At 37.2% G+C, this 144,179-nt stretch overlaps 2 protein-coding genes and 2 long non-coding RNA genes across 4 annotated transcripts in view; 3 read left to right on the forward strand and 1 right to left on the reverse strand.

Annotated features, from left to right (window-relative positions):
• Positions 1 to 6, reverse strand: part of LOC145739695 (uncharacterized) — a 945-nt gene extending 939 nt beyond the window's left edge. Inside the window, exon 1 of the mRNA XM_081994991.1 lies at positions 1 to 6. This exon is cut by the window's left edge and continues 939 nt beyond it. Coding sequence (XP_081851117.1) covers positions 1 to 6 — 6 coding nt within the window.
• A 24,934-nt stretch (positions 7 to 24,940) lies between these two features.
• LOC145739671 (uncharacterized) lies at positions 24,941 to 25,945 on the forward strand. The gene is made up of 3 exons (XR_014181162.1): positions 24,941 to 25,263; positions 25,318 to 25,401; positions 25,457 to 25,945. It is a non-coding gene; the product is annotated as an uncharacterized LOC145739671 (long non-coding RNA).
• Positions 25,946 to 39,352: 13,407 nt separating this feature from the next.
• LOC145739659 (ATP-dependent translocase ABCB1-like) lies at positions 39,353 to 119,805 on the forward strand. The gene is made up of 23 exons (XM_081994970.1): positions 39,353 to 39,472; positions 39,596 to 39,635; positions 70,700 to 70,996; positions 73,192 to 73,292; positions 73,346 to 73,517; positions 74,187 to 74,334; positions 74,390 to 74,562; positions 75,018 to 75,239; positions 75,288 to 75,413; positions 75,477 to 75,627; positions 76,863 to 77,086; positions 77,145 to 77,331; positions 95,145 to 95,236; positions 95,296 to 95,454; positions 104,745 to 105,011; positions 106,774 to 106,977; positions 107,638 to 107,779; positions 107,837 to 107,936; positions 107,991 to 108,150; positions 113,714 to 113,952; positions 118,624 to 118,783; positions 118,832 to 118,978; positions 119,559 to 119,805. The coding sequence occupies exons 1-23, from the start codon at positions 39,435 to 39,437 to the stop codon at positions 119,757 to 119,759; spliced, it is 3,750 nt and encodes a 1,249-aa protein (XP_081851096.1). The 5' UTR covers positions 39,353 to 39,434; the 3' UTR covers positions 119,760 to 119,805.
• LOC145739668 (uncharacterized) lies at positions 55,531 to 58,421 on the forward strand. The gene is made up of 3 exons (XR_014181161.1): positions 55,531 to 56,427; positions 57,010 to 57,191; positions 58,081 to 58,421. It is a non-coding gene; the product is annotated as an uncharacterized LOC145739668 (long non-coding RNA).
• Positions 119,806 to 144,179: the final 24,374 nt, after the last annotated feature.

Raw genomic sequence — 144,179 nt, forward strand, 5'->3', positions numbered from 1 at the left:
GTTCATGTTTACCTGAAAAAACTTGAGAGTCATTGGTGGTAAGCCGGCTCTTCATCGCTCTTATTTCCATAGCTGCCTTGTTGCTCTGTTTGTGTGTCATTTGCTTTCCTTGCAATTGTCAGAGCTCGCCTGAAGGCTTCACACTTAGATGATCCAATTTTATGTCCTCGCTCGTTACAAATCAGACATCGCTCATCGTTTTTGCATTCCTTTGCCTTGTGTCCTTCCTCCCCACCTTTGAGACAAAGGCCAGTTCTGTCTGGTCCTCGGCAGTGCTTTGCTTCGTGGTCGTATGCCCAGCATCTAAAGCATTTTGGTACGTTGATATGTGGGTCTACTTGGCAGATTACTAGTCCAACTCTTATGTTTCTTTTATTAATCAGCTCGTCTGCCAATTTTCTTTCCAGCGTTAGTGTTATTGCTTGATTGTTTTTTCCATATGGTCGTAATTCTCCCATTTTGCAATTTTCTTCCTTTATCGTTCCCACTGTTTCTTCTATTGCAGCTTTAACTTCTTCCTTTTCTGTAGTGCCCTCCATACCCTTTATGTGGATTGTTTTATTTTCTGCTTCTGGCCGTCTTAGGTTCACTCTGATTGATTTCGAAGTTTTTTGAATAGCGTCCTGGAGTACCTTGATCTCGTCGTCGTCCTTTTCTGTTCTTATTATTAATTTTCCTTGTCTTGTAGTAGAGATTGATTGTATAAGTTTGCTTGCGTTGTTTGAGCGAATACTTGATTTAATATTTCTTAGTAGGTCGTTATTATTAATTCCCTCCTCTTCGACAATTAGTGCGTAAGTTTTTCTTTCCCGTCTGCCTGTAGTTACGTTTTTCTCGTTTTCTATTCCCAATTGTTTTTCGGTTGTATATATGGTTACTTTTGTTTCGGAGCTGTGAAATATAGTTTCAGTCATCTTCCGCATTAAATCCAATTTCATTCCAGTAATGTGGTGCATGGCTATGCCCAATTCGTTTTTGGTTACCTCCTTTAACTTAACGAGGCTTTGCCAGAGTTCTTCTTCCATGCCCGTCACCATAATTTTTATTACTTTCTGTGTTACTTGTTCAGTCCTTGTTTTGGTGATTTGTTCTATAATCTCAAAGTTTTCATGTAGCTCTGACAGTTCGGGAAACCTCTTCCGATACAGTGATTGGATGCTGTATCGCAATTCTCGGTCGTCTTCGTTTACCAGAACTACCTTTACAGTGTCGTGCTTAGAGCCCAGCGGGTTTCCAACTGTGATATTTGTATTCTGATATATCGTGTTCGGCCAGGGCCTATCCAAAATTTGTTTCCATTCTTCGTAGGAATCAACACCATCAATGATTACAACATCTTTATTGTAATTCCTCCACTCTTCCGGGGTCTGCGTGCTCTGGTCAGTTGTGATTTTTTCTACTTCGGCCATATTTACTTGCACGTCTTGATCGTAAGTCATTTTATGTGTTGGTACATATCTAAAGTTTTCAAGCCATGAACTAATTGCTAGTCCGTCCAGAATATTAGCTTGTCTTCTGAGTCTTGCAGAGAGGTCTTTAATATCCCTGCTTGTATTTTTTTCTATCTTCTCACCTAGTTCCTTGATCATATCTTTTGTGCTGCTTAGTGCATCTTGGAGCAAAAGAAATTCTTTGCTAACCTCCTTTTTGTATCGCACCGACTCTCGCGTTAGGTCAATCGATGTATCCATAACCTTTCTTTTCTTGGTATTTAAGGGATCTCCTACAGAGTTCCTACGAGCCATGTTGCTACTAAAACAGCCAGTTTTGTGTATTAATGGCTTCGTATAAATACTTTCCTTATTTTCCGCGGTTTGGACGTGTGGTTGTTGGCCCCCCCCAGAATCCGGGGGGCCGGCCCTGCTCACCGGGGCTTTCGCCCGATCGGAAACAGTGACAGGATTATTACCTGCCTGGGGTACATTGTGTTGACTTCCACACACTTCCGCGCGCGGTGGAGATGTCGTGGTGTTTCTTTTTTTGGGCATCGGTCTCCACGGGGGTAAATCCTCGTCGTTACCGATGCTTATCGAGCGATGAGTTGCTCTAGTCGTTTGGTTGTCCCCCCCAGAATCCATGGGACGGCCTGCCGTAGCAGGGCGGGATTCTCCGGAATTTCCGGTACCCGCCTGGGGTATTATTTTTTTATCAGACGACATTAGTTAGTTTTTGCATTTTTGACCTACTGCCAGGTTTTTTTATTTTTAGGTGATCGCGGGAACAGGATACTCCTTCGCCCTCGGTTTTCCTAATACCGTCGGAGTTGGAACACCATGGATTGCCTCGTGGCTTGAGGATGGGAAAAGGTAAGTAGGAAGAATCATACTTTTGGAGGTAAGTATAATTTCAGCTAGGGTACCTCGAGCTTGCCAGGCTCGTGCTGACAGTGTCGGCCCCTGCGAGTCCGCTAATGGATGGGCTTCCCCCCACCCTTGCATCCCCTCAGCGCGCAACACACCTTGAGAATTGGGAGGTGTTATAGTGGCCTCACCACGCGATCCTGAGGATTCAAGATCCCCGCTCATCCGGCAGCCCCCGACGGGACGGCGTGTATTTCAACAGCCGCCCCGGCGGAGATCACCGGGTGTTTACGGTGTGATGACCACCTGGGGCCGAGTCTTCTCCTCCGAACGCGCGAGTTTTAAGCCGCGGTCTTTGCATATCCCCCAGCAGGCCGGTTTTCCAAAGAAATTCCGACCATTTCCCAGGTGTATGAGCTGTCCTTGGCATTGGGACTCCGCCCCCGTTCCAGCAGGCCTGGGAGCAGAGAACCCAATGAGCCTCCCCACCAACGACAAGGTCTCACAGCTCCTCGGGGAGGAACCTAACCTAACCTAACCTAACCTAACCTAACCTAACCTCACCTAACCTAACCTAACCTAACCTAACCTAACCTAACCTAACCTAACCTAACCTAACCTAACCTAACCTAACCTTTTTTTTTTAGAGGATTAGAGAATGCTTATCTATGCAGACCTAGGGCATTGATGTTCGGATGTTCTAGCGCCCTAGGTACTATTGGACTCCGGCTACTAGGCCGACCAACTAAACTCCTTCCCTTTCTTCACCCTTGTTCCCCCCTGGAACCATCGAGCGATATTACTTCAAGGGGGGGATGGAAGCCTTGATCTCATCAAAGGCTTTTTATTTCCTTTTCCTTCTGTTCTTTGATTTTCATTATCTTCCTCATTGTTCCTGTTATGGCTTCCCAATTTTTCATGTTCTGCTTTGTAACGCCGACGCCACATACCATATTCATGCTGTCTCGCTCATTTATAAACCTTATACAATTAAACATCGTATGCTCCGCAGTGTCTGTATGTGGACAGAACCAGCAAGTGTCGTCGTCCAGGTTCTTGATTTTTTTAAGGTAAGAGCAGAATATGCCATGACCAGTCATTATTTGAGTTGTGAAATAATCTACTTCACCCCACTCTCTATTACTCCATCTTCCGACATCGTTTATAAATATTTTGGTCCACCCGCTATATTGGTCCCATATTTGCTGCCATTTCCTTATTTTAACCTTGTGGGCTTCTTTTCTATATTCTTTTCCGTTTTTATATTTCTCGCATCTTTCTTCCATGAGCAGATCCGCCGGCGGTATTCCAGCCAACACTCCCAGTGCAGTGCCCGGGGCTGTTCTGTATGAACAGAGTTTACGTAACACGGAATTCATTTTTTCATTGTAGACCCTGTATTTTATTATCTGATCTGATACAGTAGCGATGAAATTACTGTGCTTGCTATTACTTTCTTTCTGCTTGATCTGGTTTTTCCGGTTTTTGGCATGATTTTATTTAGTGCATTTATCATCTGTGTTGCCTTTTCCGTCGTTTTCTTTATATGCTCAGTCATGCTAAGGTCTTTGTTTATATAAATTCCCAGGTACTTCACTAGGTTCCTGCTTTGAATTATGCAACTTTCGATGTTTATGTGCATGTTTAAAATTTTTCTTCTTCCAGCCAGGAGCACGAGTTCGGTTTTGGATTGTGCCACACACAGACCCATGTGGCCCAACCCGTTTCCATATGCAGTATCTCGTCGTAGAACAAGTTCCACAGCGTCGGGCCCAGCACTGAGCCCTGAGGGACGCCCGAGGATATATTTACGCTCCTTCCGTTGGATGTGAGTATACTCCTTTCTGACAGGTAAGATTCAATAATCCTTATAATATATGCACTAATATTTCCCTTTTTTACAGCTCTTATAATTTTGTTCCAGGGTGCAGTATTAAAAGCGTTCTTTATGTCGATTAGTATCATAGCACAGAATTCGCGGTTTTTTATTGCTTTCAGCTTGATCATTTCTCCGATGTCTAATACTTTTTTAAGCGCATCTATTGTGGACCGCCCTTTCCTAAAACCGAACTGGTTTTCATGAATGAGTCTTTTATCCTCTATCTCAACTTGCAGACGCTGAACAACCAGTTTCTCAAGAAGCTTCCCTATTACAATGATTAAGCATATTGGGCGATACGACGTTTCCGTTTCATTTTCTTTTTTTGGTTTTTCTAAAAGCACTAATTTGGCTTCTTTCCATATAGGTGGGAATATTCCTCTCTTTAGACAGTTATTGAAGGCATGCAGCATTTCTTCACTATTAGTTTTGTAGTATAATTGGGCTATTTTTGGTGTTATCATGTCCGGTCCTGGTGCTTTTTTAGGCTTCAATGTTTCAATTGCCAGCTTTAGTTCGTTCTGCCTAAACAGTGGGATACTATCTGAAGAAATTTCCTTTATCTCTCGTTTGATAAATTCTTGCTCTGGGAAGAGTTTATCAATCTGTCGGTTTGTTTCGTCTCGGGTTATCGCTGTACCAGTGCTTTGTTTTACTTTCCTTGATACTATCTGATACGCTTTACCCCATACATTTTCATCCAGTTCGTCCTAAAGGTTCTTCCAGCATTGGTTTTTACTTTCAATTATTAGTTTGTTCAGTTCGGTTCTTGCTGACTTGTAGTTTCTAGTTGCATCTGAAACTGCGGCCACTACTTTCTTCTTGCGGGCTCTCGTAAGTATTCTGCGAAACTGTATACATTGCTCTCTTTTGGAGGCTATATTTTCATTCCACCAGTAGACAGGCTTCCTTTTATTGTCTTCACTTTGTGTTTTGAAATGTTTATTGCATTTTATTGTTATGCACTCAATTAGTTTATCTGGTGTCATGTCCTCGATGTTTGTTTGGTTTTGTGTATCCTCTAGAAAGTTTCTAGCTCTTGTTTCAGTCACGCACCAGCCACTGCGCTTGTTAGAATATAACTGAGTATCTGTTGTGTGAAGGTCTAGATTAAAGTATATTGTGCTGTGATCACTCAGGTTTTCTTCATCGGTAAGTACCGTCCAGTTACTAATCTTTGTACTTATTTTTTCAAATGCTGCAGAGAAGTCGATGCGAGAAGTCCCACCAGCCCCCACAAACGTTGGATCATTTCCCTCGTTTAAGACGATCAGCCGGTTGGACAGCAGCCATTCCTCAAGAACGCGGCCGCGGGCATCTGTCGTTTCCGAGCCAATTACCGAAGCCTTCGCGTTTAAGTCCCCACGAAGAATGATGCCGGTACGTATATGTCTAATTTCCGTCTCTATACTTTCTAGCAGTTCTATGAAGCCATCGATTGGCTTGTTGGGGGAATAATAACAAGATATCACAGTGCAGAATTCCAGTTTCGCGAGAACAAATCCCTCGCCCTTTCGTATGTCTATTACAGGTAGTTTCTTATTTACATATAGAAAAGTATCACAGTATTTATCACAGTATAAAACTTTAGGTTTGGCTTTGTTTGGCTCTTGGCCTATCACGATGTCCACATCACTTTCCTTAATCTTATTTATTAGCAGGTCGAAAGCTCTGCGACTTCTGTTTAAATTAAGTTGCAGAATATTTATTGTTGTTGTTTTCTGAGACTTAGGCATTTTGACTTGTGATTCTCCTCACTCTATTTTCCTTTCCTTTCCTAAAAAAAAAGCTTAGGTTAGGCAGCGAACACTGAACGTGAAGTTGAGCATGAGGACTCTGATGCAACCGACATACATGACATAACCATGAAAAAACAATCAGAATCTACTGCTAGCAAACGAGTTCGCAAAAGCTCACAGGCGGATCTCTGGAATGCAGCAATGATAAATATTGAGAAGCAGAAGCTAGAGTGCTTAAAAGAAAAGTATCAGAAGCCAAAAGAAGAAGACGAAGATTTGCTTTTTTTTAAAAGTTTGCTTCCACATGTTCGAAAAATAGCTCCTTGGAGAAAATTGGCGTTCAGAGCGCGGGTACAGAACGTTGTTGAAGAATTTGCATATAATAACCCGGTGGACTCATCACCCAGCTCCAGCTTACATTATTCTTCGTCTTCTTCAAGACAACCTTCAGATTCAAATCCTATTCTACACTATTCCGCCTTTTTGAACAATGATTTTACTAATCTTTAAATAATTGCTTACTAGTTTAGCTATAGGTACAAAGTTAGCTTACATATGTACTTAACTTACGTGTGTAAGCTAACTTTGTACTTATAGTATCTCTGTATACTCTGTATACTTACGTATATTTTCAGTTTTCAAATAATTAAAATATATTTTTGTCACTTACCTTAAAGTAATAACAAGTCTTTCCTCTCCCAAAATCGGTTGTTGATGCCAGTTGTTCCACGCTTTTACCAATCTGTGCTGAATTTTATTCAGAATATAGGTAAATGTTTCAAGCCCCATACGCATATATGCGAACAAACGGTCCTCATGTTCCTTCAACTGAGGAAATAGATGGTGATATTCACCATACGCCGATCGTTCTTTATTTATAGGATGCACGCCGAACTTTCTTTTATTTTTTATCAATTTCAAGAACGGATTGTTCATTAACGCTTCATCATCTGATGAATCGGAAGACATATTGCATAAATAGAGAGTGACAGTGATGCTATGGTGCACTTCAACGCACCAGCCAGCACGCGGGTACCGGCGTTCGCTGTACGTACCCTAGCAGGTCTTCCAGCAGCTGGTTGCCGGCGCCGGAAATCGGAAACCGGCAACCTGCTTTCGTTATGTTTTGGGCCTTAGGGCGTTTGTCCACCGCCGCCGTCACCGGGACGTCACCGATAAACGATTTATTCTGGCCGAACGTGACGTCCCGATGATGACAATCGTTTGTCCACCGGAACCGAACTCGGCGCTCGTCAGGTTCAGTATGATCTTGCTGTTATCCAGAGTAGGCGCAATTTTGTGAAAATAAAGCGAAGGAGGATGGCTAAGTTAAACCGGAGGCAACTTATGCTTCTCCTTTTGTACGTTCGAAGGCGTAGGCGACGCAAGGCATTCTGGATTCATCCTTTAATACCTGAACGATACATCACAGGGTCGTTTTATGTACTTCACGACAAATTGCGGCAGGATGATAAGAAGTTCTTTAACTACTATAGGATGTCCACGAGTACGTTCGATTTCATTCTCTATCACATAAAAGATGCCATCACACTCCAAAACACAAACTACAGGGCATGCCACCAACTGAAATGTTGGCTGTAACTTTAAGGTAAGTACTGCAATATCGCAATTAGAAGACGCATGTCAAATTTCACTTTTCACGTTTTGACAGATTCTCACCCAATCAATTAGCACTAATGGTGATTGGCTGAAGACCTGTCAACTTTGGCAAGCGTCTTGTAATTGAGGTGGCGTGTAGTAAGAAAAGTAGTCAAACATACTAATAATAAGATGAATTTATTCACCTACAGATCATATAAATCTTGAGGAAATAATTCAGCGACAGACTGTATAACAACCAGTGGGGAATCTTGCTGGGATGACAACTGAGGGGTTTCTTGCTGGGTTGCTGGCTGAGGTAAAAGTTGTTAATTTTTCTCCTGGGGTGAAAAAGGACTCTCTCTAGGTGACGTAATTTGAGAATTGCTCAATGACGATGAAAGCCTGCGGTTTTTGAAACTGCGAAGCAATTGCATAACTTCGATTCTAAATTCAAACTTATCATCGTCGTTCAATTTTTTTACTGTTGGCAAGAGAGACATCATAAATGCACGGTCATCGTCAACTAAGTCAGATTCAGCAGGTGTTGCTTGTATAGTCTTTAGTATTTCTGCATCGACCGTATTGAGCCGCTTTGTTCCCGTTCGCTTCTTGGATTCCTGCGTGGATTTAGATGTGGATGGAAATGATTGGTCAAGGTGACTTGTTGATGACTGTTGGCTTTCAGGACGATCTTCAGAATCAGGTTGAGTTGGTATGCTTGAATCAGTTTCATCGGGTGTTACAGTCTTGAGTAGAAATTGTAGGTTATCACTGTAAACATTTTTTTTTTTGCGGCTTGTCCAGACTTTGTTTTGAGCGACTTTATAAATGTGTCTCTAATGTTACTCCATTTGCTCATCACAGCATTTGCTGAAATAAAAATCAAAATTGTCAAATTATAATTTCAAAGGTATAATAAAAGTTTAAAAGCAACAACTTTTTTTACAGATATCTTGCAAGTGGAAATACCTTTACCGATATGTCATACAGCTTTCAACTGGGTATCAAGACGGTAAACAGAATAGTGGCACAAGTATGTCACCAAATATGGACTATTTTAAGTGGTGAATTCTTGGCAACACCTACTACTGAGCGATGGTTACAAATAGGGGAAGGATTTAAAAAAAGAGCTAATTTTCCAAACTGCATCGGCTGCGTCGATGGAAAACACATACGAATTGAAAAATTTTCCAAATCTGGCACAATGAACTTTAATTATAAAGGGTATTTTTCCATTGTACTGCTGGCAGTAGTGGATTCCGATTACAGATTTGTATATGTTGATATCGGTTCCTCGGACTCCGCAATTTTTCAACGTACAAATTTTTATCAGCTACTGACTGAAGGGCGGTTGAACATACCTGCACCTGTTGCACTGCATCAGTCTCGAAATATTAGAATGCCACATGTCTTAGTAGGCGATGAAGCTTTCCAGCTCACTCAACATTTATTACGTCCTTTTGGCGGTAACCACTTAGACGTGAAAAAGCGGATATATAATTATCGACATTGTCGTGCACGAAGGTATGTTGAATGTGCATTCGGAATTATGGCCAATAAATGGCGAATATTTCATCGTCCTCTAAATGTAAATAAAAGTCTAAGCAAATCTATAGTAAAGGCATGCGTCGTTTTGCATAACATTGTGCGTGAAAAAGATGGCTACAGAAATGAAGATATGTTCATGCCTATTGGGCACGACGGGTTGACTAACGTGCCAAGGACAGGAAATGTACCACACGGAGGACGTACCGCTAATGACATTAGAAATAATTTTGCTGATTACTTTGTAAGCCCAGAAGGTTCTTTACCTTGGCAGATGAATAAAATATAAACTTGTAATTAGTTAAACACAATAAAATAACGTATACTTACTAATTTCCTCTTTGGTTTTCTGGTCCATATCCTCAAAGTCTGGCTCCAGAAAGACACAAACATCGTGCCAAGCATTTTTTCTCAAAATTTTGTTTTTCGACACGTCCTTGGTCTTATACCACAAACATACTTTGCTTTCTATAACATCTATTAATGAATAGATATCGTATTTAATTTTTTTGGCTATTTTTACTACGATATGATATGCAAAATGGTGTAAATATGTAAACAAAACAAACCGGGGGAACAACACAGTGCGTCACGTCAGCGAGTGGACAAAATCAAATGTATTTTGTATTGCCAGTACATCGGCCCGTCAAAATCTCGGGACGAGTTTTGCCGGTAGCGCCGAACTAGCAGAAACTTCGGCGACCGGGATGACGGCGCACGGGTAACGGTCTTGCGGTGGACATGCGGCCATTAGTAAAGTATTTACCACTACTTCGGCGCCGTCATCTCGTTCTCGGTGACGTCTCGGTGACGGCGGCGGTGGACAAACGCCCTTTAGGGTACTTTTGCCCTAAAAGGTTACTTAAGGGAGATATTCTCTCAAAACTTTTTCAACAATTGAAATGAGTGAATAACTCGGTTATTTGAAAAAATATCAATAAAGTATAATAAGGTAAAGTTGTAGGGAATTTTATTCTCTACCAGACTGTATTAGGGTATTTTTGCCCTAAAAGGTCATATAAGGGAGATATTCTCTCAAAACTTTTTCAAAAATTGAATAGAGTGAATAACTCGGTTATTTGAAAGAATATTAAAAAAGTATAATAAGGTAAAGTTGTAGGGAATTTTGTTCTCTACCAGACTGCATTAGGGTACTTTTGCCCTAAAAGGTCATTTAAGGGAGATATTCCCTCAAAACTTTTTCAAAAATTGAATAGAGTGAATAACTCGGTTATTTGAAAGAATATCAAAAAAGTATAATAAGGTAAAGTTGTAGGGAATTTCATTCCCTACCAGACTGCATTAGAGTACTTTGGCTCTAAAAGGTCATTTAAGGAAGATATTTCCTCAAAACTTTTTCAAAAATTGAATAGAGTGAATAACTCGGTTATTTGAAAAAATATCAAAAATATGTATAAAGGCAAAGTTGTAGGGAATTTTATTCTCTACCAGACTGTATTAAGGTACTTTTGCCCTAAAAGGTTACCTAAGGGAGATATTCCCTCAAAACTTTATCAACAATTGAAATGAGTGAATAACTCGGTTATTTGAAAGAATATCAAAAAAGTGTAATAAGATAAAGTTGTAGGGAATTTTATTCCCTACCAGACTGCATTAGAGTACTTTTGCCCTAAAAGGTCATTTAAGGAAGATATTTCCTCAAAACTTTTTCAAAAATTTAACAGAGTGAATAACTCGGTTATTTGAAAAAATATGAAAAATATGTATAAAGGTAAAGTTGTAGGGAATTTTATTTTATTCCTTACCAGACTGCATTAGGGTACTTTTGCCCTAAAAGGTCATTTAAGGGAAATATTCCCTCAAGTTTTTCAAAAATTGAAATGAGTGAATAACTCGGTTATTTGAAAGAATATCAAAAAAGTATAATAAGGTAAAGTTGTAGGGAATTCTATTCCCTACCAGACTGCATTAGGGTACTTTTGCCCTAAAAGGTCATTTAAGGGAAATATTCCCTCAAAAGTTTGTAACGAAGTTACGAATATTTTTCTGTTTGGTTTATTAAGCCGTCCGTTAGTACCGTTGGATTTGCGGCGATATGCAGATAAGGGATCTATTAATAGAAGCCGTTTAGTACAGTAACCAGTGTTAGTACGTGGCCAAAATACGATAAGCCGTATTATTAAGTTATTATATTTTCTCAGGTTTGGCCAGTCCGATTTTTACCATTCTTGTTGGAAACCATTGGTAGTATTACAGGGTTTACAACAATGCTGCAGTATGATAGCGCGTAATAGGAAATTAGTGGTTTACGACTTTCCTTGTAATTATAATTCGCGAGTTGACGTAGCTGGCTAGGTTGGCCGAAGCGTACCGTTTTCCTGCAGTACTGCGTTTCGGTACGCGTCACTCGAGTAAGGCCGTGTTTCCCACTACCCGAAAGTGGGGAATCAGACTGTCTATAAAACTGGCGTGCGCCGCCAGTTCGTTCTCTGTTGAGATCGCTGGCTCCCCCGAGCAACATCTCAACCTTCCAGCAGCACCGCCGCATCCCAGTAAGTATACCTGTTTAGTGGCTAGCCCTCCTAGTGCACTGTGTACCTGTTATTTGAACACCGAGGCTGGCTAGACCGGGTGTTCGTTCCTTGTTTACTCCAACCCTGTACCGCCGTTTGTTGTAGCGTCGTGGTTCGCTAGACCGGGCGCTGCTGTAACGTTCACGTCACCTGTTTTCATTGCAAACGCTACATGGTTCGCTAGACCGGGCGTTTGCACCATTAGACCCAGTCCGGCCCTTTTACTTCAGTAGCATCGTGGCTCGCTAGACCGGGTGCTACGCCATAGTTCCGGCATTGTAGGTTTCTGTACAAACACTACATGGTTCGCTAGACCGGGTGTTTGTATACTTTTCCCCGATAGGCCAATTTCCGGCCCTAGTTCACTCTGTAGCGTCGAGGTTCGCTAGACCGGGCGCTACACGATAGTTCCATCTTCAACACAAACGCTACATGGTTCGCTAGACCGGGCGTTTGTGTCATTTAGTAGTCCGGCCGTACTTCCTGGCCCTGTCTTTTGTTGACTACGCTACATGGTTCGCTAGACCGGGCGTAGGAGGCAAGTTTCTAGATCCCGTTGCCAACAAGAACCACTACAAGGCTCGTATAGACCGGGTGGTTCAGTAATACCCTGTTACAACTCTTTTACCGACCCGTGACACCGTAACTTTATTTGCACTAGGACGGTTAATTGCTTAGTTGTAAACGTAGACCTGCATTGACCCTGTAATTAACTTTGATTCACTTTGTACCTGTAACATTCATTGCACTGCGTGGCTTTTTTTTAACTTTCTGCATTATACCGTTGACCTGTTTTGCATCGCATCCGACCCGTACCGTAACTAAGTTGCACACTCTCACTCTCGTTCTTGTTTAATTAAGGGGAGGGGGGATTTAAGATACGCTTGTTTGCATAAGTATTTGCTTTAGTTAAGTTTGCTGGCATTTTAAGTTAACCACAGAGAATATACGTTAGTTGATTGGTACTTTTGGCTTTTATTTGCGTTGTCACGAACTGAACCACTGTTACCACAGATTGTCGGGAACCTTGTCTCCAGCTGTTTAAAAGCTACCAAGGCATACGAATTGTGTTTCCTGGTTCACATTTCGAAAACTCTAAATACTTTCTTAAAACCAGGTGGCGCCCGAGGCAATTCTCATTAACTTTTGTTCTAGAACATACTTTAATTCGAACTCCCGAATAAATAGCGTCACAAGTTTTTCAAAAATTGAAATGAGTGAATAACTCGGTTATTTGAAAGAATATCAAAAAAGTATAAGGTAAAGTTGTAGAAAATTTTATTCACTACCAGACTGCATTAGGGTATTTTTGCCCTAAAAGGTTATTTAAGGGAAATATTCCTTCAAAACTTTTTCAAAAATTGAAATGAGTGAATAACTCGGTTATTTGAAAAAATATCAAAAAAGTATAATAAGGTAAAGTTGTAGGGAATTTCATTCCCTACCAGACTGCATTAGGGTACTTTTGCCCTAAAAGGTTATTTAAGGGAAATATTCCTTCAAAACTATTTCAAAAATTGAAATGAGTGAATAACTCGGTTATTTGAAAAAATATCAAAAAAGTATAATAAGGTAAAGTTGTAGGGAATTTTATTCCCTACCAGACTGCATTAGGGTACTTTTGCCCTAAAAGGTTATTTAAGGGAAATATTCCTTCAAAACTTTTTCAAAAATTGAAATGAGTGAATAACTCGGTTATTTGAAAAAATATCAAAAAAGTATAATAAGGTAAAGTTGTAGGGAATTTTATTCCCTACCAGACTGCATTAGGGTACTTTTGCCCTAAAAGGTTATTTAAGGGAAATATTCCTTCAAAACTTTTTCAAAAATTGAAATGAGTGAATAACTCGGTTATTTGAAAAAATATCAAAAAAGTATAATAAGGTAAAGTTGTAGGGAATTTCATTCCCTACCAGACTGCATTAGGGTACTTTTGCCCTAAAAGGTCATTTAAGGGAAATATTCCTTCAAAACTTTTTCAAAAATTGAAATGAGTGAATAACTCGGTTATTTGAAAAAATATCAAAAATATGTATAAAGGTAAAGTTGTAGGGAATTTTATTCTCTACCAGACTGTATTAGGGTACGTTTGCCCTAAAAGGTTACTTAAGGGAGATATACCCTCAAAACTTTTTCAAAAATTGAATAGAGTGAATAACTCGGTTATTTAAAAGAATATCAAAATAGTATAATAAGGTAAAGTTGTAGGGAATATTATTCTCTACCAGACTGTATTAGAGTACTTTTGCCCTAAAAGGTTACTTAAGGGAGATATTCCTTCAAAACTTTTTCAAAAATTGAAATGAGTGAATAACTCGGTTATTTGAAAGAATATCAAAAAAGTAAAATAAGGTAAAGTTGTAGGGAATTTCATTACCTACCAGACTGCATTAGAGTACTTTTGCCCTAAAAGGTCATTTAAGGAAGATATTTCCTCAAAACTTTTTCAAAAATTGAATAGAGTGAATAACTCGGTTATTTGAAAGAATATCAAAAAAGTATAATAAGGTAAAGTTGTAGGGAATTTTATTCCCTACCAGACTGCATTAGGGTACTTTTGCCCTAAAAGGTCATTTAAGGGAAATATTCCCTCAAAAGTTTTTCAAAAATTGAAATGAGTGAATAACTCGGTTATTTGAAAGAATATCAAAAAAGTATAATAAGGTAAAGTTGTAGGGAATTTGATTATCTACCAGACTGCATTAGAGTACTTTGGCTCTAAAAGGTCATTTAAGGAAGATATTTCCTCAAAACTTTTTCAAAAATTGAATAGAGTGAATAACTCGGTTATTTGAAAAAATATCAAAAATATGTATAAAGGTAAAGTTGTAGGGAATTTTATTCTCTACCAGACTGTATTAAGGTACTTTTGCCCTAAAAGGTTACCTAAGGGAGATATTCCCTCAAAACTTTATCAACAATTGAAATGAGTGAATAACTCGGTTATTTGAAAGAATATCTAAAAAGTGTAATAAGATAAAGTTGTAGGGAATTGTATTCCCTACCAGACTGCATTAGAGTACTTTTGCCCTAAAAGGTCATTTAAGGAAGATATTTCCTCAAAACTTTTTCAAAAATTTAACAGAGTGAATAACTCGGTTATTTGAAAAAATATGAAAAATATGTATAAAGGTAAAGTTGTAGGGAATTTTATTTTATTCCTTACCAGACTGCATTAGGGTACTTTTGACCTAAAAGGTCATTTAAGGGAAATATTCCCTCAAGTTTTTCAAAAATTGAAATGAGTGAATAACTCGGTTATTTGAAAGAATATCAAAAAAGTATAATAAGGTAAAGTTGTAGGGAATTTTATTCCCTACCAGACTGCATTAGGGTACTTTTGCCCTAAAAGGTCATTTAAGGGAAATATTCCCTCAAAAGTTTTTCAAAAATTGAAATGAGTGAATAACTCGGTTATTTGAAAGAATATCAAAAAAGTATAAGGTAAAGTTGTAGAGAATTTTATTCACTACCAGACTGCATTAGGGTATTTTTGCCCTAAAAGGTTATTTAAGGGAAATATTCCTTCAAAACTTTTTCAAAAATTGAAATGAGTGAATAACTCGGTTATTTGAAAAAATATCAAAAAAGTATAATAAGGTAAAGTTGTAGGGAATTTCATTCCCTACCAGACTGCATTAGAGTACTTTTGCCCTAAAAGGTCATTTAAGGGAAATATTCCTTCAAAACTTTTTCAAAAATTGAAATGAGTGAATAACTCGGTTATTTGAAAAAATATCAAAAAAGTATAATAAGGTAAAGTTGTAGGGAATTTCATTACCTACCAGACTGCATTAGAGTACTTTTGCCCTAAAAGGTCATTTAAGGAAAATATTTCCTCAAAACTTTTTCAAAAATTGAATAGAGTGAATAACTCGGTTATTTGAAAGAATATCAAAGAAGTATAATAAGGTAAACTTGTAGGGAATTTTATTCCCTACCAGACTGCATTAGGGTACTTTTGCCCTAAAAGGTCATTTAAGGGAAATATTCCCTCAAAAGTTTTTCAAAAATTGAAATGAGTGAATAACTCGGTTATTTGAAAGAATATCAAAAAAGTATAAGGTAAAGTTGTGGAGAATTTTATTCACTACCAGACTGCATTAGGGTATTTTTGCCCTAAAAGGTTATTTAAGGGAAATATTAAATAATATCAAAAATATGTATAAAGGTAAAGTTGTAGGGAATTTTATTCTCTACCAGACTGTATTAGGGTACTTTTGCCCTAAAAGGTTACTTAAGGGAGATATTCCCTCAAAACTTTATCAACAATTGAAATGAGTGAATAACTCGGTTATTTGAAAGAATATCAAAAAAGTATAATAAGGTAAAGTTGTAGGGAATTTCATTCCCTACCAGACTGCATTAGGGTACTTTTGCCCTAAAAGGTCATTTAAGGAAGATATTTCCTCAAAACTTTTTCAAAAATTGAAATGAGTGAATAACTCGGTTATTTGAAAGAATATCAAAAAAGTATAATAAGGTAAAGTTGTAGGGAATTTTATTCTCTACCAGACTGTATTAGGGTACTTTTGCCCTAAAAGGTTAATTAAGGGAGATATTCCCTCAAAACTTTATCAACAATTGAAATGAGTGAATAACTCGGTTATTTGAAAGAATATCAAAAAAGTATAATAAGGTAAAGTTGTAGGGAATTTTATACCCTACCAGACTGCATTAGGGTACTTTTGCCCTAAAAGGTCATTTAAGGGAAATATTCCCTCAAAAGTTTTTCAAAAATTGAAATGAGTGAATAACTCGGTTATTTGAAAGAATATCAAAAAAGTATAAGGTAAAGTTGTAGGGAATTTTATTCACTACCAGACTGCATTAGGGTATTTTTGCCCTAAAAGGTTATTTAAGGGAAATATTCCTTCAAAACTTTTTCAAAAATTGAAATGAGTGAATAACTCGGTTATTTGAAAAAATATCAAAAAAGTATAATAAGGTAAAGTTGTAGGGAATTTCATTCCCTACCAGACTGCATTAGGGTACTTTTGCCCTAAAAGGTCATTTAAGGGAAATATTCCTTCAAAACTTTTTCAAAAATTGAAATGAGTGAATAACTCGGTTATTTGAAAAAATATCAAAAATATTGTAACATAGACATTACACTAGGTGCCGTTACCTTAAGTTGCCCCGGTCTCCCCCAGTACCATGTTTGTGTCAGCAAGATTGGAGAATTGGGGTCATGATGTGAGTATAAATACTGTACCAAAAGCACGTACAGATCACTGATCTCTGGGTTAGTCTGGGTACGCCTATTGTGCAACTTAACGTGGAGCAGTAGGTGACCAAGTGCCACACCCTAGATCAGCCCTAGCAAAGGAAATAGTGTGGGCGCGCAGCTTAAGTTGCCGTTCCAGCTTACCTCCCTTTGTTAGGTTTTTCACGTCTTTACCGGCTCGGTGAATGCCCTCGGACCTAAGTCTAGGGTTCATTCACCACCGCTAAAGCGCTGCCCTCCGTGTATCTTCAGCCTAGCCAGTTCACATCATGCTCCCAGCCGTCTTGGCCATCCGGGGGTAAAATTACCGACTAGTCATTAAGGCACTATTACTTAATAAAGTGGGTTACCTGTGGAATCCTGCGTATTCTTCCCCCTCAACCAACCCTGAACGTGACAATATGTATAAAGGTAAAGTTGTAGGGAATTTTATTCTCTACCAGACTGTATTAGGGTACTTTTGCCCTAAAAGGTTACTTAAGGGAGATATACTCTCAAAACTTTTTCAAAAATTGAATAGAGTGAATAACTCGGTTATTTAAAAGAATATCAAAATAGTATAATAAGGTAAAGTTGTAGGGAATTTTATTCTCTACCAGACTGTATTAGGGTACTTTTGCCCTAAAAGGTTAATTAAGGGAGATATTCCCTCAAAACTTTATCAACAATTGAAATGAGTGAATAACTCGGTTATTTGAAAGAATATCAAAAAAGTATAATAAGGTAAAGTTGTAGGGAATTTCATTACCTACCAGACTGCATTAGAGTACTTTTGCCCTAAAAGGTCATTTAAGGAAGATATTTCCTCAAAACTATTTCAAAAATTGAATAGAGTGAATAACTCGGTTATTTGAAAGAATATCAAAAAAAGTATAATAAGGTAAAGTTGTAGGGAATTTTATTCTCTACCAGACTGCATTAGGGTACTTTTGCCCTAAAAGGTTACTTAAGGGAGATATTTCCTCAAAACTTTTTCCAAAATTGAATAGAGTGAATAACTCGGTTATTTGAAAAAATATCAAAAAAAGTGTAATAAGGTGGTGTTGTAGGGAATTTTATTCTCTACCACCCTGCATTAGAGTACTTTGGCTCTAAAAGGTCATTTAAGGAAGATATTTCCTCAAAACTTTTTCAAAAATTGAATAGAGTGAATAACTCGGTTATTTGAAAAAATATGAAAAATATGTATAAAGGTAAAGTTGTAGGGAATTTTATTTTATTCCTTACCAGACTGCATTAGGGTACTTTTGCACTAAAAGGTCATTTAAGGGAAATATTCCCTCAAGTTTTTCAAAAATTGAAATGAGTGAATAACTCGGTTATTTGAAAGAATATCAAAAAAGTATAATAAGGTAAAGTTGTAGGGAATTTTATTCCCTACCAGACTGCATTAGGGTACTTTTGCCCTAAAAGGTCATTTAAGGGAAATATTCCTTCAAAACTTGTTCAAAAATTGAAATGAGTGAATAACTCGGTTATTTGAAAAAATATCAAAAATATGTATAAAGGTAAAGTTGTAGGGAATTTTATTCTCTACCAGACTGTATTAGGGTACTTTTGCCCTAAAAGGTTACTTAAGGGAGATATTCCCTCAAAACTTTATCAACAATTGAAATGAGTGAATAACTCGGTTATTTGAAAGAATATCAAAAAATTATAATAAGGTAAAGTTGTAGGGAATTTCATTCCCTACCAGACTGCATTAGAGTACTTTGGCTCTAAAAGGTCATTTAAGGAAGATATTTCCTCAAAACTTTTTCAAAAATTGAATAGAGTGAATAACTCGGTTATTTGAAAAAATATCAAAAATATGTATAAAGGTAAAGTTGTAGGGAATTTTATTCTCTACCAGACTGTATTAAGGTACTTTTGCCCTAAAAGGTTACCTAAGGGAGATATTCCCTCAAAACTTTATCAACAATTGAAATGAGTGAATAACTCGGTTATTTGAAAGAATATCAAAAAAGTGTAATAAGATAAAGTTGTAGGGAATTTTATTTTATTCCTTACCAGACTGCATTAGGGTACTTTTGCCCTAAAAGGTCATTTAAGGGAAATATTCCCTCAAAAGTTTTTCAAAAATTGAAATGAGTGAATAACTCGGTTATTTGAAAGAATATCAAAAAAGTATAATAAGGTAAAGTTGTAGAGAATTTTATTCACTACCAGACTGCATTAGGGTATTTTTGCCCTAAAAGGTTATTTAAGGGAAATATTCCTTCAAAACTTTTTCAAAAATTGAAATGAGTGAATAACTCGGTTATTTGAAAAAATATCAAAAATATGTATAAAGGTAAAGTTGTAGGGAATTTTATTCTCTACCAGACTGCATTAGGGTACTTTTGCCCTAAAAGGTCATTTAAGGAAAATATTCCTTCAAAACTTTTTCAAAAATTGAAATGAGTGAATAACTCGGTTATTTGAAAGAATATCAAAAAAGTATAATAAGGTAAAGTTGTAGGGAATTTCATTCCCTACCAGACTGCATTAGAGTACTTTGGCTCTAAAAGGTCATTTAAGGAAGATATTTCCTCAAAACTTTTTCAAAAATTGAATAGAGTGAATAACTCGGTTATTTGAAAAAATATCAAAAATATGTATAAAGGTAAAGTTGTAGGGAATTTTATTCTCTACCAGACTGTATTAAGGTACTTTTGCCCTAAAAGGTTACCTAAGGGAGATATTCCCTCAAAACTTTATCAACAATTGAAATGAGTGAATAACTCGGTTATTTGAAAAAATATCAAAATAGCGTAATAAGGTAATGTTGTAGGGAATTTTATTCTCTACCACCCTGCATTAGGGTACTTTTGCCCTAAAAGGTTACTTAAGGCAGATATTTCGTCAAAACTTTTTCAAAAATTGAAATGAGTGAATAACTCGGTTATTTGAAAAAATATCAAAAATATGTATAAAGGTAAAGTTGTAGGGAATTTTATTCTCTACCAGACTGCATTAGGGTACTTTTGCCCTAAAAGGTCATTTAAGGAAAATATTCCTTCAAAACTTTTTCAAAAATTGAAATGAGTGAATAACTCGGTTATTTGAAAGAATATCAAAAAAGTATAATAAGGTAAAGTTGTAGGGAATTTCATTCCCTACCAGACTGCATTAGAGTACTTTGGCTCTAAAAGGTCATTTAAGGAAGATATTTCCTCAAAACTTTTTCAAAAATTGAATAGAGTGAATAACTCGGTTATTTGAAAAAATATCAAAAATATGTATAAAGGTAAAGTTGTAGGGAATTTTATTCTCTACCAGACTGTATTAAGGTACTTTTGCCCTAAAAGGTTACCTAAGGGAGATATTCCCTCAAAACTTTATCAACAATTGAAATGAGTGAATAACTCGGTTATTTGAAAAAATATCAAAATAGCGTAATAAGGTAATGTTGTAGGGAATTTTATTCTCTACCACCCTGCATTAGGGTACTTTTGCCCTAAAAGGTTACTTAAGGCAGATATTTCGTCAAAACTTTTTCCAAAATTGAATAGAGTGAATAACTCGGTTATTAGAAAAAATGTCAAAAATATGTATAAAGGTAAAGTTGTAGGGAATTTTATTCCTTACCAGATTGCATTAGGGTACATTTGCTCTAAAAGGTCATTTAAGGGAGATATTCGATCAAAACTTTTTCAAAAATTGAAATGAGTGAATAACTTGGTTATTTGAAAAAATATCAAAAAAGAGTTATAAGGTAAAATTGTAAGGAATTTTATTCTCTACCAGACTGTATTAGGGTACTTTTGCCCTAAAAGGTCATTGAAGGAAAATATTCCCTCAAAACTTTTTCATAAATTGAAATGAGTGAATAACTCGGTTATTTGAAAAAATATCAAAAATATGTAAAAAGGTAAAGTTGTAGGGAATTTTATTCCTTACCAGATTGCATTAGGGTACTTTTGCTCTAAAAGGTCATTTAAGAGAGATATTCGCTCAAAACTTTTTCAAAAATTGAAATGAGTGAATAACTTGGTTATTTGAAAAAATATCAAAAAAGAGTTATAAGGTAAAATTGTAGGGAGTTTTATTCTCGACCAGACTGCATTAGGGTACTTTTGCAATAAAAGGTCATTAAGGGAGATATTCCCTCAAAACTTTTTCAAAAATTGAGTAGAGTGAATAACTCGGTTATTTGAAAAAATATCAAAAAAGTGTAATAAGGTAATGTTGTACGGAATTTTTTTCCCTACCAGACTCCATTAGGGTACTTTTGCCCTAAAAGGTCATTTAAGGGAGAAATTCCTTCAAAACTTTTTCAAAAATTGAATAGAGTGAGTAACTCGGTAATTTGAAAAAATAACAAAAATATGTATAAAGGTAAAGTTGTAGGGCATTTTATTCCTTACCAGATTGCATTAGGGTACTTTTGCCCTAAAAGGTCATTTAAGGAAGATATTCCCTCAAAACTTTTTTAAAAATTGAAATGAGTGAATAACTCGGTTATTTGAAAGAATATCAAAAAAGTGTAATAAGGTTATGTTGTAGGGAATTTTATTCCCTACCAGACTGCATTAGGGTACTTTTGCCCTAAAAGGTCATTTAAGGGAGAAATTCCTTCAAAACTTTTTCAAAAATTGAATAGAGTGAGTAACTCGGTAATTTGAAAAAATAACAAAAATATGTATAAAGGTAAAGTTGTAGGGCATTTTATTCCTTACCAGATTGCATTAGGGTACTTTTGCCCTAAAAGGTCATTTAAGGGAAATATTTCCTCAAAACTATTTCAAAAATTGAAATGCGTGAATAACTCGGGTATTTGAAAAATATCAAAAAAGTATAATAAAGTAAAGTTGTAGGGAATTTTATTCTCTACCAGACTGCAGTAGGGTACTATTGCCCTAAAAGGTTACTTAAGGCAGATATTCCCTCAAAACTTTTTCAAAAATTGAAATGAGTGAATAACTCGGTTATTTGAAAAAATATCAAAAATATGTAAAAAGGTAAAGTTGTCCAGTTGTTTGGATTATTTTTCCATTTGTTTTGTAGTTGTATAAGTCTGTCTGTTATTTTGGTCATGTTTGTACGTTCGTAAAAAAGAATAAATAAATTGATTCGGTCGTCTTCATTAAATATTTCCAAGCAAAGCCCATGTATTCTTAAAGAACTTAGCTACAAAGTAAGTAAGTTAGGTAGAGACATTGAACGAGGTTATAAATGCAACGTACCAGATTTTTGGTCGGTGGCTGCTGATAAAGTATCTTTATCACGTTCTCAATTTATTTTCTTTGCATTATGTGGGTAGTAACTCAAAATTATTACTAAATAAACTCCTTTTAAATGTTTTGATTAGAGAATGACGGACCGCGATTTGTTATTATTTTAAAAGGTAGGTCGCACTGCGGCAGGTGAATTTTTCTTAACGACCAATTGGTGCGTGATTTTAAATTTCACAATTTTAGTGCCGTTGTGCATCTTAATGGTCAAACCTACGGTATTGAAAAAATTACAGGTTAATAGCCGAAAATACGCTTGACTTTCTAAACGGGAGGCAGAGTGTAAAACTTTAAAACAGATTGTAATACCATAGAGTTTAAATAGGGATTTAAAACCAAGCGAGCAAGGCCCTAAGTAAGGTATGGAGAAGGTATCTTGTCTCAGTGTTATGTTCTTTCACTATGAGATTCCTGTTGACAAACTTTTTAAAGTGGTTATAGTACATTTTGTTGACCAAACCTACAGGGAAGCCATTGCTGGTAGCTACAGTTCTGATCCAGGAGAGTTCTTTATTAAAGTTAGGCCCTGACAGGGGTATGTTAAATAGTCTGTAGAAAAAGCAATTCAGGGATGCAGTTTTTTGGGAAAAGGGGTGATTTGAGAAGAAGAGAATAATACTATCCGTGCTAGTAGGTTTGTGGTATATTGAGAAATCGATCTTGTTAACTCTAGAAATCAACATGTCAAGAAACGGTAATGATTGCGAATACTCCATTTCCATGGTGAACGTAACGTAGAGTCATGTAAGCTATTGAGAAAGTCAAAAAATTTGGTAAGTGCCATCAAAAATACAGAAGATATCGTCAACGTATCTCCTGTAGAAAATAGTTTTTGAAAATAAAGAAGATCTATTAAGGGAGAATTCGGTGTGACATAAAAATCTCTGATAGAAGAGGAGAGAGCCCTGAACCCATGGCTAGGCCACCAGTCTGAGGATAAAATTTATCTTTAAACTGAAAAAAGTTTTCATAAATAACAAGTGAAACCAAAGCAATTATATTATTAACGAGAGGTGGGGGAAGATTGCCGGGTTGGGAGAGGATATTCTCTAGGAGAAGAATGCATTTTGTGGGGGTATACTAGGGAACATGTTGTTTACATCGAATGAGACCATGAGTTCAGAAACGGGTACATCAATATCTTTGAGTTGATCGCAAACTCAGTAGAGTTCTTAATTGCATATTTACTTTTAAAGTTAGAAGAAAGCAAAATAAAGTCATTCAGCCATTCCGCTAAGCGGTGACATGGCGAGTTGCAAAAAGAGACCACCCGTCTGATTAGCGTATTCAACTTGTGGATTTTAGGTAGTCCATATAGTTTAGGGACTGAAGGGTTAACAGGAAGGAGTCTGTACTTATTTCAGTTCAAATAGGAAAGGGTTGTATTGATGACTGATTTAAACTTAGAGAGAAACTTGTCAAGAGGGGCTGAAGATAAAACCTGGAATGAAGAAGTGTTCAAAAAGTCAAAAACTTTTGTGTCATACCACATATATGTGATATATCCATCACCACAACGCAGTTACCCTTGTCCGCTCTAGTTATTATAAGGTCATTGTCTTTGATTTTACGTAGTAGAGACATAAGATTTTTGTTGAGATTTGAGGAAAATGGTGTTGATGTGTGTTTGGTAAGTTGGCGGTGGTATTTGTTTAGATAAAAAGCACATGAGGAGCGCAGAGCGCCATGTGCTGTTTCAGGAAGGCCTCTAGAGATGGCGTTCTCTATGTTTGCAGCCAGGATCTGTAAGTCCAATACTCTCGGTTGAAAGTTGTAGTTGAATTTCAAACCCATGTTCAGAATCTCGAGATCAGAATTAGAGAGAGTGTAATGGGACAAGTTGACGGTGCGGCAACCCATCCTTTCTTCCCAAGCATCCGTTCGCCCTTTCCATCGCCGCACCCTCAACTTGTCCAATTACACTATTTCTAATTCTATATTCTATATAATATTTTTGATGGCACTTTGGATGAACTTAACAAATTTTTTGACCATCTTAATACCTTACATGACTGTATTACGTTCACCATGGAACTGGAGTATTCGCAATGATAACCGTTTCTTGACATAATGATTTCTAGAGTAATCAACAAGATCGATTTCTCAATATACCATAAACCTACTAGCACGGATGGTCATCGGATCATTCCCTTCTTCTCAAATCACTCCTGTTTCTAAAAAACTGCTTCCCTGAATTACTTTTTCCACAGACTATTTAACATACCCCTGTCAGAGCCTAACTTTAATAAAGAACTCTCCTGGATCAGAACTGTAGCTACCAACACTGACTTCCCTGTAGGTTTGAACAACAAAAATCCCAAAAGAGAGAGTTTTAAAAATTTTATCAACAACCAGAATTTGAACATCAGTTACATGAAATCACTCTTTTCTTGCCACCTGCGCCTAACAACCACGACTTCAATGTTGAGGAAGGCTTCAAAGCTCTCCATTTCTGCGATAAAGGCAACTTCTTGGACCTTTTGGAGGCTCTTGAAATCAATAGAGCCTCTTCTAACGACAATGTAGTTTGCCTCAATGACCAACTTAGACACAGCTCTACCCCGTTCTTCCGATCCCTCAATTTCTAGATTCCACAGACACTCCTCCCATTTTACTGTGCAGGACTTTTGACTTGACCCTTTTGACCTGTTCGTAGTTAATTTCCATTGTATGACATATTATCTAACATTAGAACTATAAAAAAAATTACCTTTATTTCGATGAAATCTGTTGGCATTTATACTATTGCGCCTCTCGTTCATAAGTTTTTATTTATTTAACTAACCATGTCATAATTTATGTAACCTTTCTAATTTATTTTTAGTTGATTTGTTTATATCGTAGTAGTTTAATAAAGTGGACCAACTACACCTGTATTGTCACATGTCACTCGTCAACTGTCTGTCATTCCCTGTTTTTCGGTTTTTCTGGGAAATTTTAAGGTTTTAATTTTTCTAATTTGGCAATATAGTGCTGCCCCCTGGACCTCCGGTTCCTGTAATCTGCCCTTGATAGCCTGTACGGAACCATTATCCGCACTTCACGTCCTGCTGCACCTAAAACATGACGCCCTGACCTGCCCTGTCTGACCACGCCGCCATCATGAAATTATTTTTTTAAATGTTACTGTTTAACGTTTTAACTTTGTGTTTTCTGTAAACGTCCACCGCGGTTCTTGTTATGTGACGTCCCTTACGTGGTCTACTTGGTCTCCAATTTTGGTAAGGATACAATTTCACCCTTTCATTACCGATTTGACACCCCCTATTTACAAGTTTTCAGTGCGTTCTTTACTTCTACTCATGCCATTTTCCCTGTGTAGAATAAACAAAACAGCCAGGACTGTGACTCTACTTAAGGTAGGCTTCCATGTTCTTAGTTTAATAAGTAATTAACATACTGTATATTTTATAGCCTCTGAAGATGGGTGTCTAAATACACTCGAAACATGTCAGGCCATAACAACTTAACAAATACTTTGTGGAGATCGACTTTGAGTTTAGCTTTCACTTAATTTATGAGATCTACTTACGCCATTTGAAAGCGATTTGATTGAGACAAAACACCTATAGCGAGAAAACCATATATTTTTTAGCGATAATTATTGTTGTGTCAATAAAAATCAGCGCTATTTTGAATATGATAAATTTTTAAATGCTTTAAAAAAATCTGATCAAGTAATTTTAAGTATTTTTTACATTCTCTGCCCAAATTTGTTTTTGAATGAACAACTTAAAATACTACTTACTCATATTGTCGCAGATTCCAACATTTACATACCTATCGTACTATACACCGAATAATCGTGTATGTCAGCAAGTCTGGTAGGAATCTGGGTCAATCGACGAGTATTTATTCAGCAAGGCTGGCCATCTAAAATCACTGGTCTCCGGGTTGGTCGGCGAGTAACATTCCTTAACTTGAAGTGGTGGGTCGGCTCGCTACCCTCTTAGGATCCCAGGCTGATAAGAGAAGGGTTCTCTCGCAACTTGAAGTGACCGTTATAACCCTTAACCCTGTCAGTTGTTCACTTGGTCTTTTGGTCACATCGCACAAGAACACCTTTGCGTGCCCCTTTACGGTGTAGCTGAAGGACTAAAACCCAACTCACCCTCCCCGAACTCTCATGCGCTCTACGACGTTTACGGCCGTGTTGGCCCTTCTTTTCTGGGGTAAGAATAACCCCTCTTAAGTGTGTGTTTTACATCGTTTATAATAAATAAGGCTTACCTGTAACCAGAATTGTTTCTCTACCATCCCTCACTACGCACCCCTAAACGTGACATGGTGGAGGCGCCGGGTGTGTCTACCAATATGAAGATTAATAGACGGGGATTGAACGGAGCGCCTCCACCATGTCACGTTTAGGGGTGCGTAGTGAGGGATGGTAGAGAAACAACTCTGGTTGTCTCAACGAGTTGCGCGCCCTCTAGACGGACAATAGACCAGGGAACCATGTTTCATGAAGCAAATAACATACACTAGATAGGATACTGTTTTTTTTAATCTTTATTAATTATAGGCTAGTAATACACATGGACAACGGGGCGGCGAAGTCGAGGAGTAAAAGTAAGCAGGCAAAGCTGCCCACAGAAGGGTCCCTCTCGTAGGGTCACATGACCGGTCGGCAGACTGGGAGGCCAATCCCCCGGAGCAACCCGGAACACATAGACCTCCACGGTGGTGCACTGAAAGGCAAATTCAACATCAGACTCAAAAACCCACAGGCAACCAATAGACCTTAGGCAAGTCCGGACAAACTTTCTGTAACAGGGAGTTCACCCGACCCTTAACACGGCGTGGACTACAGGGGAACCCTTGATAAGCTAGGAAAAGAAGAAAAAGAAGTGGAACACATAAGAGTGGGAAATTTGAAAACTTACCGGTACACTGCATTTTTCGCACGTAGTACTCCTCGACGAACCAAATAATTATGGACATAGCTTAATGGATAAAATAGGTAGAAAGTAGGGTGCAAGCTAAGGGAAATTATATTTTAGTGGCATTTATTATTATTGTTTAAACATTACGAAACATGACAAACATTCATTTCTGCAGGCAGGCAAAAAACCACACTAAACCACAAGCGCCTCTAGCAGCATAAACAAGGACTCTCCGAGGAACGACACAGCGAACTACCCGAGCTTAGCTGGTAACTTCAGGCAAATGTGCCAGCTAACCGTAAGATGGCAGGGTACCACCACCTGCGAACTGAGTAACAGGTGCTCAGGTACCAGTCAAACAAAGTCCAACCCGGGCCTACCTCAACACCCAGCCGCTTGTCCAGGAACGATGCTACGTCATAAAATCAGTGAGCGTAGGATTTAGGGTATATTATTTTACAAATAAAGGCAGTGGCCACACCTCCTCGAGCAACATTCCCTAACTTGAAGTGGTGGGTCGGCTCGCTACCCTCTTAGGATCCCAGGCTGATAAGAGAAGGGTTCTCTCGCAACTTGATTGATTTGATTGACCGTACCGGCAACAATGACCTGTTTACCCGTTGCCCGACAACCGCCTATACAGTGCAGGCCAAAAGTTTAAATTTTCTCATTTTTATTCGTGTTTTACGATGAAAGGGCTCAAGTTAGAGATCTGAAAAAGATACAGAAAACTAGTCCGTGATAGGTACTACAACTTTCATTAATACGATTTTTCAATCAAATCAACCATACAGGCGCAAAAAAATCAAAACCGTTTTCCCATGTTAATCTCCTATGTCCAGGGTGCTCTTGGACACCTGGTATAATTAGCTCGTTTATTACAAGCCCCACAAACCACACTTATTTCATGTAACATGTAACAGAGCTGCATGATTACAATGCCTACAGAAATATAAATCGAAAGAGAAGAGAAAGAGAGAGAAAATTAAGAAAATTCTTTTCCTCCTCCTCTTTTTCGTGTAGTGTGACTAGCAGCTCCTCAAACGGAAAAAGTGGTATTGGGAAAAATAACTCTTGAGTACAATGACAGCTGTTTACTTCACATAGTTCCACACAAACTTGTGAAGATTTGGTTGTGTGCAACGCAAACATTGAGCTAGCGTCACAGCGATTTTCCTTTTCCAAAATTTTATTCCATGCCTGCACCGTTTCAAACACCGACACTTGGAGCAAATTAGGGACTCTATCTAATACAAAATCTTCTTTCTTGTTTTTGTTGATTGTCCGTCCGTCCGTATCCTAAGCGATACGTCTTTAATCTCTAACATCAGAAACAAAGTGGCCATAGGCGAGTAATTAAGGTTGGACTGGAATAAAACTAAGGCTAGAATAAAACTAAATCCCACATATTTATGATTCCAGAAAACTGCTCGAACGTCACAGAAGAGGACTGTGCTGTACTGATGGTCATGAAACGCCCGCAGCACGTCCGTCACTAGCTGGAGAATACCCTTTACAGTATCTTTGTCACCCCTAAAGCTAAACTGGGATTCACTAAATAGACCATTTTCTTCACAGTGCTGCACTATCTGTATAGCCATACATTTTTCTACAACCTTCGACACTACAGGAAGTATAGAAATGGGTCGGTAATTACCACAACATTATTTCAGTGAATCCCTTCTTAAACACTTTGCAAACTACTAGTGCCCTTTTCAGAACCTCAGGGAAAACCCAGTTTCTTATACACATATTTACAAGTTTTGTCAAGGGCATCAGAATTAGATTTTTTACAGATTTGATAATCCTGACATTCAGCCCGAACGTCCCGACAGTTTTTATTATTGAGGTTGTTGATGACCTCTCGAACTTCATTGCAAGAAACCTCAGAAAAGGAAAATACAGCAGACTGCGCACCGCTGCATATGTAAGACAGAGGGTCGATATTCGTACTGGGGATACCCCAAATCGTCGTGGGGCACTCTAGACAAGTAAAAGTCCTCAGCTGTTAGATCTTCACCCGCTTGGTCACTACACAATATGGTTGGTCTATGTTCATTGATTATCCGCCACATACATTTACCTGGATTGCTAGAAGAACGAATGAGATTATCATTTGACGATATTTTTGCCAATCGAATAGCATTTGCGTAAACAACTTTTGCACTCCGACTTGAAGAATGGGTCGCCAAACTGACGAGCTATAGCGCTCAACAATTTAAGATGCTCCCTCATTTCTCTCAACTCATTATTAGACCAATTTATATTTCTGTTGTGATCACTTCGAACGTAATACCTTTTCTCTGGAAAACACTGCTGATAAACATGCTCAAGGACACTCACAAACTGGCTGAACCTGGCATCGGCTGAAAGAGACTCGTCGTTCACAAACAGCCAGGCCTCCTACTGAGCAAATTGTGGAACGCGAAATGACCCCGCTGAGTAATCGGTCTACATACCCTGACATCACGAACAAGCGCGATTCCCCAATGCTCAATAAGCAATACAGAAACAGGCCATCACGATCAGACACACCCACATCAATCGCCGATGAGCCCGACACTGTTACATCCGTACTTAAAAATATATTATCCAGACAGGCATTTCCTCTAGTAGTTTGATGTATTGATTGAACTTTTCGAACATACTGCCCAGTTGGAGGTACCGCAATAAACCTCCAAAGAGAATCAACTCCAAGCACCATAATCTAACTTAAAATAAGCCTTATTTTAAATTTAATCTTAATAATTAATTTTTTAATAAATAAATGAGTTTTTACGATAATTCAGATCAGTTGTCATAAGGAAGAGGACATAATTTGGTGATATACCTTACAAAAATTCCATTCTTTGTTCTTATTTTAGCGACTCTAATCCTACCATCAGAACCTGGACATACTTCAATTACTTTAGCCATTACCCACTTAAGTGGTGTTAAGTTATCATCCTTTACCTAAACCACTTGATTGACCTTTAAATCTTGGGATGCAGATAACCATTTAGGTCTTTGTTGTAGTCGGGTTAAGTATTCTATCGACCACCTCTCCCAAAACTGTTGCTTAATTTTTTCAGTTTTCTGATAATTTGACAAACTGTTCAGCTAATATATCTGTTATCAGATTCTGTGGTCGGGAATTTAATATGCTTTCAATTGTAGGTAAAACAGTGTAAAACTCTTCAAAATTTAAAACTAAGTTACCAACGGCTCAAACTATATGATGTTTCGCGCTTTTAATCGCAATAATGCCCTTGGTATCTTAATTACTATTAGGCCCAGAGCGACCTGTTTTACAAAACACTCAGTTGGGTTGGGTGTTTGGAGGCACACATATGTGTCTGATTTCAATATCATCTGTTGACAGTAAGGATGTTAGTGGTGGACCATTCATCACTCTTTATAAGTACTAGCAAGGTTGATGAAATTCTTAAGAAGTTTTGGGATATAGAGGATATTTCAAAAGAAATAGTTGTAAACAATGAAGATGAACCAGCTGAACAAATCTTTCAAGACACAACTGTTTTGTTATCAAGTGGTAGATTTCAAGTAAATATGCCCTTTAAAAATTTGTTGGAACATCAAAAACTTGGCACATCATTTTCTTGTGCCAAAAGGCAATTTTTATAACTGTTCATGTTGCGTGATGAGCTAACCGCGTTGTTGCAAATAGGTGGTTTCAATCTCCAGAAATGGTTGTCGAATTCGGATAAACTTCTGAAGGGTCACAGTGCTCTGAGTGACTCTATAAGTTATGCCATTTTGTCTGAGGATCAATCCAGTAAGGTTTTGGGTATAATCTGGGATCCTAAAATTGACTGCTTTTCTGTGTCTTTACCCAAACAGCTCAATTGTCAACCATTAACCAAAAGAACCGTGTTCTCCATCATAGCACAAATCTTTGACCCCAATGGGTTTGTAGGTCCGCTTGTTGTGATCGCAAAGATTTTTATCCAATCTTTTTGGAAATCCGGATTATCATGAGATAAGCCATTGAGAGCTGATTTGTCGGAAGAATGGAGACTGTTTTCGGAGAATATTCTTGAGCTAAAATTGTTAAAAATTCCTAGGTGTTGGTTTTCAAATCTGAATCCTGTAAGAGTTGAAACTCATGGCTATTCTGACGCCAGTACTAAAGAATACAGTTGTTGCGTTTACCTGCATGTCATTTATAGTGATAACACCTCAGAATGTAACTTAGTATGTTCTAAGTCGCGAGTTGCTCCACTGAGAACTGTCAGTCTTCCTAGATTGGAATTACGTGGTTGTCTTTAATTGGCCTAAATGATGAACAAAGTCATGGACATCTATAGTAAGTCCTCTATTAAAATTAAGAGTGTTAATTTATGGACAGACTCTCAAATTGCTTTGTTTTGGATTATGGATCATCCTAGTAAGTGGAATGTTTTCGTAGCAAATCGTGCAGCAACCATTCAATAATTGAGTTCAGAGGTTATTTGGAGGTATGTTAAAACTAAAGATAATTCGGATGACTGTGTTTCTAGAGGGGTTACTGCAAAAAAGCTTATGTCTTCATAAATCTGGTGACATGGTCCGAAATACCTGGGAGATGGTACATTTGATCCCGATTCTCTTAATTTTAAACCCAATGTGGAGAACCCTCCTGAACTAGAAAAGGTACTTATGCCTTCGATCATAAAAGAAAATTCAACAAATTTGTTTATTGAAATGTTTGATAAATAGTCTGATTATACAAAGCTTCAAAAAGTGATTGCTTATTTCCTACGTTTTGTTTGTGTGTTGTGTGTTGACGAGTTGCAAAATTCAACTCATTTTATAGTAAAAATAATCCATCGAAGATTTTTTTATTCAGAGATTGTTTGTTAGAAAAACAATCAAACCCTCGCAAGTAAACAGCTACGGACGTTGAACCCATTTATTGATAAAAATGGTATTCTTAGGGTTGGCGGTAGATATTTCAATGCCGAGATTCCTTTCGCCCAAAAATTTCCAATTCTTCTTCCTTCAAAATGTCATATGGTCGACATTTTTCTTCGAAAAGAACATATCCGTCTCTATCACGCTGAACCTCAAACGGTGTTAAGCAATTTTCGATTAACTTTTTGGCAATGGATGGTCTTAGGACAGTCAAAGTATTATTTCCAAGTGTGCGACTTGCTTCCGTTTTCGAGCCAAAGGTTCGCACCAAATTATGGGAAATTTGCCCTTTGATCGAGTAAGTCTTGTGCGATCTTTTTTAAAGGTGGGTGTCGACTTTGGAGGTCCCTTTTTCATAAAGGCCTGGCTTTTAAAGCGTGCCTCTAAAGTTAAAATGTATATCGCAATATTTGTTTGTATGGCTTCCAAATGTGTTCATATTTAATTAGTGTCTGGTTTGTCTACTGATCAATTTCTCTTATCATTGAAAGGGTTCATAGCAAGACGGGGTAATCCTTCGTTTATATATTTGGGCAATTCGACAAATATTTCTCTGGATCCAGTAATTATCTGAAAGAGCTGTATGATTTTTTAAATGAAAAACATAATTTGGAAACTGTTTCCGGTTTTCTGAGCCAGAATCAAACACAGTGGAGCTTTATTCCACCAAGGTCTCCACACTGGGGTGGTCTGTGGGAGGCTGCGATTCAAAGCGCGAAACATCACATAGTACGAGCCGTTGGTAACTTAGTTTTGAATTTTGAAGAGTTTTACAGTGTTTTAACTACAATTGAAAGCATATTAAATTCCCGACCACTGACTACTTTTTCTGATGATCCAATTGACCTTTCACCATTAACGCCGGGTCATTTCTTAATTGGTGAAATGTCAGCCTTTCCAGAAAAAGACATTACTAATATATCTGATAACCGTTTGTCAAATTATCAGAAAAACTAAAAAAATTAAGCAACAGTTTTGGAAGAGGTGGTCGAAAGAATACTTAACCCGACTACAACAAAGACCTAAATGGTTCTCCGCATCCCAAGGTCAATCAAGTGGTTTTGGTAAAGGATGATAACTTACCACCACTTAAGTGGGTAATGGCTAAAGTAATTGGAGTATGTCCAGTTTCTGATGGTAGGATTAGCTCACCTGAGGCCATTATGAAAAATAACACCCTACGGCATTATTTCTTAGATAATTGACCTTAATAGGTGTCATTATTGATGAAATAATAGCCCTGTCGGACATTAAGAAATTAAATGAGGTATAATCAGATTGTAATAAACATCACTTCCAAACAGTAAATCTACATCTTGAGAATAATTAAATGTAGGATCTGCTAAAATAATGTCACCAGGTATATCAAGTTTATTCAAATTAATGGGAAATTGCGGCAATTTTCCAGTTATATACTCTACCACTGGACAACTAGCAGAAAACTCGCGACCAGAATCAACACGTGAAGTAAACTTAATATCTGCAGCTTGTTTACAAGACAAATTTCCACCAATACCATGAACAGCTACATTTAAGTGATGAGTTCAGAGTCCTAATTTTTTAATCAATTTATTAGTAATCAGAGATAATTGAGAGCCACTATCTAAGATTGCTCTGGCAGTAGTAATGTTTCCATGTTTATTTACAAGATTCACAATAGCAGTTGCCAGTAAAACATAATTTTCAATTTTAGCCAACAAACTTGTTTTAGTTTCTGCACAAGTGGAATAAATACCGTCATTATTTTGTCTATTTTCTCCAGCTTGATTAAACGGATGTTTTACTGAGTTACCAGTTAAATTTTCAGATAAAAAAACTAAATTTTTATTTTTCCTCTCAGAATTCTGGTAATTTGATTTATCACCTGCAGCCTCTCCAGAAGAGCATTTTTCATAGTGCAATAAATGATGAGGCTGTTTACAAATTAAACAATTATTAAGTTTACACTTAGAAGCATTATGAGGTGAAAAACATTTAAAACATAATCTGTTATCATAAACAAATCTCCGCCTATGAGCAACAGTTAAGGATTTAAATTTAAAATATTTTGCAATTGCATGATTTGACGTTTTACAATATACACAACTTACCCGAGAACTTACGTGCTCTTGGGCCAAATGAGAATAATACTTGTTTTCTGGAACTCTGGAAGTTTTCAGCTGCCTGGCACCGTTTTTCTCAAAATTCAAAAAGTCAATCAAGATTGGCATATTTGTAGGTCCACGTTCCCACTCATAACTTCTCTTTGTATTAACGTCTAACTTGTGAGATAAAATGAACACTAAAATAAAGACCCAATCCTGAATAGGAACATTTAAATTTTTAAGACACTCTATATGTTGTTTAACCTTAACTACAAGGACTTGAAGTTCACGTAGACAATGAACTAACATCCATTAAACCTTGTATATGATTGAATATTGTTGCTAATATGTTTTCATACCTTTTCTTTAAAATATTAATAACAACATGTAAATTAGTCCCTATTAAAGATAAGCTCTCTACAAGTTTTAATGGTTCACCTACCAAATATGACTTTAAATATATTAATTTTTGGGACAGCTAAATCTTTATTGCATAAAACAACTGCATTAAATATTTCGAAAAAACTGTCCCAATTTTGTTGTTCACCAGAAAATGTATCAATGCTAATTTCAGGCATTTTTGTAACTTGTGTATGTGTGGAACCTTTTGCTTCACTAGATTGGCTAGGTGATTGTAAGCGTATTTGATTATTAATATTACTAATACTACTATCACATGATCCTAGACTTTCTAATATAACATTTAAATTAGACATTACAGTAAAATACTTATTTTCAGTATCAATGATGTCACTTTTTTTGCTGGATCAGTTTCCAGATCATCGATAGTGTACGGAGCTTCACACAGTTTTTCGTAAGCAGCATTGAGAGTAATTCTTTATTGGCTAATAAAAAAGTTTTCACTCTAGTAATAATCCCTTTTGCAGATGTTCTGCTTTTATAGGCTGCCCTGAGGGCTATTTCCACAGATTCAACCTATGCCATTTTTCACAGAGTTGTTTACATTAACTTTTCAAAAAAAGACCATTCAACAAGTCAAATATGAAACAGAATGTTCTGACCTGCACTTCTGCTTTAAATGCGGACTCCAATAACAGAACAGCACCTGGATTTCACTCCAGCAGAAATATCTTTAACTTCAGCTACCAAGCTGCAGCTTTTCCACGTTCCACAGTACCAACAGGCAACATCAAATCATCCAAATACCAACATCCGGTTAGAAGGATCAAAAAATATGTAGTAGCACTGCCGTTCAGAACTCCTACAATTTTGCTTCGATAGATCAGTTTCTTGCCTTCAAGAAAAACACTAAGGAAAATTTAATGGACTGTATTTTACTTTGCCAACATAGGCTCATTTAAAACAAAAGAAATACATTTGCAACAAAGCAAGACAGTTTTATATAAAAGCAGGTCATTAACAATTGCAACAAAACTTTAAAACTTAAAAGAATACCGAAAAAGCGTGAGGCGTAACAAAATTAATGACAGTCGACACCGAACGGTCGTCTTTTCTTCTTAACCGCACAACACCATGCAATTTCTTCCGCGGCACTTACACACTTTTCGAACAGTCATTAAAATCACCGAGCACAGCCACGAACTTACCAGGGTCAAGGTCAAATGCTTCAATCATGGAGTCCACAGCATACAGAAAGGTGTCAAAGGAACCCGACGGTGACCTATAGACTACCAGGACATATAGATTTAAGACCTTAATAAATATACATGAACACTCAAAACACTTTTCCACATTATGTTGTTCAAGGTTCATTACTTTAAAACTAAAATTAAAATCATTTCTAACAAATATTGCAGTATCACCCCCCACTGAAGACTTTTGTGATGAAAAAGCCGCTGTTTGATAGTTACCAAGTACCGGAATCTCAAACTCTTCCGACAATAGCCAATGTACAGGGTGCTGCATTTTAGATGGTTTTACGGGGTACAGAGAAAACTGTAATAGATAGAAAAAAAGTAGCAAACGTGTTCTGATCTCTTTTTCTGAGCTGAGATGACTGGCGAAAAGTGGGCGGAGCAAACTTCTTTTGTTTCAAAGATACTTTTCGAAAATTGGTAATTTTTGAACCTTTTCAGTATTTCAATTGCTCTTAAAGTTATCAAAAAAGGAAGAACGGTTTGTAGTAGAAGTTTTCATGTAGAATCCAATGGCGTAGTCAGTTTTTTTCTATTCCGTTTAGTTTCTGACATATGACAGTAAGTTACATTTTTGTAAATGGAACATCCTATATATTTTTACGTCATTTAATTCTGTTGATTTTTACCTTTTCAACGGTGTATTACAACATATAAGTTTGTAGAGGTTAATCCTGTTATTTAAAAAAAAGACCTTTGCTAAGCTAAAAAACGGCCAATACCTAAAATACCAAACAAAATCGGAAATCATATAAACTAACACATCAGAAAATTAAATATTTTTAATAAATCTTATTAAAGTATCTCCCCCTATTAAAGTATCTACCCCGTATCTTTGAAACAAAAGAAGTTTGCGCAGCCCACTCTTCGCCAGTCATCTCAGCTCGGAAAAAGAGATCGGAACACGTATGCTACTTTTCTTCTATCTATTACCGTTTTCTCTGTACCCCGTAAAACCATCGAAAATGCAGCACCCTGTACTGTTACACACAGTATGTCTATGCCCCTATGAACAATGAAAGCTTCCAGCCGAGACACCTTGTTACGCAGCGACCTGACATTTATGTGCACAAAAGTCAGTCTCTTTATTGGAGACTTTAGTCCCGTTGTGGCAGTAACTGGGACTGGGGTGGCATCTCCATCGCTCTCTCCCGGCGCTGCAGATTCAGAAAATGGTTTACTACTACTCCTCTTGGCCATAAGTCTGTGTTAAGATAGTTGTCCCTGTCTTTTCTGGGCACAATCAGTTTAAATGAGGTACAATATTTTTCCTTTCTGGTGTGCATCTTCTCGCAAGTTGCTCCTTCAAGGCCATTCTGAGTTAGGTACTCACAAACCTGCTCGGTTGTCGTATCTGCATAACACTTACTCTATCTACCGAGTTTTGCAACGTTGCCACGTCTCCGTATAAGCGCTTGGTCAGGAACACTACCCCTAGTAATAATATTCAATAGTGACACAACGCCCTTTGGTACGTTTATAGGGACAATCTCTTACACCCCGTAGGGACGGAGCAAACCGCACAAAATTCGAAATTTTTAATTTTTAAAAATTAGTTTTTGTCAATTTTTTCAAAAACCAAGCTGAGTGTCAGACTGCCCTTTTGGCTTTATCTAGCCTTCATGGGTGTCCTGAAAGTCCATATAGTCGTTACAGAGGGTGGCAATTTTAAATTTAGTAGTCTTAGCAAGCCGGAACATGCCGTCATTTAGACCGAGATTTTTCAAAAACTGTCCACCGGCCTAAAACGCCCTTTGGTACGTTTCTAAGGCACATAATGACGTATGTCCGTTCGAGGGTAGTGAGAATCCCTTACACCCCGTAGGGACGGAGCAAGCTGCACAAAAGTCCAAATTTTTAATTTTCAATAATTTCATTAACCTGGCAAAATTTTAATAATTTTTTATTTTGGCAACACTGTACATCGAAAAGACTTTCCTTGATAATTGAATTATTTAACATTGTAAACTTTATTGTTGCCAAACTTATCAAAGATAAGGCTCATTGTTTTGTTTTATTTTTGTGATAACCGTGCAAACAGTAGTATTACTATACAGGATGGTCCAATTATTGCTACCATCTTCTAAATTAGAAAAGATGACGTCAGGACAGTCTGGAGACATTGTCGCCAAGTTTGATGTTTTCTTTAAAAATGGTTCTTTGCTAATAACCTTAACAGTGATGCCAAACTGTGCCCAGTGAATTTAAATTTAAGAAATTAGTGATTTTAGTTTTACAGAGAAACTGTTATTTAGCGTCCTCTAGTGGCCAAACTATTTTTCATAGAAAACTTCACTAAAAAACACATTTTTTTCTATAGGTTTTGGTTACTTTTTTAAAAATGTTTGCTGTTTTTTGATTTCTGGTAGAGTTTTACCGTTTCCATAACTTGCAGCTCTTGTAATTGTTTGTGTCGTAAAAAGAAGGTTTTCTTATGATATTTTGACAGTTTTGACTTATGTAACAGTTGACTAGAGACACTTTAAAACATGTTCTGTATAAATACCGACAAAACTATCAAAACCACGTGACAACTGTCACTAACGTCAAAAGCTATTTAACTGTCAAACTATACTCAAAAGTCGGGGTTTATAAAAGCTTTTGATGTAAAACGTGTTTTTTGAGATTATGACATTAATTTTGACAGTTGTCATGTGACGGTAAAGCTAAATTATTTTCTGAAACCACGTGATACTGTCACTAATGTCAATACCGTCAAAATTTTCCTAGAATCTTCAAGAAACAGTTTTCGAAACGGGACGTGCTTCTGAAATTTATGACGGTTATTTTGACAATTGTTACGTAACCTTTTAGTCAAATAATGCTCTAGAACGACGTAACGTCAAAACTCTGAAACTATACTCAAAAGTTGCAAAAATCAGTGTTAAGAAAAATTTTCTTGCAGTATTCGATATAAAACGTTTTTCTGACATTTCTGACTTTGACAGCTGTCACATGTTTTAGCACCACGTGAGAACTGTCACTAACTTGAAAACTGTCAAACTGTACCCAAAAGTTAATTGATTTTCCGTAAGTAGCCATTGCCTCCACTAAACATTCCTAAGCAAATATCTCCCTTCTGAGATCAGGACTTAAGGACAAAATGTCCTTCTTAAGTTTTAGTGGAAAATTAAATTCCCTGCAACTTTTGTTCCTTAACATTTCTTTGAATTTTGCCAAGTATCCGAGTTACGGAGGATTGCATTTCCGTAAGTAGACATTCCGATACTTTGCCCCTACTAAATATTCCAAAACAATTGTATTTGTTCTGAGACCCTTTCGGGCAAAGTGTCTGTCGAAAGTTTTGGTAGGAAATTAAATTATCTATAACTTTTGTTCCGTAACTTTTCCTCGAGTTTGGCCCTGTAACCGAGTTCCGGGGCATTGAATTTTCATAAAGTATACATTGAGACACTGTGTCCCCAGTAAACATTCCGAAGCAGATATCTCCATTCTGAGTCCTTTGAGGGCAAAACATTCCTCATAGACTGGCAAAAAATTTTTATACATCTCTTCTCTCTTAATTTTGCCAAATAGCCGAGTTACGGGGGACAGACTTGGTTACAGGTTTTTAGTGTGGATTTAGACAACTTTTGCCTAACTTTTAACGTAACCTTAAATTGCGTAACTTTTACACTTAATACTTCCAGTAATTCTTGAGCCACCCGGTATAATAATACGTGTAAAACAAACAGTCAAAACTTTGCCTTAATAAACTTTCAATTAAATCCTTGACCGTACTTTGCGCAGCTGTTTCATTTATTAATAAAGCAAATAAAATCACAGTAAGAAATGACAGATAACAATTATTATTAATTAGTTTAAATTACTTATAGCCTTATACACGCAAAACGCTTTATTAGTTTATAAAAGTGCTGACATATTCATTAGGTATTGTTTTGTTTGCTTGTGTATAATGGACCGAAAAAGCAACGAAAGTGATAGTAAAAATTTGTAAGAATTTGGCCACTAACTGTCAAAAGACTCAAAAAAGAAACTGTCAAATATTTGAGTTTTTTGACAGTTTTTGAAAACTCTCTGAAGAATTATAATTATACGTATTTGTGGGATTTTTAGGTCTGGAGAAAAGGGCCAAAATGTGTCTTATTACAAGTTGGTAAGTTATTTTAATTTGTATATGTTAATTAGTGTTTTAGAAAAAGACGAGCATTCTTGGTTAATTTCAATTTAAATATCGAAATTTTGAAAAAAGTGTTGATTACTCTCATTTTATAGTTTTTCGGAACTTGACATCCTAGACAGACCTGTCAAAAGCACTACATTTGGCTAGTTGTTGACCATTTACTATAATTTAACGTATACAGTGTGTCCAGGATAAGGAGGGCCACTATGGGGATCTTGGAAATGGTTAGAGATACAGATTTGGTTAATTGGGAGAAAAGTTGCGTAATCATGGCCTTAATAAAATTACATTCAGAAAACATCGAAATATTTTTTGGTCCTGGAGATATTTTAGAAAAAGTGAATTTTTTGATATTGCATTAAATTTTTTTGTGACCTAGATCAAAACTAATGACATTTCTCCACAGCAACTTGTAAAGTTCTTTAAAGTGGCATTATCAGTTTTTGTTCCAACGTTTCGTCTTTGTGGAACCATCTCATTTTTTTAAATGCGGTCATTGGTTTTTAATTTCAGGTATCTGAAAGACATTTTTACTCCAAATTCAGTTATGTATGACACTTTATGGTTTAAATGCGTTTTACTGTTTTTTTGAGCTTAATAAAGAAATGCCCTATTACGGATCTAAAAAATTATTTTGGTGTTATTTTTTTAAATTAAAAATTGCGTATGCCAATAAATTCTTTAGGTTATTTAAATGGTTATTAATAATTTATAATTCAAAATAGGAAAAAAAAAAGGTTTTTAAAGTTTAGAGCAGAAAAGTAAAAATCAAAAAAGTTATGTTTCATACATTATTGAATTCGGAATAAAAAAGACATTCAGATTCTAAGATAAAAACATCAAGACCGTTTTTAAAAACATTAAGTTAAAGGTTTCGCAAAAGCAAAACGTCAGAATGATAAACTGATAATGCTACTTTAAAGAACTTTACAAGTTGCGGTAGAGAAGTGTTATTAGTTTTGGTCTAGGCCGAATATTAACGTCACAAAAAATTAAAATGCAAAATCAAAAAATTCATTTTTTTTTAATATCTCAAAAACCAAATAATATTAAGATGTTTTCTAAACGTCATTTTATTAAGTCCATAATTATGCAACTTTTCTCCCATTTAACCAAATCTGTATCTCTAACCGTTTTCAAGATCCCCATAGTGGCCCTCCTTATCCTGGACACATTTTATATACAGGGTAATTCAAATTCGACCCTCACCATTGGGATTTCGGAAACTATAAAAAAGTAGAGAAAGTTTAAATTAGGGCAAAATTGCGCAATTTACAGCTCAACCAAATGCAGTTTTAAAAATTTTGATTTTCCGAGTACTTTCGAAGATATCCGAAAAAAACTGAAAATTTTATTTTTTGTTTTTATTTATTTCTAATCTTATTGGAAGAGATATCCCAAAACTAAAAGCATTTTTTCGACGACTGACTTTGAAAGTACCTCATGTACGCTTCCATTTCAAAGCAGAAAGTGGTTATTCGCCGCGAGTGCGCAGAAAGTGAATCATTTTCTGCTCTAGAGCGTTTTCGCTTTCTACTAACAATCTACTCACCAGCTTTTTCGGCGTTTCTATAACAACGCTTGACATATCTGTTCGAAATAAAGCGATTCCGTCAAAGTGATTTATCGGTGACAATGAATTCGAACTACGAAAATGATGTGAGTTGTCCTTCCACTCCACCCCACAGCAGTCGTCGAAAAAATATCGTCTATATTTCGAGCTGAAAGTACTTTTGCCGCTTTTACATGAATTTTATGTACTTTCCTTTCTTAATATAGAATATACTATTTTCATTGCCACTTTTTTCCAGCTATTTGATGATGGATTCAAATTTGCCACACGACGTTTCGTTTTGATCAACTTTTTTTTTTCTTATGGACGCCATATTGGATTTTTAGCCCACCAAATAGTACTTTTTATTCTGATTGTTAGTGATGTATAATAACTTATAATTTGCTTCATAAATAACAAAATAATTCAATAAAAACTAATTTTACCTTAGTTGGCTTTGAGTTAATGAGATGTTTTATGAAGATTACTTGGTAGTACTTGTCACACGCAATTGGTCTGAACATACTTTTACTCTCACAATGAGGAAAAACGAGGCAATATTTATTTAAGCTTCATCACAGATGTGATACTAAGTTTCTAATATGAGAGCAAGCCAACTGTAATCAGTAAGCCAACCGCCCCACATAACTTTATTTAGTTAAAACGTAACCAAAACATGGCTCGATTTGGTGTTTTTCAAAATCCAATATTAAATTATTTAAACTTGCACTTCTTGGCAAAAAATGAAGTTCCTAAAATGATGATCTTTCTCTTGGAAACAAATAAGCAGTGTAAGTTAGAGATAATGCTGACAAATATCTTCTTCTGATTAACCTAAATAGTTCAGCAATGCTTGTATAATAATTACAATAAAAACATTTTGTGCGGCGGTTTCTTTTCTAGATATATTTTTAACTATGCTTGACTTGCTCTAATAATCGTCCGAGAATTATAGTGTCAAATAATGATATCATAAAACGTCTCATTAACTCAAAGCCAACTAAAGTAAAGTTAGTTCTTATTGAATTATTTTGTCATTTATGAAGCAAACCATAAGTTATTATACATCACTAAAATCAGAAGAAAATATACTATTTGGTGGGCTAAAAATCCAATATGACACCCATAAGAAAAAAAGTAAAAAAAAAGAAAAAGCAAGTTGATAATGACTGCCAAAAAACGAAACATCGTGTGGCAAATTTGAATCCATCATCGAATAGCTGGCAAAAATGGCAATGAAAGATGCTTTTAATTTTGGGATATCTCTTCAAATAAGGTTAGAAATAAATAAAAACCAAAAATAAAATTTTCAGTTTTTTTCGGATATCGTCGGAAGCACTCGGAAAATCAAAATTTTTGGCGAACAGCATTTGGTTGAGCTTTAAACTGCGCAACTTTGCCCAATTAAACTTTCTCGTATCTCTTATAGTTTCCGAGATTCCAATGGTGAGGATCGAATTTGAATTACCCTGTTTTTATTTTATTTATTTAGCATAATAGCTACATACAAAAAACAGTAATCTTAAAAAATATACAAAATAATGTACATAAAAGCATAAAGTCATAAAATTAAATGTATTTAGTCATAAATTATAGATTCTTTAAAAACTAATTTGTGGGTTTGTTAACTCTAAAATGTTTCACATAAAATCTTAATGTAAATTCAACCCGGGTCTTACTGTCTCTCCCCGTCTAGAAAGACAGTCGGCGGTGTTTACCAAACCTAAGCCTCTGAAGATGAGCATCTATATGCTCGAAACATGTCAGGAATTTTGACCTTCACCTCATTTTGAGGGTTTAATAAATATATTGTGGAGAAGGTTGCGTGTTTTTTCACCACTTTTAATATGAATATTGGAAACTGAGTTAACACATTCGATAAAATTTTCTGTAAGTATCTCAAGGTTGTTGTTGCATTTTCTATATATGTCTTTAATATGTCGCCAAAAAAATAAATCAAGCGGGGTCAAATCAGGTGACCGTGGTGGCCATTTCACGGGTCCCTTATTTCCAATCCAATTACATCCAAAATTTAAATGTAATCCATCCATAACAGCTCTGGTATTATGGGCTGGAGCACCATCTTGTTGAAAGAACAAATTACTCGCCTGGATTATTGGTAAGTGGTCAACATATTCAAAAATATGTTGTTGTAGAATGTCTAAATATATTTGGCCATTGAGATTTTCTTGAAATATGTGATATGCTAAAACGCGGTTATCATGGATAGCATACCAAACATGAAATCCAAATCGCCCTTGATTTCGAACATAGACTGCCTGATGTGGATTTCATCGGACCAATAATGAGCATTATGCTTATTAAAAATTCCGGCACTGGTGATAAAACAAATGTCCAAATTATATGATTGATGTCCAAATTATATTTCGCGAAAAGTTTGGATTTTGACGAACTTTCTGAGAAAACCACTAGCAGAACTCTAATCTTCTTTGAGAATTTGTTGGCTGAAAATGGTGTCGCTTTCTAATAACATAAGGCTTGAATTTATGCGTTTTAAGAATATTTAGGGCGCGCCTTCTTGAAGTCCTGCATTCCTCCTCAATTTTTCTGCTGGACGTGGACGGATTTGCCGCCACCATTCCTAATACATTTATTGTTTCTTCTTTGTATTCAATAGTGTATGTTTCCGAACGTGCCTTTTTGAATGATCCATAATTTATAAGGTTTTTCTTTAATCGGTTGAAAATAGACTTGTGCGGCTGTCTTCTTTCCGGGTAACGAAGTAAATAGTTTTCACACGCAATTTCGGGATTATTATTGCTTTGATTACTTCTCATAATTTTAAAAATTCATTTCACTCAAAACGTAACTGATAAATTAGTGACTTGATCAACAATTACAATGTGAGAATTTGACTGACATAAAACAAAATAGTTGAATAACGTTGCTAAGTGTGCTACGTGTGCTAAATTTTGTTTTTCTAAAATTAAGCACTGTTTTCAATATGAATGCTAGCTTGTTATAGCTGATTTTAAAGAAAAAAAAAAGTTAAATTACCAAACCTTTTGAGTTTTGTTTTCGTTAATGCGAAATAGATTTGGGGCTTTGTTGATTTGCCGACAAGGTAGGTTTTTTATAGGTAAAATACATACCTATAATTCTGTAACGTTTGTGACACTGCTGATAGATAAGAATTACGAATATGTTTTCATCTCTTTCTGCTTGAATAGTGATTTTTTTTTTCTATCTTTACGGATCTTTCAAACGCATCCAATAATACAAAATTATCAAATGTAAGTAAAGCACGATAAATACTCGAATGAATAATTCTTAATTCAATCCGCCTTGTCGATTGGATTAACAGCTTACGATATAAACGTAGTCAATAACCACACATAACTGTCGATAGATTGAACTGATTTAACCTTACAGTTAATGTAATTTCTTACTAGAACTAATACTCCTCCTGTTCTTCTATTGTTCGAAACACATTGCTCCAAGTAGTAATCCTCGATATCCCATTCGATTCCCTCTCATGAGCTGATACGTGAGTCTCCGACAAGTCAGACATATGTTTAACTAAGTTTGTGATTTTATAGCTTTATTATACTTATAACTAATATAACATAAGTAAAAAACCAAACTCAGAGTGGATCTCCACAAAATATTTATTAAGTTGTTATGTTACCGACATGTTTCGGGTGTATTTAGACACCCATCTTCAAAGGCGTTACTAGAGTCACAGTCTGCTGGCTGTCATTCTACAAGGGGGGACCGCTGAGCCCAGGTGTACAGGGTGCTGCATTTTCGATGGTTTTACGGGGTACAGAGAAAACGGTAATAGATAGAAAAAAAGTAGCATACGTGTTTAGATCTCATTTTCTGAGCTGAGATGACTGGCGAAGAGTGGGCTGCGCAAACTTCTTTTGTTTCAAAGATACGGGGGGTTTTTGAAAATTGGTCATTTTGGAACCTCCTCTGTATTTCATTTGCTATTAAAGTTATCAAAACAGGAAAGACGGTTTCCGGTAGAAGTTTTGACGTAGAATCCAATGGCGTAGTCAGTTTTTTTCTATTACGTTTAGTTTCTGACATATGACACTAAGTTATATTTTTTTTAATGGAACACCCTATATATTTTTAGGTCATTTAATTCTGTTGATTTTTACTATTTCAACAGTGTATTAAAACATATAAGTTTGTAAACGTTAATCTTCGTAATTAGAAAAAAAGCGTTTTCTTAATAAAAAAGTGCTAAATAATATGTATAAAAATACCCACAGTCGAACCAAATTTGGCTATATTCATATTAACATGTTACATGTCGTTTATAAACAGTTTTTTTAACTTCTACCTTAAAAATAGAAGAAAATAGAAATGGCCACTTTTCTTATTAAAGTGACGATAGAACTGTTTGTAACTTAGATTTTTAATAAGATTTATTAAAAATATTTAATTTTCTGATGTGTTAGCTTATATGATTTCCGATTTTGTTTGGTATTTTAGATATTGGCCTTTTTTTAGCTTAGCAAAGGTCCTTTTTTTAAAATAACAAGATTAACCTCTACAAACTTATATGTTGTAATACACCGTTGAAAAGGTAAAAATAAACAGAATTAAATGAACTAAAAATATATAGGGTGTTCCATTTAAAAAAATATAACTTAGTGTCATATGTCAGAAACTAAACGTAATAGAAAAAAACTGACTACGCCATTGGATTCTACGTCAAAACTTCTACCGGAAACCGTTTTTCCTTTTTTGATAACTTTAATAGCAAATGAAATACAGAGGATGTTCCAAAATGACCAATTTTCAAAAACCCCCCGTATCTTTGAAACAAAAGAAGTTTGCGCAGCCCACTCTTCGCCAGTCATCTCAGCTCGGAAAAAGAGATCGGGACACGAATGCTACTTTTTTTCTATCTATTACCGTTTTCTCTGTACCCCGTAAAACCATCGAAAATGCAGCACCCTGTACATAAGGTGGTTGTTTTTTTATTTTTTTAATTCTACACAGGGGAAAAAACCTTGTTCAAAAAAACCAGTTCTGGTTTCACGGTGGCAGGTTTCTTGGTTTTTTATTCTTGAAGGGAGAAAAAACTTGATCAAAACCCAGTGCTGGTTTAAAAGATGACAGGTTGCTTAGTTTTTTATTCTTCTTTTTTATTCTTCCAAATTTGGGACACCCTGTATAATAAATGTTTATCTAAGGATAAAGTCTACCTAAATATCTCCTTGTTTCGTATTTAACGTTTTTTGCTAAAATCAAAATTAAGTAAGTTAAGGGGGTGGTCAAAATTCACTCAATCAAGGACGCTGCTGCGGAAATAGTTTAATATCGATACAGACATTTTACATCAATTAGGCCTAGAATTTGGCGTAGAATTCAAATATCGGATAAAAAGTTGGTCATTGTATTTAAAAAAACATAAGTTTGGTTCGTTACTCAAATTTGGGACACCCTGTATAATAACTGTTTATATAAAAATAAAGTAGACCTAAATATCTACTAGTTTTGTATTTAACGTTTTTTGCTAAAATCAAAATTAAGAAAGTTAAGGGGGTGGTCAAAATTCAATCAATCACCCTGTACACCTGGGTTCAGCTGTCCTCCCTTGTAGAATGACAGCCAGCAGACTGTAACTCTAGTTAAGCCTCTGATGGGTGTCTAAATACACCCGAAACATATCAGGCACATAACAACTTAAATATTTTGCACAGATCGACTCTGAGTTTTGTTTTCACTTACACTCACTACTCCTGTTTGTCTGAAACAAACAGTCAATCGTCATTACTGTCTAACTCTTACTCGTGGAGCTACGAAATGCAATTCCTTTAATTTCCATTCAATTACAAACATATTTATTAATATTTAGTGTATTTTGTAGCTTTATAGCTTAATAGAAAGAATTTTAAAATTTTTCACATTCATGACATACGAGTCCGACCTGCAAAACGTCAAAATTGTTTACATAATAGTCATAAAGTATTTAAAAAGCCCAATTATTGAATTTATTGTCAATTATTGTTTGTTCCTTTACAGCTTTATTAAAATAATTTTGACATTTGTCACATTTATGACATCCGAGTCAGACATGAATTATCTCACCGCTCAGTACGCTAACCCTAACTAAGATTCACACTCAGAGTGAGCACTGCCAGCAGATCCCCTCCACAGTTAGTGCGGACATTGGTCATTTCAATAATTTTATATTCTTTAACTGTATCCTTTATTGGTATTGTCACGACTAGCGTGACGTGTTGAATTTAATTCAACTTATTTGCCTCGGATCTCGTTTCAGCGTGAAATAAAACACACAGTTAACTCTACCATCAAGTTCTATTAAATAAGTTCCTTAACCTAAAAAACTCACTACTTACTAACTAATAAAATAACCGGTTTCCTAATCCAACAAAAACGTTGCTAACTTTCAATAAGATCATCATCAAACACGCGTAAATCAATACACAGCATAAAAGTACAATAATCATACTTACACCTCTAATGAAGACAGGATCTTGGAGAGAGGCTTGTCACTTGGAGCGCGTTCACCAATAACTTTACTTAAGAGTTACAAACATGCATAGCATTCCAAACACTGGTTCCGCCAATCAAAAAACTCTCAGACCTGGTCTCCTCACTGGACAATTCGTGACCACTATTCGACCCTCGGTACTTGGAAATATTTTGCAACCCAGCGTCCGGTCACACTCCGGTGCATAGTTCAGCTATTGCATCATAAGTGCAGTTGCACTATAACCGCATTCCACAATTTTAATGTTTCCACTCAAGTAATATAGATTCCACATGTTTTTTCAAGTGAAATAAATTTGATTTATTTCCTTCGTGACAGTATTATTAAAGTTTTTTAAAAATAAGTCTTCTGGTGCGTGACAGTTATTTGGCGCATATCATAAACTAAAAAATTCCCAAAATTTAATAACTGTATCACCTCGAACTGAACAAGTTATTCAAATTGGGACAAATATCATCAGACCGAGTAATTCCTTGTGGTCCTCACTTATTTGGATAGTACCGAAAAAGTTAGACGCTTCGGGGACACAAAAATGGAGAGTTGTTGTTGATTACCGCGGTTTAAATCAGAAAACCATTGATGATAAGTATCCTCTACCTAACATCAATGATCTTCTCAATAAGCTCGGAAAATATAAATATAATTAAATAATTTGGATCAAGATGAACAGCAACAAAATAATTCTGAAATAGATCAAATCATTCAAGAGGCTTTAAAAACACATTTTCCAGACGAGACTGACAACGTACCAATTATCGTACATACGGACAACGACACTATAATCACGAGTTAATGAACCCACCATACCATCAGTTACTCAAGAAAATGAACAACCAGGTGAGGACGATGACGCCACGGTGCATTCAAACCTTGAAAATCCTGTAGTAGGTATACCCGTGAGTAACATTGCAGTTAACTTTGGTCAAAATCAAATTATTTTCAGTTTAGTAGGACATGCTCCAGCAAATCCCAAAATTACAATTTTGTTTGAAAAGAAAAAGAGGATACATGTTCAATTATCGGAAAACAACTTTGAAATTGATGTTGTAAATTTTGTGAAGGAATATGTATTACCAGGTGTTCAATATTACATTTATTTTGAAAACCTTGATACGTACGAGAAATTTTCAGCCACAATTCAAAAATAGTTTAAATAGCCGTCCATTATACTTTTAAGATGTCTTAAAAAACTAATGGATGTAACCGATAAAACGAGTATTAATAAGGAACTAAATTACCAGGAAGGTAATTAAACGAACCACCGAGGTATTGATGAAACATACCAACGTGTTAAAACAAAATATTATTGGCCCAATACCAAAGACGCTATACAAAGTTTCATTATTGGTTGCGATATTTGCCAACAAAGCGAATATGAACGAAATCCAATAAAAATAAAAATAAATTTAACACCAACAGCCAGTAAACCCTTCGAAATTGTATATCTTGACACTTTTACTTTGGCACAATAAAAATTTTTGACAATCATTGATAGTTTTTCCAAATATGCGCAAGCTTATTTCCTAAATTCGCTTTCAACTACAGAAATAACGGACAACTTGATTAAATTTTTCTCTCATTATGGCATTCCAAAACAAATCATCATAGACTGATGTGAACTTAGCAGCCAATTTCTAGCAGCCAATTTGGCGGAAACACCCGAATGACCAGTGGCGTCGGGTATTTTTTAAATCATCAACTAATTGCGTCAGAGGATTAGTTATGTTTATCATAACTAAATGTTTTGTCATTAACAACTGAAAAAACGTCTTGTCAGACCACTTGTTATATAATATATTTATAATATTCGAATGCTATTAATGATAAATATTCAAATGCTAATATCTCAAAATCTACACATACTAACACCTTACAAATTTCAGGACTAATAAAGTACTACCCGAGGTAACAGAATCTGTAGAGATCAGCCCTTGGACAGCCGTCAGACATTTGTTATAACACATTGCTTATATCGGTCGATAAATATTCAAATGCTAATATCTCAAAATCTACACATACTAACACCTTCCAAATTTCAGTACTAATAAAGTACTACCCGAGGTAACAAAATCTGTAGAGAACAGCCCTTGGACAGCCGTCAGACATTTGTTATAACACGTTGATTATATCGCTCGATAAATATTCAAATGCTAATATCTCAAAATCTACATATACCTTCCAAATTTCAGTACTAATAAAGTACTACCCGAGGTAACAGAATCTGTAGAGATCAACCCTTGACAGCCGTCAGACATTTGTTATAACACATTGTTTATATCGGTCGATAAATATTCAAATGCTAATATCTCAAAATCTACACATACTAACACCTTCCAAATTTCAGTACTAATAAAGTACTACCCGAGGTAACAAAATCTGTAGAGAACAGCCCTTGGACAGCCGTCAGACATTTGTTATAACACGTTGATTATATCGCTCGATAAATATTCAAATGCTAATATCTCAAAATCTACACATACTAACACCTTCCAAATTTCAGTACTAATAAAGTACTACCCGAGGTAACAGAATCTGTAGAGATCAGCCCTTGGACAGCCGTCAGACATTTGTTATAACACATTGTTTATATCGGTCGATAAATATTCAAATGCTAATATCTCAAAATCCACACATACTAACACCTTCCAAATTTCAGGACTAATAAAGTACTACCCGAGGTAACAGAATCTGTAGAGAACAGCCCTTGGACAGCCGTCAGACATTTGTTATAACACATTGTTTATATCGGTCGATAAATATTCAAATGCTAATATCTCAAAATCCACACATACTAACACCTTCCAAATTTCAGGACTAATAAAGTATTTTTTCTAATGTAACAATTCTGATATTATCGCCATATCGTGATACATCAGTAGAGGCAGCTTATAAGTTTTTATTAGAAATGGATCATTCTCTTGGAGAACCTTCGATACATAATAATTTGAAAAGTGAGAACCTATATACACATCTTGACGATAATGATCCTTTATATTTGAAAAGTTCATTTTATCACCATTTTAATGATATAAAAAACGAAATGCTAGTTGCCAAAAGCGGGGTAACCAACTCTTTTTATAGCTTAGAGTTCCACGAAATACTTTTAAATCACTACATGCCCTACGTACCTCTATGGAGTGCTTTAATGATAACAGATCCTGTTAAAAACCGGTACAGTAACTCGTATGTACAAAATTATTTTATGAATTTGAAAATTGGCTCACTGGATTAAGTGTGTCCTTACTAATGCACATACTAAACGAAGATTCTCGTACACAAATAGTAGATGAAATAATAGCCACAAAAATATTTTCTGATACAATGTACAGCGATTATTTTCTTAAAAATATTTATTTAGATAAACCAAAAATAGTAATGCCGCATATTGTTAATGGAAATCACTTCTGCCTAGCAATGGTCGACTTACAAAACCAAACATTCAGTAATATTGACCCTTATAGAAGCTCCTATGAAAAATCTAAAACAAAATTATTAATTCTACAAAACTTTCTTAACAGGTATAATCATTATCATAATACTAATATACAATTTCAAAACTTAAAAATCAAAATAGAAAAACTCTTTTTACAAAAGGAGTTTTAATTCCGGTCCTCTAATTATATACTTTTTTGAACAACTTCACAAAGGAAGGGATGCAGAAGTCCAATGTAACTTGGTGGAATATAGAAAGTATTTAAAGACCAAAATTTTGAATAACGCCACCTGTGTCAATACAGTATGTATGTTTTATTCCAGAAATTGTTTGTCAACCGACAGTGTTGTCAAATGTCAATCTTGTTTAAGAAAAATGCATTCGAAATGTATAAAGCTTGGTGATCATTGTTGTATTAAAAACGGAATATGCGAGTTGTGCTATTTGTATTAATAATTACCTTACAAAATAGTGAAGGTAAGTAGGTACACCGGAGACATGTTAGCAACGATTCCCGGCAACGAAATCGGCAGTTCGTTTTTCCACCAGTGGTCGCGCGTATTCACTTTACGCTTTCTACCGTTTGTTCTCCCGTCTAGCCTGCTCCTGCTATAACTACTGTAGAAATATAAAATACAATTAAATAATTAAAAATGTATTATAGTAATTACTAAGTAATTATTGTGCATCACTCTAGGATTAAGTGTTAATGAAATGGGAAATGGTAAGAAAAATAAACCAAGTATTTTGTTTAAACATTTTTTAAGGGTTGAACATCGACCGTTGCTGGGGGTTTTTTTCACTAAATCGACTAAGAGTAGATATAGGAATAACATCCTGTCAAAAACTCAGAAAGGCCGGGTACTTTAAGGGAGTGAGGGTTAATTAAATGCGAGGTGGTGGAAAAAGTAGAAACATTTTACAATTTAAGTTGTTTTTAAGGGTTGAAAATGGACCGTTGCTGGGGTTTTTTTCACTAAATCGACTAAGGGTAGATATAGGAATAATATCCTGTTAAAAACTCAGAAAGGCCGGGTACTTTAAGGGAGTGAGGGTTAATTAAATGCGAGGTGGTGGAAAAAGTAGAAACATTTTACAATTTAAATTGTTTTTAAGGGTTGAAAATGGACCGTTGCTGAGGGTTTTTTTCACTAAATCGACTAAGGGTAGATATAGGAATAATATCCTGTTAAAAACTCAGAAAGGCCGGGTACTTTAAGGGAGTGAGGGTTAATTAAATGCGAGGTGGTGAAAAAAGTAGAAACATTTTACAATTTAAATTGTTTTTAAGGGTTGAAAATGGACCGTTGCTGGGGGTTTTTTTCACTAAATCGACTAAGGGTAGATATAGGAATAATATCCTGTTAAAAACTCAGAAAGGCCGGGTACTTTAAGGGAGTGAGGGTTAATTAAATGCGAGGTGGTGGAAAAAGTAGAAACATTTTACAATTTAAATTGTTTTTAAGGGTTGAAAATGGACCGTTGCTGAGGGTTTTTTTCACTAAATCGACTAAGGGTAGATGCAGGAATAATATCCTGTCAAAAACTCAGAAAGGCCGGGTACTTTAAGGGAGTGAGGGTTAATCAAATGGGAAATATTAAGAAAAATTAACCAAGTATTTTGTTTAAACATTTTTTAAGGGTTGAAAATGGACCGTTGCTGGGGGTTTTTTTCACTAAATCGACTAAGGGTAGATATAGGAATAATATCCTGTCAAAAACTCAGAAAGGCCGGGTACTTTAAGGGAGTGAGGGTTAATTAAATGCGAGGTGGTGGAAAAAGTAGAAACATTTTACAATTTAAATTGTTTTTAAGGGTTGAAAATGGACCGTTGCTGGGGGTTTTTTTCACTAAATCGACTAAGGGTAGATGCAGGAATAATATCCTGTCAAAAACTCAGAAAGGCCGGGTACTTTAAGGGAGTGAGGGTTAATCAAATGGGAAATATTAAGAAAAATAAACCAAGTATTTTGTTTAAACATTTTTTAAGGGTTGAAAATGGACCGTTGCTGGGGGTTTTTTTCACTAAATCGACTAAGGGTAGATATAGGAATATTATCCTGTCAAAAACTCAGAAAGGCCGGGTACTTTAAGGGAGTGAGGGTTAATTAAATGCGAGGTGGTGGAAAAAGTAGAAACATTTTACAATTTAAATTGTTTTTAAGGGTTGAAAATGGACCGTTGCTGGGGGTTTTTTTCACTAAATCGACTAAGGGTAGATGCAGGAATAATATCCTGTCAAAAACTCAGAAAGGCCGGGTACTTTAAGGGAGTGAGGGTTAATCAAATGGGAAATATTAAGAAAAATAAACCAAGTATTTTGTTTAAACATTTTTTAAGGGTTGAAAATGGACCGTTGCTGGGGGTTTTTTTCACTAAATCGACTAAGGGTAGATATAGGAATATTATCCTGTCAAAAACTCAGAAGGGCCGGGTACTTTAAGGGAGTGAGGGTTAATTAAATGCGAGGTGGTGGAAAAAGTAGAAACATTTTACAATTTAAATTGTTTTTAAGGGTTGAAAATGGACCGTTGCTGAGGGTTTTTTTCACTAAATCGACTAAGGGTAGATGCAGGAATAATATCCTGTCAAAAACTCAGAAAGGCCGGGTACTTTAAGGGAGTGAGGGTTAATCAAATGGGAAATATTAAGAAAAATTAACCAAGTATTTTGTTTAAACATTTTTTAAGGGTTGAAAATGGACCGTTGCTGGGGGTTTTTTTCACTAAATCGACTAAGGGTAGATATAGGAATAATATCCTGTCAAAAACTCAGAAAGGCCGGGTACTTTAAGGGAGTGAGGGTTAATTAAATGCGAGGTGGTGGAAAAAGTAGAAACATTTTACAATTTAAGTTGTTTTTAAGGGTTGAAAATGGACCGTTGCTGGGGTTTTTGTCACTAAATCGACTAAGGGTAGATATAGGAATAATATCCTGTTAAAAACTCAGAAAGGCCGGGTACTTTAAGGGAGTGAGGGTTAATTAAATGCGAGGTGGTGGAAAAAGTAGAAACATTTTACAATTTAAATTGTTTTTAAGGGTTGAAAATGGACCGTTGCTGGGGTTTTTTTCACTAAATCGACTAAGGGTAGATATAGGAATAATATCCTGTCAAAAACTCAGAAAGGCCGGGTACTTTAAGGGAGTGAGGGTTAATTAAATGCGAGGTGGTGGAAAAAGTAGAAACATTTTACAATTTAAGTTGTTTTTAAGGGTTGAAAATGGACCGTTGCTGGGGTTTTTTTCACTAAATCGACTAAGGGTAGATATAGGAATAATATCCTGTTAAAAACTCAGAAAGGCCGGGTACTTTAAGGGAGTGAGGGTTAATTAAATGCGAGGTGGTGGAAAAAGTAGAAACATTTTACAATTTAAATTGTTTTTAAGGGTTGAAAATGGACCGTTGCTGAGTGTTTTTTTCACTAAATCGACTAAGGGTAGATGCAGGAATAATATCCTGTCAAAAACTCAGAAAGGCCGGGTACTTTAAGGGAGTGAGGGTTAATCAAATGGGAAATATTAAGAAAAATAAACCAAGTATTTTGTTTAAACATTTTTTAAGGGTTGAAAATGGACCGTTGCTGGGGGTTTTTTTCACTAAATCGACTAAGGGTAGATATAGGAATAATATCCTGTCAAAAACTCAGAAAGGCCGGGTACTTTAAGGGAGTGAGGGTTAATTAAATGCGAGGTGGTGGAAAAAGTAGAAACATTTTACAATTTAAGTTGTTTTTAAGGGTTGAAAATGGACCGTTGCTGGGGTTTTTGTCACTAAATCGACTAAGGGTAGATATAGGAATAATATCCTGTTAAAAACTCAGAAAGGCCGGGTACTTTAAGGGAGTGAGGGTTAATTAAATGCGAGGTGGTGGAAAAAGTAGAAACATTTTACAATTTAAATTGTTTTTAAGGGTTGAAAATGGACCGTTGCTGGGGTTTTTTTCACTAAATCGACTAAGGGTAGATATAGGAATAATATCCTGTCAAAAACTCAGAAAGGCCGGGTACTTTAAGGGAGTGAGGGTTAATTAAATGCGAGGTGGTGGAAAAAGTAGAAACATTTTACAATTTAAGTTGTTTTTAAGGGTTGAAAATGGACCGTTGCTGGGGTTTTTGTCACTAAATCGACTAAGGGTAGATATAGGAATAATATCCTGTTAAAAACTCAGAAAGGCCGGGTACTTTAAGGGAGTGAGGGTTAATTAAATGCGAGGTGGTGGAAAAAGTAGAAACATTTTACAATTTAAGTTGTTTTTAAGGGTTGAAAATGGACCGTTGCTGAGGGTTTTTTTCACTAAATCGACTAAGGGTAGATGCAGGAATAATATCTTGTCAAAAACTCAGAAAGGCCGGGTACTTTAAGGGAGTGAGGGTTAATCAAATGGGAAATATTAAGAAAAATAAACCAAGTATTTTGTTTAAACATTATTTAAGGGTCGAAAATGGACCGTTGCTGGGGGTTTTTTTCACTAAATCGACTAAGGGTAGATATAGGAATATTATCCTGTCAAAAACTCAGAAAGGCCGGGTACTTTAAGGGAGTGAGGGTTAATTAAATGAGAGGTGGTGGAAAAAGTAGAAACACTTTACAATTTAAATTGTTTTTAAGGGTTGAAAATCGACCGTTGCTGGATGTTTTTTTCGCTAAATCGACTTAGCAGTTCATTCAGACATTTTCAGTAATTGTAGGTTATGGTTGTTGACTCATTTGCCATATCAATCATTATTGTATTTGTAATACCACTTTTAAGGGTATCTAGATCCTTTATTTAATTTTGTTAACTACGACAACACTGCAGACATTTCGTATTTCAAGAAAATTTGACTTCTTTATATCAAAGGAGCGCCGACAATGATAATGGAACGCCGCGTGCGGGTGGCGGAGGCACTTCTTTTTATGGACTGTATGATTAAGATAATAAATTAGGCCAGTCAGCTTTTGTCTTCGCCTATTTTTATATTTTTTAACGGTCGTTTTAACATGTAAATATAATCTCTTCAAACAGAAAAATTACAGTCATGTAATTCTCTTTTGCCTTGGTGTTGGTAATTCTAATTTCTTGGATATTTTACAAAGCTTTTACTTTTCTTGGAAAATCGTTATTATTGCAACCAACTTTATAAAATTTGCCAGTTACTTTGGCACGGTTAAATACTTCACAGTTCATTCGCTTCTTGTACGTTGTTGTGCTAACTGGGAATTGCCTACTCGTTTCCCAAGTGTCCCAAGGGAGTTATTTCCAAATTGTTCATCTAAGAAAACTGTTTCTTATTCGCAATGTAAGTATGTTTGAGTAGTAATAAATTACAGTTTAGTATAAAGAAAGTTGAAAATATCACAAATTTGTAACTTATATCGGGTGTCCAGGAGAACACGGGGACATAACAGATTAACATTGAAAATCGTTTTTTTCTTGTGTCTGTACAGTTGGGTAATTATTGTAAAACTTTTTAAATTGAAGTCGTAGAGCGTCTATAAAACTATTAAACTGAACTGGTCATGTTGAGGGTTGTGATCATAATTTTGATTTTTTATTAATTTTGGATTTTGTATGTACTTTCTACAAACTAATTGTAGTTTTATCATTCTTGAAAATTTATTAAAAAGCTAAATAGACTGAAAACAATCAAGATGCCTGTTTCTTGTCGACGGTAAAAGTGCAAGATTGAAATTTATACTAAAAGTTTTTAGTTTTCCAACTAAATCATCCTTACAGAGGAATAAAAATAACCATATTAACCTCTCTTGCTTTTCTGGACACCCGGTATGTGGTTTTACACAAAACTCAAGATAGATCGTTCTTATAGTGCGGTGTTATTTTTTTTACAAAATAACGAATTGTAAGCATTTGAATTTTTTAGGAATAGGATCAAGGAAGTCGAATTTCGACATTTTGGGTTGCGTTCAATAGAGGAGAAATAAGTCCAGCGGCTGTACTTTCAGAGGTCGAGAGGGATTTATTTTCTTTTCACCCCGAGTATGCTCTGGTACACTGCGTGTCTGCCGACTTAAAAATGTCCAAGGGCATTGCACGAAAAATTAGGTAATTTTTGTGTTTGCTATCTCTTATTTTTATAGATACATTAATGCAGTTTTAACAACAGTTTAGAACATTTTCGTGTAATTTACGGATGTGACCAGCAATTTTTATTTTGGTTTTTACTACAGGGTGAAATTGATAAACTGTACTTATTTATAGACATTTAGTTTAATAAAACTTGAAGTATTTTTTTATAATAAAAAAGGTGCGCACTACACACTATACGTTTTCTGTTTATGCTCACTAACAGTAACAGCTTTTTTGTGGTAGTATTGAGCGCTTTTTTTGATTTGAGTAAAAGGACAAAATGTATCAGAGACAATATGAAAGGTGGGTTTATAAAATCAATAAAATAAAATAATTGTTGAAAGTTGCTGTTTGCTATGTCGTTGCGTTGCGTTTATAAAAAAAATAAATAATATATAAATAAGAAATAAGATAAAATAAGATAAGCTTGCGAACTTATTTTAACTTCCTTTTTTGTTTTTTTTTTGTTAACCTTAAACACTAATTTTGATTGGTTCTGTTTTGAATAAATTAAAATTTTAAATCGGGAAGTCCTTTAAAAGCAATTATTTAAAAACAAATTAGGTTTAAAGCAATTTATTTGCTGGACTTAATTATACATAAATTATTATTTTGGAAATCACGCTAGAAGACATACAACTACCTGTACTTCTTTTAGGGATGGCATCAGCTGAGGTAATAATAAATATCTGGTAGTTTCTCTATAGTAATTTTTATTTTGTTCTGTAAACCCTTTTCAACCACGGCAGATCATTTATATTATTAAATTATTTTTATTTTATTGGTTTTATAAACCCACCTGAAGTCGAGTTGTTTTCGGCTGAATAAATACCTGAATGTTTTATGTTTTATTTTATATTTTTAGGTCAAAATTTGGGGTTGGTGGTTTTACCCATGGGCCTCAGCAGGGCAAAGTGGGCTATGCACTTCTGCAGTTTTCCAAGGCTTTCAAAATAATTAATTTGATCACAAAGTCCAAATATTTCCACAAACCTAAATATCTGTACTTGTGGAGGGCATTGGTAGATTTACGGCAGTTGTGCATCTCACGAAAGAAATTCACAGATTTCTTGAAGTTTTTCAGGTTCAAGACCGAACCTAAGTCAGTGGTCTTGTGTTGGGACGACTAGGTTAATGTTATTTTCTACTTAGTTAAAAATAGTGCAAAATTCCATTTTCCCAACAAACCTTTTTGATGCGGTGAGACGCAAACCTTTTTGATGCGGTGAGACGCAAAGCCCAAAAATCGAAAATAAATGAATAACTCTCCTCAACCAACTTATAGAAGTTTATATTTCAATAATATACAGGGTGTCTTAGAAATAAGTACCGTAAATTTAGGGATAAACTGAGCTGGCCCAAATATGAAAAAAGTTAAAATATACGTGGATCCGAAAACTCTTCGTTTTCGAGATATAGAGAGTCAAACACTCTAAAAAATAAAAAATACAAAACTATAAACTTCTGCAAAACCGTCTCATCAATTTAACTCAAACTTTGTGGGTAGTGAAGGTTGTTTATTTTCAATAATTTTATATATTTTTTAAATACATTTATTTGTTTTATTCTATTTATTCTTTATTTATTAATACAAGTATTTTTGAGACACCCTGTATTTTTATATTTTATTAGGAAAATAAGTGTGTTTGTGTCATTTCATACAAATTTTTATTGAACAAATAGTTTTATAAAATGATGAGTCAATAGAGCCCGTTTATGTGCCTGATTTTATGTACAATTGTAACTGGATTATATACATTTAAAAATAAAACAAAAACCTACGATGTTTTCAATTTGTCAATGATGTTGAGAATTACTTTATTTTACTAGTACTATTAGGTCTACTAGTTTTTATTAGGTTAGGTTAGGTATTATTGTAACTCGTATGGGGTGTTTCAACCACGGAGTATAGCACTCATAACAAAAATAATTGTAAAGTAGGCGTCGTGACATAAGATATGACAATGTAATAGAAAAGTTTGACCCTTACACTTTGACTCTTGCCATATACGCCCCACAAAAAAGACGCCAACAGTGACAATTATACCTTCACTATAACACATGCAGGTATTAAAAACAAATAAAAAAAAACTAATTATGATCTAAACGAAATACTCGTAAATCGTAATATCTAATCTACAAAATCGTGCAGGGTTAACTTGCGTATTTCCAAATATCAAAAATGTAAATGCTAGAAAGTCGCTGTTATATTCTTTAACAAAACCAATTCAACCATTTTGTCAGATATATTCAGAGCAACCAAACTAAGAACTAAGCCTAAAAACGTTAAAACAAAAGCATACCCACAAGACGTGAGAAAAAGAAATAAATAATACGATATGACTCTTATTCTTTCTAGACAATTTTTATATAGGCTTTGCCAATTTTTCGGCGGTTTCCAACGACTTCGGCTTCTTATACGTCGGCTTACATCAAAGAACACCGTCCTGGCCCTGTCTGGATCTAATGTAAACAGACATCACGCGTGAAAATAGAAAACGCTGAGCCTTGCAACAAGCTCCTGGTCAAAGAAGGCAATGTTGCCAATACGAACGTACTTAACCACCAACTGAATTATCTTTCAAAAATGTTTTTTTTTTACGATACATCCATAAAAAAATAAGAGTCGGGCTTTCCAAGAATGTGATAGCTACATGTATCCTACTTAGAGAAAAATCCTTACTATTTTCATCACCGCTCATTTAATTCACCTTACGTCCCTTAAAAGGGTCGGTCTTAAAAGTCGGCCTTTCAAAGGTCTCTCCAGAATGTAATAGATATATGTACACTAAGTCCTTTTAGTGAAAAAAACCCCCAGCAACGGTCGATGTTCAACCCTTAAAAAATGTTTAAACAAAATACTTGGTTTATTTTTCTTACCATTTCCCATTTGATTAACCCTCACTCCCTTAAAGTACCCGGCCTTTCTGAGTTTTTGACAGGATATTATTCCTATATCTACAATTAGTCGATTTAGTGAAGAAAACCCCCAGCAACGGTCCATTTTCAACCCTTAAAAACAATTTAAATTGTAAAATGTTTCTACTTTTTCCACCACCTTGCATTTAATTAACCCTCACTCCCTTAAAGTACCCGGCCTTTCTGAGTTTTTGACAGGATATTATTCCTGTATCTACCCTTAGTCGATTTAGTGAAAAAAACCCCCAGCAACGGTTGATGTTCAACCCTTAAAAAATGTTTAAACAAAATACTTGGTTTATTTTTCTTACCATTTCCCATTTGATTAACCCTCACTCCCTTAAAGTACCCGGCTTTTCTGAGTTTTTGACAGGATATTATTCCTATATCTACCCTTAGTCGATTTAGTGAAAAAAACCCCCAGCAACGGTCCATTTTCAACCCTTAAAAAATGTTTAAACAAAATACTTGGTTTATTTTTCTTAATATTTCCCATTTGATTAACCCTCACTCCCTTAAAGTACCCGGCCTTTCTGAGTTTTTGACAGGATATTATTCCTGTATCTACCCTTAGTCGATTTAGTGAAAAAAACCCCCAGCAACGGTTGATGTTCAACCCTTAAAAAATGTTTAAACAAAATACTTGGTTTATTTTTCTTACCATTTCCCATTTGATTAACCCTCACTCCCTTAAAGTACCCGGCTTTTCTGAGTTTTTGACAGGATATTATTCCTATATCTACCCTTAGTCGATTTAGTGAAAAAAACCCCCAGCAACGGTCCATTTTCAACCCTTAAAACAATTTAAATTGTAAAATGTTTCTACTTTTTCCACCACCTTGCATTTAATTAACCCTCACTCCCTTAAAGTACCCGGCCTTTCTGAGTTTTTGACAGGATATTATTCCTATATCTACCCTTAGTCGATTTAGTGAAAAAAACCCCCAGCAACGGTCCATTTTCAACCCTTAAAACAATTTAAATTGTAAAATGTTTCTACTTTTTCCACCACCTTGCATTTAATTAACCCTCACTTCCTTAAAGTACCCGGCCTTTCTGAGTTTTTGACAGGATAATATTCCTATATCTACCCTTAGTCGAATTAGTGAAAAAAACCCCCAGCAACGGTCCATTTTCAACCCTTAAAAAATGTTTAAACAAAATACTTGGTTTATTTTTCTTAATATTTCCCATTTGATTAACCCTCACTCCCTTAAAGTACCCGGCCTTTCTGAGTTTTTGACAGAATAATATTCCTATATCTACCCTTAGTCGATTTAGTGAAAAAAACCCCCAGCAACGGTCCATTTTCAACCCTTAAAACAATTTAAATTGTAAAATGTTTCTACTTTTTCCACCACCTTGCATTTAATTAACCCTCACTCCCTTAAAGTACCCGGCCTTTCTGAGTTTTTGACAGGATATTATTCCTGTATCTACCCTTAGTCGATTTAGTGAAAAAAACCCCCAGCAACGGTCCATTTTCAACCCTTAAAACAATTTAAATTGTAAAATGTTTCAACTTTTCCCACCACCTCGCATTTAATTAACCCTCACTTCCTTAAAGTACCCGGCCTTTCTGAGTTTTTGACAGGATAATATTCCTATATCTACCCTTAGTCGATTTAGTGAAAAAAACCCCCAGCAACGGTCCATTTTCAACCCTTAAAACAATTTAAATTGTAAAAGGTTTCTACTTTTTCCACCACCTTGCATTTAATTAACCCTCACTCCCTTAAAGTACCCGGCCTTTCTGAGTTTTTGACAGGATATTATTCCTGTATCTACCCTTAGTCGATTTAGTGAAAAAAAACCCCCAGCAACGGTCGATGTTCAACCCTTAAAAAATGTTTAAACAAAATACTTGGTTTATTTTTCTTACCATTTCCCATTTCATTAACACTTAATCCTAGAGTGATGCACAATAATTACTTAGTAATTACTATAATAAATTTTTAATTATTTAACTGTGTTTTATATTTCTACAGTAGTTATAGCAAGAGCAGGCTAGACGGGAGAACAAACGGTAGAAAGCGTAAAGTGAAAACGCGCGAACACTGGTGGAAAAACGAACTGCCGATTTCGTTGCCGAGAATCGTTGCTAACATGTCTCCGGTAGTAGGTACCGAGTTTATAATACAGATCCTAATTTTTTTAATATGTACATAAAGTTAACCTAATCGAACATCTTGATTACTTCTTTTTTTTTTAAATGCTGCAGTGTTTTTAAAATGCTTACTGTTAGTATACCTACCTATACAGGGTATTCCATGACGAAAGACATACGATCGATATACGAAAAACTACCGATAGGTAAGTTTTGAAAATTTGGTAACATAGTAAAGTCAGCATGCTCAATCCAACTAAAACATTTTCAACCTTATAACATTACCGGTTATACCGGAAGTACCAACTGACATATTTTAAATGGAACACCCTGTATATTATTATATTTTTGAATACTCCTATCGCTTTAAAATATTTTTTGTCTATCATAACCTATAATTACCTGCAACGGTTTTCGAGATACTGACATTTTCAAAATTAAAAATGTTACCAAAAGACTGATTTTACTATGGAATCCAATTTTCAAAACTTTCCTATCGGTAGTTTTTCTTATATAGATCGATGTCTTTAACAAATGTCTGACGGCTGTCCAAGGGCTGTTCTCTACAGATTCTGTTACCTCGGGTAGTACTTTATTCGTACTGAAATTTGGAAGGTGTTAGTATGTGTAGATTTTGATATATTAGCATTTAAATATTTATCGACCGATATAAACAATGTGTTATAACAAATGTCTGACGGCTGTCCAAGGGCTGATCTCTACAGATTCTGTTACCTCGGGTAGTACTTTATTAGTACTGAAATTTGGAAGGTATATGTAGATTTTGAGATATTAGCATTTGAATATTTATCGAGCGATATAATCAACGTGTTATAACAAATGTCTGACGGCTGTCCAAGGGCTGTTCTCTACAGATTCTGTTACCTCGGGTAGTACTTTATTCGTACTGAAATTTGGAAGGTGTTAGTATGTGTAGATTTTGATATATTAGCATTTAAATATTTATCGACCGATATAAACAATGTGTTATAACAAATGTCTGACGGCTGTCCAAGGGCTGATCTCTACAGATTCTGTTACCTCGGGTAGTACTTTATTAGTACTGAAATTTGGAAGGTATATGTAGATTTTGAGATATTAGCATTTGAATATTTATCGAGCGATATAATCAACGTGTTATAACAAATGTCTGACGGCTGTCCAAGGGCTGTTCTCTACAGATTCTGTTACCTCGGGTAGTACTTTATTCGTACTGAAATTTGGAAGGTGTTAGTATGTGTAGATTTTGATATATTAGCATTTAAATATTTATCGACCGATATAAACAATGTGTTATAACAAATGTCTGACGGCTGTCCAAGGGCTGATCTCTACAGATTCTGTTACCTCGGGTAGTACTTTATTAGTACTGAAATTTGGAAGGTATATGTAGATTTTGAGATATTAGCATTTGAATATTTATCGAGCGATATAATCAACGTGTTATAACAAATGTCTGACGGCTGTCCAAGGGCTGTTCTCTACAGATTCTGTTACCTCGGGTAGTACTTTATTAGTACTGAAATTTGGAAGGTGTTAGTATGTGTAGATTTTGAGATATTAGCATTTGAATATTTATCGACCGATATAAGCAATGTGTTATAACAAATGTCTGACGGCTGTCCAAGGGCTGATCTCTACAGATTCTGTTACCTCGGGTAGTACTTTATTAGTACTGAAATTTGGAAGGTGTTAGTATGTGTAGATTTTGAGATATTAGCATTTGAATATTTATCGACCGATATAAGCAATGTGTTATAACAAATGTCTGACGGCTGTCCAAGGGCTGATCTCTACAGATTCTGTTACCTCGGGTAGTACTTTATTAGTACTGAAATTTGGAAGGTGTTAGTATGTGTAGATTTTGAGATATTAGCATTTAAATATTTATCGACCGATATAAACAATGTGTTATAACAAATGTCTGACGGCTGTCCAAGGGCTGTTTTCTACAGATTCTGTTACCTCGGGTAGTACTTTATTAGTACTGAAATTTGGAAGGTGTTAGTATGTGTAGATTTTGAGATATTAGCATTTGAATATTTATCGACCGATATAAGCAATGTGTTATAACAAATGTCTGACGGCTGTCCAAGTGCTGATCTCTACAGATTCTGTTACCTCGGGTAGTACTTTATTAGTACTGAAATTTGGAAGGTGTTAGTATGTGTAGATTTTGAGATATTAGCATTTGAATATTTATCATTAATAGCATTCGAATATTATAAATATATTATATAACAAGTGGTCTGACAAGACGTTTTTTCAGTTGTTAATGACAAAACATTTAGTTATGATAAACATAACTAATCCTCTGACGCAATTAGTTGATGATTTAAAAAATACCCGACGCCACTGGTCATTCGGGTGTTTCCGCCAAATTGGCTGCTAGAAATTGGCTGCTAAGTTCACATCAGTTCATCATAGATAATGGAAACGAGTTTAAAAATTCAGTTGTGACCGAACTCTTCGAGTTACACAAAATCAAAATCCATTTCATTGAACCATACCACACTCAGTCAAATGGACAAATAAAAAGGTTTCATAGTGCTATTATCAAACATATCCGTTTACTTAACACTAAAGGTTTTGCTAAAACACCTGTTACAATGAAAACGCTTTACGCTATTTTAGCATATAATCATTCAATACATTCTTCAACGCAACTAAAACCTATCGACATTGTAAATGGGCATATGTTGTAATGACGACCCATTTAAGCTTGAATTAGATAAAATTCTAAAAATCAATTACATTAATGACCATAAGGAGAAAACAAAATTATTGTATTAAAAATTGAATTCAGATCTCATGAATAATAAACAAAAACTCATTGAGAAAAGGAATGAAAAACGGGACGAGACTAATATTTTTCAACCTGATCAAAAGGTTAACATTATGCAACACATAAGACAACAAAGTGCTAATTTCTAAGCCTGTTAAATTAACTGCAACCAACCCTGCAAGAAAGGTAATTTCTACCGAACGACAACCAAAGGTTCACATGGATACCTGTGTGACCTCTGCAAAAAACATACTCATTCGACTAATTCTTGTATTTCAATTTCAGAACTGGAATTCTCAGATTTGAAGAAAAAATTGCCATCAATAACTTGATAACAATCCTGGAATTCCACTAAAACTAGGATCAGCAAGATTAGAAAAATATTCTTACAAACTCATACATTTTTACGATTTAAATCCAATCATTAAAGAAATTAATAAACTTAAAAATTAATCACTAATACTTCAACAACTTGTAAAAACAAAATAAAGATTTTCAATTTGAGATCTAAAAATTCTTAAATTTGCCGAAAATAGAGTCGACACAAAACTTTCTGAAATTTTGCCTCAACCTCAAAACCAAACGAGGACTAATCAATTCACTGGGATCGATTTTTAAATCAATTGCAGGTAACTTAGATTATACAGATGGTGAACGATATTGTCACGTTTAGGGGGGTGGCGTAGGAAGAGAAACAAGATCGTAGCTTAAGTATGTCTTCTTTATTAGGCAGTGAACACTGACCAAGAGGGGGTGTGTGGGTGTGTACGTCTAGTGGTAGGTGCGTAAGCCCTTCTGAAGTGTCGCCAAGCCGTCCAAGTGTAACGAGCCGTCCGGGCACTAGAAAGTTCGGACTGTCGCTCGTGACCTCCCTCTGGGGATGACCCCAGAGTTCGGTCCTCTTCGATGGCTTGAGACGCTGATTAAATACCCACATCGTGACCCCAATTTGCCGATCTTGCTGATTCAGACAGTGCACTAGGGGAGACCGGGGCCCGACTAGGTGACGGAACTTAGTGAAATTTATGTTATTCGTGACATCTCCCCCTTCCAACAAGTGTTCGCCCCGAACACTAAAAGTCCATGTTTACAAAATCAACTCACTTATTTTCTATTCTTATTTTCTAATGCAGGTGGGGGAGTACTTTATTTAAACCAACCTATCATCAAATATTACTTCTTAAACTAACACATGTTACTTATCTTCTAGAAAAGGGGTGGAAAAACTTTATTGAACAAATATCTTAACTACTTCTCGATTTTTAAACGTTGCCATGTTTGCATACCCAAAAAACACTTATTCCTTTCGTTGGGTCACCTTTCAAACTTGTTGTTGCGTCCATCTTCTTGCCTTCTCATTTAAGCGTAAATTGTCCCCTGCATCGGGCACCATCTTCTAGTACCTTCTCTCGGCACTACATTGTCTAAGCGGAAATCCATCGCTTAGCTTCGACATCTTTGGTCCATTGCGTGCTCTCTTTTTAGCACACGTTGCTTTGGACTACTATACATCATTTCTAAGCCCATCTGGAGAACCTTCTTCAGCCCGTCATTTAAGGGACTCTGGGTGCACGCGGCTGTAGAACCGACGGTGCGGAACCCATCCGAAGATGCTGGTTTCTCCTAGGCTTGCTCCTCTTCTTCTCGCTTCTATAATCAGGTCAATTTGTCGATGGACGCAACGAGGTAATTAGGTGGCCCCTAAAGTCAACAATTAATTAGCAAACAAGCCCGACTCCAATAACATAAACAGACATAACATGTATTAGCATCTGACCTTATTATAAACAAAACACCTGATACTTGCGCGATTTTGCTACCTCAGCAAAGAACCTAGGTCGGGAATGGCGTCACTGGTCTAGAAAAAATTGTTATTTCATTAACTATACATACACTTATTTTATCTACTCCTAGCATGGTAATCATTCATTACATAGCTCATTTTGAGTTACGTAATGAGCGATTTTACCGCACTAGTGCGATAATAATCGATTTTATCGCACTAGTGCGATAAAACAACTTTAAATGAAAATTTCTGCTGTAATTGTTTATTGAATTTAAACATAACTTTGATACATTTTTTTCATATTTCTCCTTTGACTTGGCAGGCAACAAGCCAAATACCACGTTTGCGGCAGCTTCTTCAATATCTGACGGAAGTTCTTCAGACATGTTCATAACGAAATGCACTTTTACAAATTTGTGACTGACACTGTTAAATTGTCGCTTAAGTGATATGTGGAAACAAATGGCCACCATAGCAACAACACCAAAACAGTACAGCGTAGATGACAAGATTTAAGGGTAACAAATAACTACCCGTAGCAAGCATATACGAGACGTTCCTAAATAGTTCACATTGCACAAAATATGAATTTTTTTCTTACTTTACGCTGCTTCTGATGGTCGTAGATAAAATGTTGTACATCACCCGTGGGGTATGGCAAATTAACGTACTCGTGTGATCACCACAACTCGGTCTACGACCTCGTCGTGGCAACACTCCCACTCGTGACTATAAAAATGCTCATACCCCACTAGTAATGTAAATAACTATTACGAAACCTAGTCATCAAAAAATTTAGTTTTATCTTACCCAATACTATACAAACTAATATGTGATCCTATACACTAAAATGTTTAGGGCAACCTACAGGCCGTTCTTGATATTGCCCTACTCAGTTCAAGCAACTGCGGACCTGCAGGCTGGTCCTTCAAAACTCGCTTGATTCTTCTGGGGTGGGCATTGTTGTGTCGTCTTCCTGATCTCTCTTTCTTTCTCTCTCTTTGTCTCTCTTCTGGTCTTTGCCTCTCTTCTTTCTTCTCTGTTATTCCTTCATCTTTTTCCCGTGACTTAATTGGCTTCAATTGGCGAGGGTGTGTCTATCAATATGAAGATTAATAGACGGGGATTGAACGGGGCGCCTCCACCATGTCACGTTTAGGGGGGTGGCGTAGGAAGAGAAACAAGATCGTAGCTTAAGTATGTCTTCTTTATTAGGCAGTGAACACTGACCAAGAGGGGGTGTGTAGGTGTGTACGTCTAGTGGTAGGTGCGTAAGCCCTTCTGAAGTGTCGCCAAGCCGTCCAAGTGTAACGAGCCGTCCGGGCACTAGAAAGTTCGGACTGTCGCTCGTGACCTCCCTCTGGGGATGACCCCAGAGTTCGGTCCTCTTCGATGGCTTGAGACGCTGATTAAATACCCACATCGTGACCCCAATTTGCCGATCTTGCTGATTCAGACAGTGCACTAGGGGAGACCGGGGCCCGACTAGGTAACGGAACTTAGTGCAATTTATGTTATTCGTGACAATATCATTGGATTAATGGTAAACGACGACGAGGAAGGTCTCCGACGCGCTGGGTGGATCCAACCAAAGAAATCATTGGTCACGGTCTGCAAGACCCTTCTCTTGCAGCTCAGGACGAGCAGGATGGAGAAATACGATCCGAGCAATAGAAACATGATGTCACCATGCTCTCCCGAGAGCAAAAAGGCAAAAGAGAGTGAACGATATGATAAATTGATTAACCAAGTTCAAACAAATCAAATTAAATTATCAAAAACAATACGTACGCAAAATTGTCTAACCGTAGCTTTAATATATAAATTTAACGAAACGGTTCAGCAGATAAGGCATAACGAGAAATTATGGTAAATACGACTTCAACGTCCTCAACGAGAATATGATAACCGACGTTGCTAACCAACTGATAAACATGTTTGAAATATTCACATCAATTTTGCAAGACATAGAAAACTCTATGTCATTTTCTATGCTACAACAAATGCATCATCCGTCTATAATTAACACAGCTGATTTATATGACCAATTGTTCAAAAGAAAGCAGTTCTTGAAGAAGGATGAATTTCCTTTGAAATTAAATAAGAATACTATGCATTTATTTATTAAATACTAACCTATTGATAATATAATAAAAAACCAATGGTACTTTGCATATTCAAACAACCCCTGCAAATAAATATATCCTGAGCATTTCTTTTGCGCAAATCTGGACATCAAACCTTTAAAGGCAAACAATCCCTGTGAAATCCGGCAGCTGGAAATAAAAGATACTTCAAATTGCCAAAAAAATGCCAATCAATCTATATGGCACAATGATTACACGATTAGAAAACTCTAACCAATGGATTATAACGATACCTAATGAAAAAACGTTCAAATTGAAATGCAATTCACAAAATGAAGTTCAACGACTTATCATGGGAACTTACTTGTTAGAAGTACCATCAGTTCATCAAAAGGCACAGTAACCAACATCAAGTTTTTTATTAACCAAACTCAATCTATTTTGTTTCCTGACCTGGTCAACAAACCATCTAATCAACACAAAGTGCCCAAAAACTTCATGAAAATTCAACTCACCGAAGACATGAATCTTGATGACCTAAAATCAATAAAAACTCAAATGTTGAATAATAAGCCGTTTCTATCTACAGAAACAATATCATATGTACCCAGTGCATGGACCATCGCCTGTACCTGCCTTATGATCTTAGTGGTAGCCTACCTCATTTATAAGAAGATGGAACGATCTCGTTTGCCAAAAAGCAGAAGTAAACCAGCGGACAAAGAAGCTAAGGATCGTTTTAAAATAGAGCTAGCTGATGTCCAACTACCTCGCTAACCCTCGTCGTTGGATCTCAGGGGGGAAGAATTACCGCTCAGTGTACGCTAGCCTTAACGAAGATCCCCTCCACAGTCAGTGCGGATATTGGTCATTTCAATAATTTTTCTAGTTAGTCGATAAAATTTATTAATCTAGTTAAGACATATTCTTTAACTGTATTTTTTGGTATTATTAAAGTCTTTTAAAAAGAAGTCTTCTGGTGCGTGACAGTTATTTCATGTCAAACGTCAGAAATACCACAACCATACTCATATGAAGTAATAAAATGTCGTTTATCGAATTTACCGTCAATTACATATTTTTAAGTAAGTTTTTTGTTTTTAAATAAGGTCGTTGCTTGATAAAACTAATTTTGACGCTTATTACGTTTATGACATCCGAGTCAGGTATGTCAAACTTCAAAACTGTCAAAATCATATGAAGTAAGAAATGCCGCATTCGTTTTCACGCTCCATGGTGCGAGCTGAGCGGTTTTGACGTCACAACAATGTAATTTGGAAATTGGTCAAATTATGGTTTTGCCAAAAAATACATCATCGTGACGTCAAAAACGCTCTGCACGCTCCATGGAGCTTGAAATTATTAAATTTACCGTCAGTTACATATTTTCAGTAAGTTTGTTATTTTATAGCATTTTGGCTCAATTCTGACAGTTAAAACTTTATGACAGACCATTAAATGTCATAAGTCAAATGTCAAAAAACTTACTCATAGACAGACTACAAAAACACGTTTTTACAACTTTTTATTTATGTTTTTCGCCAAACAATTTCTTTCATGCATGTTTTTTATATGTTGTATTTTTGAGTAGTCATATGGTCCCATATAACTAAATTACGCATTTCACTGCAAGCTTATTAGAAGAAAATCAAAAAGTTTTGTTTTGTTTGTATGTTAAATTCATAGAAAATTGTTCTGCTCTAAGACAACATCTAACCATGGTATTTTCATTGTTTTTGTTGATGTCAACCCTGATTTTTATTTTTTTCTGTTGATTTATTCACTTGTTTTTTTTTTCAGTACAAATTCGCCTCTTCACTAGACAAGTTACTGATCATCGTTGGAGTAATTGGATCAGCCATATGCGGCCTATCCCAGCCCTACTTAATGATCCTTTTCGGAGATGCTTCTGGGGTTTTCCTGGCTTATTCCACATCCCTAAATCAGAATCTCACTTCAGAAGAACATCAGGAAGAAGTGAGAAGACTATACGAAGGAACGCGATACTTTGCTCTAATGACTGGAGTGACAACGATCGTCATCATTGTATGCAGCTACGTTTCCTGTTTCTGTCTCACTCAAAGCTCCTTAAGACAGGTTTGTTGTGTTTTTTTAGGCTATCAGGCAGCTATTTGATACCGTTTTTCTCCCTTATTGTATCTAATTTTGTAGAGTTTTTACAGGTTGTTGAATAGGATATTTAATGAGGATTTCAAAAAATGTGCTTAAAACTGTAATTTTCTCACTCCAAATCGATTTTTCATTACAGGCTATTTTGTACCTGACCGTCCTTTACAGACACCGCTTTTCTTTTTGACTCTACCATATTTTGTAGTGTTTTTTCCGGTTATTGTATAGCAAACTTAACGACAATTTCAAAAATGTTCTTAAAACAATCATTTTTTAAAGTTCTTAAAACCAATTTTTTACCAGGTGGGTTTGAGAAGCAATTTTGTCTCTGACTATCTTTTCAAATTGTTTCTGGTAGTTTAAATTTTGACACCGCTTTTCTTTCTGACTGTACTAATTTTTTGTAGTGTTTTTTCAAGTTATTGAATAGGAAATTTAATGGGAATTTAAAAAATGATTTTAAAACTGTAATTTTTTTACTTCCAGGACATTTTACACGCGATTTTATTTTTTTATCCCTGACTGTCCTTTCAAACTCTGTTTCTAGTAGTTCAAATATTGACCACGCCTTTCTCTCTGACTGTATCCAGTTTTGTAGTGTTTTCTTAGGTTATTTGATAGGAAATTTAATCAGGATTTCATTCTCTTTCCGAGTGGGTTTGACAAGCGATTTTGTCTCTGACTGTCCTCTTAAACTGTTGTTTAATATTTCAGTTTTTTATTTTTTTATGGCCAAATGGTGTATCTTGCGAAAAAAGTCTAAATATGATCAGGTTGCGGTTTATTGAAATATATTTTTGGTAAAAATTTTAAGTCGCCAGGTGAAGTAGTTTTCGAGATACACTGAAATGTACAACAAATATTAATCAACTTTGACGCTCTCTACCGGCCAATCGGTAATACTTAGCGATGCAAAATTAGGTCTAAAACAAACAGTCAAACGTCATTTGCCAACATTTGGTTCATAGAGCTACCAAATGCCATTTTCACTGAATTACAATCATTTATATGTTTTGAAGTTTGATAGCTTTTTTACATTTTGTACAATTACCACCTTTGTGACATACCAAATTACGCCTGAAATAAACAGTCCCACATTATAATTGTAAAAATATTACTCATAACTCAATTACTTAATTTTTTTAGTAATAATGTATTTTTATAACTTTATGGATCGTATTTTGCCAATTGCCAAGTTCATAACAGACCAAACTCTGTCTCGAATAATCAGTCAAATGACAGAATTGTTAAAATTTGACTCATAAAGCTGCAAAATGCCATTTTTACTGAATTTTTTTGTAGTTTTGGAACTTTATGGATCATATGTTGACAGTTTAGGACAGGCTAAATTACGTTTGAAACAAAAGGCTAATTTTCTCGATCAAACTTTTTGGAGTGGTTAAGTGTAAGTCGTGACACACATTTACAGTAGTTAACTTTTCTGACGTCATAGTTAACTCTGTCATCTGTCAACGTAAAGCATCAATAAAAAGTGGTTTGCATTATTTGAAATTTGGTTTGCTTACTAACAGAACAGCAACAGCTACTAACAGAAAAGTTTTTATATTTTGTAGCTAATTACAATTTTAGAAAATAAATCAGCAAGTCACAAAATAACAAAAAATAAAACTCTTGGCTAGGGTACTTCTCAAAAATTAAACTCATCATCTACAAAAAAAAAGATCACACAAATAGGTAATTATTGAAATCTTAATTTTAATTAGGAAGGGTTTATACATGTTTTTAACTGTTAAGCTATTTCAGCTGCTTCATATGTATTGTAAAAATTTCGCCATTTACGAAAACTGAACACTGCATTACGAATTTAAATTATTAATAATACTAACCCTCCTCCAAGCCAGTTCGGTCGTCTGGTTAAGTTTGACATTATGGTTTAGACCATAAGTCAAGGAAAATTCAGTAGTTAAGTTTAATCTCAACCTGGTTTTAATGGTTTAGTCGAGGAAATTCGCCTAAAAACACCCAAATTTGACGTCTACTGGTTTTTCACCCTATTGTCTGGCGTCAGACGGTTTTTAGGTTGACTTTTAATTTTTTTTTATAAAAAATTATAAATTTATGGCAAATTCTTTACGGTTAAATTTAACTGTAATTAATCTATGAGACTGTGATTACAACAAAATTTTGATTTATTTTTACAGGCCTTCAAAATGAGGAAACTCTTCTTGGAAAAAGTTCTCAACCAGGACATCGAATGGTACGACACGAACCAAACAGGTGACTTTGCCAGCATTATAACCGAGTAAGTACTTTCCACCACTCCAAAAACCACTTCTCCACCTCCAAAAATTCTAGTAACATCCCCAAAGTGGAGGACGGATTGGGGGAGAAGGTTGGTATGGTGGTTTTCTTAGGCAGCACTTTCATTTCCGGCATTATTTTGGCTCTGATCAAAGGCTGGAAGCTGGCTTTAGTCTGTCTGGCGTCTCTCCCTTTGCAAACCTTAGTCATGGGAGTGATAGCTTGGGTAAGACCCCATTTACTCGATTTCTAGCTTCGACACCGCTTTTTTCTGACTGTACCAAATTTTGTAGTGTTTTTCAGGTTATTGGATAGGAAATTTTAGTGAGGATTGCAAAAATGTGCTTAAAACTGTAATTTTTTACTCCAACTGGGTTTACAAGCGATTTTGTCCTTTTTTTCAATTTTTGCGACGGAGAAGTTACATGGAACATAATACGTCAGTTACATTGTGACGTCATATGTTTATTAATCACAAAAGCAGATTGATACTTTTTCGTCAACGTCAATAATTACATGATTATTTTTCACTATAACAATAAACAAAATAACAACCATAATTGTATACTGTCCTAGCCCCACTAGCTAGTTGCCCTATAAACTAAAAGCTATGCAAAATAAATCTGAAATGACTGTCTTTTGATGGAACAAACACAAAGTCCTGTCTGTCACACAGCTTTTGAGTTGTGTTTCGCTTTCGTTAAACCGGGTTAAAAAATGTGACAACATGACGTCAGCGTACATCGCAAAAGTAAGTTCGTGAAACCCGATACGTCGCAAAAATTTGGCTCTTGACTGTTCTTTCATACTGTGTTTCTGGCAGTTCAAATTTTGACACAAAACTGAACTTTTACCCGTCCTACAACTCTAATTTCTACTATTTTATGAATAAAAGTGTTCAGCAAAGTATTGCAAACAAGAAATGGCAGCCTACAACACCGCTGGGGCTGTGGCAGAAGAGGTGTTAAGCTCTATAAGAACTGTGGTGGCGTTTGACGGTCAGGAGAAAGAAGCCAACAGATATGAGAAGTTTGTTGCTGAAGGTTTGTTGCTTCTGCTATTCCATTGCTCATATCTGGCTCAAAACAAACATTTCAGCAAAGAGTAACAACATTAAAAGATGCCTGTTCAATGCTTTGAATCAAGGGTTTTTGTGGTTTTTGGCCTACGCCTGCTACGCCCTAGCCTTTTGGTATGGAGTGGGTTTGATCATCGAAGAACGAGCTTTCCCAGAAAACCAACGAGTTTATACTCCAGGCAACATGATGGGTGTAAGCAGTTTGTTGAAACTTCCAGAGCTACTTAGAAACTCTTATAGATATTGCTAGAACGTTCCAGATTATCCTATAATATTCCAGAACTTTCTAGAGGACTTAAAAACTTTCTAGAATTTTTAGGAAGCTCCTAGAAACTTCCAGGACATTCTTGAACAATATAGAACCTAAGAAAAGGGTTATAAAACCTTTCGGAAGACTTAAGAATCTTCTAGAACCGTCCAGAACAATCTGGAACTTTTTCGAACTTTTTGAAACATTTTGGAAAATATTCAAATGTTCAAGAACTTTCCAAAAATCCTTGGGATTTTCTAGATTCTTGTTTGTTCCATGCATCAATTTAAATTTGTGCGGGATATAAACGTTTAAATTGGGTTCTCTGATGATTGAACTGGTTTAAGAATCAATGCGCACGAAACTAAAACAACGTTGACATACCGAATCACGTTTAGGTATTTTTCTCCACCCTGATTGCCATATGGAACTTTGGCAACATCGGACCCTACCTGGAGATCTTCGGTATGTCCACCGGAGCAGCTTTCAAGGTATTCCAGGTTCTGGACAGCAAGTGCGTAATGTGCCAGCGCAAAACCCAAGGAAGACATCCAGATTTTATGTCCGACATTATCTTCAAAGCGGTTAGCTTCAAATACCCGTCTAGACCAGACGTCCAGGTAAGTTTTGACAGCTTCACACGGTCCACCAAATTAAAGTAAGGTTAGGTTTTGAAGAACGTTAACCTGCGCATCAATTTCGGAGAAACAGTGGCTTTGGTGGGTCATTCTGGTTCTGGCAAGTCAACAATGGTTCAGTTGTTGCAACGGTTTTACGATCCCACCTTTGGTTCTGTAAGTTTTATTTTACTACCACTTTTGTCCAGAATGGTTGTTTTAACTGGGTTTATGGGTTAGGTCACAGTGGATGGAGTAAATTTGAAAGACATCGACTTGAGTTACCTGCGCAAAAACGTAGGAGTGGTCAGCCAGGAACCGTCACTGTTTGCCACCACCATCGCTGAGAATATTCGTTACGGAAAATTGGATGCTAGCATGGAAGAGATTGGTAAGACGGTGATTTTCTTGGGTTTTTGGGAAAATTGTACCGGGTGTTCATATTGCTCAGCAACGTAAATTAGTTGGATTTCTTGATAGAATAAAGAAAATAATCGATTTCTTACGTTGAAGTAGTTTGCGGACAGTTATAACCCTGATTTTCACGTAGCTCAAGGTATCAACGATATTCCCGGTACTTTATCCTCTAACAAGCCACAGTAACTGTACCGAGGGTTTGCATTCGAATACTGAAAACAATTGATTACTAGCGTTAAAGTACTTTTATGTACGACAAAACACATCGGCAACTTTGGCAAGTAAATAACTACTGTACTTACCGTTCAGCTGAACGGAAAGTAACATACAGGATTAAAGAAAATTTGTTAGAATATTTTTATTTATTAGGATGATTTTGTTGAAGTCGTACAAAAATAGTGTAAGCATCACGAACAGTACTAGCTTTACTGATCTCAGACAAATTACAGCTCCAAACTTTGTCATCGATCAGTAAAGTCTAACTTACTGTTCTTGATACTTAATATACTATTTGGTACACTTTTTGCCATGATTTTCGCGTAACACAACCCTCCAAGTTACTTCGCGTGGAAACAAGAAAACGTGACTGTTCCGGATTTTCAAACTGCTCACCAAGATAGTAAATTAGTTGGATCCTGCCGTGAGTTTCGGGAAATAATCGATTATAAGCGTTAAAGTACTTTGTGGAACAAATGTGACCCTAATTTTCACTTAACTCAAAGTATCAACAACCTTCTCAGCTACTTTGGTTGAAAAAAAGCGAATAAAAAAAAAACGAGGCTGTACCGACAGTTAAAATTGCTCACCAAGATAGTAAATTAGTTGGATTTATACGTAGAATAGAGAAAATAATCGATTCATAGGGTTAAAGTACTTTGCGGAAAAGTTGGACCCCGATTTTCGCGTAAAACAACCTTACTAGCTACTTTGTCTGGAAATAAGCAATCCTGACTGTACCAGGTATTTAAATTGCTCACCAAGATAGCAAATTAGTTGGATCCTGCCCACGATCACGCTACGATCCTACCACGATCACGCTAATAATAGTTTGCGGGACAGTTATTACCTTTATTTTCACGTAACACAACCGTTTAAGCTACTTTGCGTGGAAACAAGCGAACGTGACAGTTATGACCCTGAATTTTACATAATCAAGGTTTTGTGAAAGCTTTCACAGGCAGCTTCACTGATATTCATGAAATGTTACAGTTTTGGCGGCTAAAAGAGCAAATGCCCACCGATTCATTTGCAGTCTGCCCCACGCCTACCAAACTATGATTGGCGAACGAGGGACCCAGCTGTCCGGGGGTCAAAAACAACGAATAGCGATCGCTCGGGCTTTGATCAAAACGCCAAACTTACTAATCCTCGACGAGGCCACTTCCGCTCTGGACACCGCCAGTGAAGTTGAGGTGCAGCAAGCTCTAGATGCGGTAGAACTCACAAGCAAGTGACTTCGTCACCCTGTAGAGTATATGTGTCTTTTTGCAGATTAGTGGTGAATGCACTAAAGTGGTCGTGGCTCATCGATTATCCACAATCAGAAACGCCAACAGAATTGTCGTGTTCGATAAGGGCGAAATAGTGGAGGAAGGATCGCATCACAGCCTTTTGGAGGCTAAAGGAGTGTATTATGGCATGATTAACTCCCAAGGGTATACAGAGCTCGACAATGAGAGTAAGTGTATGTAGATTATCCAGTGTACAGGATGTTCCAATAAACCGTGCAAACGGCTGTTTCTCGGAAACTATACATACAGTAGCGCTTTGGGAAAAAAACTGTCTCATATGGAGATTTAGAATAAAAAGTTAAATAGCAAAATTTGTTTGTCGTGAACAGGTAATTACGATCATGGTATTTTTGCTATATCATTCCATTTAAATATTTTTTTCTACTCCTACATGGTTATTGGTTCATTCCGTTTATAAAACGGACAAGTAGGCAATTGCCACCGGACGAACTGATATTGATTCACAAACAAATAGACCAATCACAGACACTTTTCAGCGTGCGTTATAAAATTGACCAATTTCAGCTCATATTTAATCAGCGAAGGTGGCCGCGCTATTTATTAATTGTCAAACTTGATTAAGTATTTAGTTTTGAGTTTTTCATGTTTGGCCATATAATCTTTTGAAACAATACCTTATCTAATACTTCTTAATATTCATTATATTAAAAATAATGACTGAAACTTTCATTGCAAGTGATTCTAGGGAGTCATTTATTGGTACACCGCCTAACAATCGGGCAACGGCTGAAGAGACCAATAACTCCCTGTTTCCAGAAAAGCTCAAAGCAAAATATGAGGTAGCTTATCAAAAATGTATGTATTGGCCCCAGCAAAACACTATCACAACCATAGCTGAAAACGTAATGACTGCCTATATGAAAAAATTATCCAAAGAAATGAAACCTCCATTCCAAGTGTTTATCTTTTTTAAAAATACAGTCAAATGGTTTCAAGGCTAAAAAATCCAAAATTTTTACTTCGGACCAAATCTAGAAGTTCCTGCAAGAAGTTCCAGACCTGGAGTATTTGTTTACAAAGGCAAGTTTTCTGTTCAGATTTCCCTACAAGAACTGTGTTGGAACTTTGCAGATGTTTTAGATGATACTAATCTTAGGAATTTCTGGGTGGTCGGCGTCAAGAATTGAGAAATTTGAAATTAAGCCATGTAAGAGAGGACATCGGAAATTAATTTCAAGTCAAGCTAGTGGACACTAAAACTAAAATAGACAGATCTTTTGTACCTGGTAAATTCTATCAATTATCAAAAAAAATATTTTCTAATAAGACCACCAAATATGGAATCATTTTTTGTGAATTATAAGAATGGCAAGTGCTTTCGGCAAGTAGTGGGCATTAACAAAATTGGAAATCAACCAAAACTTATTGCCAAATACTTAAAACTACCAAATCAACATTTATATACTGGCGACTGTTTTCGTCGATCAGTAGCTATTATAATAGCAGATGCAGGGGACAACACCTCCACACAAAAAAACTTTGGAGGTTGGAAATCTACAGCAGTCATGGAAACATGTATTGAACACTCGCTAATAAGGAAACAACAGATTGGCCAGCCAATAGTGCAGGCAATTCACAAAGCACCATGCGAAGCACCTCAAGAACCATTAAAATCAGCTCCTGATTCTACAAATTCTACACCAACTACTGCTTGTACCGCCATAACCTTGACTAATTGTACTATCAACAATTCTAATTTTTTTACTAAAGATTAAAGAAGTTTGTTGTTATTTCCAGTAGCAATTTGAACTTGATTGTTCTTCTTCTCACTTCTCATTTAGAACTGCCTGCTAATGCATGGTTCCTTGCTCGCTTAAGAGAAATAACAATTCAACTTGCCTGTTGCCTGAAAAAATTAATACCTAATTATTCGCAAAATCATTAACAAAAGTCACTATCCCTTACTGCAAATATTCTTGGAAATTGATAATAGCTTTCAGCTCATCAAAAAACTTGAAAAATGAAGGTTTATGAACTGTGAGTGATTCTTTTTATTTAGTTTTCAGTTTATTCGAACCTTTATTTCATTGCCTATATATTATAAATGGTTTCAATATTTGAAAGTTAATAAGCTGTCACACGGTGACAATCCGAGACATCGGTTTATTTAACTTTGGCTTTTTAGCTGCAACGCCTACTGTGATGTTTCAAAATTTATTGATTTGATTGGAATGATTGCGTCAAAACTATGTACATATTAACATAGAAATAATCGAAAAATTGAATGTTGTATTTCTATAAAATTTGGTAAGTATTTCCAATTAGTCGTAAGCGTAATAGCCTAGAAAGAAGCGCAATAGCCTGTAAAACTCGTGCGAATTGTCCATATCACCCTAGTCTTGCTCAACTTTTCGCCCTCGTGCGATATGGACATCTTTTTCACACTTATTGTACAATATACTATTATTTAACCGACTGCGACCAATAATGATATTTATGGTCGCAGCGGCCTGGTTGCTGCAACTGGTCGCTCAGTGCGTTTACGCCGTTAAAGTTTTCGGGCATTTTTCATTTTAGTGGTATCGAAATGCCCCCTAGCGGTGGATTTAGAAACCTGAAAACTATTTCCAGCATTTTTCGTGGCCACCTTTAATATACAATTTTTTTCCCAAAGCACCACTATGTATAGTTTCCGTGAAACAGGCTTATTGGAACACCCTGTACAATTGTGCCTTAATTTGTTGGACAAAATATCCCTAGTTTCTTTTGCAAACTAAATTATGACATACTCACAAGTGACAGAATTAAACTTTGACAGTTGCGTAACTGTCTACTTAAGACTTTTTGCAATTTACAATAACATCTGTTAAACTCACCTCTATGAACCTATACAAACCGGCAAACCATACATCAATCGATACTATTTTTCTTTCATACTGTATTATAATATTGTTACGATTTTCCCGTGGGTTTACACAAAGTCAATTTAACTGAACAATTAATAAATTTATTTACACTTCAAAACACTCCGTACAATAATTAACACAGCTACTAAAAACACTACTACAATTCCACAATTATTCCACTATTTAAACTTTACCGCGTTCCCAAATTCACTACTACTACTACACTACTGCCGCGGTCGACACCGCGTCTTTTATATTCGCAAACCACGTTCTAGAATAACCGCGAAACGCTTCGCGATTTGCTTCGAATATTCAAGATGCTTCCAGGTGTCGCTTCCTAAGTGTGGCCTACTTTAACACGCGCCCGGCCAGATATTGCGGCGCATCGGTTTCATCGAGTATCGAGCATAGTAGGCCCAAACCGTAACACTGCCCCCCTCTTAAAGCTGATCGTCCCGATCCGCTTCATCTAATCCCTGGTATTTTGGTATTTCTTGAGTCTGTCCAGATGGACAATTTTCATCTTGCCTTTGGGGCTGCGTTGGACTCTGTATGCGACGTCGTTTAACCTTTTTACCACATTGTAAGGTCCCTCCCAGTGTCGTTGCCATCTTTGACTTAATCCTTTGCTCCTCCTGGGTTGAAACATCCACACAGCATCACCTTCCTTATAATTGCCACCAGTTGGTCTGTGGTCCAGTGTCATCTTCATACGGTCGTTGTTTGGTTTCATCTTCTCTCTCTCAAGTTCCCGAATTGTGATGGATCCCTTCTGTAACGAACACTGGTCACACCGTTTACACCATTCCTCAACGTCCTTTCTGAAGTTAATCCAGTAAAATCGATCTCTTATTCTAGCCAAACTCTGGTTTACTCCAAAGTGTCCTCCTCCGCGACTGTCATGTAGTTCTCGCAGCACATTCTCTTTGCAGGAATTGGGCACTATTGTTTGGTAAACAAAGTGTTTTCCGTCTGGACTTTCCCATTTGCGAGTAATTAAGTCATCTCGCAGTCGAAGCGAATTCCACTGCAACCAGTAACCCCTTACTGTTGGTCCATATCTGGAAATCTGTTGCCAATCCGGTTTCAAATCCTTCTCCAACCATCTTCTGATTACTTTCAAATCAGAGTCTGAGCGCTGTCCTTTTATTATGTTCTCCTTAGAAACGCTGCTCTTCATTCTTTTTGTAGCCTCTTTATCTGTCACCATCGCGATTTGACCAATCCTCAAACCATTATGAATTTGTCCTTTCCGGTACCTTAAGTCACTATCCAAAGCTTGACGATCCTCTACATATCGCGGTAAATGTCTTTCCGGATTCTTCATTTCCTGCTCCTGGTTACGCCAACTCTGCGGGGTCGGTAAACGAGACTGCTGTCTGCAATTCCTTCTATAGTGTCCTTTGCGTCCACATCGATAACATTCCACTCTAGTGATCGGGCGTGATCGTTCTAATTGTGTGGACTGACTATTTCCTGATGCTGCCATTTGTTGCACTAATTGCTTTAATTTCATCTATTAATGTAGCAACATGATCGGCTGGCGGTACTCTTTCCTCTTGAATAGTCTCTGGCTTTAAGTCATTGCACGCAGCTTCAACTTCCAGCGCTCGAACCAGTAATTCGCTGTTGTTGTTCCCTTTGAACATCTTCAGCCATTTCTTTACCTCCGGATCTCGAATCCCATCTACAAAATACTGTGCCACAAGTTCTTCTTGGATTTCATCCGGGACGGCTGGGTAAGCCAGATGCACAAGGCGACGAATTTCGGTTTCAAACTCTTCTAGATTTTCACCAGTTTTCTGCTGTCTTGCCATTAATTGCGTTCGATACAGTCCTTTCTTATGTTGATCCCCATAACGACGTTCTAATGCAGCTACTAATGCTTCATAGTTGCTTCGTTGGGCGATAGACAGAGTCTGTAACAGCTCCAATGCAGGTCCTCGTAATACCACTATTAGTGCTACAGCCATTTCCTCGTTACTCCATCCATTTGCATTTGCAGCGGCCTCAAATTGGAGTTGGTACGTTGCCCATGAAGTTTGACCATCGTATGTGGGAGGCTTGATCTTGTTGAGCCCGTTTCCGGTGATCACTGTAGAGTTGACTCTTCTGCTGTCAATTTTCCGCTCTAAGTCGCGTAGCTTTATTTTGACACCATTCTGAATTTTATGAATGTCCTCCCGAACATCATTCTGAATTTTATTAATGTCCTCCCGAACATTATTCTGAATTTTATTGAGACTATGGGTTACATACTCTTGGATTTCTGTCTTGGTCCCCGCTAGAACTTTCAATATTTCTACGTTACGCTTTTCATGCCGCTCTCTGTCTTGTTGTCGAATTCTTTCTTCTCCTTCTTTGTCTTGTTGTCGTATTCTTTCTTCTTGTTGTCGAATCCTTTCTTGTTCTTCCTTTCCTTGATGTCGAATTCTTTCTTCTCGTTGTCGAATCCTTTCTTGTTCTTCCTTTTCTTGATGTCGAATTCTTTCTTCTCGTTGTCGAATCCTTTCTTGTTCTTCCTTTTCTTGTTTAAGCATTTCCATAATAGCTACAAGTTGGGCCTCCATGTTTGCACTTTGACGTCTTGTTATTGGCATAAAATAAATTTAACACACCACTGTTCTGAAAATCTCTAGTCCGGTTCTGAACACAAGTCTCTAACCCGAAGTTTAGTTCCAATTCACGTCGCACTAAAGTCTGATCGCACTTCTGACACCAATTGTTACGATTTTCCCGTGGGTTTACACAAAGTCAATTTAACTGAACAATTAATAAATTTATTTACACTTCAAAACACTCCGTACAATAATTAACACAGCTACTAAAAACACTACTACAATTCCACAATTATTCCACTATTTAAACTTTACCGCGTTCCCAAATTCACTACTACTACTACACTACTGCCGCGGTCGACACCGCGTCTTTTATATTCGCAAACCACGTTCTAGAATAACCGCAAAACGCTTCGCGATTTGCTTCGAATATTCAAGATGCTTCCAGGTGTCGCTTCCTAAGTGTGGCCTACTTTAACACGCGCCCGGCCAGATATTGCGGCGCATCGGTTTCATCGAGTATCGAGCATAGTAGGCCCAAACAGTAACAATATGCTCTATTACGTAGTCGGTTTTAGGCCAGAAAATGATCCATTACGTTACTAGTCCGGCAAAATGTTTTTTTCCGGACTACTCCGGCAGAGTAATATAAGTTTGGGGAAGAAAAATATTAAAAATAAATTTGAGAAAAACAGTGTAGGATCACACACCTAGTCGGTAGGTCATTTACTAGTTAGCAATATGACCGAGGACCGTAGTTCGGAACCCACGATAAACTGTAGGTCCCATCGAAATTTTTTCGAGCAGCGAAAAAGTGATGTAAAAATGAGAAAAAAAAACATCTATCATCAAGTATCTGATTAAGTGTGAAAAGTGTATGCGGACCTACGTATACAGAATAGGTACATAGACCGATTAGGATTGGGATCAAATCAACCGTACAGGCGCAAAAAATTCCGTTTTCCCATGTTAATCTCCTATGTCCAGGGTGCTCTTGGAGACCTGGTATGTATAGGAACTTTTTATCATAACATAGCCTGGGCACTCACCCCCTTCAATATGTGTTTTTAAACACTTTGTATACTGTATGTCCAAGATTCGATTCTCTATACAGAGATCTCGCTTCCCGTAAGAGCTACTGCAAAGGTTAAATGAGGAAAGTTTAAGAGAATTTAATAGGCAATCCAACACCGTTTTAAAAATATTATATATTATATATATTATATTTAATATTTTGCTTAGTTTTTGAATTATTTTCGAAAAACAAAAAACAACCATTTTCAAAAAAGTGCTGTATTTTTGCTAATTTTAAAATTTGGCTTAAGCATTGTTAGAGCAAATTTTTAAGGACTATCTTTCTGTGTATTTTGTTTTCAGTTCCGACCTTTCGATGTCGAAATACCATCATCAACTTCTTTTTTTCTTATGGATGCCATTTTGTTTTTTTATGTAGTTAAAAATAGCACGTTTTTTGTTTCAAAAAAATGTACTTTTATGTTAGAAAAGCTAAAAAACAGTAATTCTAAAAAATACGTTAATGCAAAATCTAAACGATTACAAAATGATGAAAATGTAGTATGTAATTAAGGTCGTTTATTTATTAAACGTAACTTAATCTTAATCTGGTAAATTTTCAAAATGTCTCCCGTTTGCTCGTCGACATTTTTCGCAATTCGTTAGCACCCTACTTATGACTCTGCCAAGTGTATTTCGGTTTATCATTGCAAATGTATTTATTACCCTTTCTCGGAGAACATCAACATTTGTAGGAGGTTCAAACTCATAAATCTCATTCTTAGCATGACCCCAAAGATAAAAATCTAAAGAAGATAGGTCTGGGGATCTAGCTGGCCATGGGATTGAACCGTTTAATGCAATGACATTGTTTTCAAAATAAATGTGACTGTCATATTCCACAATGTATTTTTACGGCAAATGGCCACCTAAGTCAAAGCCAACTTAAAATCAAACTGTTTTTTAGCTTTTTGAACATAAAAGTAAATTTTTTTGTAACATGTGATACATTATTTTAATGCAAAAAACGTGCTCTTTTTAACTAGATAAAAAAACAAAATGGCGTCCAAAAGAAAAAAAAGTTGATGGTGGTATCTCGAGACCGAAACGTCGGAACTAAAAACGAAATACACAGAAAAATAGTCCTTAAAAAGTTGCTCTAACAATGTTCAAGCCATATTTTAAAATTTTGAAAATTAGCAAAAATACAGCATTTTTTTGAAAATGGCAGTTTTCGGTTTTTCGAAAATAATTCAAAAACGAAGCAAAAATTAAATATTTTTAAAACGATTATTATTATATTTTTTGTTGGATTGCCAAATTCTCTAAAACTTTCCCCATTTAACCTTTGCAGTAGCTCTTACGGGAAGCGAGATCCCTGTATAGAGAATCGAATCTTGGATATACTGTATCATCATCTACTGTATCATAAATCATCTTTATTTCTAGAAATTCCAGAACTAGGCTCTCGACCTATTGGTCTTTCTGCCCATGTTATCCAAAAAAAATTCCAAAAAAAAAACTAAGTAAATATTTACATGGAAAAAAAGTTATTACAAATTATGTTTATGTTCTTACAAACTACAAAGTACAAGAAGGATAGTGGAATTAGAAGAGTACCGGTTTGTCTTGTTAAGCAAAGTGGATTCGGTATTTCCAGAATTCTGGGTATTTGGGTGCGCTCGTATAGAATTTTGTTGGATGGATTATGTAACGGGTTATTGGGATATCTTATTTTTGTAATTAATCTCAGTGAGATTTGTTTTGTTGTCTGTATTTGTTTTATAGTTCTTTCCGTTGCGTTTGCCCGCAGTATGTTTCCATAATCCAACAGTGGTCGACAAATAGATTTGTAAATTGTGGTGGCTGGTTTAGTAGTGATTCCTTTGTCTTTGCACGTTAGAGATCTGAAGTGTTTCGATCTTCTGATAATTTTTGTCCTGATGTCTCGTACATGTTTTCAAATTTTAGTTTTTTGTCAAAAGTAATTCCCAAGAACTTTATGTCGTTTTTTAGTTCAGTTATGTGGCCATTTGCTGTTATGGTAGTAGAGTCTGCGTTAATATTGTGGTTGCATAAAAGGAGCTGGTTATTAGTGGGATTAAGGGGGAGTCTCCATTTATAAAACCATGTCTGCTGCTTTTGTGGTTGTAGTATGTCGATGTAAATCTTATCCTTGAATTTATGATTGTATAGAAAATTGGTAAAAATTTCAAAAATGAGCTTAAAACTGTCATTTTCTCCCTCCAAGTGGGTTTGGCCAGCAATTTTGTCTCTGACTGTCTTTTCAAATTATGTTCCTGGCTGTGAATTGTTTTGTTAAATGAAACACACGCACGATTCCTAATAAATCTATATTAAATAACTTAACATAAAACATTAAAAAATAGTGAAAAACATTTACATATCGTTATCGTTATCGTTCGGTTTTCGAACTAACTAAAAATAGTTTCTACGTCGCACGGTCGCACCGCCAGCATTTCGTTACTGCGTAGCACGTTCAGGGTCGTCTGGGATAAATCAGTGGCAGCTCGTCAATAAGGTATTTTCAACATCCTCCCCCGCCGAATTGATTTCCAGAGGAAATAACATAGGAACAGGACGTTTTAAGAGTGTACCGTTACTAGTCCGAATCTGGCAAGCTCTTATACGTCAATCTCGTCCAGGATACACGTCTGTAATCCGCACCAACTTTCATTGTTGACATGATAATCCTTTCTCATATAGTAGGACCACATCTCCAACAGCATATTTTCTTTCTGAAACAGGTTTTTCAACATAATGGGCTGATCTTAACTGCTGAAGATGATCCGTAGACATATTTCCCAAAATCTTTTCAACAAATTCTCCCCTTTTTGCCAAAGATGTAAAATCTTTTTGGCACTAACAGCCTTTTTATCAATATCTATGCCTAAAGAAGTATTATTACAACTCAGTAAAAAATTTCCAGGTGTCAAAATTATGTTCTTTGGATCGTTATCGATGTATGTCAAAGGTGGTGAATTAACTGTTGCCTCTCCTTCTATTAAAATGGTTTTTAGTACATCATATGACACAGAAGATTTTCCTAGAGAGGCCTTGAGCGCAATCTTCGCCATTCTTTCCCAAAATCCGCCCCACCATGCGGCTCGTTCGACAATGAATTTCCATTTTATATTTAATCGTGACGTCATATCTTGTATTTATTTATGATTTAGGAAATGCAAAAGTGTTAGTTAGTAGTTATTTCTAATGATGCTCTTTTGAAAGTTTGACCTTTGTATTGTCCGTTGATACATAGAGAGGTCCAGCAAAGTCAATTCCGGTACATTTGAAGGGATTGGCTGACGTGAATCTATCACTAGGTAATGGTGCAAAAGGTACTGCTGTTGGTTTCTGCTTTAATTTCTTACGTTACACACTTTGATAAGATGAATTTAATTCTTTAAGATCCTTTTATCATCCAATATTCTTTTCGTATTTCGGCCAAAGTTGCATTGACTCTTCCATGTGCTACATTGAAATTTTGAAATGACAATTCAAAATAAGTAAATCTCCAATATGGGACTTAGCAGGTAAAATAACTGGATGTATTATTTTATACGGCAATTCCGCCTCTTGTAGTCGTCCTCCAATTCGTAAAATTTCATTTTCATTCAATTTAGGGTTCAGCGTTAAGATGGTCGAGTTATTACTAATATGGTTGTTTTTTTTTCAGAGATTCTATTTCTGTTCCAAATGCAGAGTATTGTATGTATTTAATCCAATAGTTTTCTGCTAATTGTAATTCATCTGCGATTAATGATCTCAGTAGTCTTTCAGGTTTTTTCCTTTTCAAATTCCTACTAAAACGAATAACGTAAGCTGTAACTCTTAAAACTCTAATCCACTTGCTAAAAACGTTAAATAATGGATTTATTTTGATGCATTCTGGTTTTATCCGTTGTAATGGAGACAGTTCGGCACAACCATTTTTTATTATATATTTTTAAAATACTCTTGCACTACTAGCAATTTTAAGTCGTTTTAATATAATTAAATAATTAAATAATAATTAATTTTAAGAACTTTCTGAACCATCTTCCAAATGATCATCGACAACTAAGTTAGAATTTACTCGTTCTTTGAATAAAACTTGTTTCTTAAACTCTATACGTAATGAAAAGGGTATGACCTTTAAAATTACGGATTTTAACATCATTCCATACTGATTTGGCTTAATTCCTAAGGTTTGAAACGACCTTGTAATTGTCGTTGTAGTATTATACAGTTTTCTAAGCCCAGCAATATCCCCTTTATTTTTTACCGGTTGTAGAGCTAACAACTTTCGAATATAAGCATCTATTAGTTTTTCCGGATTGCCAAACTCTTGTTGCAATAGATCAATAGCGTCCTGATGCATGCTTTTTCTGGGGCTAATCCTTGAACAGTATAAGCTGCTTTCACCGTTAAAAGCGTTTTTAAATAAGTAAACTTGGCGTTATCATCAACTTCATCATTATTATGAATTGCTGCATTATACTGTTCTCAGAAAAAATGCCCATTGTTGAGGATCACCATTGAATTTTAAAAGCTCTAACTTTGGTAACCTTTCCGAGGTCTTCTTGGTGTTTATTTGGTTATTTTCATCACTTCTGTCCGAGTTTTCACTTCAAATTACCATGCACAGCTTGATGTTGATTCCATAGTTGGTGCTTTCCTTTCACCTACGAATAGGGCTTCAAAAAAATTTTTTTTTTTTCCTTTGACGCTTTTTCGAAATATGAACAATAACGAAGACACAGGGTGTCAAATTTTACTGAAAAAAAAAAACCAAATAAAAAATAACTTAAATTTAATTTTAACTAACTGCAGGTTATTCTTTATAAACAGACATAAACATAAACAAAAGATTTCAGCCGCCTTTGAACTAAGTTTTAATAATTTGTCATTTTAAATTAAAACAGCATTTAATTTTAGGCACGCATTAAGACGGTTTTTATTTTTTTACTCAAAAGCGGTGCGTCGTAGCAAAAAATAATAAAAGGGGTTTTATTTTTAGAATCGAACAAGGAATTTAATAATGAATTTTATGTTGAAAAAAAGCCAGTAGGGTAATATTTTTTTTCGAAAATGTTTTAAAAAAATTGTACGCGCGCCACTGGTAAACGCAAAGAAATTGTTGTTTCTTGGAAAATTTCCTTTCCACGTAGCTACTGACACGTACAAAATTTTGTCTAATTACTTTAAGTGGTTTGGCCAAAACCATTAAATTTTAATTTTTTCAGTAAAACTTTGACACCCTGTATCTTCGTTATTGTTCATATTTCGAAAAAGCGTCAAAGAAAAAAAAACCTTATTTTTTGAAGCCCTATTCGCAGGTGAAAGGAAAGCACCAACTTTGGAATCACCCTGTATATTAAAGAACTTATAAAATATTTAAAAAAAAGTGAGAAACGTTTACAAATCGTTATGGTTCGCGAGACGACATTGCCCGATCGCATTCGGTTTTCGACCTACGTCGGTTTTCGACCTACGTCGCACCGCCAGCATTTCGTTACTGCGTAGCACGCCCAGGGTCGTCTGGGATTAACCAGTGGCAGCTCGTCAATAAGGTATTTTATTAACACTGGCAGTTCAAATTTTGACACAACTTTTCTCCTTGATTGTACCAAATTTTGGAGTGTTTTTAAAGGTTATTTTATAGGAAATTTACGGTACGCGTCCACTAATCGGTATCGGAACGGACGGTACGCATCGTCGGGATCGGATTTTGATTTCGTCTTTGGAATCCCGATCAGAAATGCCGAAGTGCGATGACGATAGGTGAACGCAGTCGTATTTGATTCTATGTAGTTGATTGGAAATGCGATTCGTGCGATGCGTACCGTCCGTGCTGATACCGATTAGTGGACGCGTACCTTAAATGAGGATTTCAAAAATATGCGTAAAACTGTCATTTTCTAGCTCCAAGTGGATTTTACCAGCGATTTTGTACCTGAGTGTCCTTTCAAATCGTGTTTCTGTTATTTGAAACTTTGACATATCTTTTCTCATTGACTGCATTAAACTTTTTAGTGTTTTTAGTTTTTACAGGTTGTATTCAATGTCAGCTTTAATTAGAGAAAAACGATGAAAGTTTAGCCAGTGCAGATAAGGTGACGATTGAATTTGAAAGTAAATACTATGCATCAGTTAGCCTAGCAGGAGAAATTCTTAATTGCTAATTCATCATAATGCTAATAAACAACATCTTTTAAACCTGAAGAAGATATCAGGGCATCTAGGTCTAATGTGGGAAATTCACTTGGCTGTGGGCCCCAATATTAAGTTTACAGACATAAATGACTATGATTCCTGGCTGGAATTTCGGTACACTCTTGACACTCTTATAAATAAAAATCAATTGATGGAAGATATTCCACAGGTAAACTCTTAACTTACGTTCTTGTTTGGAAGGTTCGGCGGCTCATACCATACAAACTTTAGAATTTTTAGCTGCGTCTTTTGAGTCTGCTTGGAAAAGACTTCTTGATCGCTATGATAATGATAGTGTTTTGGTATATAATCATGTTAGAGCTATTTTTGACATTCCTATTATGACTAGTGAGACAGCTGGTGGTCTTCGTAGCTTACTTGATGCTGTTTCTTGACATCTGGGTTGTTTAGGTAAACTTGGCCAGCCAGTTACATCATGGGACACACTACTAATTTATATTTTAACTCTAAAGTTAGATAAGACTGCAACTAGGGAATGGTAGCAAAAAAGGGTAAAGTTGTCTCGAAGAGCAAATGATTCTGCCCCTTCTTTACCAACTTTAAGTGATTTTTATCAATATTTACAAGTCAAGGCTGACTACTTGGAGATATTGAAATTAAATACAGATCAAAATGCTGAAAAACATCATACTGCAAAAAGTCGGAATTCGTATTCATTTTCTTGTCAGAGAGGTTAAGGTTTATCTTGTAACTCTTCCTCAAACTTTTCTAATGCACAACTGAATGCACAATGCTATTTTTGCTACTAAAGGTCACTACATTCAGAGGTGCACCAGTTTTTTAAATTTAACAGAGGACAGGATTGAGAAAGTAAAGCAACAAAGACTGTGCATTAATTGCCTAAGAGCTGATCATTCTTACAAAAGGTTTGGAAAGATTGCAGAAAATGTAATGGAAGGCATAGTACATTATTGCATTTTGACAAGAAAAAATCTGATTAAGCCTGTTATTTCATCTAATAGTACTGACACTGCTGGAATTGACTACTGTATAATGTTAATTGTGCAATAGTAAGCCACCAAATAGTGACAGTATTTGATATCAATTTATAACCAAATAATTGCAGGGTATTGCTAGACTCCACGTCACGTCTCAATCTAATTTCATTACTCATGAATTGTGCGAAAGTTTCGGATTGGTTATTTCGAAGGTAAATTTGTCTGTGGTTGGTATAAATCAAGTATCTTCTACAATACAGGGTATGTGTACAGTAACCATTCAGTCAAAAATATAGGCAATTAACAGGACTATTAGTTGTTTAGTACTGCCGGTAATTAATGCAAATATGCCTAGTCAACATATTGTTACGGTTTGGGCCTACTATGCTCGATACTTACTGAACGAGTGCTCGATTCGGGATGGATCCGATACGCCGCAATATCTGACCGGGCGCGTGTTAAAGTAGGCCACCGTTAGAAAGCGATACACCGAGAAGCATCTTCGATGTTCAACGCAGTTTTAAAGAGTAGAATAATTGTGGAATTGTAGTAGTGTTTTTGGTAGCTGAATTAATTATTGTACGTAGTGTTTTGAAGTGTAAATAAATTTATTTATTGTTGAGTTAGATTGACCTTGGGTAAACCCACGGAAAAATCGTAACAATATTAAGATGTCAACTATTAAGATTCCACATCATTTAATGTTAGCAGATCCTCAATTATCAGGTCAAATAAGGTAGATATGCTTTTGGGTGCTGAATTATTTTCCCACTTTTAAGTATTGCACAATGGTCATTAGGTCGAAATATGCCTACGCTTCAAAAAACTGTTTTAGGTTGGGTAGTTGCTGGAACCATACCCCAATATTCCCAGTCTCAAATTTGTTCTTCCCAGTCCTCAATGTTGTTAACTTTCTCATCAAATTGTAAATAATTCCATGTCCAATACTGAATTGTCAGATCAGTTGAAACTTTTCTGGGAAATTGAAGAACCTATGGCGTAAGTTAACAATCATGCTGTTGATGATACTGTCTGTAAAAATATATTTCTTGAGACTACAAAACGGGATAAAAAAGGAAGATTTATTGTTCAAATTTCTTTAAAATTTGACCCTGGTCTTCTGAGGGATTCTAGAGGCAATGCTATAAAACGACTTAATTCACTTGAACGCAAGTTGAAAAATAGTCCTTCTAGGTCTAAACTATACTATGATTGTCATATCTGAATACCTTTCTATGGGTCACGTCTCTAGTACTTACACATGACGAATCTCCATTTTCTAATTTTTTAACCCATCACGGTGTCTTTAATTAAAATAATCAGACCACAAAGTTACGAACAGTTTTTGATGGGTCATGTTCTTTAAATTCAGGACTTTGTCTAAATGATCTTCAGTATACTGGTCCTGTAATTCAAGACGACTTGTTATCTATTCTACTGCGATTTCGATTACATGTTTATGTACTTTGTGGTGATGTTATCAAGATGTTCAGATACTAATTGTTCCCTCACAAAGATATCTTCAGTGTGATAAGTTCAAGAGTTTCAGTTAAATACAGTTACTTATGGGACTAGATCTGCTCCTTGGCTTTCTGTACGGTGTCTCAAGCAATTGGCACATTATCTTGAATGACTTTTTTATGGATAATTTGTTCACTGGGGGTGACACTGAAGAAAAAGTAAAGGAAATCAATGTGTCAATTTTGAAGTCTGGGTGTTTTCATTTGCATTAATGGGCTTCCAATAATGAAGTTATAGTAGCTCATCTTCAACAAAATCCTTGAAAAATCCTACGGTTGTAATAAAGATTGGGGAAGGTAATAAGACTAAAACATTGGGTCTTTACTGGTCCTGTTTTGATAACAACTTTTGTTATAATATGACAACTAATTGCTCCAGTTCAGTAACTAAAACAACTGTATTATCTGACATTGCTCAGATCTAAGATAGGACGTCCCCCCGTCCACTAGGTCTTTTGGGTCCATGTATAATTATAGGTAAGATTTTAATGCAGAAATTGTGGTCATTAAAGCTCTCCTGGGATGAAAGTCTTCCTTGTAATGTTGATACTGAGTGGCGAACATTTACGAGCCAACTTTCATTCCTAAATAACGTTTCTATTCTTAGATTGGTCTTTTGCCAGATGAAGACGATATCCAGATACATGGTTTCTGCAACGCCTTAATGCTTGCATATGGAGCATGCATCTATTTTCAAAGCGTAGATCGTCGCGTCCTTGTAAGGGTTGCCCTTGTTATGTCAAAGTCCAGGGTTGCTCCTTTAAAATCTCTGACGATTCCCAGATTAGAATTGTGTGGAGCATTGTTGCTTGCTCAATTGTACGCCAAAGTAGTATCTTCTATAAATCTAAAGCCTTCAAGAGTTTATCTTTGAAGTGATTTGATTTGTGAATTTGTCTACGATCTTGGATAAAAACTTGTCCAAGCATGTTGAACACCTTTGTTCAAAATAGAGTATCTCAAATTAACAAACTTACATCATCATCAGGTGACTGACGGTAAGCGGCTACAGAAAACAATCCTGCCGATTATATTTCTAGAGGTGTCAATCCAGTTGAGTTGTCTAAATTACAAAAATGGTGGAATGGTCCCTATTGGCTCTCAAACAAAGAAGAGGATTGGCCGAAATCATCTGCAGTATTTGACGGCAAAATTCCAGAATTGAGACAACAGCGAACTACATTTGTGAACGTTCAGATTCTAGATCATCTGCCAATAAGTTTTGCGAAACATTTGACTAGGTTTTTTGACTATGATTTTCAAAAACCCTGATAACTTCCGAGCTTCAATTAGCTACTAATACTTTGGTCAAAATATCACAACGAGAAATTGGCAATGAAATTTCTTTGCTTTGCTTTCAAAGAACTTACCGTTACCTGTAAAGTCACGACTACTTTCATTGAATCCATTTTTAGATAAAAACGGCTTTTTGCGGGTCGGCGGTCGCCTTCAACATTCGTGTTTGACATTTGAAGCTAAACATCTTGCTCTTTTGACCAAGTTAATCTTTAGATATGAACATGAACGATTGTTTCATGTGGGTACTCAACAGCTTCTATAGTCTATGCGTCAGAGATTTTGGCCTCTAAATGGTCAAAATATTGCTAGATATACCGTTCATGTGTTCGGTGTTTGAGAGTTATACCTGTTACAGAATTTCCTATTATGGGAGACCTTCCAAAGGAAAGGGTTTGTCCAGCTCCTCTTTTTTTTTGTGACAGGAGTAAATTATACCGGACCTATCTTGATAAAAAAACAAGTCCGGACGTGGTGCGAAACTAATAAAGTGCTACATAGCTCTTTTCATATGCTTTACAACCAAATGTGTCCATCTTGAACTGGTTGGAGATCTGACTAAAGAAGCCCAGCCAGGTATTCTCAGGCAAAGAATCTAATTTTATTGGATCTCAGTTTGATTTTTCTGAATTGGCTAAATTTTTAGCGTCAAATGAAACATACACACAAATTATTTGCATTTAAGTATAAATTGGAAATTTATACCAGCCTTTTCTCCACACATGGGTGGAATTTGGGAAGCTGGGGTTAAGGCAACTAAGAAACATTTGAAAAGGGTTTGACGAAATGCGCATTTAACGTTTGAGGATTAGTGCAAATAGAAGGGATTTTAAAATCCCGTCCATTATCCCCTATGGACGGGATTTACCTGACTATTCTTTCAAAGTATGTTTCTGCCAGTTCAAACTTTGACACCGTTTTTTTCCCTGACTGTACCCAGTTTTGTGGTGTTTCTTCAGGGTATTGGATAGGAAATTTAATGAGGTTTCCAAAAATGTGCTTATAATTGTCATTTTCTCGCTCCAAGGAGGTTTGAGAAGCGATTTTGTCACTGACTGTCCTTTCAAATTGTGTTTCTGTCAGTTCGAATTGTGACACCGTTTTTTCCCTGACTGTACAAAATTTTGTTGTGTTTTTTTAAGGTTATTGGATAGGAAATTTAATGAGGATTTCAAAAAATATGCTTAAAACTGTCATATTCTAGCTCCAAGTAGGTGTGACAAGCGATTTCGTCGCTGAGTGTCCTTTCGAATTGTGTCAGTTCAGACTTTAAAATCGCTTTTTTGCCTGACTGTACTAAACTTTGTTGTGTTTTTTCAAGCTATTGGATAGGTTATTTTAAGGAGATTCCAAAAATTTGCTTAACTGTCATTTTCATATTCCAAGTGAGTTTTACAAGCGATTTTGTCTTGTAACACACAAAAATGTTTTAAGGCAATCTCGTAAAGCAAGAGATTCCTTAAAACTCTCTGAAATACACTTTTGCTATAAACTTCTCAAATACGGAGCTACGCCTTGTTGAACCTACACTTTCCTGTATGTTGTTTCAGGACAAGTCAAAGAGGACACAGTCCAGAAATCGTTGAGTTTCTCCTGCAAATTCCTGAAAGAAGACAACGTCGTAGAAGAAACTGAGGACCATGTAAATGAACTCAGAACCACTTCTGAGTAAATCCTTTTAATCCTTTTTGGCTTACGCAGGATCAGAAATTACAGACTTCGAGCGATTGGAGCACCATATTGAAAATACTGAAGATCAACAGTCCTGAATGGTTGTCTATGGTAACTGGAGCATTAGCGTCCTTGATGAACGGTGCTTCCTTGCCTTTGTACGGTTTGATCTTTGGTGACATACTTGGGGTGAGTTTTGTGTGCAAAAAACTTTGCTACAAAGTAAATAAGTTTAGTAGAGACACTGAATGAGGTTATAAATGCAACTTACCAGATTTTTGGGCTGTGGCTACTGATAAAGTATCTTTATCACGATTTATTTTTATTTTCTTTGCATTATGTGGGTAGCAATTAACTCAAAATTATTACTAATTAAACTTTATAAGTAATTATTACTTAATAAACAACGCCAGCAAACTTAACTAAACCAATTAACTATTCAATTAAGCGGCTGTTCGAATAAGCGTTTCTTAAATCTTCCCCTTGATTTAATCGAGAATAGGAGTGTACAACTTAGTTACGATACGGGCCGGATACGATGTCAAACAGGTCAATGGTGTAATGCAGAAAACTAAAAGCCACGCAATGCAATCAACGTTACAGGTACACAATGATTCAAAGTTAATTACGGGGACAAAGCAGTCTAAACATCTCATTTAGGTTTCCAATCATTTTAGGAACTTAATTTTTTGCCAAATTTAAAATTTTTTATAATGTTAAGTGCAAGTTTATACGAGTAGTTATTTTTACAGCAAGTGACAAACCATTTTTTTAAGTGAAAGCAAAACTCAGAGTCGATCTCCACAAATATATATTAATAAAAAGTTGTTATCTGCCTAACATGTTTCGGGTGTATTCAGACACCCATCTTCAGAAACTTAACTAGATCACTAGTCTGCTGGCTGTCATTCTAAAAGGGGGGACAGCTGAACCCAGATGTACTAAGGTGGTTTTTTTATTCTGCACGGGGGAAAAAAAACCTTGATCAAAAAACCCAGTTCTGGTTCTGAGGTGACAGGTTGCTCCGTTTTTTATTCTCGAAGAGGGAAAAAACTTAATCAAAACCCAGTGTTGATGTCAAAGATGAAGTTAGTTACTCGGTTTTTTTATTCTTGAAGGGGGAAAAAACTTAATCAAAACCCAGAGAAGTTGAATGATGTAAAATCTGCATGTTTATCTGAAGGAGACCAAATGGACACGAAAGGGACGTCACACAACAAAAAACCGCGGTGGACACTCACAAGTTGGACATTTAAACAGATTAAAATAGGGGCGACTTTCCCTTTGTCACTGTGGAGGTGTGACCGTGCAGGGCAACATGGCTTGGGTGCAGCCGGACATGGAGACTCCAAAAAAACCGAGTAACTAACTTCATCTTTGACATCAACACTGGGTTTTGATTAAGTTTTTTCCCCCTTCGAGAATAAAAAACGGAGCAACCTGTCACCTCAGAACCAGAACTGGGTTTTTTGATCAAGGTTTTTTTTCCCCCGTGCAGTATAAAAAAACCACCTTAGTACATCTGGGTTCAGCTGTCCCCCCTTTTAGAATGACAGCCAGCAGACTAGTGATCTAGTTAAGCCTCTGAAGATGGGTGTCTGAATACACCCGAAACATGTTAGGCAGATAACAACTTTTTATTAATATATATTTGTGGAGATCGACTCTGAGTTTTGCTTTCACTTACACTCACTACTCCACTGCGTGCATATGGACTACTACTTTTCGATAAAACCATTTTTTATTCATTCATATTTATTCGAGTGAATAAACCGGTTTAAGTCACGTGTCTTATACAGTATTTTATTAAATTTCGACTTTTTCTATTAAAAAAAAACTAAAATTACAGTTCTATTAAATTTGCACCGCGCCCCGTAGATGTAACATTGATGTTTGTTTGTTTACATCTGTAAATAGGCGAATGTTATGCAGAGTGATTTAATAGTTATTTATACAGCAAGTGACTTAAACCATTTTTTTTTACGAAAAGAACAACTATGTCCACGAGCATTGCGAGTGGCCTACGCTCTTCGAGTGAATAAACCGTTCACGAAAACGAACCGAAGTCACGTGTACACCTTTGTGACTAAGTATGTTCAGGCCAATTGCGTGTGACAAGTACTACCAAGTAATATTCATAAAACGTCTCATTAACTCAAAGCTAACTAAGGTAAAATTAGTTTTTATTGAATTAATTTGTTATTTATGAAGCAAATCATAAGTTGTTATACATCACTAAAATCAGAATAAAACGTACTATTTGGTGGGCTAAAAATCCAATATGGCGCCCATAAGAAAAAAGAAAGTTGATGATGACTGACAAAAAACGAAACGTCGTGTGGCAAATTTGATTCCATCATCGAATAGCTGGGAAAAAGTGGCAATGAAAAGATGCTTTTAGTTTTGGGATATCTCTTCAAATAAGGTTAGAAATAAATAAAAACAAAAAATCAAATTTTCAGTTTTTTTCGGATATCTTCGGGAGTACTAAGCATTTCGTTGAGATTTAAATTGCGCAACTTTGCCCCAATTTAAACTTTCTCGTACTTCTTATGGTTTCTGAGATCCCAATGGTGAGGGTCGAATTTGAATTACCCTGTATGGTGCAGGCCAAAAGTTCAAGCAAAGGGTTCAAGTTAGAGATCTGAAAAAAATCCAGAAAACTAGTCCGTGATGGGTACTACAACTTTCATTATTACGATTTTTCAATCAAATCAACCGTACAGGCGCAAAAAAATCAAAACCGTTCTCCCATGTTAATCTCCTATGTCCAAGGTGCTCTTGGACACCTGGTATATTCATACTTCGTTACACACCCCTCTCTCTTCGGGAAAAAAAAAAGATAAACCCAGTTTATTTTTTTTAACAACTTCAATGACCTCCTCGGTTACCAAATTATATACTAAATCCGTATCTCCGCACCAGACTCTTAAATTAAAACATAAGTCCTAGCAACAAGTAATGACGAAAAAAAACACAACTTCTTATGATTACGACTCGGCCCCTGTCACGGGTGCACACGACGCAACACTACTATGCAACAACGATCGCCCTCTCGGAACCCAGGTATTAAACCTATCGGGACACAAAACGGCGCGTATTCGGAGATACCCTGGGCGGTGGCAGGACGGTCTTCTTGCGGCTAAGATTGACCTGTCCTACGATCGACCTCCAAACTAGACTCGACATAAGTTGACTTAAGGTCCTTTATGTGGATATGTCGAAAAATTTTGCCGGTACGATCTTTAAGATCATAGACCACAGGGGAGACAACTTTGACAACGGTGTAAGGGCCTGAGTATTTAGGCGCTAGTTTGGCCGCAAAACCCCGCACAGCTGAAGATAACGGATTTACACGGCGGTAAACTAGATCTCCTAAATGACATCTCAATGCGCGTCTCCGTAGATTGTAATGTCGGCATTGAGTGGTGAATGCCCGACTTAAGTTTAAACGGACCAGCTCATAAGTTTCACAAAGCTGTTTGAGGCGGCTACTGTCCTCCTCAATATCGGAGAGCTGGGGCTCCACGGACGGTTCGGTACGGTCGGTTTTCGGCCTAGTAAAACAGTACAAGGCCTTTGGGGGCTCTAACTCACGGCCAAAATTCAGATATGCGGGCGTGAAACCGGTGGAGTCATGCTGTGATGTGTTTATGGCAAACACTACTTCCGGCAGAAAGACATCCCACTTCAAATTGGGTGCCATTGTCGGACAGCACGGTCTTTGGACAACCAAAACGATTTACAATCTCCTCGTAGAAAGACTGGCTTACAGCACGAGCTGTTGCCTTCCTTATTGCTCGACACTGTACCCATTTAGTGAAACGGTCTTGGAAAACTACTAGGTAGTTGTTTCCTTTGGCCGAATGAGGAAAAAGGCCAACTAAGTCGGCACTGACGGTTTCCCAGGGACTGTGTTTACGAGACGGTTGCATCTGGCCTGGAGGTGCCTGTTGTGAAAGCTTTTACCTCTGAGAGGAGGAATAATTACAGATATATTTAGCGATATCACGCATCATTCCCAGCCAGTTGGGTAATACGGACGGTAGTTTTCGCTATTCCCAAATGTCCGGCGTTCGGTTCATTACGGTTCTGCCGTAGAACGGTGTCACGAGCAGTTTTTGGGACGCAAAGTTTCCAAGGAGCGGTCGGTTCGGCGGTGATACCTTCATTTATATCCCAGAAATGTCGGAACAGGAGGTCGTCTTTTATGCAGTAATCCGGAAACTCCCTAGGATTGCATTCAACGGCTTTTTTGTTGGCAAGATACCAAGAACACGTCTCAAAATCTTCAATTAATGCTACGGATTCTGGCGGATCGGTAGACGTTATCGGAACCGGTTCTCGTGACAGAGCATCCGCGACTTTATTCAAAATTCCCTTACGGTACTTGATTTCAAAATCAAACGTAAGCTGTTTGAGCAGTAAAAAGTTGGGTTTTTTAAGGAGTGTAGCCAACGCAACGTAACGACTGGTGATCAGTCACTACTGTAAAACAGTATCCTTCCAGGTACGATCTTTTCAATTCCCCAATCTATTGCTAAGCACTCTTTCTTGGTCACCGAAAACTTCCGTTCAGTAGCCGTCAACGTTCTGCTCGCATAAGCGATGATGTGGTTGCCATTGGAATCATGCTGTATTAATGCAGCACCTAGCCCATGTTCCGACGCATCTGTTTGTAGTACAAACGGTCGGGAAAATCTGGACATGCCAAAATAGGGGCTACGGTTAAGCATTTCTTTAACTGCTCAAATTCTTGCTGTTGGTCTTCGGACCAGGACCACTTGACTCCCTTCTTTAGTAGTCGGTTTAGGGGAGAGGCAATCTGGGAAAAGTCTTTCACAAAACGACGGTACCAGGAGGCAATGCCTAAGAAACGGCGGAAACCTCTTACCGTAGTTGGTGCCGGTAAGTTTTCAATAGCTGACACCTTTTCTGGGTTGGTATAGATACCGTTGGATGTAACCAGGTGACCCTAGTAACGTACAGATTTTCGGCAAAACTGGCACTTTTCTGGATTAAGTCTAAGATTTGCGGCTCTCAGACGACGGAATACCTCGGACAGATTGTCGAGATGTAGTTTAAAAGTTTTCCCAAAGTTTCTGTCAAAGATTTTGAACTTTATTTAAGAATTACACAACGATTTACAACTCTACAACTCACTTTTAAACCACTAAAGTCACTTATACCACTTTTCACTACTTCGTTCCTTGCTTTATCGCGCCACTGTTATTTCACAACTCACAGCTGACTGTCCGTCGGCTCGGTCGGTTTATATATGTGTGGGTGATCGATTATCGAACGTTCCTGTATGCACAGAATGTGCTCGCTATACGTCCAGTAAACGTTTATTATATCGCGAACATTCCATCGGATGCGCCGATCCAAGTTTAATGATAACGGGACATGTACAAAGTAGTTGTTGCATTTTACATGGGGTTAAATGGGTAACTCCCTTATTTTAAGGCCTAGAGGGTTGAGGCTTCGTGTGTGTGTTCTCTATGTGTTGAGCGTTGCAACTGTCACTTTTTTGGAAAAACATCAAATATTTCGAAAACGGCTAGAGATAGACATAGGGCATTGTACACAAAAGTTGGTCAGAATTTTGTGAGGAATCCAAATATGTAATAATATATAGGGTGTTCTATTTAAAATAAGAAAGTTGTGATCGACTTCCGGTATAAACGGAAGTGCAACCATCTTGAAAATATTTTAGTTGGATTGGGCATGCCCACATCAGTACCCTGCCAAATTTTCAAAACTCTCCTATTTATACTTTTTCCAATATCAATCGATGTCTTTCGTCGTGGGACACCCTGTATAGGTACAATCTTTAAAATACATGCATGGATCCTTTCTAGACTTCTGAAAACCCATTTTTAGTAGATAATCATTCAAAAATATGTTCCAACTTTTAGGTGCTTGTTTCAAACCATACAAGCTTTTTGACAATTTAAATTCTAAATTAGGATCATTTCCTTCAAGACCATCAGGTTGAAACATATATACTGGTGTTTCCAAAACTCCATACAGGAATGCTGTATTGTAGGAACGAGTTTTTATATCCTGTAAACTCTGCATCATTGCTCCCTTCATCTTGGCTACACTTGACTTTCCTGGACTCTTCTAATATTAATTTATTCTTAACAAAGTCTAATGTTACTTTACTTTCATCCTGACAAAACATTATGTCAATTAAAAAGAAGTAGTAGTCCATATCCTTTCATTGGAACAAAAAAAATTCAACAAAATGGAGATGTAAAAATCTTTAGAATCTAAAGATTTTTACATCTCCATTTTGTTTCCTGTTCGATCGCCTCTGCCATGGATGGTGGATTAAATCTAAACTTATCTTTTTCTCTCCATAGGGTCTAACCCAGCCCTTAAAAATGGGTCTAATTTAAGTTTTTGTTTTTTTCAATTAAATATGTAGTGTCAGTTTTTTTCTCCATAATCAGCTTTATTCCCCCCTTTAAACAACTATTTAAATTCACAAAATCTTTATAACATGGGTCTCACTGTCTCCCCCTTTCTAAAAAGACAGCCGGCGCATTGATTGTCGAGTTGAGCTCCTGAAGATGGCCATTTATATGTCCGAAACTAGTAGAGCAGGCCTTACCTTTTGAAGGTCGAAATAAAGTATTGTGGAGACGACTGCGTGTCATTCCCTTCCTTTTGTATTGTGTCAATTGCTGTGGTGACTGCTTGATAGGTGTCAGGCATAGCTGACAAAAGCTGGGAAATTGCTTCAGTATTTTCTATGTGACCTCCAGGTTCCCTTAGTTCAAACACTGTCTGACGTAGTCCTCTTAACTTTTTCTGCAATGCTATCTGTGTTGAAATAACCTTCTTCTGATAGGTATCTTGAAGAGTTTTCATCATTGCTTGAGCAGTTTCCTTGGTTTTAATCATTTCCAGCATATTATCAGCCAAACATTGGACTATGATATTTCTTGCTTTCACGTCTGCTTTTCTAAAAGCTTCGAGTAACTGAACATCAGTTGGTGGTTCTTGATTTAGAACATTAAAAACATTTGATTGTTCTAGTATCAACTTTACTCTGAATTCCCAGTGTGAAAAACCTGTACCATTAAAAGGCTTGATACTCTGCATCAACGAATTATTTCCTGCAGCCATTTTTCCTGGTCACAAACCTTGCAACACTTCAGACAATACAAGGAATGACAAATTCCACAAGACTTTTCAATCCCTCAGATTGTGTTCTCGGCCCATAACCTATGGACTTTTATTCGTAGTGGAAGCCTGAGGGATTAACTTTAAACTCCATAAAGCAACTAACTGTATTTTAAGAGGACTTTAATAAAAAAACAATTAAATATTTTCGGCCATGAGCTTCCGTTTACTTTCTTACTTCTACAACTTCTAACCTACAAAAACTTATTCATGCAATAGTGTAGCTAACGCCATCTACTAGCATTTTATTGAGTTAAGGTTTCAGAATTGCTTTAGTAACTCCGTAGTCTTTTAACAGTTAATAATATGAGAGCAAGACAACTGTAATCACTAAGCCAACAGCCCCACATTACTTTATTTAGTTAAAACTTAACCAAAACATGGCTCGATTTGGTGTTTTTCAAAATCCATTATTAAATTATTTTAATAAATTTCGTCCTATAACTAGTCAATTATTCAACGCTTAGCAACGATTTAGACATTTTTTTATTCTCTAGATATTTAAAAAAAAATTAAATCACTCTGCTCCCAATTTAAACTTTCTCGTATCTCTTATGGTTTCTGAGATCCCAATGGTGAGGGTCGAATTTGAATTACCCTGTATAAACAATCTTTATTTCCGAGGAAAACGACTATCGACCTACAATGGTCTTTCTGCCAATGTAACGGAAATAAAGCTTAATGAATTTACATACATATTTAGACGTTAAAAGAAAATGTTTTACAAAAAAAAAGGTTAAAATTAATAAAATTAATAGTTTCTTTAGATAAAATGTTCCAACCGACTATAATGGGGAAAGGCGTAGCGAGGTTGTCTAGTTGGTCTTGTGAAGGAGAGGGGGTTTATTATTGTCCAGTTGTGGGGGTTGTTTTTCCATTTTGCCTCTAGTTCCGTTAATCGTTAAGTTATTTTTGTCATTTGTGTCCATTCGTAGAGTGATTTGTTAGATGGGTTATGTAGCGGGTTTCAAGAGTGTCTAATCTTAGTTATTACTCTAAGTGCAATTTGTTCTGTAGTTTGTATGTGATTTTTTGTTTTGCTGGTCGCATTAACTCAGTATGTGTCCGTGGTCTGCAAATCTTCTTCTTAAGGTGCCTATTCGTTTCGAATGTTGGCTACTAGCATGGCTATTCTGATCTTGTTGACTGCTGCCTTGAAAAGTCCTGTGGTGGTAAGAGAGAACCATTTTCTCAGGTTTTGAAGCCATGAGATTCTCCTCCGTCCTGGGCCTCTTTTCCCAAAAATCTTACCCTGCAGAATAAGCTGCAACAGATTGTATCGTTGTTCGTTGCGCATAACGTGACCTAAATACTCCAGTTTCCGCTTCTTTACGTTGTTTATAATTTCACGTTCCTTGCCCATTCTTCGAAGAACCGCATCATTGGTGATTCTATCAACCCAGGAAATTTTCAGGATACGCCTGCAAATAGATTTGTATATTTTAGTTCCAGTTTTTGTGCTTATACCTCTGTTCTTGTACGTAAGAGCTCTGAAATGTTAGTAGTTCGTTTAATAATTTCAGTTCTCACGTTTTGTGCATGTTTTGTGAATTTGAGTTTTTGGCCAAGTGTTATCCCTAAGTATTTTATTTCTTGGCTTGGTGTAGTTACGTTACCGTCTGTTGTTATTGTAGGAGAGTTGTCTTTTATTTTGTGATTTGTTAAGAGTAGTTGGTTTTTCGTGGGGTTTGGTGTTAATCTGCATTTGTAGAACCATGCCGTCGTGTTGTCTGTTAATGTCTGGAGTTCCTCTACAGCTGTTGCCGTAGTTTTGGCATGAACTGTGAGTGCAGTATCGTCAGCATATTGTAGAATGTAGTCATGTTTGCATGTGGTCATGTAGCATGTAGTCATGTGGTTTTTGTCAAGTAGATTGTAGTTGTATATGCCATGGCAGTAGATATTGTAGAGGAAGGGTGATAAAGGCGACCTTTGTGGTCGTCCTTGTTCAGGAATAAAAGGAAAGGAAAGGGTGTTGTCTATACGTATTTCTAGTTGTCTGTTTTTCAGTTTCTAATAATGTGGATTAAGTATTTTTGTGTGTTCAGTTCGTGTAGTTTGTATAGTAGTCCTTTGTGTCATACGCGGTCAAATGCTTTAAAGAGACATGCCGATTTCTTGTTTTCAATATGCGTAGTTTGTTTCGTACATTTTTGTGGATATTTGCATTTTGTTTCAGTACTCCTTATACTACCCCTGTACCACTGTCACTTAAGTGACATTAATGACGTTTTTTGTGAGAACTATCCATGCTTCAGTCAATATATAACAATTTTTTTTTGCAGGCTTTAACTAAATCCGACAACACAGCACTAAGAACCGAAGCCAACTCGTACTGTTCGTTGTTTCTGTACTTGGGCGTGGCCTCTGGAATCAGTATTTTTCTGCAAATTTATGGTTTTGGGTATGCCGGAGAAAAGTTGACGTACAGTTTGAGGAACAAACTCTTCGTCACCATGCTAAACCAGGAAATTGGATTCTACGACCGGAAAGAGAATGGCGTGGGGGCATTGTGCGCTCAGCTTTCTGGGGATGCAGCGAGTGTTCAAGGGGTAAGTGCATTTAGTAGAAAATGATGAATTATTGTTTTATTTTACATTCAACTTTTCTTCTTTATATTTTTTTATAGCCCTACAAATAACCAAGTTATTGGTTATTGAAATTGTGGAATTATTTTAGTATTTTTGTGCTTCTGCGCAGTTTTCTGTTTGTAACTTCCTTATTTGACCACCTTTCTCACCGAAAGTCTTCAGAAGCTTTTTTGTAGACAATTAAATTTTCTACAACTTTCCTTCTTTAAAGTTTTTCTTGTAACTCTACAAATAACAGAGTTATGGATGATTGAAGTTGTTGGATCACTTCATTTTTGCGCTTCTGCAAAGTTTAATGTCAAATATCAATTTTTCGGTAAAATGTAAAGTTTTGTGGAAATTATCGAGTTTGTGCTTCCGGGCAGTTTTTGCGGAGTAATTTTCTATAAATTATTAATTGTCCTGTCAAATATCAAGTGTTTTTCTAGCTTTGCAAATAACCAAGGCAGGAGACATGGGAAGTGTGTAGACAGTGGAAAGGAAAAAAATAATGCGGTATAACGAAGCCAAGACAAAGGCCATGTTCGTAAAGCTGATGGGGCGGATTTGACAAGTGTCAACTGGCCTCTACAGTGTTGCTAGCTCAGAATTACACTATTAACGTCACGTGACGTGTATTTTATAAGTTCAGGTTTTACAACTGTCTAAATTTAATTTACCGTATTTTCTACGTTTATACTACATATTAAAAGTTACGGGACTGATTTTGATAGGTGTCAACTAGCCTTTACAGTGTTGCAAGCTCAGAATTGCATTATCAACATCATGACATGTATTTTAGAATTTCAGCTTTTACAACTGTCTAGTCTAGTCTAGAGTCTAGTTTAAACTACATTTTAAAAGTCACGTGGTTGATTTTGACAGGTGTCAACTAGCTTTTACCGGGTTGCAAGCTCGAAATTGCTTTATAAACGTCACGTGACGTGTATTTTCCAATTTCAACTTTTATAACTGTCTAAATTTAATTTACTATATTTTCATTTTTGGTCACGGTATACTAGGTAACATTAATAGAAACAGTAACGTGATAAAAAATAAAAATGGAAGGAGCTAACGGGATTATGTAGGAACAAGGGGAGAGTAAACGAGGGAAAAGCTAGGATGATCATGAAGTGCGAAGGGACACCGGCGGCTTTGTACGGAGGTGAGGTTTGGGGGGCAAGGAGTAAGTATCGTAGAGTGAGGAGACGTTTCTCCTCTCCTGTACGGAAGTTTCTGCTGAAACCGTAGCTATGGACACCCACAGGGTACTGTGCGGATGCCAGCCCTGGAACCTGAGAGCACTGTCTAGTACGGGAAAAGTGTCCAGGTTGACCACATTTAAAACCGGCTTATTTTGTTCACTTCTTGACTAGTAAGCTCTTTCATAAGCACTTCGCTTTTCCACTGTCCTGAAAGCAACATTTTTATGTTGCTATTGCACTCTGGCTTCCTCTGGCAGTAATCTGCCAATTAAATTTTCCAAAGTTCTCTCAACTGGTGTAGATTCCCAGGTTCTACAGAAATATCTGAACCGTAAAAACCTCGCAAATCTTTTTGCGAATTGTATTAATCACCGTAGAAGTTATGGTTCGATTCCAATGGCTATCCTTCTATAACACGCGCCAGGCCAGATGTTGCGGCGCATCGAATCCTTACGAATTGAGTGCTCGCTTGGTCAATGTCGAGAATATAGCAGGCGCCAATTCGTAACAATATTAATATTATTTTATTTGAATTTTAGGCTGCTGGATCAAGAGTTGGAATAGTACTAAACGCTTTAGCCACTCTACTTTTAGCCGTTTGTATCGGTTTCTACTTGGAATGGAGGTTAACCTTAATAGCTGGAGTATTTTTCCCTTTGATGTTCTTCTCCATTTCTTACGAGAGAAAGTCAGTCCAGAAGGAAACACAGTTAACCCAAAAGTTACTGGAAAAATCTGCCAAAGTAAATTTAATCATTTTTGTTAGTGTGAAGCTTTCCATAAACTCACAGCCATAAAGTGATATGCAGCCACTTTCTAGTTTTGTCAGGGAGGTTTCTTGAGGTCCTAAGATAATACCATAGAACCGCTTTGCCGCCCTCCTACCAGTACCATCAAATTGCGAAAGTTCAAACTTGTCTAATAATTTTCAATGTTATTGACTATACTTAGGGGTGTAGAAAACTAACACTTAGCGGAACCACTTTCTAGATTCATCATGAAAGTTTCTTGAGGACCTCATAACCCCTTGATACCATAGAACCACTTTGCGGCACCCTACCAGTACCACAAAATTGTAAAAATTACTTGTTTAATAGGTTTGCACTTTGCCGCACCCTACTAGTCCAAATTTCAAAAGTTTAAAATTGTTTTGTAGTTCTGGATATTATTGGTTATACTTAGGGGTGTATAAAGTTAACCATTAGTGGAACCACTTTCTAGTTTCGTCAGGGAAGTGCCTTGAGGTCTTAAAAATCCCTTGGTATCATAGAACCAAATTACCGCACCCTACGGCACCTAGTATCACCAAATTGCAAAAGTTTAAACTTGTTTTTATGGTTATCTTCACTCTAACAACATTTTTCCATGTTGTAGTGATTTTTAACATGTTTTATTATTACTAGATTGCTGTTGAGGCAATAGACAACATAAAAACTGTCAAATCTTTAGGATGCGAAAGTGTCTTCTGCGATTCCTACGAAAAAGAACTGGAATTCTGCCAGCAGGCTGGTTTCAAACGGTCTCACTTCAGATCTATTGTAATAGGTAAACTAGTGTTAAATCCACTGTCTTCTCATCCTGTAATTTGTGTCTAAATTACAGGAATAGCTAGAAGTGTCCAGTTTTTGGCCTACGCTGGAGGAATGTCTTATGGAGCATTCTTGTTGGAGACCTATCAAGTGGATTCGGCCACAGTTTTTAAGTATAATACTCCCGTACGATACTCCTCAACAATTTAAAATAACCTGTTTGGTAGGGTGTTGGAGGTGGTCATATCCAGCTCCTGGTCTATCGGGAACGCATTAACCTTCTCCTCCAACATGCAGAAAGGCATCACAGCTGCTGCGAAGATATTTGAACTGTTTGAACGAGAGCCCATGATCAAAAATTTGCCTCAGCAAATTTCTAGACATATGGTGAGTGAGCAAAGTGGTCAGTCTTTATCATCCGAACAGAGTAAAACGTAGTAAAATTCATCAATAGGCGCGGTGTTAAAACTCCTGAAAATTTCATATTTTTTGGGCACTTTTAATTCAGACATCGTGACAATGTACGTAAATAGAGTTCAATAGTGCATCACGTGCCAGCTGTTACAACTGTCAAAATATCGTCATACGAAACGTAGAATAACTAGAAAGTCAAGAACTTTCAAGTGCACAGCTCCATAAATGTTATTTGGACTAGAGTCACGTGACATTGTTCGTAAATGTTATACGAAGTGTACGAAATTTGACAGCTGTCATTTGACTGAAACCAGGATTATTAAAATTTGCATTGGTTTCAAAATTAAATTCAAAAAACTTCACCCTATAAGCAGGTTTAGTATTCGATTTTTTAGAAATTACCTAATTAATTCACTTGAAGTTTTTGACCGCTGTCAATCTGATCCTCTATGAAACTGTATGAAATTTGACAGCTGTCAAAGTGAAATTCACAGAAATGTCAACAAATTAGGCACTAGGAAAGTTTAATCACCGATATCTCAGAAACTAGCTTCTGATCGAAGCTGAAACCTTTGACAGCTGTCAACCCAACCTAGGGCAATTACTGTGCTAAATTTGACAGCAGTTTTAATTTATTGCAACTGAAAATATTGTGAAATTTACAGTTATATCCACAGAAATATCAACAATTTAGGCACTTGGTAAGTTTAATCATTGATATCTCAAAAACTAGCGTCGGAACGAAGTTGACATTTCTGACAGCTGTCAACCAAACCTCGGAGAATAACTGTGCTAAAATTGACAGCTGCCACTTATACTGTAATCTAGTCTAGTCTGGCGCCCACCGGTTTCTCGCCTTTTTAGCACTGTCTGACGCCTGAGGCGGCCTGGCAGTGTTTTTGTCTATTTAGTATTGTTATTGTTACACTTTACGGGGTTTATTTTGATAAGTGAGACTGAATAAACTCAACAAATCTTATTTAAAAATTACACAACAATTTACAACAGTGGAAATCACTTTTAAGCCACTCAGTCACTTTTACCAGTTTTCACTACTTCGCTCTTTGATTTATCGCACCACTTGTATTCCACAACTGACTGTCCGTCCGCTCGGTCCGTTTATACAGGGTGTCCCACGACGAAAGACATCGATTGATATTGGAAAAAGTATAAATAGGAGAGTTTTGAAAATTTGGCAGGATACTGATGTGGGCATGCCCAATCCAACTAAAATATTTTCAAGATGGTTGCACTTCCGTTTATACCGGAAGTCGATCACAACTTTCTTATTTTAAATAGAACACCCTATATATTATTACATATTTGGATTCCTCACAAAATTATGACCAACTTTTGTATAGAATGTCCTATGCCTATCTCTAGCCGTTTTCGAAATATTTCATGTTTTTCCAAAAAAGTAACAGTTGCAACGCTCAACATATTTTTGTACTATGTTAAAACCGTATTTCATTTTGCAATGAAACTTTGGGTTATTGTAAATAAAGGATCGTTTTATTAAACTGAGGGTACGTAATGACTCATTTGTATACAGGGTCGTCAAAAAAAAATCATAAACTTGCCACTAAAAAAATTAAAAATCTCAAGTTTTTTAAATAGAAACCCACATTTTTATATTCACATAAAAACGCCCTGCATGTATTTCGACGCATGAGCGAAATACATGCAGGGCAGCACATGTCTTGTTTTTATGTGAATATATACAAAAGACACTAAATATATATTCGTATGAATTTTTACACATTGCTTAACATTACAGAATTAATAGTTATTTATTTATACAGCAAGGGACTTAAACCATTTTTTATTCATGAAAAGAACAATTAGGTCCACGAGCGTAGCGTAGTGAATATACCGGATTAAGTCACGTGTTTTATACAATATTTTATTAAATTTCGACTTCTTATATTTTAAAAAATTTAAATTACAGTTCTATTAAATTTGCACCTCGCCCCGTAGATGTGACATTGATGTTTATTTGTTTATATCTGTAAATAGGCGAATGTCATTCAGAGTGATATACATTTTTTTTAACATCTAGTGAATAAAAAAATATTTAAATCGTTGCTAAGCGTTGAATAATTGACTAGTTATAGGAAGTATTCTCCTGCGCACTGTGACTGGAGAATCGGCTAAAGTTTTAGGAGAAATAACAGTCAAGATTTGCCTTGGGAGGATTACATTTCACCACACCGTGCTAGTAGCAGATATTCAAGATTAATTTATTCTGGGAATGGACCTGATTCGACAACATGGATTTTCTTTTGATCACGAGCAAAATATCCTAAGGTTTGGAGCTGCATAATAACGTAGATGCTCTATCAAGAAGACCTTGCGCCGAAGAATGCAAACATTGCCAGAAAGCGGAACAACGTGAAGGAGTTGTGTCCATCCGATTGGATCACCTGAAGACCGATGAGGAATGGAGTCCTGATGAAATTAGGAAGGATCAACTTGAAGACAGCGACATAGGCCCATTGTTGTTGAGAAAGGAACAAAGCGAGCTAAGACCAACATGGCAAGAAATCTGTAGCAAAGGCCTGACGTCCTGATCACTTTGGGCTCAGTGGGACTCGCTTGTGGTTGAAGGCGGCTTGCTAAAAAGCTTGGGAGAGTGTCGATGGAAAAGAAATAAGACAGCAGCTGGTAGTTCCCAGAGGAAGGGTCGACAACGTACTGGAGAAAATGCACAATGGAAAGACTGGTGCTCATTTGGGAGTAAATAAGACTTTGGACAAAATCCGGCAACGCTTTTACTGGGTGAACTACTGCCAAGACGTAAAATCATGGTGTCGACAATGTTTCATTTGTGCAGCTAGCCACGGACCACAGAAAGAGCCCGGGGACCTATGAAGCGATACAACGTAGGATTGCCATTCGAACGTTTGGCCATAGACGTCGCTGGGCCTTTTCCTGAGACCAACAGAAGCAACAAGTACAGGGTGATTGATTGAATTTTGACCACCCCCTTAACTTTCTTAATTTTGATTTTAGCAAAAAACATTAAATACAAAACCAGTAGATATTTAGGTCTACTTTATTTTTAGATAACCAGTTATTATACAGGGTGTCCCAAATTTGAGTAATAAACCAAACTTATGTTTTTTTAAATACGATGACCAACTTTTTATCCGATATTTGAATTCTACGTCAAATTCTAGGCCTAATTGATGTAAAATGTCTGTATCGATATTCAACTGTTTCCGCAGCAGCGTCGTTGATTGGTTGAATTTTGACCACCCCCTTAACTTCTTTAATTTTGATTTTAGCAAAAAACGTTAAATACAAAACTAGAAGATATTTAGGTCTACTTTATTCTTAGATAAACAGTTATTATACAGGGTGTCCCAAATTTTAGTAACGAACCAAACTTATGTTTTTTTAAACACAATGACCAACTTTTTATCCGATATTTGCATTCTACGTCAAATTTTAGGAATTGATGTATAATGTCTGTATCGATATTCAACTGTTTCCGCAGCATCTGTTACTTTAACAATGTTTCCTCGACTATGTGATTAAAGTTTAATTTAGTTACTCAAATTTAGGGCAGCCTGTATAATAACTGTTTATATAAGAGTAAAAGTAGACCCAAATATCTATAACTGTTGCTACAACTAGTTTTTTTACTAAAATCAAAAATACGGAAATTAAGGGGTTGGTTAAAATTCAATCAATCAAGGACTCTGCTGCGAAAACATTTGAATATCGATACAGACATTTTACATCAATTAGGCCTAGAATTTGACGTAGAATTAAAATATAGATTAAAAAGTTGGTCATTGTATTTAAAAAAACATAAGTTTGGTTTATTACTCAAATTTGGGACACCCTGTATAATAACTATTTATCTAAAAATAAAGTAGACCTAAATATCTACTGGTTTTGTATTTAACGTTTTTTGCTAAAATCAAAATTAAGAAAGTTAAGGGGGTGGTCAAAATTCAATCAATCACCCTGTACATTCTTGTCGCTATGGATTACTTTAGCAAATGGCCTGAGGTGTTTGCGATTCTAAATCAAGCCAGCACAGTCGCTGATATTCTCGTCTAAAATGTCTTCAGTAGATTTGGTGTGCCATTGGAGTTACGTTCTGAGCAGGGACGAAACTTTGAGTCCAAGCTCTTTCAGACGCTCTGTGAGCTGCTAGGCATTAGGAAAAATGGTCGAGAGATTTAATAAGACCATAGAGCAACATCTCTGAAAGGTTGTTGATCAGCATCAGAAAAATTGGGACCAGCATATTCCGCTCTTCTTGATGGCGTATAGAGCAGCAGTCCACAACTCAACGGAACAGTCACCATCTAAAGTTCTATTTGGTTCAGAACTTCGATTTCCATGTGATGTTGTGTTCGGATCTCCAACAGGCCAAAGCACGAACATTGAGAACTACGTTGACGAGTTGCAAGAAAGATTACTGAACATCCATGATCTGGTCAGGGAAAGTTTGAATCTAGCTAGCGACAAGATGAAAGTTATGATCTTAGGGCCAATTCGGGAGGGTTCCAAAAGGACGATAAAGTTTGGTTGTTTAGCTCTTAGAGGAAAAAAGGCAATCACCGAAATTAACACCGGTTTGGGAGGGACCTTACAATGTGGTGAAAAGGTTAAACGACGTCGTGTACAGAGTCCAACGCAGCCCCAAAGGCAAGATGAAAATTGTCCATCTGGACAGACTCAAAAAATACCAGGAATACCCGAAGCGGATCGGGACGATCAGCTTTAAGAGGGGGGCAGTGTTACGGTTTGGGCCTACTATGCTCGATACTTACTGAACGAGCACTCGATTCGATGCGTTTTTCGTCTTAATGGTCAAATCTACGGTATTGAAAAAATTACAAGTTGATAGCGGAAAATGTGCTCTACAACTTTTACCTAAAGCGTTTTTCCATTAAATGAACCGTACAGGCGCAAAAAATCAAAACCGGTTTTCCATGTTAATCTCCTATGTCCAGGGTGCTCTTGGACACCTGGTATATAAACGGACCGAGCGGACGGACAGTCAGTTGTGGAATACAAGTGGTGCGATAAATCAAAGAGCGAAGTAGTGAAAACTGGTAAAAGTGACTAGTGGCTTAAAAGTGATTTCCACTGTTGTAAATTGTTGTGTAATTTTTAAATAAGATTTGTTGAGTTTATTCAGTCTCACTTATCAAAATAAACCCCGTAAAGTGTAACAATAACAATACTAAATAGACAATGCGTCTCAATGTGCGCCTAGCCTTATTGTCAAATTGTGAGGTTATTTTGACAGTTGATGAAATACACTTCCTATCCTAGTCAAATAGCATTTAAACGGGCTATAATTTGGTCAAAACTAGACTGTCGTAGCTGTCCAAATACAATATTAAAACAAATACAAAATTACGAAGTGTCAAAAGAGACAAAGTCGAGTAACAGCATTTTAATGTAATGTCAAATTGTAACATTATTTCCACAGTTTTTTGTTACTGACCTGGAATTCTGTCAACCAATCAAGCCAATATCGTTCTTATTGATTTAATTATTATTTTTTTAGGAAAATCCAGACGTTGAGTACTCCAGATTGTACTTTTCCTACCCGACCAGGTCAGATCAGCAGATTTTGAACGGTTTGGACCTGTCAATTTTGCATGGAAAAACGGTGGCTTTGGTTGGTGGAAGCGGTTGCGGCAAATCCACCCTGATCCAGCTCCTGATCAGATTCTACGATCCAGGATTCGGAAAAATCACCATGGACGGGGACGATATCCGTGCATTGAGCTTGAAATGTCTCAGGTGAGTTGACCGAGTTTTGATGCAAAAACTTGATTTTTTATTGAAAATTTTGCAAACATTTGTGGTTAACCTGCTATGGATAGCGGTTGAAATTTGCTTTCCAACGGTAAGAGATGCTCTAACAGCTCTCTGAAACCGTTCTATCATTCACTGCATTACTTTGTAGATGATATGTAGTTGTGTGAATTTGATGGAATCCTAAAAATTATGTGAATTCGAAAAATATTATTGATTCAAATTGTGTACCTTGATCATGTGTTATTGTATGTGGAATTCCAAATCTTGAAAAGTTGTGTGTAAAAAGAGTTTTTGCTACTACCTGAGCTGAAATTAAAGAAAGTGGATATGCTTCTGTCCATCTAATAACTCTTTCAATTACAATTAAAATGTAATTGCAACCTTCAGATGGTATCAGAGGACCTACTAAATTTATATGGATCTGCTCAAAACGTCCTGGGGTAATTTTTATTGTTCCTTCTGGAGCTTTCGTATGTCTGTATACTTTTGATGTTCGACAACTTACACAACATTTTGCCCATGTATTTGTATTAATTTTTGGCCAAAAATATAATTTTTCAATATTATGTTGATTACCGATTAATCGTTCAAGTTCTAAGTCACAATTTCGTGCTTCTTGTGACTTTTGAATGTCAAAGGGAATTTTGTCTATCGAGGAAATATCATCATTCGCGCGTGATACAGTATCAGCTACAATGTTGGTTCTACCCCTGATGTATTGTAGGTTTGAAGTGAATTGAGCTATATAATCCAAATAACGAGCTTGTGGCGGTGTTTTTTCTGTTTTCGAAAATAATACACTCGTTAAAGGTTTGTGATCTGTAAATACAGTGAATTCACAACCTCCTAAGAAATGACGGAATTGCTTAATAGCCGAGTAAATGGCAAACAACTATCGATCAAATGTTGAATATTTTCTCTCATCAGGAGAAAGCCTCTTTGAAAAGTAGGCTATAGGTTGCTTGTAATTATCAACGGATTGCTCCGATGGCTACATTTGACGCATCGGTAGGTAAAAATAATGCTTTTGGATTGAAGTGGGCAAGTGAAGTTGCTTCTGCAAGAAGGTTCTTTGCTTTATTAAAGCTTTCTTCACAAACAACAGTCCAATTGTTAACGTCTTTTGTTTTATTTTTTTTCAATTTAGTTGACAAATCATGCAATGGTTCTAGAATTTCTGTGAAATTTGGAACAAAACGATGGTAAAAATTAACCTATGCAGCGTTGCAGCTCTTTTGTAGTTTTAGGTTCTGGAAAATTTTTGATTGCATTAAATTAAAGTAAAGTAAAATTCCTTCAAATGACACTTTGTATCTTAAAAACGTAGGAGTCTTTTGGGGGCCAGTTAATGCCAAAAGAATCAAGACGTTCAAATAATACATTTAAATGATCTAGGTGTTCTTGTTCATCTTTGCTACAAACTAAAATATCATCTAGATAGAAGAAAATGAAATCTAACCCTTGTGTAACTTCATTCAGAATTCTTTGAAAAATTTGGGAAAGAAAATTTTGCGCAGCATTACGTAAACCAAATGGCATTCGTTGAAACTCAAGACCAAATGGGGTAGTTATGGCTGTTTTAAATATACCTTCTTCTGCGATTGGAATTTGATGACAAGCTCTTACTAAATCAGTTTTTTAAAAAATAGTTGAACCTTGAATTTGTAAATTAAAATCATAAATATGAGGTAGAGGATACCTATCAGGAATTGTTATTGCGTTCAACCGACGGTAATCACCGCAAGGTCGCCAGTCAGCGGAATCTCTTTTTGGGACCATATGCAAAGGTGATGCAGGTGAAGATGACGAAGGACGACAAATTCCCAATTGAACCATTTGTTCAAAGTCAGCTTTAGCTATTTTCAATTTAATTGAATCTAAGCGTCTAGCGCGACAAAAAGGCGAAATGATTATGTGTTTATGTGGTGTTTAACTGAATGTTTCAGTGGTAGAGAAAAATTTAGTTCTGAAAGAAGATTGGAAATTTTTTTAAAAAAGTTTGCTATATCTTGTTTCGACAGCATATATTTTGGGAGTTGGAATTTTTGAACATGCTATTGTTCCTTGTGATGTTAAACTATTTTACGTCAAACAGGCATTGGTTTTTGATATCTACAAGTAAACCAGAATGTTTCAAAAAATCGACACCTATCGGCCTGGTAATTTCTGCTATGGTAAAGACAAAAGGAAAATCCCGCCTAAGGCCCAAATTAACCCTCAATGACTTCTTACCTTAGGTAGAAATTATTGTACTATTGACAGCGGTGAGAAAATTTTCAGTGTCCCTCTTATGATCTTTAAAAACATCTCTAGGAACTACAGAAATATCGACACCTGTAGCAACTAAAAACATCAAATCATTGTTTTTATCTCTGATGAAAAGACGTAACTGTCATTTGTTTTTGTTTTGTATCTGATGTCTAAACGATTACTCGTTTTTTGACTTCTTTTTGTTAAATTCTTCGTAAAGTAAACATCATGGACCAGCTCATTTAAAAGCTTGTTTTTGAATTTATCATGTTAAAAACAAATACGTTGGCTAAGGTGGGAAGATTTTGATATGTTTATAGATCGATCATGACTCTCAAAAGAATTGTGAGACTTTGTTTGATTGTTTAAGTTAAACAAAGTTATTTGATATGTGTTTATTTGTGTTTGCATGTTTTCAAATTGAGCTTCTACATTACGTGACATGGTTTGTAAAGTTATAGAAATGTCTGCAAAAGCTTTAATAAGCTCTTTCGATGAATCTAATGAACTACCTGTCTGAGCAAGTGTGGCATTTATAGATTTGCATTTACAAATTGAGTTAAGTAAACTGGTACGTCTCCCAAATTTTATCAGCATCGTGCTTAAAATATCATACATTTTCCTTACCCGACACCGTTATTGCCACTAAAATGGTTTTAGACAAACGTCGCTTCCACAGTTTTAAAAGTAAGCTTGCGCTAACCCTCTGAGAGCCCCTACAGTTTGCAACATATCCCGATAAAACTCAGAAAGTTTGCTATCTCCCATTTCAGATCCAGAGAAAAGGTCATCAAATCGTTTCTCTTCATTAGCCATTAACCTATTGATTAAAATCTCTTTAAAAAATTATATCGTATATAATGGCGACGATATCGGTGGATAAGTAAGCTACTACGAGGAAATATTTTGATTTGTTCGATGTTATTCGAGGAACGGCAAATTGAGCTTTACTTTAATTTGTTTAAACCATATCCCTGGTTTTGTGAACCTAGAAGGTGGTGGTGGGATTGACAGAGTCACTAGTACCATCACCACGTCTTTTTTCACCACTGTCATTTTTAGAAAAAAATTAACCCAAAAGATTATCAATTTAGCAAATTTTGAAACAAATTTGGGAAAGATATGTATAAATGTAAGTTTCACTTACCGCAATCGATTCTAGGAAAACTTATAAAGCTAGAAATTCCAGTTTCTCAGTGTAGCAATGGGCAGTCCTCTCAGTACGGTAATAGCAAACTATTTTATGGAAACATTTGAAGTAAATGCCCTAGACACCGCTCCAAAGAAACCAAAGTGCTGGTTTCGATACGTTAACGATACCTTTGTAGTTTCGACCCACGGTGAAGACGAACTGCAGCGATTCTTGGTACATCTAAACTCCATAAATCCCAGAAATCAATTTACTATGGAGACCGAAAAAGAAGGACGCCTACCTTTCCTGGATGTAATGGTGGCAGGAAAACCTAATGGAACACTGGCTCACATGGTGTATCGAAAACAAACACACACGGATCGTTATCTCAATAGTGGATCTAATCATCACCTTAGCGAAAAAAGAGGAGTGATCAAAACCCTATCGGAGCGGGCAAGAAGGATTTGCGAACCATCAGAGTTAGAAATGGAGCTTAAACATCTGGAAAGGGTTTTCGGATGGAACGGATACAGTAGACAACAATTCAACAGAGCCACTCGCCCAAGAAACATCGAACTACGTAGACAACAAACGGGGGATGTTGAAGAGGAAGTTGCTTGGCCTTGCTTACCATACATACACAAGGTCACGGATAGGATTGGAAGGATTTTAGAGAAGCAAAAGTCAAGACTACACTGGTGGAGATGTCTTGCGCAAGACACCGTGCGTGCTGATGCAAGTCCGTTCTGTGCATGTGCAACCCCCCACGGGTATAAATACGACCGACGCTCCAGCAGTCGAGCCAGTCATCGTCGAAAGGTACGGAAGAGGACTTCGACCGCTACGTCATCGCCTTTGATAATGTCCGCCGCGGATGTGGACGAAACGTCAGGAAGAAATTCTATTGGACCACGGCTTATAAGCCCGGATAACTTTTGTTTTCTTGGAAACTATCAGGTGAAACAAAAAAAGGTAAATGGATTGGTTATAAAGTAAAAACAGTAATTAGCAGATAAAAAGCACGGTTGAAATATCTATTGATAGCTTTTGAAATGGAATTCTCAAAAATACTTCTCATGGGTTGAGACGGTTTCGCCACTAGGGGGCGTCAAGTTGTTCCAAGAGATTTTGGTGCACTCTTCCATTCAATCCTAAATAACTTGCTTATTTGACACATTTCTCCAAAATTTTTATATGTCAATGGATACCCATTGAAATGAGTCTTTCAAAAACCATCTGACTTTGTTTAAAAGGTTTAAATTACCTTTCAGAGCTCAGCTGGGAATCGTCAGCCAGGAACCAAACCTATTCGATCTAACCATAGCAGAAAACATCAGTTACGGCATCAATGGACGCAAAGTGGAGATGGCAGAAATTGAGGAAGCTGCTAAAGCTGCCAACATCCACAATTTCGTTGTCAGCTTACCATTGGTAAGCCTGTTTTACATCAGTTTAGGCGGTAGGTAATAATTCTTGTAGAACTACGAAACGAGACTGGGAAACAAAGGAAAACAACTGTCCGGAGGCCAAAAACAACGAATTGCCATTGCTAGAGCTTTGCTGAGAGATCCTAAGATCCTACTGTTGGATGAAGCCACCTCTGCTTTGGACAATGAGAGTGAAAAAGTAAGTGGTTTCCTGCCTGGCGTTTACCATCATTCTAAGTCTAAGTAAACCTGGCCCACTGAGTTCAGAAAGTTATTCTAAACATTTTTGGTTTTTTGCAACATTTCTAAACGTAACTCTAACCATTTCCGAGATACCTATTTGACTTATTCTACTATTTTTTGAAAATTCTAGTCTAAAATTTGTATCCCGGTTATTTTTTGGATTTGAGGCACGACTGTAAAAAACTGATTGTTTTTTATAACTTTTTTTTAATTTGAAACTAACGGTGTGCCAGTTGTAACATCGACCAATGGGTTTTTTGAACACCCTGTATATGTTCCATAGTCTTTCAGTTAGTGGGAGGTGAAAAAGCAGTTCCTTACCATCATTTTGAACTTTTTACAGTCTCTAAAACCCCAAAAATAGCGTAGACACGGAATTTTCCAAATTTAGATGCAATACCCAATAAAGTTGAATATCTTCGAAATGGTTAGAGTTACGGAAATTTTGCAAGGGATTAAAAACGTTCGGAATAATTTTTTTTGGGTATTTATTAATGATCATTTTGAGTTTAATTTAAATTGAACACATATTGCAGGTAGTTCAAGAAGCTTTGGATAATGCCAGGAGAGGACGTACCTGCATTACTATAGCTCATCGACTGACCACTATACAGGATGCTGACGTAATATGCGTGCTGAAAGATGGTAAAATTGCGGAAATGGGCAGTCACAATGAGTTACTGAACGCCCAAGGGCATTACTATGACTACTACAAGTTGCAGTCAGGGCAACGCTAAGTTTACTTTTGTCTTGCTATAGGAATAAAGCTGATATTTAAAAATAGACCTTTCTTTTCCTTCTTAACACCGACATTTCTTCACAGAAAACAACCATTAAACAGTTTGCAGATTTAATATGCCAGAAAATGCTAAAAGAGCGAAAAACTGCTGGTAAGATTCTACTTCTTCTTAGGGATATTTTGTGTAATATTATCACACCCGTGCTAGTGGTTACGGTGCTCACCCAGTAACCAGCTTGATCAGCAAGGTTAGCGTAATGAGGTCGCTGACAAGTATAGAAGATGCACCGCAGCTATCACCGATCTCTGGGTTCGCCTCTTGCAACTAAAAAGTGGAGCATTAGGTGACTGATTGGTGGGTAATAAAAGAAATAGCTGAGCGTGCCAACTTACTTCCCTTTACTAGTGACCAAAGCTACTTAGTCGGCACGGTAAATGCCCTCGGACCTTAGTCTAGGGTTCCATTCATCCTCCGCTAAGCGTTCGCCCTCCGCGCCCTCTGTTTGTTTTTAGAACAATAAAGCGAGTTATCTATGGACCTAGTTTTCTTCCCTTTGAGCTACCCCTAACGTGACAATATCTACAAACTTCGACCAGATACCGATCTGAAATTTTGTGAGCATATAGCGAACAGTTTGAATATAAACACTGCGAACAGTTTGGTTTACGTCGCGTCACTTTGCTCCGTTCTTATACAATTTACAAACTTCTGGTTTGCGCCAGAAGAAAGTAGAATAAGAGATTCAAATTTCATTTAGGGCATTTTTTGGTAGGAAAAATAGTCCGAGAGGCAAGCGACAAAAAATTCAAGTGCCCTCTAAAAGCTGATTTTTTGATATTACGTCACATAGTCGTCAAGGTTGCCTTTGAACTGGTCAACTTGTATGGTGTGTGGTGGTGTAATGCACCCGGGATGTGTCAAGTATTACCCGGAAATTATAAGAGTTGACCAGAGTACTATTAAGTGGTGCAAACCGGCTGAGATGGACAACGTCAGTATGGACAGCGATGATGAACATGATGAGGATTTAACTCAACACTCTTTAAACGCGTCCGACCACACAGAGATTGGTGGCACAAATCGGCACTTAAAAGAAAATAATGTAGTATCCGAACTATTACGTGAAAATGATAGACTAAATAATGAAAATGTGCAAGTTCTGCTCTGCCGGTAAACAGGTACATTTGCCAAAAACATGCAAACTTCCGTTCCAAATAATGTAGATACATATAAATCGAACAGTCAGTTCGGTTTTCAACTTGGAACGGACCGCACGTCAGTTTCGTGAGTGCCATTGTTTGCCACTAAGAATCCACGTTTCTTGAAACGGTGTTCAGGGAAATTTGAAGTTGACGATCGAATTCCGCAGCTGGTCGAGTGGAGATGAGACCTCTAAGTGGAAACGTCGATTCCTAAAAGTCTACGGGGAATTGTCTTGTGCGGTGCACTTCCAAGAAGCGGAAAGGGTGAAAACCTAGAAGAAGACCACGTGGAGGTGACAGTGACGGTTATAGTTTCCACGAGAAATGACTATATCTTTTGCTCGGATCGTGCCATTAAGCGATCTTTTAGACATTTTGTGCATGTAAAGTAACTTATGTGAAAATCCTAGAGGTTCAGGGGCACAGGCCCGACTTTCTGAGCCTCTTACATATTGAGCTGGCAAATACCCTAGTTGGTAACGCCATTAAACTTAGCGTAAAAAAATAAAAAAAATAAAAAAAGTCGAACAGTGCCGTACTGCGGCCTGCAAAACAACCTGAAAATCAGCTTAAACCTGCAAAATGAACTGCATTTTCGGCGGAGAGTGGTCAAGTAAAAATTGGTACTGCAACATCGAAAAAATCCAACAAGGATCCAAATTCCACACTGATGGCGGCAGCGCCTGTGCCAAATAGTGCCTTCATCCATGTTTCAAACTTAAGCCCTGATACTACGGCTGAACAGCTGACTAAATATATTTCCGACGAAATAAACACGCCCGAGTTAAACATAAATAATTTGAGGACACAAAAACTGGACACAGGAGCTGTATTATATGTTGTTAGTTCAGCACACATTCCTACTAGTGACTTATGTCACTAATGACAGTTGTCATGTCAGAAATTTGAGTTGTTTTTGGCTGCTACGGATTTGAGTGAAAAAGGCGAGGAAAAGCAAGTAGCTGTGTTACTTAACCTCATAGGGGATGACGGCCTGGATTTGTTTAACACATTTGAATTATCTGAGGTGGATAGGAAAAAGATTAATGTGGTTTTGCAGCGTTTTGATGACTACTGTTGTCCAAAAAGGAATATAATTTTTGAACGATTTAAATTCAATAGTATTGTTCAAAAGGAGGGTCAAGTGTTTGACTCATTTGTAACTGAGTTTAAAAAAGCAGTCAAGTCAACAAGTTACCCAGATCAGGATGATATGGTTCGAGACAGAATAGTGATAGGAGTGCTGGATAAAACTACACAAGAAAGGCTTTTGAGAGAGCCTGAGTTATCTCTCCAAAAGGCCTTAAATTTCTGTAGGGCTGTGGAGTCTAGCAAGACCCAGTCAAAAGCTCTTCAAAATGAAATGAATGTCAATGAACTCAAGAGAGAGAAATCCCAAAATGTCACTGCAGGCAAGTTTTTGACATACAATGTCTGTCATTTCTGCGGTTTCAGACATGCAAGAGGAAAATGTCCGGCATATGGCAAGGAGTGTGCATTTTGTAAAAAGAAAAATCACTTTGCATCTGTCTGTAATAGAAAGGCACAGAATTCAGTGCAAGTAAAACAGAAGAGTGACTCCAGAAGTGGAAAGCCAAGAAAGGTACATGAAGTGAAAGCAGAGTCTGATGGTTCTGAGGAAAGTGATGATTTTTTTGTGAGTGAACTAAAGGCAGTAGGTTCTGTGAATAGTGGCAAGGGTAAAGAGATCTCTAAAACAAATGGAACTTCGTGGATGCAAAAACTGAATATTAGGGGTAAAGAGATTAGTTTTAAGCTGGATTCTGGAGCCGAGGTAAATGTTTTGCCTCATAGTCACTTTGTTAAGTTAGGTTGTGTAGATCATTTGCAAAACACTAATGTAACCCTAGTAGCCTATGGAGATTCTAATTTTAAGATTAAGCCTTTAGGGAAAATTGCAATGGATTGTTCCACACAGGGTCGAAATGCAAAAGTTGGATTTGTAGTGATTAATAATTCAGTGCAACCACCTATATTGGGCTTGCCAGGTTGTCTTGCTTTAGATCTAATTAGGCGTGTTGATTCGTTAATGTCTAAAATTTTTAAGTCTAAAGATCAAATTTTGAGTTTGTATGCCCATGTTTTTCAGGGACTTGGACAGTTTCCAACAAGTCATAGAATAATTTTAAAAGCAGATGCAGTACCTCATGTACAGCCTATTCGAAGAATTCCCCATGCCCTGCATTCTAGAGTTAAAGATAACTTAGAGAGTTTAGAAAAGTTGGGTATCATTAGAAAGGTTAAAAAACCAACCGAGTGGCTTAACCCACTTGTTATAGTTGAAAAGAAAAATTCTGATTTGAGATTATGCTTAGATCCCAAATATTTAAATGATGCCATACAAGGAGAACACTTTCTTATTCCAACAGCTGATGAAATTGCTAGTAGGCTGAGCAATAAGTCATATTTTACAGTCCTGGATATGAAGGATGGCTATTTTCAGGTCAGAATTTCAGAGGATAGTGTTGATTACTGCACTTTTGGAACTCCTTTTGGTCGCTATCAGTTTTTAAGAATGCCTTTTGGAATAAGGTCGGCGCCTGAGGTTTTCCAGAGGAAAAATTATGAGTTATTTGGTGATATTGAGGGTGTCGGAATTTATTTTGATGACATTATTGTCACTGGGGCTACAGAGCAGGAGCATGATGCAAATTTGGCATTGGTTGTAGACTGTGCTACAAAATATAATGTTAAGTTTAATGAATCAAAAATGCAGTTTAAATTGAATGAAGTTAGATATATGGGGCAGATTTTTTCAAAAAATGGCATAAAGCCACAGGAGTCGCATATTGAAGCAATTATTGATATGCCTTTGCCCAAACAAAAAAGTGATGTTTTGAGATTATTAGGAATGGCAAAATTTTTGGGCAAATTTATCCCTAATTTGTCAAAAGTTACCGCGCCTTTAAGAAATTTGACACGTCTTGATGTTGTATGGTCATGGACTGGGAAGCACACTGAATCACTGAATCAGTTAAAGCATCTGTTAACACACTCTCCAGTGTTGTCTTTTTTCAATCCTTCTCTTCCGATCGAAATAGAGACTGATGCATCTTGTGATGGACTTGGTGCCTGTCTTCTTCAAAATGGGCACCCTATAATTTTCGCGTCTAGAAGTTTGAATAAAAGTGAGGTTAAATATGCTCAAATTGAGAAGGAGACCTTAGCTATCCAATTTGCATGTGATAGGTTTCATTATTTTATATATGGGGTTGACAACATTAAAATTTGCACTGATCACAAGCCTCTTGTTTCTATTTTCAAAAAAGATTTACATGCTGTGACTTCACGGCTACAGCGCATGTTATTGCGTTTATTGAAATATGACTTAAACGTGACATACAAACCTGGAAAGTACTTGTATATTGCAGACATTTTTTCTAGAGCGTTTTTAATAAAACCTAATTATGGTAAGACTGACTCAGAATTGGAATTTGTTGTACATATGTTAATAAATAATTTGCCTATGTCTGAAGTTAAAAAAAATGAATTCAAGAAGGCCACTGAGAATGATGTTGTGTTAAAAGAGGTGAAAGGTTTTATTCAGTCTGGCTGGCCAGATAAGAATCAAATTCCTTGTCACCTTAGAAATTACTATAAACTTAAAGATGCATGCAGGTTTGCAATGATGTTCTATTTTTTAAGAACAAAATTGTTGTTCCTGATTCCTTGCGCCCAGCTATGCTACAAAAATTACATGAAGGACACTTAGGAATTGAAAAAGTTAAGTCTAGAACTCGGGGAATCTTTTATTGGCCTTCTATGAGCCAACAAATTGAAGATTTTATAAAAAAATGCCATATTTGTGAAAAGTATGCTAGGAAAAATGTGAAAGAGTTTTTACATCCATTTCCTGTGCCTGAAAGGCCCTGGGAAAGAGTTGGAATTGATATTTTCTCGTATGCTGGACACCCATACTTAGTGTTAATGGACGCATATTCAAACTGGTTAGAGGTGGTTCTGTTAAAAGATAAGTCCAGTAGTCAGGTCATTTTAAAACTCAAATCTATCTTTGCAAAATTTGGATGCCCTGATTTAGTGATATGTGATAATATTCCCTTTAATAGTATAACCATGCAAGAATGTGCTAAAGACTGGAATTTTGAAATTGTTACTCGTTCTCCCAACTACCCAAAATCTAATGGGTTAGCGGAAAAGGCAGTTGGCATAGCAAAGTTGCTTCTTAAAAAAAGTGTAGAGGAAGGTAAGGATATTTTTGATGCTTTGCTTCAATATAGAAATACCCCTTTGAAGTTTATTAATTATTCTCCTGGGCAGCTTTTAATGAGCCGAATTTGCAAAACTAAAGTGCCTATTTCAGCTGACTTACTGAAGCCATCTTTATGTAGTGAGGTAGGCAATAGCTTACAGCATAGGTCAGATATCAATAAAACATATTATAATAAGACAGCCAGGAAGGCAACTGTGTTAAAACAGGGCCAGAACATTAACGTATATAATCATGTCAATAAGTGGTGGGAACCTGCTCAGGTGCTAGATGATCATTCATCCCCTCGTTCTTACATTGTAAAGGATGGCTCAGGTAATACTGTAAGACGAAACAGGTTTGATCTAAGAGAGTCTAGAAATGAATGTAAGCCTGGCTATGATCTTTTGAATGGTGATGATCTGTCCCCCAGTATTGCTGTTAGGAGCCATCCTAGAAACACTTCATTGGATGAAGAGGTTGTGCCAGCAAGTACATCATTAAGCCATTGTAATCTTAGTGATAATATTAACCATTTTCAGTCAACATCTAGTCCAGTGAATACCACGTATTCTAAAGTAGTAACTAGAAGTGGTCGCCATATTAAGGCTCCTTCACGTTTAAATCTATAAGTTGGTTTTCTGTTGTAGTTAGTGTTAGTTTTATTTTAAAGTGGAAGGATGTATTATATGTTGTTAGTTCAGCACACATTCCTACTAGTGACTTATGTCACTAGTGACAGTTGTCATGTCAGCGGGATGTCGGATACGCGGGGGTGGCTGGACTGGGAAGTTAGATGGAGGATGTTTAGTTGTTCATAATAAAGCCTGTTTAGTTAGAAATGTGCTTTGTCTTTTATTGCAAGCTAGCAATAATACAGGAGCAACTTCAAAAAATATGGGGACATCAAACAGGGAGATGAGACTCAAGGAGTGACTGGAGAGGAGAGCGATGAGACAGAGACTGGAAAAGCTATACTCACAGGCGATAAAATGTTTCGCATTTTTCATTTAAAAACGATTTAAAAGACTGGAAGTAGAGGCATTTTTGTCTGGTTGTACTTTATCTTTTGATGTTTTATGTTTTTGTGAACATTTTGTAATTTGATTATTCTTGCGCTTTATCGTTCTCCTTCGACCGATTTCTCTGACTTCTTAGATGGTTTTGATAATATTTTAAAACTGGTGTCCTTGAAGAGGAGGAAAGTCCTAGTGGCTGGGGACTTAATGTAAATTTTTTTTCAGATGATTGTAAGTACCAACGATTTAGCAATTTGTTAGTTTTTTTTTTTTTACTTTCAGGTTACTCTAGTCTCACCTACGAGAGAGAAAAATTGTCGGGGGCCATACCATAAAAGCTCAGATTTAGCCGGATAATTTTTATACTTTGTAACGAAGTTACTAAGTTTTTACCGTTTTCTTAATTAGATCGATCAACCGGAGTCATCAATGTAATTGCTAAAGTCCCCACAGTCGGATTTTCTCCGTTCTTGTCAGTTTAGGTTCGGGACGTCGCGTCGGTTACTTTTCGTTCGGGTCATAGCGATGTGTCGCGGAAAACCGCTAATTGATAATTACGTGGCTAATAAGTTTTTCGCCGCCAAATGTACAACGGCCATAGTACCGCAGTTAACGTGCAAGGTGTCCTGCCGGCACCCAAGGTCTGGCAGTGCGCGCGGTTCCGATCCCCCATACATGGTACGTAGGTGAGTGGGGCATTGGAGGTGATAAAACTGGCCTGCACGTGGCAAACGGCCTCTTCCACCTGCGGTCAGCGCCCGAACCAGTCCAGCTTATCTGACTCGAAAGCCGACTAGCAGTAAGTACCGTCCAACCGCTTATACCGGACGGCATCTGTTTTGGCGCTATACCGCAATACCTGTCCGTTCCTTTTGTTACCCCAGTATTTAGTACACCGTAGTTAGCCGTTGTGTGTTCGTAAGACCCGACGGATTTCCCAGTATTTAGTACACCGTAGCTAGCCGTTGTGTGCTCGTAAGGACCCGACGGATTCTCCTTGTTACCCGTAGCTAGCACCCAGATTTCTCCTGTCCTTAACCACCAGGACAGCTGCCGTAGAGACCGTTAACGCGTACGCCTATAATTTGACCGCTTTTATTGGTGCGTTTAGCTGCTTTGTCACTCGCGTCCCGACTTACACGCTTTTGGTTGAAATAGATCGCTTAAAACAAAGTTACACGCTCTCTCTCATCTTTTAGCTTGCATTTATTTCTGTTTAGGACTTAAGAGACCGTTAGGGTTCCGATATTTGCTTTACGATTAGTTCTGTGTTCGTTAACCACCGTAGGCCAGTAGACATAATTTTTGTTTACCTGTTTAAAGTGATGATTTCTATTTAGTTCTCTTGAAAACACGACCCGGTTAGCTTGTAAATTAATTTCTGACTTTCATTGGGCCTTGCAAAACCTTAGCGACCGCTTTCCTTCTTCGAGTGTCTTAAAAGCTACCCCGGTAGACGGAGCGTTTTCCTAGTTTGCGCTCCGCGGTTATTTGAAACCAGGTGGCGCCCGAGGCAATTAACAGCAGACTAGTGTCAAAAGGAGCATTTGATTTGAATCCCCAACAAAAGAACGTCACAAATTTGGCGCCCGAGCAGGTACACGTTTTGAGTTTTGAGCTGACAGTGTCTCAATTAACCGTTTTTTTTCCCTTTCAATATAAACGTGTAACTTTGTTGTGGTTAATAGCTTAGGATAACTGTACTAACCAAGCTTGATCCACGCTTTGCGCTTGCAATTCACCAAAAAAATTGTCTTTAACCAATCCGGCTTTGTTTTTTTTACCTGAGTTTAAAGATACCGTGTAACCTGGGTTGTCATGGATACCGACCAAAAAGATAGTTTACCGTTAACCGTCACCGCCGCCACCACTGCAGCCGCCTTCTCCAGCGGCACTACAAAGATGCCTTAATTATAGAACTGTCTAAATTTGGCTTAGATACTACCGGCACCACGGAGACATTGAGAAAGCGGCTAGGAAACTGCTTGCTGCGTGGAGAATCAACTCCGGTTGTAAAGACAGCTCCATTTGTTTTTCCTGTAGCTAATACTGAAGCTTGTATGGTTGCCGCCAAAGTTTCTCAGACGGTTACTACGTCCGTCCCCATTGTCACCGCACCGCCATCCGTTTTTCCGGCTCGTAACCCATTCGATTTTAATACCACCCTAACATTCACGCCTAGTTTTGGAGGCATTTCGTCTGTAAGGCCGACCGTTCCACACTTGGCTCTAAATTTGCCGTCAGTCAAGGGTGCATTCTTGCCTTCGACGCCGCCCATGGCCTTACCGCCGCCCTCGGTAGCTGCAGAAGCAACTGGCTCGCAACCCAGGTCCGCCATCTTAACTTTTCGGCCGCAAGACTGGCATGTGCACTTTGACGAAAAGTAAGACCCTGTTGCCTTTTTGGGGCAGATGCTGGAGATCTGCACCGCACAACAGATACACCCGGACGGGTTGATTCCTCAACTACCCACGTTGTTGCGTGGCCACGCCTTACTTTGGTTCCGCAATAACCGTCACCGTTGGTCTACGTGGCAGCAGTTTGAAGCAGACTTCCGAGCCTTCTATTTTCCACTGGATTATGCCGATGATTTAGAGGCTCAGATAAGCCGGAGATTACAGCGACAAGACGAACCTGTAAGCACCTATTTTACCGACTTGCAGACCCTGATCCGCCGACATGGTGGCATGACACCTGAGCAGGAGTTGCGGTGGTTGTACCGAAATATGACCCCTCAGTTACGACAGATGGTCCGACCGAACGATTTTTGGGATGTATTCACGTTGTCCCAACGGGCCAGAGAGGCGGAACATCTTTTGCAAGAACTCAGACAGACTGTCACCGTAAATCAGAGTCGCCAAGCCGCATCCTCCGCTCTGAGAAATGCTGAATATACCAGCGCCTGTCAACATCCTGGATATCCAATTTCTAACCAAGCGCAGCCATTGGAAGAGAGACGGCTAGACCAAATGGGTCCGCAGCCCGCAGCACCTCGTGCCAGAGAACTTCAACAGCCAGTATATGCGGGAGAACAATAACCGCCAGAATATGCGGGAAAACACTGCAGAGCCAGTGTGTTGGCGCTGCGGGGAAACCGGGCATTTTTGATCGGAATGTAATAGACCGCCAAGGCTTTTCTGTTCCAGGTGTGGTAAACAAGGTGTGCAGTCTCGGCACTGTAATTATGCACGACCGGAAAACTAGAAGGGCGTTGACAATGCGAGGAAAGCACAATCGCCCGACATAACAGCCTCGTCCCACCTTGTTCCGACCATTACCGCCTGTCCTCTTTTTACCGACCGTTACCCCAGCTGCCTTTACCGTACCGCCGGTTCCTGTATCCTGTTATACCGTACCCAGGAATACTGCCGATAAAGTTAGCATTTCACCGACCGTTACTCCAGTTAACTTTACCGTACCGCCTGTTCCTGTCACCTGTTATACCGTACCGCCTGTTCCTGACACCTGTTATACCGTACCGCCTGTTCCTGTCACCTGTTATACCGTACCCAAGTATACCGCCGACAAAATTAACATTACCGTACCGACCGTTTCTGTGTCTTGTAGTACCGTATCCAAGAACACCGCCGAAAAACTAGACACTACACCAACCGTTATTACTAGTAGCCCTTTACCGACCGAAACTTCAGCTGAAACGTTTAGACAAAATAACAGTCACGATCTTCAACCAAACGTTACCGTACCGACCGTCCCAGTACCATCTGTTGCTGATATACCAGCAGTCACCGCCCTGAATGCTTTCCTGACCACTCACAATCGACCCCACATTTCTGTCAAAATGTTTGACGCAGAATTTATGGCATTAGTAGACACTGGTGTTGCCCGTTCATACGTAGGGGCCGTGGTACGACAGTTGTGTCTTAGGCACGATTGCACACCTCTCCGTCCAACTGTTGAGAACGCTAAAGTTGCAAATGGCAGTAAGGTAGATATCACCAAAGCTTTCAGGGTCAAACTGACTTTTGAGGGTCTCCCGTCTGTAACAGAGGTGTTGCATTATTTACCGGGATTAACGGTGTTTATGGTGCTTGGTATGGACATATTGGAAGCACCCATTTCACGTAAATTTACAAACCAGGGCTGTAAGATTAGCAAGCCCAAAAACAGTCAGTACACCAAAGAAGGGTAGCCCAATTAGCACCATTGAACCGCCTGAGCCTTTAACGTTAACCGAAACCGAAAACGCCAGACTGCAACAGCTTTTAAACACCGAACTTCGAAAGTTTGACCGAATTAGAGGCGTAACTCCACTAACCACACATACCATTCATTTGGAGAAAACCGAGCCGATTAAGCAACGCTACCATCCCCGCAATCCTCATATGCAGGAGATTATCAATAGCGAAGTGAGACAGATGTTGCGGGATGGTATAATCGTGCCTTCAACCAGTCCGTGGAGTTCTCCGGTGGTGAGTGTTCGTAAAAAGGATGGCAAGCACCGTTCCTGCATTCACTTTCAGAAAGTCAATGACGTCACTCGCTGCATACCCGTTACCGTTTATTAATGCAATCCTGGACAAACTCCGCCATGCCCGTTACATATCCAGTATTGACTTGAAGCAGGGTTACTGGCAGGTAGCTCTCGATGAAGCTAGCAAACCTATTACCGCATTCACGGTTCCTGGCATGGGTTTGTTTCAGTTCAGAGTTATGCCGTTCGTATTGCATTCTGCGCCGGCTACTTTTCAGCGACTAATGGATCGAATGATTGATCCCGATCTGGATCTGTATTGTTTTGCGTATCTCGACGATATTCTTGTTCTGGGTGAAACCTTTGAACAACATCTCGACAATCTGTCCGAGGTTTTCCGTCGTCTCCGAGCTGCGAACTTGCGCCTGAATCCGGATAAATGTCAATTTGGTCGGAAATCCCTCCGTTACCTGGGCCACCTGGTTACGTCCAGTGGTATCCGTACCGATCCAGAAAAAGTGTCGGCTATTCAGGAACTGCCGGCTCCAACCAACGTGAGAGGCGTTCGCCGTTTTCTCGGTATTGCATCCTGGTACCGCCGTTTTGTCAAGGACTTCCAAAATTGCTTCTCCTCTAAACCGACTTTTAAAGAAGGGAGTGAAGTGGTCTTGGTCAGCGGACGAGCAGCATGCATTTGAGCAGCTGAAAAAGTGCTTAACCGAAGCCCCCATTTTGGCCTATCCAGGTTTTTCCCGGCCGTTTGTACTACAAACAGACGCGTCGGATCATGGGCTAGGTGCTGCATTAATACAGCATGATTCCAATGGCGATCACATTATTGCTTATGCTAGGAGAACGTTGACAGCTACTGAACGGAAGTTTTCGGTGACCGAGAAAGAATGCTTGGCAATAGTATGGGGAGTCGAAAAAATGAGACCGTACCGCGAAGGCTACCATTTTACCGTGCTAACGGATCACCAGTCCTTACGTTGGTTGCACTCTCTAAAAAGCCCATCTGGTCGATTAGCCCGTTGGAGTATCTATCTCCAACAATTTGATTTCGAAATCATGTACCGAAAGGAGGTACTGAATAAAGAACCTGACGCTCTTTTGAACCGTGTTCCTGCTATAGCGCCAAGATGGCGGCGGTCGAAGCGCATCCCAAAAATTTCCCTGACTACTGTTGTAACACAGTTAGTTGAAGTTGTAACAGTTCATTGACATGCATAGCTAAGTATTATTATTAATCGTATTGCATCAATCGGTTCGCTATTATAAGTATTTTATGTATACACAGCAACCTATATTATATTGTATGAGTAGGCATAATAGAGTACGATAAATATAGTCGATTTATTCAGCAAATATATATTCAATACAGGGAACTTGCCGGAGTATCATTTACTACCTTTACACTGTGTTAAAGATTTAAACGAAGTCACGTCCGCGGAGTCTGGGAGCTCGTGGAAACTCTGCGTCCCTAAAACCGCTAGGGCGGCCATTCTTCGGCAAAACCGCGATGAGTTTGGAATTGCAAAAACTACCGTCCGTATAGCCCAGCGGTATTATTGGCCGGGTATGATGCGGGATATTGCAAATTACGTCCGAAATTGTTCTTCTTGTCAGCGTTATTAAATATCGCAACAAGCACCAAAAGCAAAAGCGGATACCAAAGTCTCGGCAACGCTTGCCGGGAGAGCCTCCATTTGCGGCGCCTCCTGACTCAACGGCATTGTGCGTACGCACCCATTACGCCGCACAGAGAAGCAGTTGCGCATGATTCAAATCCGGCAGGAGGCGCGGGCACTTGGGGCGCCGCTTCGAAGTCCCGCAGTCGACTGAAACCAGACGGCGGGCCTCGTTACCGAATCCAGACCGCGGGGACGGATCAACGTCATTTCCAACATGGTCCTGAAACCGGTCAGAACGGGGTATTTTAGTAGGCCTAACCTAGGCGACAACCTGACTCGATTGGAGTGGGCAGCGGCCCATGCTGACGAGCTCTTCCCGGAACCTCCGCGCCGTGCCCACCGGGAACTACCCATGCTCATCCCAATACTCTTCCGCCCTCCGCCAGTACTACCCTCTACGGTAGAGTCACCCGTTGTGATGCTGGGGCATGGGGCACCAGATACTTCACCGGTTGAGAAAGTAGTCATCGACCTTACCCAGTCACCGCCGTTCGCCATCACCGCAGCTGGGGTTACTACTCCTGCTAATCGCCCGACGTCACCTGGGATGGACGAGCGTACGGAGACCGGCCCGTTCAATCCGGCTGGATCGAGTCCCCTGTGGGATTTACAGGCCATAGCAGAAGAAGTGGCCGCTACACCTAACGCGAGTGATTGGTCGGATTCATTGGTGGCAAGACTTCGAATGTTCCGTCCTCCAGGTCACCCGGCCGGACGCCGTTGTCGTCGACATCTTGTTACTCGGGATGGTTCATGTAACCCTGCCCCGCTAACTCGGTTTTTGTTGGTTTTTTTTGTTTGTTTATTCGCCTCGTACAAGCCCGTCGCTCACATCCTGCAGTCGACGCGCATGATGTGAGCGATGATGGATTAACGTCGTGTTTTATGTAAGCTCCGATATAATTCGAATTTACAGCGGTCATTGTAGCGCAATAGTGAAGATTTTTGGTGGGCGGACGCACATAGTGGTTGTCGAGAGGGTGTGAAAGTTTGGTGCGATTCCGTTAAGGGATGAACAAGATTTAAGTGGATTTTGATCTGAAAAGGGTGAGCGTTTTTACCCGCAGCAATTAAGGGTGTTCCCGTTAAGGGAGGCCAAAAATATTTTGTGTGAGGGTGTGTAAACCTACCCTGAAAATTTGACGTAAAAACAACAAAGGATTGTCGAGATATTAGTGGATTTGTGGAAAACGTTGTAGTGCGAACGTGTATTTCCGGTTGCTTACGTTATCGACGGTATAAGTGTCGATTTTACCGGGACTCTGTCAAAAACCGGTTTTTTTCGGTTTTTCCAGGAGAAGGCGGCGTCGGTGACCCCTAAAAGGGGTGTTATAGACGATTTCAACCACGACGGATACGATCCCGGTGTCCGTTTCCTTGTGGAAGACCGGGAAAAGGGAGTTGTTTTTTCGGGAAAAAGGGCTTAGAGACCAAAAACCGACAAAGGACGTGAGTTTTTTAAACTACTTTTTACCGTTACTTGGGCGTATTGATGCTGCCAAGCCTTGGCAAATCGAGTCATAATGCCGGAAGAAGATGCTACTTGTGAGGACTCACTACAAGTTATTGCTGCTAGTCTGTCATTGCTACAGGATTTCGTTACCTCCTCTAAGGATCAACTCGCTAAGAAAAAGGACTGCTCGAAAGCAATATTAGACATCAATAATGCCGTTCAGAAGATCGTATTGAATTCTGCTCACGGTAGGAGCGTCCATGTCAATGATATTAAAAGTATTGTTAAGGAGGTTGTGGCTGAGATGAGTCAGTCAAACTTTAGTGCCCCACCCTCACCAATGCTACCGCTTTATTCTAATGCTGTTAAAAACTCGATTTCAAAACCCCTACCTAAAAAATTTAAGGTCTTAATTTACCCAAATGAAAACTGTAAAGAAATCAATAGTTCTGAAGAAACTAAGAATGTTTTAACCAAAATGAACCCCAAAACACTGGGAATCAAGGCTGATAATGTCATAAAAATTAGAAATAATGGATTGCTAGTGGAATCTTCTGACAGGAGTATCTTGAGTTTGGCTAATAATGAAGAAATCAAGAAAAGCAATTTAACTGTTCGTGTGCCAGATGCTATTTGGCCTCGGATAATTGTGTACGATGTTCCTATTGATGTTGAAGAGCAGGTACTTTTGAATGAAATTGAGGCCGATCTACCCGAGGGAATTGATGTAAATGGAGACTTATTCAAGCAGGCCTTCAAATTTGGAAAGAAGCAAGGATCCAGCTGCCACTGGGTGATTGAAATGCATCCGAGAGCACGTTCCAGTTTAGTTTGTGCGGGCAAAGTGCGTGTGGGTTGGAAACCGTGTCGCTTAAGTGACTTTATTAGAGTTACCAGATGCTTTAAGTGCCAGAGGTTTGGCCATGTGGCCAGCAGGTGCGAACAGGAACAGGTATGTGCCGTTTGTACGAATGTTGAGCATGATGCTCAGGTATGTCCACATAAGGAAAGTGTGGACAAACATCGCTGCATAAATTGTATTAGAGCGAAAAAACGTGACATTTTGCATAGGGTTAGCTCAGATGTTTGTCCACTGTTTCTGGCTAGAAAGAACGATTACATACTATCAATTAATTATGACAACTAAAATGAAGGTAATTCAAGCTAATTTGCAGTTTTCAAATCGGCCACACATGAAACCCTAAATTATATTGAAAAGAATCAAATTTCTATTGCACTACTTCAAGAACCCTATTGTTACAAATCGAATAACGTTTACAAAATTCCTGCTTTGGGTGGCATTCAGAGTGATCTCGGTTAAAAGTGAACGCTTTTTCTCGGCTATAGTCATAAACAATAACATGCTTGAAACTCTTGCTCTGGTGCATTTGTGTACAAAATATGTTTCTGCAGTCAATATTACTTTTGGAGATCGACTTGTAGATCTCGTCTGTGTCTACTTTCCGCCCCCAGAAAATTTTGGGGACTGTCTAAACAGTCTTCAGGTCTCTGTGGACCACTGTGCACGAAATGGTGGCTTGTTGTTGGCGGGCGATTTTAACTGTCTATCAACCATCTGGTTTGACGACAATAATGACGTTAACTCTGTTCATATGGAGGAATTTATCCTTAGAAAAAATTTCGCTGTGCATAATGAGCCTGATCTCCCACCTACTTTTGAAACAGTAAATGGCTGCAGCAACATTGACCTCACTTTGAGTAGTTTTTCGTTAATATCAAACTTGGCAGACTGGACTGTTTCAAGGGGTGTAAACACTGCGGATCATAACATCATATCTTTCACACTTAAATTTTAAAATTTTGATTGCAGCCCTAAAAGCAATGTTACATATACTTTCAACACAGCTCAAATAAATTATGATAATATTAATGCTAAAATTCCTGAGATCATAAATAGTATAGATTTGAAAACTAAAGATTTGGAGAGCCCGGATGGTATTGATAGCGCATTGTCGAGATTTTATGATGGTCTGAAGGCTTTGGTTGTTGGCGCTGCTAAAAAGAAGTGTTTCTCCGAGCGCCCACCCTGGTGGAATGATAAAATTGACAGGTTTAGAAAAATTTATTTAAATAAGAAGAAATTGCCGTATGACAACCGTTTCCCTGAGAACAGAACGTACCTGTATGATAGTATGATGGAAGCAAAGAACAGGTTTAAGGTTGTCATTGAGCAAGAAAAATCGAAATTATGGAGCAGGTTTGTGAAAGACGACCTCGCGGCCAACCCGTGGAGTACGGTTTACAAACTTGCTTCACAAAAATTTCGCCAACAGGGTGCGGTTAGCTCACTAAGAAAAAATGATACATATACAGGCACCGTCCTGGAAACCGCTGAGTTTATTGTCAACAGCCTATTGCCCGACGACAGTGTAGATGATCAAACGTATAAGCAGAATGCCATCTGGCAGGACTTCGAAGCGCTTGGTAATCACCTGGAGCGTGACGTTGGGTTGCAACCTGTAGACGAGGAAGAACTTTCTTCAATAATTAAAACACTAAAATCAAATAAGGCCCCCGGGCATGACTGCCTAAAGGGGATATTTTTGAAAAAGACTTACAACTCGACTAAGTGTTTTATTCTCAGAATTATAAATGCATGTTTGAAAATTTCATACTTTCCAGACCTCTGGAAGAGGGGAAATTTGATTATTTTGTGGAAAAACCCGGCGGGAGATACCACTAGTGTTAAAAATTACAGACCGATTACCCTTCTCCCAGAATATGGAAAAGTACTCGAAAAAATTGTCCGTAAACGTTTGTACAATCACCTAACTCCAGCACATTCTGCTTTGCAGTATGGCTTTGTCCCTGGCTCATCCACTGTGGATGCGTTGGGGCGCCTTGTTAATGGTATTAAAAACTTTGGAGGGACTTATCAATTGGTAGTATTCATTAATATTTCGGGTGCGTTTGACAACCTCTGGTGGACGTCCCCATTCTTGGAACTGCGTAAACGTAAACTTCCAAATACACTTATTAAATTGCTTAAGAGCTACGTCACTAATCGTTCAGTGAAATATGTAAATGGAAATGTCACAGTTGATAAGGTGATTACCAAGGGCTGTCCTCAGGGCTCAGTTCTTGGTCCCTCGCTGTGGAACATCCAATTGGATAACCTTTTGTGCAAACAATTCTCAGACAAAGTAAGTCTCACTGCTTATGCGGACGATTTGGCTGTACATGTAATGTCGGATAGCCGGCAAGAACTAATAAATATTGCTCAGCAGTCTGTTGATATCATTGTTAACTGGGCCAGGCACTGTAAATTAAATATTTCAACAACAAAAACTAAAATTATGGTCATAAACAAATCGAAACGTGCTCATGATAGGGACGTAAAGGTTCGCATTGATGGACATGCGATTGAGCTTGTGAATGAGTTTAAATACTTGGGGGTCATCCTTGACCCAGGTTTAACTTTTACAAAACACATTAACTACACGTGTAGGAGGGCTGTGGACATCACCATGGCGCTCCGTAGAAAGGTTTATCTAACATGGGGCCTTGACGTTAGTAACTCTCTAGCTCCCATTTATAAATGTGCAATAATACCTATTGTAGCTTATGGTTTTGAAATCTGGGCCCACCGCATGTCCATCAAGGAAAATGTGCGGAAGGTTCTGTCGATGGTAGTTTCTACCGTGCATTTGTTGGGGCCTACAGATCGGTCTCTGGTGATGCTGCCAGTGTCCTTGCCTGCATTCCTCCTCTTGATCTTATTCTAGCAAAAAGGCTTACTGTTTCTCATTACAAGAAGCAAAATATTGCCAACTTTAAATTTATTAATGAAAATATAGTTTTTGTCAGTTTTGAGAATCAATTTTCACTGAAATTACATCTTCACACTTTGATTATGGAGGAATGTCAGCGCAGATGGACAGTCTCGATTAAGGGTCGAGTTACTTTCTCCTTTTTCCCAACTGTTTCCTGTGAAATGCTGACACAATTGAATTTTACTACTACTCAAATTTATACTGGACACGGTCCTTTGCTTCACATTTATACCGTATTGGGAAGAGGGAGAACCCTTTTTGCGAGCACTGCGACCTGCAGGTTGATGACCCATTGCACAGAATATACAATTGCACTAACTACGTCATAGCTAGACTTCCTTTGTTTGGCCGTTTTTTGCTATAATTTTCCTTTTTGTTTAAAAATTTTCTGATAAAAAAGGGGCCCCATTCGCGCAAACTAATGGGACCCCAAAATACCTGAGTACCGGTTCGCATTTAGCCTTGACGGCGCCATGCCTGTTTTTCTGCGTGCTACTGCGTAATTTTTAGTTCAATTAGCTGTACAATTTAATTTCTTTAAACAATTAATAACTTTGTTGACATTTTCTCACCAATTCAATTGTTGGAAAACATGTCTTGAACATGTCCTAGTTTTAATTTTTCTAGATTTAAGTTTTTTGTGTTTTGCCTATGTATGTCCATGTAACTGTTGAAATGCATTCAATTTGGTGCAACGTATATTAATTAACCCCTTTGACTAGCAACCCCACTCTGCTGTTGTTTTTTTTTTGGTACTTAATGTATTTTTTTCCTTCCTTCGCAAGGAATGACTGACTCTCCAGTGTTGGAGTTGATGGCAACGGACGAGGTTGACATGCTTGACGCCATGCGTGACACCGACGTGCCAGCGAGTGCCTCTGCAGCCGCAACCGCACCCCCCGCGGGTCGACGACCGCCTAGTCCTGGGGAAAGTCGTTCGAGGTCCCTCGAGGATCTGTTGGCGCCATATTCCCAGATCAAAGTTACCCGGCCGAATATCCCAGTACCGTTTGTACCGCCGGAAGATCCAGCGAATGGTCCGTTGTTTTTACCCGTCCGGTCTCGAAAACTCTGTTGGAGGTGCGGCCGAGAGGGCCACCACAGGAATTCCTGTACACGTCCGCCAATTTTATTTTGCTCCCGTTGTGGAGGCTTAGACCGTTTGTCAAGGACCTGTCCTTGCTGGTTTACCGAAGAAGGTCGACAGATGGGGTTTCTCGCGGAATCCAGTGTGATTTGGGTCGGGAAACATTCCGTTCCCGTTTCCCAGGTCAAGTCCGAACCTCCAGAAGCCGAGTCCGAAGCCCACGGCGAGTTCACTGGGAGCTGATCGATGGGGCAGCGTTGGTAGACGGCCCGTTCGGGAAGAGTCTGACCGGGAGTGAGAAGGGTGTGTGGTGTGCGGGCAGGGGTGTGAGTTCTCCGTTCGATGGGTCTCTTCGTTTTCCGCGATTTAGGTTAAGTTAGACTAGGGTGAATTGTTTGCTCGAAGTTGAGGAATTGTTTCGTAATTTTATAGAGTCTGTGATTTTTAATTTTTTTTTATTGTATTGAGTCTGTGATTCTATTGTTAACTGTAGCGCTAGAGTTAAAGCTGTTATGATATTGTTTTCTCGAGTTGCAGGGTAGTTTTAAGTTAAAAAAGGCCGTCTATTGGAAAGGGTTTTTTTTTAAAACTGAGTAAACACCTTTTTTTTGTACGAAGAGGGGGTAAGGGGTGTAACGAAGTTACTAAGTTTTTACCGTTTTCTTAATTAGATCGATCAACCGGAATCGTCAATTTAATTGCTAAAGTCCCCACAGTCTGATTTTCTCCGTTCTTGTCAGTTTAGGTTCGGGACGTCGGTTACTTTTCGTTCGGATCATAGCGATGTGTCGCGGAAAACCGCTAATTGATAATTACGTAGCTAATAAGTTTTACGCGGCCAAATGTACAGCTGCCATAGTACCGCAGTTAACCTGCAAGGTGTCCTGCCGGCACCCAGGGTCTGGCAGTTCGCGGGGTTTCGGTTTCCCGTACATAGGTACGTAGGTGAGTGGGGCATTGGAGGTGATAAAACTGGCCTGCACGTGGCAAACGGCCTCTTCCACCTGCGGTCAGCGCCCGAACCAGTCCACCTTATCTGACTCGAAAGCCGACTAGCAGTAAGTACCGTCCAACCGCTTATACCGGACGGCATCTGTTTTGGCCCTATTGTAACATAGTTAGTTGAAGTTGTAACAGTTCATTGACATGCATAGCTAAGTATTCTTATTAATCGTATTGCATCAATCGGTTCGCTATTATAAGTATTTTATGTATACACAGCAACCTATATTATATTGTATGAGTAGGCATAATAGAGTACGATAAATATAAGCGATTTATTCAGCAAATATATATTGAATACAGGGAACTTGCCGGGGTATCATTTACTACCTTTACATGGCGATCCTGCTAATTTTTCGTGGACTTCTGATTAAATAGTAAAAAGTAAAAGTTAAAAGAAAAGTGTAGTGCCATTGGTTGTGTTTCGTAATGTATCCGATGCCGACAAATCTGCTTAGGAGCTGAGCGTGGTATAAATGTGAGCTAAGATGGGGCAAACCAAGTCAAAAGATACCAAGCAAGAAGTAACGGAAAATGGCGTAGTTAACTCCAATTTTATAGTACAAGAAGCTGAGTACAACATCACTAAAGACGTCAAAGTGATTCTGTATCTTATTTTCGCTATGTTGGCAATGCTCTTATTGTGGAGAATTATTCGGGCTGTCAAGAAAAATATGAAGAAGCAGATCCGCCGCGACATGGCAGCAGTCTCTTTAGCATCTATAAGAGAAACGTAATGTTGAGTAAGTAAACGTAAGAGCTGTTCCGGTAAGCGTGTGCGCGTATGTACAGTGATAGTGATGTGCTGTTTATTGTGCACAAACTCAACATACTCAAGTGTCTTCAGTGTTAAGTTTCTATGTGTAACTCTGCAAAAGAAAAGTAAGCAATAATTAGTCGTAGTAAATAGTTTATTAAACTGGGTTTTATAATGAAACTTTTAAGTTTCTATGTGTAACTCTGCAAAAGAAAAGTAAGCAATAATTAGTCGTAGTAAATAGTTTATTAAACTGGGTTTTATAATGAAACTTTTAAGTTGATTTCAATTCAGGCGTTTAAAAATTTTATTATAGGTATTATTGTCTATATGACTATTCTGTAGTTACTATCTTTAAACTGCAGTATTTGGATCAATTTTATTATTTTTGATAAATGACTAGTAAAGGATTAACAGAAGTTAAGAAAATTTACGAAACTGCGAAAAGCTTTTCAAGTAATATCAATAAAGAATCTACCGAGAGACGCGGAAATTTAGACAGAGTAAATAAATTACTTGTACAGATTGGTTTAATCGAAAAAGAGTTAAGCAACTTTAAAACTCAAGTTTTAAAAGAGAGTCAGAGCCCAGAGGAATTATTGGCAGCAGCAGCGCCCTATATAAAAGAAACTGAAAAACTAAATTTTAATTCCAGACAAACACTGCTAGAACGTTTAAAAAGTATCGTTGAAATATCAAAAATGTCGACAAGCACCGTAGAATTTTTTAGTTTGGCTAGTAAATTAGTTCCAAGTCAATTCGATGGTAACTCCGAAAATTTACAGTCATTTTTAGATGCATTAACTTTACTTAAAAACAACTGCGAAAATCAACTTGCTAACGCTGTAGCTTTTGTGAAAACTCGTTTGACCGGAAAAGCGCGAAGTCTTATTACGAATGAAAATACAATTGACGACATAATTTTTAAACTTCAAAATTCGATTAAAGGCGAAACTTCACAATTATTGACTGCAACACACACATCATACATCTGAAACAAAACGATAAAGAAGCCGCAAAATATGCTTCTGAAGTGGACGCATTAGCGCAAAAATTACAAACAGCCTATATTACAGAGGGCGTACCAGCGGAAGTTGCCCAACGGTACACGGTTGAAAATACTGTGCGAGCATTTAGCCAAAATGTCAGTAGTGAAAGAGTTCGATTAATAATGGAGGCTGGCACGTTTTCTTCGGTACAGGAAACTATTACTAAGTTTGTGAATGTTAGTTCGTTGGCACCGTCTTCGGCAAATATTTTTCAGTTTAGGCAAAACAATTTTCATAATGCGCGACGTCACTTTAGGGGCACAGGTCCACGTAATAATAGTTATAACCAGCATTTCGATAGGAGTTTCAATAGATATTCTAACAGTTACAATAGAAATTCTAATAATTTTGGAAACAATATTAATAATTATAGAGAACAATTTAGAGGCAGTAATAGAAGCAGAGGCGCATTTAATAGAGATTTTAATCGTGGTAACACATCTGCTAGGTACTATAGAGGCTCTAGTCCTAATTTTGTTGGCTTTTCGGAGTCGGGAAACGGATTGGAGCACCAATCGAGCCAAGAAGCGACTCGGTTGGGCGATATGTAACCATATATAGTTTTAGTCTGACATTTTCAAATTTTGTGAAGGTTCAGTTAGTACGCTACTAGTAGACACCGGAGCTGACATATCAATTTTTAAACGTTTATCAGTAAATCCTGATCAAATAGTTGATTTTTCTCGAGCCACTAGCATCAAAGGTATCACAGAAGACCTAACTAATTCATTAGATGTTGCAAACACAAATATTTTTATCCAAGGGTGTACGTTACCTCACCAATTTCATATAGTTGATTCTAATGTTCCAATACCATGTGACGGAATATTGGGTAGAGATTTTTTAGTTGCTTACCAATCAATAATAGATTATTCTAACTGGAATATGACGGTACACTTAAAACACAAAAAGTTAACAATTCCAATTTTAAGCAGTCCTGAAAAGAATGTGTACCATATTCCTTCTAGATGTGAAGTTATTAGAGAGATTGACGTTTTGAAACATTTGACACACGACGTTGTGGTGTTAAATAAAGAATTAAAGCCTGGTGTATACTTAGCTCGTAGTATAGTATCTCAAAAACATCCCCTTGTAAAAATCTTAAACACAACATTTGAAAATGTAACTGTAGACATATCTAATCTTGAAACTATCAGTCTCGATAAATTTAACATTTACAACATAGAAACAGAAAATCAAGATAGACATGTTCAACTCTTAAAAGAACTTAATCAAGATGTCCCAGACTTTGTTAAAAAAGATCTGCTACAACTTTGCGAAGATTATTCAGACGTTTTTGGATTAGAAACAGATAAATTAACATTTAACAACTTTTACACACAAAAATTAAAAGTTATTGACAAAAAACCTATTTATATTAAAAATTATAGAGCTCCCAGAGCACTTAAAGATGAAACAAATCGACAAGTTGAAAAATTGTTACATAATAATATCATCGAACCATCTTGCTCAGCATACAATAGTCCGGTTCTATTGGTTCCTAAAAAATCGCAAACTGATCAGAAAGCGTGGAGATTATGTATTGACTTTAGAGCTGTAAATAAGGTACTTATAGGAGACAAGTTTCCGATTAATCGCATAGACGATATTTTAGATCAACTTGGTAGAGCAAAGTGGTTCTCGGTAGTCGATTTGTTATCAGGATTCCATCAGATACCTTTAGATGAAGAATCGCGAGATTTGACTTCATTTAGCATCGATAAGGGTTCATATCGATTTACCAGATTGCCTTTTGGACTTTCAGTCAGTCCCAACAGTTTTCAAAGAATGATGTCTATTGCTTTTGCCGGAATAACTCCAGAAAAAGCTTTTTTATATATGGACGATTTAATAGTAATAGGCTGTTCAGAAAAACATCACTTGAATAATTTAAAAAGCGTTTTTGAAACTTGCAGAAAGTACAATTTGAAATTAAATCCCAAGAAATGCAATTTTTTTAGAAAAGAGGTCACTTTTCTAGGTCATAAAATAACAGACAAAGGTATTTTGCCCGATGAAACTAAGTACGATATTATAAACAAATATCCGACGCCGCGAGCTGCTGATGAGGTAAAAAGGTTCGTTGCCTTTTGCAACTATTATCGAAGGTTTATACCAAATTTTGCAACTATCACATTACCTTTAAATTCGCTAACTAAGAAAAATGCTGAGTTTGTATGGTCAAGCGAATGCGAAAGTTCATTTAACCGTTTAAAGCAAGCACTAATTAGTCCTCGCATTTTGCAATATCCGGATTTCTCAAAACAGTTTATTTTAGTTACTGACGCATCCCAACTTGCTTGTGGTGCAGTTCTTTCACAAAATTTTAATGGTCAGGAACTACCTATAGCTTATGCATCTCGTATGTTTACAAAAGGCGAGTCTCACAAACCAACTATTCTTAAAGAACTCACAGCTATTCACTGGGCAATAAAGTACTTTCGTTGTTATTTATATGGACAAAAATTTTTAGTCAAAACAGACCATAGACCTCTTGTTTACTTATTCTCTATGAAAGACCCGTCGTCCAAATTAACCAGAATACGATTGGATTTAGAAGACTTTGACTTTGATATAGAATATATAAAAGGAACAGATAATGTAGGCGCAGACGCCTTATCTCGAATAAATATTTCGGATTTGCAGGAAATCAGAAACACGGCTCAAATATTAGCAATTACCAGATCAATGACTAAGACAAAC

The sequence above is a fragment of the Ips typographus genome, unplaced genomic scaffold (assembly GCF_016097725.1).
Source record: "Ips typographus isolate SLU unplaced genomic scaffold, UJ_Ityp_2.0 IpsContig34, whole genome shotgun sequence".
NCBI classification, from domain to species: domain Eukaryota; kingdom Metazoa; phylum Arthropoda; class Insecta; order Coleoptera; family Curculionidae; genus Ips; species Ips typographus.

Coding starts and splice junctions, on each gene's coding strand:
- LOC145739659 (XM_081994970.1), top strand. CDS start 39,435: ATGGACCGAAAAAGCAACGAAAGTGATAGTAAAAATTT. Junction 108,151..113,713: donor AGCAAATTTCTAGACATATG/GTGAGTGAGCAA, acceptor TTATTTTTTTAG/GAAAATCCAGACGTTGAGTA. Junction 113,953..118,623: donor TTGAGCTTGAAATGTCTCAG/GTGAGTTGACCG, acceptor ATTACCTTTCAG/AGCTCAGCTGGGAATCGTCA.